The 144179-nt window shown below is 45.0% G+C and overlaps 1 protein-coding gene across 1 annotated transcript; it reads left to right on the top strand.

The window, feature by feature from the left end:
- The first annotated feature begins 103397 nt into the window (after positions 1-103397).
- Positions 103398-105623, top strand: LOC125532845 (calcium-transporting ATPase 7, plasma membrane-type-like). The gene has a single exon (XM_048696734.1). It carries the CDS (start codon positions 103398-103400, stop codon positions 105621-105623), a length of 2226 nt encoding a protein of 741 aa, XP_048552691.1.
- The last annotated feature ends 38556 nt before the right edge of the window (positions 105624-144179 follow it).

Raw genomic sequence — 144179 nt, 5'->3', positions numbered from 1 at the left:
CTTTGTTTGCAATTATGGAGCACCCTAGCTTGAGTCAATCGAGCTCTACTTTTGCTACTTTGTGAATCTGGGCAGATTGTCAACTTGTTTGCAATTTTGCCGATGATGTTGTAGTTGATCCGTGCATGCTATTATTGTTCTTGCCATGTCTAGCTTGCATTTTGTGTATTCTTGATGTATGCTTAGCTTATCATGACTTGCTCCGTAGTGAGTGCATCGAGCTCGTAAACATGCCTACTTGAGATATGTTTTCAGCATGCCAGTTTTCACTAAGTCTGAAAACTGATTATGTTTTTTATGTTCACATGCTTGCAATTGTATTTTCTGATCCCTTTTGGCTCAAGGTCACTAAGGGACTTTTGTTAAGCTCTTTGAGTAGCTCCATGCCATGCTTTACTTTGCCATGTTCAGGTCCTGTAGCATGTAGTTTTGTTGCTCCGAAGTGCTACCTGATCTGAAATTCCAGACAAGTGTTAATTTCACTAAGTCTGAAATCTGTTTGCCATATGCATTTTTGCCATGCTTGTTTGAACCTGTTAATGGATGAATTGGCCGTAGCTCAGTGCTAGACTTTTGTTAAGCATCATGAATGCATCCCTGCCATGTATTTTTTGTCATGTTTGGGTGTTGTAGCATGTTCATCTCATTGCATTTAGATGGCTACTTGCTGTAAATCGCAGACCGGTGCCATATTTGAATTGCTTGCCATTTCCAAACCGTAACTCCGATTCCGCGTTCTTTATATCGTTTTCAAGCGATTTCATCTCACCTTTCCAGTGGCACACTTGGATTCCAAGTTGAGGCAGGTTCATCATTCCTTGTCACATCTTGCATATGCATCCCGCATAGCATATCATCTTTGCATCATATTGTTTGAGTCTTGCACGTGGTTGATTTGTGTCCTTGTTGCTTGTTTGTCTTGTTTGGGTAGAGCCGGGAGACGAGTTCGCTAACGAGGAGCCCGTTGAGTTTGCTTTCGAGGATCCAGTCAACTCTGACAACTGTGCAGGCAAGATGATCATACCCTCGAAATCACTACTATCTTTGCTATGCTAGTTTGCTCGCTCTTTTGCTATGCCATTGCTACGATGCCTACCACTTGCTTGCCAGCCTCCACAAATTGCCATGTCAAACCTCTAACCCACCATTGTCCTAGCAAACCGTTGATTGGCTATGTTACCGCTTTGCTCAGCCCCTCTTATAGCGTTGCTAGTTGCAGGTGAAGATTGGAGGCCGTTCCTTGTTGGAACATTTATTTACTTGTTGGGATATCATTATATTGCATGTTATCTTAATGCATCTATATACTTGGTAAAGGGTGGTAAAGGGTGGAAGGCTCGGCCTCTCGCCTAGTGTTTTGTTCCACTCTTGCCGCCCTAGTTTCCGTCATATCGGTGTTATGTTTCCGGATTTTGCGTTCCTCATGCGGTTGGGTTATAATGGGAACCCCTTGATAGTTCGCCTTGATTAAAGCTTTTCCAGCAATGCCCAACCTTGGTTTTACCATTTGCCACCTAGCCTTTTCTTTCCCTCGGGTTCTGCAGACTCAAGGGTCATCATTATTTTAAACCCCCCCCCCCCGGGGCCAGTGCTCCTCTGAGTGTTGGTCCGAACCAGGCAGCCTGCGGGGCCACCTCGGGGAAACTCGAAGGTTGGTTTTACTTGTAGCTTGACCTATCTGAGTGTGCCCTGAGAACGAGATATGTGCAGCTCCTATCGGGATTTGTCGGCACATTCGGAAGGTGTTGCTGGTGTTGTTTTAACCTGTCGAAGTGTCTTGAAGAACCGAGATACCGAGTCTGATCGGAACGTCTCGGGAGGAGGTCTATTCCTTCGTTGACCGTGAGAGCTTGTCATGGGCTAAGTTGGGACTCCCCTGCAGGGATTTGAACTTTCGAAAGCCGTGCCCGCGGTTATGGACAGATGGGAATTTGTTAATGTCCGGTTGTAGATAACTTGAACCTTAACTTAATTAAAATGAATCAACTGAGTGTGTTACCGTGATGGCCTCTTCTCGGCGGAGTCCGGGAAGTGGACACGGGGTTGGAGTAATGTTTGCGCAGGTTGCTCTCTAGTTTCTCGCTCGCGCTTTGCCTCCTCTTCTCGCTCTCTTTTGCGAACAGGATAGCCACCATATTTGCTAGTCGCTTGCTGCAGCTCCACATATTTACGTTGCCTTACCTATAAGCTGAAATAGTCTTGATCGCGAGGGTGCGAGATAGCTGAGTCCCTGTGGCTCACAGATTACTATTACACCAGATGCAGGGCCTGATAATTCTGCTCCAGGAGACGCGCTCGAGCTCAAGTGGGAGTTCGACGAGGACTCTCAACGATACTATGTTTCCTTTCCTGATGATCAGTAGTGGTGCCCAGTTGGGGGTGATCGGGACCGTGTCGCATGTTGGGTTATCTTTTATTTTGGCGCCGTAGTCGGGCCATGAGTGTTTGGATGATGTAATGTTATTTATGTACTTGATTGACGTGGCGAGTGTAAGCCAACTATGTTATCTCCCCTTTTATTATCTATATTACATGGGATGTTGTGAAGATTGCCTAACTTGCGACATATGCCTTCAATGCGATTATGCCTCTAAGTCGTGCCTCGACACGTGGGAGATATAGTCGCATCGAGGGTGTTACAAGTTGGTAATCAGAGCCTTCCCCGACCTTAGGAGCCCCATTGCTTGATCGTTATTAGCGGTCGAGTTGTGTCTAGAAAAAGGTTTTGAGTCATTTAGGAATTATATATCGGAGAGTTTAGGAATTCTTTTTACTTCCCAGTCTCCTCATCGCTCTAGTAAGGCATCCTGACATAGAGTTTTGACTCTTCTCTTCTCAAATTTCACAAAAAAAAATTTAGGATCAAATTTCATCTTGGAATCGTTCCAATGGTTTTATGATGAGAACATTGTCTTGGTGCCTCCTGTCAGGGGTTTTATGGAAGTGTCCCAGGGAGTTGAGCTCTGAGGTGTTGTCTTCATAATTTTATCGTTGCAATTCTGGAATACCTGAGTTTAGTATGCCGACATCGAAAATCTCTTTTATGCATTTCATTGGTGAGATAACCTCGACGCCACCCAGTACTGGGGCGGGAGTTCGGGAGTATCGCCATAACTTGTATAACGGATGCTTTTCGAAGGTTGAGGTAGATGGTTTCCAAAGGTTTCTTGGTTATGTGTTGAAGGATGGATACAGCTGGATGTAGGATTTGCTAGATTTGGGTGAGATATTATGCTTCCCCTGTATCCCCAACACCTGATTGCATAACTGGAAAGGTTCGGGAGTTTCATAGGTGGGAATTCTTGTAGCTCTAGTTCTTCTTCCACGGATATTGGTTTGAGAATGGGATTTCTTACCGATTATTCATTCTTGATCCGTACCTTGTGGATTTATTTCTCTACCTAAATTCTAAGTGGCTTCTCAATTTATGGATATGTGACCATTTCAAGAGGAATGCATTCGTTCATTTTGTTCGGATGTCAAGACTATATGTTGCAATTTTCATTCCGTTGGATTCAGCTTCAATATTTGTCTATCAATGTGCTAATGGATGTCAACCTCTTCAGGATGGCTCCTCCAACACGCACGACTCCGAATCCTGATCCGCCACCACCTCCACCTCCTCCAGATGCATGGCAAGCTGTGATGGCCGCAACCAATGCAAACACACAGTTGATCATGCAAATTCTTCAAGAGCGCAATCAAGGCAACCAAGGGAATCAAGGCAACAATCAGAATCATTTTGCTACACTCAACCAGTTCCTTGCTAACGGGCCAAAGACTTTCAGCAATTGTGTTGAGGCAACCGATGCTGACGATTGGCTTGTGGATTTGTGCAAGCATTTCGAGTGCAGTAACGTCAGGCCTGAGGACTTTGTCAAGTTCGATTCCTTCCAACTCAAAGACCAAGCTGCATAATGGTTCCAGCAGTACAAGGATTCCACAGGTTGACGTGTTATTACCTGGGATGAATTCCGTCGAGATTTCCAAGCTCATCATATTCCTCAGAGCGTGGTTGAAAGCAAGCATGAGGAATTCCGCACCTGAAGCAAGGCGCTTTGTCTGTCTATGACTACAACAAGTTGTTCCAGAAGCTCGCCCGTTTTGCTAAGCAGGACGTACCTGATGAGAAAAGCATGATATACCAGTTCAGGGGTGGTCTCAGAGAAGAAATTCAGCTAGCTCTTGTTCTCTTTGAGCCCTTGAGATACGGTGAGTTCTACAACATGGCACTAAAGCAAGAGGCCGCTCAGTTGAGGTGTGATGATTCCAAGAGGCGAGTCAGAGATGTCACTCCTTCTTCCTCTACTCAAGTGGCCAAGCGGCAGAAATATTGGCTTCCTCCTCCTCCGTTCCGTCAGCCGTATCAGCAGAAGAGCAAAGGTGGCAGTGGTTCTTCCCACCCACCCAACCCTGGCTTTCATAACAAGACTTCATCTCAAGCTCCAAGATCGAGTGCTCCATATCACCGTCCGCTTACAGAGGTCACGTGCAACAAGTGCCAACAGAAGGGTCACTAAGCCAACAAGTGTCTCAACCAGAGGCGTCTTCCTCCTCCTCCTCCTGTTAGATCGACAAGTATAGCTGTGGTCAAGCATAACCCCAATCACACCAAGGTCAACTTGATGAATGCAGCTCAGGCAGAGGACTCGTCAGATGTCATCATGGGTAACCTTCCTGTTAACGATATTCCCGTAAGAGTTCTTTTTGACACTGGTGCATCGCATTGTTTCATGTCAAAGCCATTTTTACCAAGCATGAGTTCGTTTCGTCTCATTTGGGTAAACAAATGGATATCGTTTCTCCTGGCAAACGTTTCAGTGCAAGTCTGGAGGTGCCAGATGTTACTATCACCTTGGGTGACTACAAGTTCCTTTCTTCCCCAATGGTTCTTGGTAACTCGGATATTGATCTCATTCTCGGAATGGATTGGCTTTCTAAGCACAAGGCTCAGCTTGATTGTGCAGCCAGGCAGATTCAATTGACTCATTCGTCTAAGGATGTAATTGTCTTTGCCGCTCGTGATGATACCATCCGTCTGTTTTCTCTCAATGAGAAGGGTGAACTGGATGCTATCTCGCAGATTCCAGTCGTTTGCGAATATCAATACATCTTTCCAGAAGAGCTTCCAGGAATGCCTCCGCACCGGCCAGTTGAATTCGTTATTGATCTTGAGCCTGGCACGGAACCAGTGTGCAAGCGTCCTTACAAGCTCGGACCTGAAGAGTTGAAGGAGCTAAAGAAGCAACTCGATATTCAAGAGAGAATGGGTCTCATCCGGCCTAGTTCTTCTCCGTGGGGTTGTGGTGTTCTTTTTGTGAAGAAGAAGGATGGAACGGACCGACTTTGTGTTGATTATCGTCCATTGAACAAGAAGACCATCAAGAACAAATACCCACTTCCCAACATCAACGAGCTGTTCGAACAACTCAAAGGTGCCCAAGTATTCTCCAAGCTTGATCTCCGTATGGGTTATCATCAGATTCGTATCCGTGAGCAAGATATTCCCAAGACGGCTTTCAGGACAAGCTATGGTTCATATGAATACACTGTCATGTCTTTTGGCCTCGTCAACGCTCCTCCGACGTTCTCTCGCATGATGAACTTCATCTTCAACGCCTACACCAATGACTTTGTTTTGGTCTATCTCGACGACATTCTGGTTTTCTCCAGGAACAAGGAAGATCATGCCAAGCACTTGCGTTTGGTACTCGATAAGCTGAGGGACAACAGTTCTACGCCAAGTTCTCCAAGTGCGATTTTTGGCTCGATGAGGTTCTTTATCTTGGTCATATCATCTCTGCCAAGGGCATTGTGGTGAATCCTGAGAAGGTGTCTGCAATTGTGAATTGGGAACCTCCTCAGAACGTGAAGCAACTTCGTAGCTTCCTCGGTCTCGCAAGATACTGTCGAAGATTCGTTGAAAACTTCTCCAAGATCGCGAAGCCTCTCCCTAATCTTCTCCAGAAGCATGTCAAGTACGTTTGGTCTCCGGAGTGTGACATTGCTTTCAACACTTTGAAAGAGAAATTGATCACTGCTTCAGTTCTCACTCCGCCTGATGAATACAAGCCATACGAGGTCTTTTGTGATGCCTCTCTCCAAGGTCTTGGCGCAGTATTGATGCAAGAGACAAAAGTTGTTGCTTATACCTCTCACTAGTTGAAGCCTAATGAGAAGAACTACCCCACTCACGATCTCAAGTTGGCGGCAGTTGTGCATGCTCTTTTGACTTGCAGACATCTCTTATTGGGAAGAAAAGTGGACATCTTCACTGACCACAAGAGTCTCAAGTACATCTTCACTCAGCCTAATCTCAACCTCAGGAAAACTCGATGGGTCGAAATGATTCAAGAGTATAATCAGAGTATCGAGTATACTCCAGGCAAGGCCAATGTGATTGCTGGCGCATTGAGCAGAAAGGCTTATTGCAACAGTCTTATTCTCAAGCCTTATCAACCCGAGCTTTGTGAAGCTTTCCGCAAACTTAATCTGCAAGTTGTTCCTCAATGTTTCCTCGCCAACCTTCAAGTCTCTCCTACCTTGGAAGACCAGATTCGCCAAGCCCAGCTTCTTGATGCTATGGTGAAAAAGGTGAAGATTGGTATTGCCAAGAGTCAACCCAAGTACAAGTGCTACCGCCTTGATGACAAGGATACTCTCTTCTTTGAGGATCGTATTGTTGTACCCAAAGGTGACCTCCGTAAAGTGATCATGAACGAGGCTCACAATTCTCTCCTCTCCATCCACCCTGGGAGCACGAAGATGTATCAGGACCTTAAGCAGGCTTATTGGTGGACTCGAATGAAGCACGAGATTGCTCAATTCATGAATGAGTGTGATGTCTGCAGAAGAGTGAAGGCAGAACACCAAAGGCCAGCGGGTCTCCACCAACCTATTGCCATTCCAGAATGGAAGTTTGACCACATTGAAATGGACTTCGTGACTGGGTTTCCAAAGTCCAAGCGTGGCAATGATGCTATATTCGTTGTCATCGACAAACTCACTAAAGTGGCTCATTTTCTGCCTATCAAAGAGTCAATCACTGCAGCTCAATTGGCGGATCTCTATACCTCTCGTATTGTCTCTCTACACGGTATTCCACAAGTGATCTCTTCAGACCGTGGCAACATTTTTACCTCCAAGTTTTCGGATTCTTTTCAGAAGGCCATGGGCACCAACATCCGCTTCAGCACAGCTTTCCATCCTCAAACTAGCGGTCAAGTCGAGCGTGTCAACCAGATTCTTGAAGATATGCTCAGGGCTTGTGTGATCTCCTTCGGCATGAAGTGGGAGGATTGTCTTCCTTATGCTGAATTCTCCTACAACAACGGTTTTGAAGCAAGTTCGGGCAAGGCCCCATTTGAAATTCTGTATGGAAGGAAGTGCCGTACCCCTCTCAACTGGTCTGAAACCGGTGAACGTCAGCTTTTGAGTAATGACTTAATCACAAAGGCAGAGGAAATGTGCGAAGTCATTCGAGATAACCTCAAAGCAGCCCAATCCCGCCAGAAGAGCTACTATGATAGTAAGCATCGTGATTTGGCTTTCGAGATCGGAGATCATGTTTACTTGCGCGTCTCTCCTATGAAAGGTACTCGTCGCTTCGGTATCAAAGGGAAGCTTGCCCCCAGATACATGGGACCTTTCAAGATTGTCAGCAAGAGAGGCGACCTCTCCTATCAACTCAAGATTCCTTCAAACTTTGCAAATGTTCATGACGTGTTCCATGTCTCTCAGCTTCGAAAGTGCTTCAAGACTCCTGACCGCACCGTCAACTTCGAGGACATTGAGCTCCAAGAAGATCTCTCTTATCGTGACCACCCAGTTGCTATTCTTGAAGAGACTGAACGCAAGACTCGCAACAAGTCAATCAAATTTCTCAAAGTCAAGTGGTCACACCATTCCGACCGTGAAGCTACCTGGGAACGCGAGGATCACCTCCGTTCTGAGTACCCGGCGTTCTTTCAGTCCTAGATCTCGGGACGAGATCCTTTCATAGTGGTGGAGTGTTGTAACACCCCAAATGTAACTTTCCCAATTTGTACTCCAACTCTTGCCGTTTCCGGCGTTAAGTTATTTTATTTTCTCGGGTTCGGGTCTTTGTCTCCGTGTGTTGTTGTCGTTGTCATGCATCTCACATCATGTCATCATGTGCATTGCATTTGCTTACGTGTTCATCTCATGCATTCGAGCATTTTCCCCGTTGTCCGTTTTGCATTCCGGCGCTTCGTTCTCCTCCGGTGGTCATTTCTAGCTTTCTTTCATGTGTGGGGATTAAACATTTCCGGATTGGACCGAGACTTGCCAAGCGGCCTTGGTTTACTACCGGTAGACCGCCTGTCAAGTTTCGTATCATTTGGACTTCGTTTGATACTCCAACGGTTAACCGAGGGACCGAAAAGGCCTCGTGTGTGTTGCAGCCCAACACCCCTCCAATCTGGCCCAAAACCCACCTAAGCCTTCTCCATCATCTAGATCGTTCGATCACGATCGCGTGGCCGCAAACCGCACCCCATTTGGACACTTCTAGCTCCCTCTATGCCTATATAAAGGCCTCTCCCGAAAATCCGGATTCCCCCTCGTCTGAAACCCCAAAAATCATCTCCGCGCCGGCCGGACACGTCCGCCCAGGCCGGACACATCGCCGCCGCCCACTCCGCGCCTGCCACGTCACCGCCGCCACCCGCGCGCCGCCGCGGCCCGGAGGGCCCAGATCCGGCCCCTGCGGCCCAGATCCGGGCGCCGCGCGCCTCGCCGCCGGCTTGCTGCTTCCCCGCCGCCCGCGCCTCCTCGCCGCCACCGCCTTCGTTCGCCGCACCGCCGCCTGCCTCCCTCGGCGGCGGGCGCCGCCACCTCGCCGCTGCGGTCAGCCGCTCCGCCACCGCGCTGGCCGAGCCCCGCCGCCCGCGCCTCCACCGCCCGGCCACGCCGGCCGCCTCCGCCGCCCTGCCCTACCTCGACTCCAGCCGGCCTCCTCCTCTCCGGCGAGTTCTCCGGCGTCTACAGTAACTCCGGCGTGCCTCAATCCGCGCGCTGGATCTGGATCTGAGGAGACTCTCGGTTGACTTTTGTTCCTAACCCTAGTCCAAGTGCTCATGTTCATAGCATCGTATCTTTGCATCCGTAGCTCCGATTTGGGCATATAGCATATCAAATGTTCATCTCAGAGAGTACATCATTTCATTCCATTGCATCATTTTCATTTGAGTTCATCTTGATTCCTGAAATGCTTTTAGAATAGGGATAATTGAGATAATTATCAGATCTGCTACTCCATTTAGATTTTTGTCATTTTTGCCATGATTATTGTGTGCATGTTATGTCCATGAGTTCTACATATGCTTTGTTAAGGGTTTTGTCATCTTTCCAGAGGTGCAACCCATGTATTTTTGTGATGTGTGTGGTGACTAGCATGAGCTTGCAAAGTGGTGCACTTGTTAATTCTGATTTCAGGGACTTAGCATTTCCACTAAGTCCTTGATCTGTTTGTCTCATGTTGTCATATGTTCATGTTGTTTCCTAGTGATCCGTGCCTCTTTCGAGGATGATCAGTAAGGATGTTTTGTTAATCTTGTAGTGCTCTATCCATCCATGTCTTTGGTTGCAATTATGGAGCACCCTAGCTTGAGTCAATCGAGCTCTACTTTTGCTACTTCGTAAATCTGGGCAGATTGTCAACTTGTTTGCAATTTTGCCGAGGATGTTGTAGTTGATCCGTGCATTCTATGTTATTGTTCTTTCCATGTCTAGCTTGTATTTTGTGTATTCTTAATGTATGTATGCTTAGCTTATCATGACTTGCTCCATATTGAGTGCATCGAGCTCGTAAACATGCCTACTTGAGATATGTTTCAGCCTATGCCAGTTCTCACTAAGTCTGAAAACTGATTATGTTTTTGCTATGTTCACATGCTTGCAATTGTATTTTCTAATCCCTTTTGGCTCAAGGTCACTAAGGGACTTTTGTTAAGCTCTTTGAGTAGCTCCATGTCATGCTTTACTTTGCCATGTTCAGGCCCTGTAGCATGTAGTTTTGATGCTCCGAAGAGTGCTACCTGATCTGAAATTCCAGACAAGTGTTAATTTCACTAAGTCTGAAATCTGTTTGCCATATGCATTTTTGCCATGCTTGTTTGAACCTGTTAATGGATGAATTGGCCGTAGCTCAGTGCTAGACTTTTGTTAAGCATCATGAATGCATCCCTGCCATGTATTTTTATGCCATGTTTGGGTTCAGTAGCATGCTCATCTCGTTGCATTTAGATGGCTACTTGCTGTAAATCGCAGACCGGTGCCATATTTGAATTGCTTGCCATTTCCAAACCGTAACTCCGATTCCGGCGTTCTTTATATCGTTTTCAAGCGATTTCATCTCACCTTTCCAGTGGAACACTTGGATTCCAGGTTGAGGCCAGGTTCATGCATTCCTTGTCACATCTTGCATATGCATCCCGCATAGCATATCATCTTTGCATCATATTGTTTGAGTCTTGCACGTGGTTGATTGTGTCCTTGTTGCTTGTTTGTCTTGTTTGGGTAGAGCCGGGAGACGAGTTCGCTAACGAGGAGCCCGTTGAGTTTGCTTTCGAGGATCCAGTCAACTCTGACAACTTTGCAGGCAAGATGATCATACCCTCGAAATCACTACTATCTTTGCTTTGCTAGATGCTCGCTCTTTTGCTATGCCAATGCTACGATGCCTACCACTTGCTTGCAAGCCTCCCAAATTGCCATATCAAACCTCTAACCCACCATTTCCTAGCAAATCGTTGATTGGCTATGTTACCGCTTTGCTCAGCCCCTCTTATAGCGTTGCTAGTTGCAGGTGAAGATTGGAGGCCGTTCCTTGTTGGAACATTTATTTACTTGTTGGGATATCATTATATTGCCATGTTATCTTAATGCATCTATATACTTGGTAAAGGGTGGAAGGCTCGGCCTCTCGCCTAGTGTTTTGTTCCACTCTTGCCGCCCTAGTTTCCGTCATATCGGTGTTATGTTCCCGGATTTTGCGTTCCTTACGCGGTTGGGTTATAATGGGAACCCCATGATAGTTCGCCTTGATTAAAGCTTTTCCAGCAATGCCCAACCTTGGTTTTACCATTTGCCACCTAGCCTCTTTTCCCTTGGGTTTCCGGAGCCCGAGGGTCATCTTATTTAACCCCCCCCCCCCAGGCTAGTGCTCCTCTGAGTGTTGGTCCGAACCAGGCAGCCTGCGGGGCCACCTCGGGGAAACTTGAGGGTTGGTTTTACTCGTAGCTTGACCTATCTGGGTGTGCCCTGAGAACGAGATATGTGCAGCTCCTATCGGGATTTGTCGGCACATTCGGGCGGTGTTGCTGGTCTTGTTTTAACCTGTCGAAGTGTCTTGAAGAACCGAGATACCGAGTCCGATCGGAACGTCACGGGAGGAGGTCTATTCCTTCGTTGACCGTGAGAGCTTGTCATGGGCTATGTTGGGACTCCCCTGCAGGGATTTGAACTTTCAAAAGCCGTGCCCGCGGTTATGGACAGATGGGAATTTGTTAATGTCCGGTTGTAGATAACTTGAACCTTAACTTAATTAAAATGAATCAACTGAGTGTGTTACCGTGATGGCCTCTTCTCGGCGGAGTCCGGGAAGTGGACACGGTGTTGGAGTAATGTTTGCGCAGGTTGCTCTCTAGTTTCTCGCTCGCGCTTTGCCTCCTCTTCTCGCTCTCTTTTGCGAACAGGATAGCCACCATATTTGCTAGTCGCTTGCTGCAGCTCCACCAATTTACCTTGTCTTACCTATAAGCTTAAATAGTCTTGATCGCGAGGGTGCGAGATTGCTGAGTCCCTGTGGCTCACAGATTACTATTACACCAGATGCAGGGCCTGATGATTCCGCTCCAGGAGACGCGCTCGAGCTCAAGTGGGAGTTCGACGAGGAGTCTCAACGATACTGTGTTTCCTTTCCTGATGATTAGTAGTGGTGCCCAGTTGGGGGTGATCGGGACTGTTTCGCATGTTGGGTTATCTTTTATTTTGGCGCCGTAGTCGGGCCATGAGTGTTTGGATGATGTAATGTTATTTATGTACTTTTTTGACGTGGCGAGTGTAAGCCAACTATGTTATCTCCCCTTTTATTATCTATATTACATGGGATGTTGTGAAGATTGCCTAACTTGTGACATATGCCTTCAATGCGATTATGCCTCTAAGTCGTGCCTCGACATGTGGGAGATATAGTCGCATCGAGGGTGTTACAGGCTGCCTTTGGCTTAACAGCCAAGCGGGCGCCCATGGTGAAATCGCCAAGATGGAGGACATGCCCTGGAGCTAGGGCCCTTCCAGAGGTGATGCTGTCATTGATGACAAGGTGATCTATTGATCCTTCCATCGACGACACAAAGGAACTCTCAATGAAAGCACTAATGTCGGTGGTAAAACCGGCCGGTCTCGGGTAGGGGGTCCCGAATTGTGCGTCTAAGGATCGAAGGTAACAAGGGACACAAGGTACATGATGTTTACCCAGGTTCGGGCCCTCTTAATGGAGGTAAAACCCTACGTCCTGCTTGGTTGTATTTGATGAGTACAGGCGTTACAAGAGTCAATCTACCTCGAGATCGTAATGGCTAAACCCTAGATGTCTAGCCTATATCAATTCTGATAGCCTCTATGGACTAAACCCTCCCGTTTATATACACACCGGAGGGGCCTAGGGTTGTACTGAGTTGGTTTACAGAAGAAGGAAACTATACATCCGGACGCCAATCTTTCCATCCACGCAAAGGAGAGTCCTATCCGGACACGGGGGAAAGCCTTCTACCTTGTATCTTCACGGCCATCAGTCCGGCTCATATCACATAGCCCGGACACCCGAGAACCCGTTAAACTAGGACTCCCTCACCCGACAATGATCATTACATAGGCATCATGTCCAAGATTAGTAGACCGACTCCTGCCTCCGTCTACTACTATTACTCGACACATCGACTGCTATCCAGCATGCATCTAGTGTATTAAGTTCATGGGGAATCGAAGTATGCAATAAGAATGACGACATGATGTAGACAAGATCTATCTATGTAGAGATAGTCCCCATCATTTTATCCTTAGTAGGAACGATACATATGTGTCGGTTCCCCTTCTGTCACTGGGATCAAGCACCGTAAGATCGAACCCACTACAAAGCACCTCTTCCCATTGCAAGATAAATAGATCAAGTTGGCCAAACAAAACCCAAATATCGGAGAAGAAATATGAGGCTATAAGAAATCTTGCATAAAAGAGATCAAAGAAACTCAAATACTTTCATGGATATAAAAAGATAGATCTGATCATAAACTCAAAGTTCATCCGATCCCAACAAACACACCGCAAAAAGAGTTACATCATATGGATCTCCAAGAGACCATTGTATTGAGAATCAAACGGGAGAGAGGAAGCCATCTAGATACTAATTACGGACCCGGAGGTCTACAAAGAACTACTCACGCATCATCAGAGAGGCACCAATGGAGGTGGTGAACCCCATCCGTGATGGTGTGTAGATTGGATCTGGTGGTTCTGGACTCTGCGGTGGTTGGAATTGATTTTCGTTGACTCCCCTAGGTTTTCTAGAATATTGGGGTATTTATAGAGCAAAGAGTAGGTCCGGGGGCAACCAAGGTGGGCACAACCCACCAGGGCACGCCTGGGCCTCCTGGCTCGCCCTAGTGGGTTGTGCTCTCCTCGGAGCACCCCCAGGCACAACCTTGGCCCATTAGGTGTCTTCTGGTCCCAAAAAATCCTTGTAAAGTTTCGTTGCATTTGGACTCCGTTCGGTATTGATTTCCTGTGATGTAAAAAACATGAAGAAAACAGCAACTGGCACCATGTCAATAGGTTACTACCAAAAAATGACTATAAAATGATTATAAAACATCCAAGATTGATAATATAACAGCATGGAACAATCAAAAAATTATAGATACGTTGGAGACGTATCAGCATCCCCATGCTTAACTCCTAGTCGTCCTCGAGTAGGTAAGTGATAAAAACAGAATTTTTGATGTGGAATGTTGCCTATCATGTCATATCATATTCTTTTCTTTATAGCATGGACATTTGGACTTTTATATTGTTCAAAGCAATAGTCTAGTTTTGACATGATAACTTAAATACTCAAGCATATCAACAAGCAACCATGTATTTCAAAATATCAACGCTAAAATAAGCTATCCCAAGCCCACCATGCTCAATCATTGATCCATTCATTAAACACACTTTCATATTAACTACACCCAATGCTAAAGTACGATCATAGTGCCTCCTAGTCGGTGCTTTTATAAGAGAAGATGCAGACTCAATTTCAAAATTAAAATTTCATAAAGTAAAAGATAGGCCCTTCACAGAGGGAAGTAGGGATTTGTAGAGGTGCCAGAGCTCAAAAAGAAAAACTTAGAGATAAAAACATTTTGGGAGGTGTGTCCTTCCCACCAACGAAAACGACTTAGAGTTCGTAACACTTTCCATGCTAGATATATCATAGGCGGTTCCCAAACAGAAATTAAAGTTTATTCCTTTTCCCACCATATTTTCACTTTCCATCGTTAGTTGTATCCACGATTGCCTTCCATACCAACACTTTCCAAGGAATTTATTATTTGACAACATAAAGTAAATTCATTTTTATTTCATTTCGGGACTGGGCATCCCTAATGCCTTTGCCTTACTCTCGTGCAATGACAAGTGAATAAACACCCATCGCGAGAATAACACATCTAGCATGGTGATACGTCTCCGTCGTATCTACTTTTCCAAACACTTTTTCCCTTGTTTTGGACTCTAACTTGCATGATTTGAATGGAACTAACCCGGACTGACGCTGTTTTCAGCAGAATTGCCATGGTGTTATTTATGTGCAGAAACAAAAGTTCTCGGAATGACCTGAAACTTCACGGAATATCTTTTCATAAATAATAAAAAATCCTTGCAAAAGACGAAGACCAGGGGGCCCACACCCTAGCCATGAGGGTGCGGGCGCGCCCCCTACCTCGTGGGCCCCCTGGAGCTCCTCTGACCTCAACTCCAACTCTATATATTTGCTTTCGGGGAGAAAAAAATAATAGAGAAAGATTCATCGCGTTTTACGATACGGAGCCGCCACCAAGCCCTAAAACCTCTCAGGAGGGCTGATCTGGAGTCCGTTTGGTGCTCCGGAGAGGGGAATCCGTCGCCATCATCATCAACCATCCTCCATCACCAATTTCATGATGCTCACCGTTGTGCGTGAGTAATTCCATCGTAGGCTTGCTGGACGGTGATGGGTTGGATGAGATTTATCATGTAATCGAGTTAGTTTTGTTAGGGTTTGCCCTAGTATCCACTATGTTCTGAGATTGATGTTGCTATGACTTTGCTATGCTTAATGCTTGTCACTAGGGCCCGAGTGCCATGATTTCAGATCTGAACCTAGTATGTTTTCATCAATATATGAGAGTTCTCGATCCTATCTTGCAAGTCTATAGTCACCTATTATGTGTTATGATCCGTTAACCCCGAAGTGACAATAATCGGGATACTTACCGGTGATGACCGTAGTTTGAGGAGTTCATGTATTCACTATGTGTTAATGCTTTGGTCCGGTACTCTATTAAAAGGAGGCCTTAATATCCCTTAGTTTCCAATAGGACCCCGCTGCCACGGGAGGGTAGGACAAAAGATGTCATGCAAGTTCTTTTCCATAAGCACGTATGACTATATTCAGAATACATGCCTACATTACATTGATGAAATGGAGCTAGTTCTGTGTCACCCTAGGTTATGACTGTTACATGATGAACCGCATCCGACATAATTCTCTATCACCGATCCATTGCCTACGAGCTTTCCATATATTGTTCTTCGCTTATTTACTTTTCCGTCGCTATTGCTATCATCACCACCAAATACCAAAAACATTACTTTTGCTACCGTTAGCCTTTGCTATCATTACCAATACTATCATATTACTTTGCTACTAAACACTTTGATGTAGATATTAATTTTCCAGGTGTGGTTGAATTGACAACCCAGCTTCTAATACTTGAGAATATTCTTTGGCTCCCCTTGTTTCGAATCAATAAATTTGGGTTGAATACTCTACCCTCGAAAACTGTTGCGATCCCCTATACTTGTGGGTTATCAAGACTATCTTTTGGCGCCTCTGCCGGGGAGCATAGCTCTATTCTTTGAGTCACTTGGGATTTATGTCTGCTTATCATTATGAAGAACTTGAGAGATCCAAAAACAAAGATTTATCCCTCAACTACGAGGGGAGGTAAGGAACTGCCATCTAGCTCTGCACTTGATTCACCTTCTATTTTGAGTAAGCTTGCGACACCTAAACCTGCTTCTGCTATTCGTTCTGATATGTCGTATGTTATTGATGATGCCACTTCTGCTATGCATGATACTTATGATGAAACTACTTCTATGCTTGATACTACTGTGCCACTTGGTGAATTTCTTGATGAACAACTTGCTAGGGTTAGAGAGAATGAAAATATTGAATCTGATAATATTGATGAAAGTGATGATGAAGACTCTTCCTCTAATGAATATGAATCACCTGTTATTCCTGAGGGTTATGTTTTTCAAAAAGAAGCTGCTCTAGCTATTTTAGCTTGCAAAGATAGATATGAACTCAAGAGGTTATTAGCTAAATGGAAGCAGCAATCTCTTAATGCTAGAATGAAACCTGACCCTGCTTTTGCTACTTCACCTATCTGTGTTACTGATAAGGATTATGAATTCTCTGTTGATCATGATATAATTACTTTGGTTGAATCTGATCCTTTTCATGGCTATGAATCTGAAACTGTTGTGGCACATCTTACTAAATTAAATGAAAAGGATCACTAATGATGAGAATTCTCGCTACCTTTATATCTTAGCATCACCCTTAAAATATTTACTGTTATTCGGAATGAGTTCGTTAACAAGACTTGATCAACCTTGTTAGTGGATTCCTTTTGATGAGCATGAGATGGATGAAACTAGAAGGCACAACCTTCTGTACCCTCCTCTTACTTTCTGTTATTTATATTAAATAAAATAAAAATAGTATTTTTCTGTCTGTTATCTGAATTATCTGTGCAATATAAAAATACCCTGAATATAAAAGTTCTCCAAATGCCCTGAAATTTAAATATGATTTTTTCTGGAATATTTGAGAATATTTGGCACTGAGAACACAGCAGGAGGGGCATCCACCTAGCCACGTGGGTGGAGGGCGCGCCCTACCCCCTAGGCGCGCCCCCTGCCTCGTGGGCCCACAGTAGCCCTCCTCCACTTATTCCTGCACCCACACACTTCTTCTTCCTCCCACAAACACGAATATCCAGCTCAAGCACGAGTTCTAGCTCATTTTGCTGCGATTTTCGATCTCCTTGCTCAAAGCACCTCTCACAAAACTGCTTGGGGGGATTGTTCCTTGGTATGTGACTCCTCCATTGGTCCAATTAGTTTTTGTTCTACTGCTTTATTCATTGAAAATTTGTGCTGCTTAGGTGACCATGTTCTTGAGCTTGCATGTCAAATTTATATGGTCAAAAGTAGTTCTAATGCATGATATAGTCTCTAGGCACTTGTAGGAGTTGTTGCTATCAATTTTGTTGAGCTTGGTTCACTTTTGTTTGAAGTTACTAAAAATTTCAAAAAAAAATCAGAGGAAGAAATATGCTTAGGAAGATGTACCAAGGTGGTTCTTCAAGGAAGCAAGGACCCAGGCTTGCAATGCGTGATGCTGATGAAGAACCACCAAGAGACGCTCCAGTGCGTCCTTGTGAATGGACTTCGGAAAACTTTATGGATCGAGCAGGAATTAAGGAAGAATTTAACGCATATTTGTGTAACGCTAATCTTGTGAGCTTCGAGGAAGAAAAGTGTAGCCAGTATCACTATCTCACTAGTTCCTTTGTGAGGAGGTTTGAATTTTCATCTTCACGTAATTCTCCAACTGTCCTGTTTGATCTTTATGAAAATTCTTACACTATGGACTTAGAGGATTTTACCACTGCTTGCAAACTTCCACAATGGGGTAGTGTCAGGGAACCTCGCAAATCTGAATTTAGAGATTTTCATGCTAGTATAACTGTGGGGGTATCTAGAGATATAACACAAGCTACCATAGGGAGCATTCACTTTCCTGCTATACATTATTTTGCTCTATTCATAGGTAGATGCATTAATGGTGAAGATGAGGCATGTCACATGTGTGTCCCTGACCTCAGTATTCTTAGGAGTGCTGTGTTAGGAGATAAATCTTATAATTTGGGAGTCATTGTTGCACGTAGGTTGCATCTTAATAGATTTAATGGAGATTTCTTTGGTGGAATTTATGCAACCCGCATAGCTAATTTTCATGGTATAGCCATACGTGAAGATGATATTGAGTTGCCTCCTGCTTATTTGGATTATGAGGCTATGGTTCACCACCAGTTTGTCGAGAGGAATGAATCACCTCTCCAGTATCGCTTAATCTTTGACAAACATCGTGATGTCCGTATTACTCTCCCTGCTCCTGCCTTCTTTGATTATCAGGCAAAAGGAAGATATGTTATCACCAGAGAGGAGGCAGATGAGTACGAGAGGAGGGCGGAGGACGCTCGTCGCCACGCTGCAGCTCAGGAGGCGATAGCCGCTGCATCTCAGTATGACCCCAACTATTATTATGGATATCTGCCAGGCCAGCCGTGGCCATAGACCAACTTTGGAGAAAAGCCTAAGCTTGGGGGAGTACATATTTCTCACCGACATTATATTCATGTTCACACACTCATTGCTAGATGTCGGTGCTCTTACTTTTTCATTGTATCATCCATGCTAGTTTATTTTCCTTTTTATGCTTTCTTCTTGTGTGTTTAATAAACCTTAAGAAAAACCAAAAAATTAGTTGTAACTTTTAATTAGTTTACTTTCCATACTTGTAGTAGTAATTAAAAAGAAACCCCAAAAAGATTTCTTGTTCTTCTTTTTCTTGTTGGGAGATTTCCCATGTAAATAGTTTTATTTTTTTTCTTTTCTTTGGGGGTCGATAGGAGAAGACCATAATTAAATTGTTGAAGCGACTCTTATATGTATTATTTTTGATCTGACAAAAGAGCCCATATTGCCTTGTCTTCTCCTGTTCATTGAATGCTTGCAGATTCCAGCTTAGTCCAGTGCATGTGCACTATTATTATTATCCACATCGTTCGGTCGTGCAAGTGAAAGGCAATTATGACGATATATGATAGACTGACTAAGATGAGAAAGGCTGGTATGAACTCAACCTCTTTTGTTTTTGTAAATATGATTAGTTCATCGTTCCTGATTCAGCCAATTATGAATAAACATGTTTGCAATGGCAACTAGAGATCATAGTTTCTTATGCCATGCTTAATTAGCTAGGAGCATATAATGGTTTACCTTGCGTGCCAACATGCTACTAAAATGGTTGTGATGTGGTATGATAGGGTGGTATCCTCCTCTGAATGATTTAAGTGACTTGACTTGGTGCATGTTCATGCATGTAGTTGAAACAAAATCAACATAGCCTTCATGATATTTATGTTCATGCTGGATTATATCCTACTCATGCTTGCATTCGGTGTTGATTAATTTTAATGCATGTTCATGACTGTTGTCGCACTCTAGCTGGTCGCTTCCTAGTCTTTTGCTAGCCGTCACCTGTACTAAGCGGGAATACTTCTTGTGCATCCAACTCCATAAACCCCAAAGTTATTCCATATGAGTCCACCATACCTACCTATATACGGTATCTACCTGCCGTTCCAAGTAAATTTGTATGTGCCAAACTCTAAATCTTCAAATAAATATCATGTTTTGTATGCTCGAATAGCTCATGTATCAACTTGGGATGTCTGTATCTTCCATGTTAGGCGGGTTATTCTCAAGAGGAGTGGACTCCGCTCCTCACTCGCGAGAAAATGGCTGGTCACCGGGATGCCCAGTCCCATGCTTTATGAAAACTAAATCAAAATAATTGCAAACAAAACTCCCCCTGGGACTCTTGTTAGTTGGAGGCACTTGTTGTTTCGAGCAAGCCATGGATTGATGCTTGTTGGTGGAGGGGGGGTATAAACTTTACCATTCTGTTTGGGAACCGCCTATAATGCGTGTAGCATGGAAGATATCGCCATCTCTTGGTTGTTATGTTGACAATGAAAGTATACCGCTCAAAATATTATTCACCTCTATTTCAAAACCGAGCTCTGGAACATCTACAAATCCTTGCTTCCCTCTGCGAAGGGACTATCTATTTACTTTTATGTTGAGTCATCATCCTCTTATTAAAAAGCACCAGCTGGAGAGCACCGTTGTCATTTGCATTCATTACAATTAGTTTACATTGAGTATGACTTGACTGGATCTCTTTTACCATGAATTACAATGTCTAGTCAGTCCTTGATCTTTAAAGGTGCTCTGCATTTATGTTTTGCGGTCTCAGAAAGGGCTAGCGATATACCATCTTGTTATATCATTATTATGATTGTTTTGAGAAAGTGTTGTCATCCGAGATTTACTATTATTGCTCTCTAGTTGATTATGCCATTGATATGAGTAAACATGAGACCTATGCGTTATTGTGAATATGGTTAGTTCATAATCTTGGCTGAAAACTTGAATGCTGGCTTTACATATTTACAACAACAAGAGCAAATGTAGTTTGTAAAAGTTTTTCTTTATCACTTTCAGTTTGTCAACTGAATTGATTGAGGACAAGCAAAGGTTTAAGCTTGGGGGAGTTGATACATCTCCGTCGTATCTACTTTTCCAAACATTTTTGCCCGTGTTTTGGACTCTAACTTGCATGATTTGAATGGAACTAACCCGAACTGACGTTGTTTTCAGCAGAATTGCCATGGTGTTATTTATGTGCAGAAACAAAAGTTCCTGGAATGACTTGAAACTTCACGGAACATCTTTTCGGAAATAATAAAAAATCCCTGCAAAAGGTGAAGACCAGGGGCCCACACCCTAGCCACGAGGGTGGGGGCGCGTCTGCCCCCCTAGGGCGTGCCCCCCTACCTCGTGGGCCCCCTAGAGCTCCTCCGACCTCAACTCCAACTCTATATATTTGCTTTCGGGGAGAAAAAAATAAGAGAGAAAGATTCATCGCGTTTTACGATACGGAGCAGCCGCCAAGCCCTAAAACCTCTCGGGAGGGCTGATCTAGAGTCCGTTCGGGGCTCCGGAGAGGGTAATCCGTCACCATCGTCATCATCAACCATCCTCCATCACCAATTTCACGATGCTCACCACCGTGCGTTAGTAATTCCACCATAGGCTTGCTGGACGGTGATGGGTTGGATGAGATTTATCATGTAATCAAGTTAGTTTTCTTAGGGTTTGATCCCTAGTATCCACTATGTTCTGAGATTGATGTTGCTATGACTTTGCTATGCTTAATGTTTGTCACTAGGGCCCGAGTGCCATGATTTCAGATCTGAACCTATTATGTTTTCATCAATATATGAGAGTTCTTGATCCTATCTTGCAAGTCTATAGTCACCTATTATTTGTTATGATCCGTTAACCCCGAAGTGACAATAATCGGGATACTTACCGGTGATGACCGTAGTTTGAGGAGTTCATGTATTCACTATGTGTTAATGATTTGGTCCGGTACTCTATTAAAAGGAGGCCTTAATATCCCTTAGTTTCCAATAGGACCCCGCTGCCACGGGAGGGTAGGATAAAAGATGGCATGCAAGTTCTTTTCCATAAGCACGTATGACTATATTCGCAATACATGCCTACATTACATTGATGAAATGGAGCTAGTTCTGTGTCACCCTAGGTTATGACTGTTACATGATGAACCGCATCCGGCATAATTCTCTATCACCTATCCATTGCCTACGAGCTTTCCATATATTTTTCTTCGCTTATTTACTTCTCCGTTGCTATTTCTATCATCACCACCAAATACCAAAAACATTACTTTTGCTACCGTTACCCTTTGCTATCGTTACCACTACTATTATATTACTTTGCTATTAAACACTTTGCTAGAGATATTAAGTTTCCAGGTGTGGTTGAATTGACAACTCAGCTGCTAATACTTGAGAATATTCTTTGGCTCCCCTTGTGTCGAATCAATAAATTTGGGTTGAATACTCTACCCTCGAAAACTGTTGCAATCCCCTATACTTGTGGGTTATCAAGACTATTTTCTGGCGCCGTTGCCGGGGAGCATAGCTCTATTCTTTGAGTCACTTGGGATTTATATCTGCTTGTCATTATGAAGAACTTCAGAGATCCAAAAACCAAGATTTATCCCTCAACTACGAGGGAAGGTAAGGAACTGCCATCTAGCTCTGCACTTGATTCACCTTCTGTTTTGAGTAAGCTTGCGACACCTAAACCTGCTTCTGCTATTCGTTCTGATATGTCGTATGTTATTGATGATGCCACTTCTTCTATGCATGATACTTTTGATGAAACTACTTCTATGCTTGATACTACTGTGCCACTTGGTGAATTTCTTGATGAACAACTTGCTAGGGTTAGAGAGAATGAAAATATTGAATCTGATAATATTGATGAAAGTGATGATGAAGACTCTCCCTCTAATGAATATGAATCACCTGTTATTCCTGAGGGTTATGTTTTTGAAAAAGAAGCTGCTCTAGCTATTTTAGATTGCAAATATAGATACAAACTCAAGAGGTTATTAGCTAAATGGAAGAAGCAATCTCTTAATGCTAGAATGAAACCTGACCCTGCTTTTGCTACTTCACCTATCTGTGTTACTGGTAAGGATTATGAATTCTGTGTTGATCCTGATATAATTACTTTGGTTGAATCTGATCCTTTTCATGGCTATGAATCTGAAACTGTTGTGGAACATCTTACTAAATTAAATGATATAGCCACCCTGTTCACTAATGATGAGAAATCTCGCTACCTTTATATCCTTAAAATATTTCCGTTCTCATTAAAGGGTGATGCTAAGATATGGTTTAATTCTCTTGATCCTGGTTGTGTGTGTAGTCCCCAGGTTATGATTTATTACTTCTCTGCTAAATATTTCCCTGCTCATAAGAATCAAGTTTATGTTGTCCAATGATCTTCATGAAAGTTTTATTATATCCTTCTTGGATATCTATCACTTTGGAACTAATTTTCATGTGTTGCTTTTGAAAATCTCAAACAAATATAAGTGAAGATCATGAGCATAATATTTCTTTCTCTCAAATTAATTTAAGTGAAGGAAGAGAGACTTTCTTGAAAATTTTACTAATTCTCAAATAAATACAAGAGCAAGAGAGCATTTCTTCAAAAATAGTAAAGCACACCGTGCTCAAAAAGATATAAGTGAAGCACTAGAGCAAGTCCATAGCTCATAAAAAATTTAAGTGAAGCATAGAGAGCAATTCTAACAAGTCATGACTTAATTTTGGCTCTCTCAAATAGGTGTGTCCAGCAAGGAATCAAGACATAAAACACAAAATAAAACAAGCAAAGACTCATATCATACAAGACACTCCAAGCAAAACACATAGTATGTGACGAATAAAAATATAGCTTCGAGTAAAATACCGATGGTCGTTAGAAGAAAGAGGGGATGCCACTCGGGGCATCCCCAAGCTTAGTTTCTTGCTATCTTTTGGATAATAGCTTGGGATTCCGGGGCATCCCCAAGCTTAGGCTCTTCTTACTCCTTATTCCTTCATCCATTGTAAGATAACCCAAAACTTGAAAACTTCAATCACACAAAACTCAACAAAACCTTCGTGAGATCCGTTAGTAAAAGAAAGCAAGTCACTACTATAAGTACTGTATCAATCCAATTCAATTTTTTTGCATTATATCTACCGTATTCCAACTTTTCAATGGCAAAAACTCATCAAAGAAAACCATAAAGGCATCAAAACAAGCACACAACTCAAAGAAAATGGAATATGTCAAAGCAGAACAGTCTGTAGCAATCTGACTATTTCAAATACTTCTGTAACTCCAAAAATTCTAAAAACATAGGACGACCTGAGCAATTTGTATATTGATCTACTGCGCGCTCTCTGGTTAAAAATGAGAATTATTTTCACGAGCACAAAAGTTTCTGTTTTTTCTGCAAGATCAAACAACTATCACCCAAGAAGATTCTAAAGGCTTTACTTGGCACAAACACTAACTAAAACACAATCATAATAGTAGCATAATTTTGCAAACACTCAAGAAGAGAAAGCAAAAAGCAAAAATGAATTTTATTCATTGGGTTGCCTCCCAACAAGCGTTATCATTTTACGCCCTTAGCTAGGCATAAGATTTCAATGATGCCCACGTGAAAAATAATAATTGAAACACAAAGAGAGAATCATGAAACATGTGACAAACACATTTAAGTCTAACATACTTCCGATGCATAGGAATTTTATAGGAAAAAAAATTGTCAAGACAAGGAATATCTAGCATACGTAAAGGAGAGGAATAAAACCTTGACAATCTCAACATAACGAGAGGAAATTTAATAACATGAAAATTTCTACAACCATATTTTCCTCTATCGTAATAATTACATGTAGGATCATAATCAAATTCAACAATATAACTATCACATAAAATATATTTTTCATGATCCACATGCATGCAAAGTTGACACTCTTCCAAAATAGTGGAATTATCATCAAATAAAGTCATGACCTCTCCAAGCCCACTTTTATCAAAAATTTCATAAGATTGAACACTCTCCAAATATGTGGGATTATTTTTACCTAGAGTTGACACTCTTCAAAACCCACTTTTAATATTATTACAAACATTTTCATCATGAGGCATAAATAAATTTTCAAGATCATAAGAATCATCACCCCAATCATGATCATTGCAACAAGTAGTGGACATAGCAAAATTAGCATCCCCAAGCTTGGGCTTTTGTATATTACTAGCACAATTGACATTAATAGAATTTATAGTAAAATCATTGCAATCATGCTTTTCATTCAAGGAGCTATCATGAATCACTTCATAAATTTCTTCATCACAATTTTCAGATTCATGAATCTCAAGCAAAACTTCATAAAGATAATCTAGTGCACTCAACTCACTAGCAATTGGTTCATCATGATTGGATCTTTTAAAAAGATTAGCAAGTGGATGGGGATCCATAACAATAGTTTTTTAGCAAGCAAATATGCAAGCAAATAGAAGGCACATGGAAACACAAGCAAACATGATCTCTGACGAGAAAAAGGCAAATAAAACGACAATTTTTTGTGAAGTGGGGGAGAGGAAAATGAGAGGCAAATGGCAAATAATGTAAATTGCGAGGAGATGATATTTGTGATTAGGAACCTGGTAGATGTTGATGATGTCTCCCCGGCAATGGCACCAGAAATTCCTTTTGATGCTGCTTGAAGCTACGTCGGTATTTCCCCAAAGAGGAAGGGATGATGCAGCATTGTGATATGTCCATTTTGCATCATGCTTTTATATTGATATTTATTGCATTATGGGCTGTTATTACACATTATGTCACCACACTTATACCTTTTCTCTCTTATTTTACAATGTTTACATGAAGAGGGAGAATGCCGGCAGCTGGAATTCTGGGCTGGAAATGGAGCAAATATTAGAGACCTATTCTGCAGAACTCCAAAATTCCTGAAACTCCACGAAAGTCAGTTTTGGAATATATACAAAAAATATTGGGCGAAGGAAGCACCAGAGGGGGGCCACCCACCATCCACGAGGGTGGAGGGCGCGCCCCCTACCTTGTGGGCCACCTAGAAGCCCCCCGATGCCCATCTTCTGGTATAAGGTGTCTTTTGCCCTAGAAAAAAATCAGAAGGAAGCTTTCGGGACGAAGCGCCGCCGTCTCGAGGCGGAACCTTGGCAGAACCAATCTAGGGCTCCGGCAGAGCTGTTCTGCCGGGGAAACATCCCTCCGAGAGGGGGAAATCGTCACCATCACCATCACCATAAGTCCTCTCATCGGGAGTGTAACACCCACGATGTGGCTATATCTCCCACGTGTCGGAGCACGACTTAGAGGCATAACCGCATTGTAGGCAATGTCGCAAGAGGGGTAATCTTTACACATCCCATGTACTGAATAAGAAAGAGGTACAGAGTTGGCTTACGATCGCCACTTCAAACAATACATAAATATAACATTACAATCATCCAGATACAATCAAGGTCCGACTACGGAACCAAAATAAAGACAACCCCAAATGCATAAGATCCCCGATCGCCCCAACTGGGCTCCACTACTGATCGTCTGGAAAGGAAACATAGTATCGTCCTGAGTCCTCATCAAACTCCCACTTGAGTTCAGCCGCATCTCCTGGAATGGTATCATCGGCACCTGCATCTGGTTTTGGAAGTAATCTGTGAGTCACGCGGACTCAGTAATCTCACACCCTCGTGATCAAGACTATATAAGCTTATGGGTAGGTAAAAGGTAAGAGGTAGAGCTGCAGCAAGCACTAGCATATATGGTGGCTAACATACGCAAATAACAGCGAGAAAAGAAGGCGAAGCACGTTCGAGAATCTATGATCAAGAAGTGATCCTAGAAATACTTACGCTCAAGCATAACCCAAGTGTGTCAATTGAATCTGCCTGGCAGCACAATCAAGTTGAGCCTTGTGCTTAGAAAGCCAGTCCATGCCGAGAATTAGATCAATATCTGAGTTACCAAGAACAATTGGAGAAGACAGAAATTTATAGTCTCCAAAATGAACAGAGACATCGGGAGCAACCAAACTAGAAGTCATAAGCTTTCCGGGAGAAACAACTTGCATGACTTTGGACAAAACCTCTGTGTCAACATTGTGCTTCGATGCAAAAGGGAATGACATGAAAGAATGTGATGCACCAGTATCAAAAAGAACTCTTGTAGGCAGATCTCACAGGAGGAGGAGGAGGAAGACACCTCTGGTTGAAGCATTTGTTTGCATAGTGACCCTTCTGCTGACACTTGTTGCACGTAACCTCTGAGAGCGGACGGTGATAAGGAGCACTTGATCTTGGAGCATGAGACGAAGCCTTGTTCTGATAGCCTGGGTTGGGTGGGTGGGAAGATCCATTGCCACCTTTGCTCTTTTGCTGATAAGGCTGACGGAACGGAGGAGGAGGAGGCAACCAATACTTTTGCTTCTTAGCTGCCACTTGAGATGAAGAAGAAGAAGAAGAAGAAGGAGTTGCATCCCTGACTCGCTTCTTGGAAGCATTTCACTTGAGCTGAGCAGTCTCTTGCTTTAGTGCCATATTGTAGAACTCATCGTACTTTTTTGGCTCAAAAAGCACAAGAGCTAGTTGCAGATCTTCTCTGAGGCCACCTCTGAACTGATAAATCATGCTCTTCTCGTCAGGGACGTCTTGCTTGGCGAAGCGAGCGAGCTTCTGGAACATGATGTTGTATTGGTAAACAGACAAGCTGCCTTGCTTCAGATTGCGGAACTCCTCACGCTTGCTCTCAACAACACTCTGAGGAATGTGGTGAGCTTTGAAGTCTTGGCGGAAATCATCCCAGGTAATCACACGACCTCCTCAGGAATCTTTGTATTGCTGATACCACTCTACAGCTTGGTCTTTGAGTTGGAACGAAGCAAACTTGACAAAGTCCTCAGGCCTGACGTTGCTGCACTCAAAATGTTTGCAGATATCCACGAGCCAATCGTCAGCGTCTATGGCCTCGACACAGTTACTGAAGGTCTTTGGCTGGTTTGCGAGGGACTGGTTGAGGGTAGAAAACTGAGTTTGAATGTTGTCATTGCCTTGATTTCCTTGGTTGCGCTCTCGCAAGAGTTGCATAATCAGCTGCGTGTTGGCGTTGGTAGCGGCCATTATAGCTTGCCATGCCTCCAGAGGTGGAGGTGGTGGAGGCGGATCCGGATTCAGACGCGTTGGAGGAGCCATCCTGAAGAGGGTGACATCCGTTAGCATCTTGAAAGACATATATTCAAGCTGAATCAAATGGATCGAAATTGCAACATATAGCCTTAATATTCGAACAAAAATGAACGAATGAATTCCAAATTAAATGGTCACACTTCCATAAATTGAGAAGCCACTTAGATAGAGGTACATGAATAAAACAACAAGGTACGGACATGAACAAATACTTGGTAAGGATTACCCAATCACAAACCATATATCAGCGGAAGAAATACTAGAGCTACATGAATTCCCACCTATGAAACTCCCGGAATTTTCCAGTTATGCAATCAGGTGTTGGGGATACAGGGGAAGCATAATATCTCACCCAAAACTAGCAAATCCTACATCCAGCTGTATCCAACCTTCGGAAATCATTTACCTCAACCTTCGAAAAAGCATCCATTATACGAGTTATGGCAATACTCCCGAACTCCCACCCCAGTACTGGGTAGCGTCGAGATTATCTCACCAACAACTGCATAAAAGAGATATTCGATGTTGGCGAAACTCAGGTATTCCAGAACTGCAACGATAAAATTGTGACGACAACACCTTGGAGCTCAACTTCCCGGGACACTGCCACAACCCCTAAATGTCAAGAGGCAGCAAGAACAATGTTCTTGTCACAAAACCATCGGAACGATTCCAAGATACCCGCGTGATCCTAAATTTTTTTTTTAGTGAAATTTGAGAAGAGAAGAGTCAAAACACTACGTCAAGATGCCTCACCAGAGCGACGAAGGGACTGAGGAGTAAAAAGAATCCTACTCTCCGATATATCCTAAAAGACTCAAAACATTTTTCTAGACTCAACAACGCTAGTGATTCGATCAAGCAGGGGGCTCCTAAGTCGAGGAAGGCTCTGATTACCAACTTGTAACACCCACGATGCGGCTATATCTCCCACGTGTAGGAGCATGACTTAGAGGCATAACCGCATTGTAGGCAATGTCGCAAGAGGGGTAATCTTTATACATCCCATGTACTGAATAAGAAAGAGGTACATAGTTGGCTTACAATCGCCACTTCAAACAATACATAAATATAACATTACAATCATCCAGATACAATCAAGGTCCGACTACGGAACCAAAATAAAGACAACCCCAAATGCATAAGATCCCCGATCGCCCCAACTGGGCTCCACTACTGATTGTCTAGAAAGGAAACGTAGTAACGTCCTGAGTCTTCATCGAACTCCCACTTGAATTCAGTCGCATCTCCTGGAATGGTATCATCGGCACCTGCATCTGGTTTTGGAAGTAATCTATGAGTCACACGGACTCAGCAATCTCACACCCTCGCGATCAAGACTATTTAAGCTTATGTGTAGGTAAAAGGTAAGAGGTAGAGCTGCAGCAAGCACTAGCATATATGGTGGCTAACATACGCAAATGAGAGCGAGAAGAGAAGGCGAAGCACATTCTAGAATCTATGATCAAGAAGTGATCCTAGAAATACTTACGCTCAAGCATAAACCGAGACCGTGTTCACTTCCCAGACTCCGCCGAGAAGAGACCATCACGGCTACACACGTGGTTGTTCCATTTTTAAATAAGTTAAGTTTCAAGTTCTCTACAACCGGACATTAACAAATTTCCATCTGCCCATAACCACGGGCACGGCTTTCGAAAGTTCAAATCCCTGCAGGGGAGTCCCAACTTAGCCCATCACAAGCTCTCACGGTCAACGAAGGATATTCCTTCTCCCAAGACGACCCAATCAAACTCGGAATCCCGGTTACAAGACATCTCGACAAAGGTAATACTAAACCAGCAAAGCCGCTCGATGTGCCGACAAATCCCGATAGGAGTCGCACGTATCTCGTTCTCAGGGCACACCGGATGAGACATCGTACGAGTAAAACCAACCCTCAATATGCCCTGAGGTGGCCCCGTAGTCTACTCGTTTCGGACCAACACTCTCAGGAGCACTGGCCCGGGGGGGTTTAAATAAAGATGACCCTTGAGTCCGCGGAACCCAAGGGAAATAAGGCTAGGTGGCAAAAGGTAAAACCAAGGTTGGGCCTTGCTGGAGGAGTTTTATTCAAGGCGAACTGTCAAGGGGTTCCCATTATAACCGGCCGTGTAAGGAACACAAAATCAAGGAACATAACACCGGTATGACGGAAACTAGGGCGGCAAGAGTGGAACAAAACACTAGGCATAAGGCCGAGCCTTCCACCCTTTACCAAGTATATAGGTGCATTAAAATAGACAAGATATAATAGTGATATCCCAACAATAAACATGTTCCAACAAGGAACAAACTCCAATCTTCACCTGCAACTAACAACGCTATAAGAGGGGCTGAGCAAAGCGGTAACATAGCCAAACAACGGTTTGCTAGGACAAGGTGGGTTAGAGGTTTGACATGGTAATATAGGAGGCATGATAATCAAGTGTGTAGGTATCGCGGCATAGGCATAGCAATAGAGCGAGCAACTAGCAAGCAAAGATAGAAGTGATTTCGAGGGTATGGTCATCTTGCCTGCAAAGTTCTCCGGGTTGACATAAGCCTGATCCTCGTAAGCGTACTCAATGGGTTCCTCGATCACGTACTCGTCTCCCGGCTCTACCCAAAGCAAGAACACAAGCAAAGGTAACCGCGATCAACCACGGTGCAATGCGCAAGCAACATGATGCAAAACATGGCATGATATGCGGGATGTGATTTGCAATGCATATGCGTGCTTTGGAAGGGAAAGATTGAACCAAGCCTCAACTTGGAAAACCAAGAGTGTCTCTGGAAAGATGAGTTGATTTCGGTCGAAATCGATATAAAGATCACCGGAATCGGATGCACGGTTTGCAAATGGCAAGCAAAACAATAAGGGCACAAAGCTGTGATTAACAGCACGATGCCATCTAGAATGCAACAAGAAATTAAGCTACTGCACTCTAACATAACAACAAAGCACATGGCAGTGATCCACTTAAGATGCTTGACAAAAGATGAACACTAAGCTACAGCTAATTCACACAATAGCAGGTTCAAACAAGCATGGCAAAAGAGCAAAAGATATCAGGTTCATAGACTTAGTGAAATAAACATGTCAGGATTTAACATCAGGAAGCAATGTTTAGAGCAAGATAACAACATGCTACAGGAACATATCATGGCAAAGCAAGGCATGGCATGAAACTAATCAAAGAATATAACAAAAGTCCCTTACTGACCATAAGCCAAAAAGGACCAGAAGATACTATGGCAACCATGTGAACATAGCAAGTTTCGTTAACAGATTCAGACTTAGTAGAAAAACTGGACATGGCAAAAACAGAGTTACATAGGCATGTTTGCGAGCTCGATTCACTCACCACAAGGCATTGCATGACAAACTAAGCATACACCTAGCAAGAAGACATGTTCAAGTAGCTAACCATGGCAAGAACAATCTCATAGCATGCAAGGATCAACTACAACAACCTCGGCAAAATTGATTAACACGTAAACAATCTGCCAGGAACATTTTATAGCAAAAGTAGAGCAATATTGAGACATGCTAGGGTACTCCATAATTTGAAACAAATACATGGATGGATAGATCATAACAATATTTCAAAATCATCCTTACTGAACATGCTCAAAAGAGGCATGGATCACTCTGTAGCAACAAGAAAACATGGCATAAAAATAACATCAGGGAAAAGACTTGGAAGAATTCTAAGTCCCTGAAATCAGCAACATCACGAGAGCTACTTTGCATGCTTGTGATAGTCACCACATTGATCACAAAAATACATGGCATACACTCCTATAAAGATGGCATGGCATAGCCCAAAACACATGTAGGGCTCAAGTTCATAGGAGGCACACATTAAACATGACAAAAATGACAAATGTCAATAATCTGTTAAGAAACAAAAACTAACATTACATAGCACTCTTGCAACAGCATTTAGGGCATCAAGATGGACTCAAACAAGCATGGTGAAATGGAATGAAATGACGAGCACATCCAGACGAACAATTTGGTATATCACACGCGCAAAATGGAGCTACGGACGCAAAGTTATGATGCGATGAACATGCCTAAAAATATGGAAAAACTGGGGACTTAGTGAAAATTTTACCCTCCGGATCTAGGGTTCTTCGCAGCGCGCGAACCGAGGTCAAACTCCGGCGAGGGGGGGGCTTGCTCCGGCGAGGGTGGATACGGCCGTCCCCTCGTTCAGATCCGGTGGCGGACGGCGGCTCCGGCCACCTCGGCACGGACCCGAGGCGAGGCGGCTCGCGGGGGTGCGGGAGCTCCGGTGGCGAGCTCCGGTGAGCGGGGCGGCGGAGGCGCTAGCGGCGGGCGGCGGAGGGACTCGGGCGACGGCGCGGGGCTCGGCCCAGATCTGGCCCGGGGCAGGCCGGCGATGGGCCCCGCGGGCCCGGCGGCACGGAGGAGAGAGAGGGCCGGCGGCGGTGATGTGTCAGCGTCCGATTGGGCGAGGGGCGGTGGCGGACATGTCCGGCACGCGGTGGACGTGTTCAGCGGCGCGAGGATGACGAAGCTAGGGTTTGGACTGCGCGAAAATCCGGGGGGAGACACATATTTATAGGTAGAGGGAGCTAGGATAGTCCAAATGAGGTGCGGTTTTTGGCCACGCGATCATGATCGAACGACCGAGAGGATGGAGGGGGTTTAGCTGGGCTTTGGGCCACTTTGGAGAGGTGTTGGGCTGCAACACACATGAGGCCTTTACGGCTCCTCGGTTAACCGTTGGAGTATCAAATGAAGTCCAAATGGCACGAAACTTGACAGGCGGTATACCGGTAGTATACCAAGGCCGCTTGGCAAGTCTCATTCCAATTCGAGAACGTTTTACACCCGCACAATAAAAGAGGCAAAAGGGGACGCCGGAGGTCATAGGAGTGCCGGAATGCAAAAGGGACAACGGGAAAAATGCTCGGACGCATGAGACGAACACGTATTTAAATGCGATGCACATGATGACATGATATGAGATGCATGACATGGACAAAAGCAAAACGAAGACAAAACCCAACCACGATGGAATATCATAACTTAGTGCCGAAAATGGCAAGAGTTGGAATACAAATATGGCAAGTTACATACGGGGCGTTACAAGGAGGGGGACAATCTCCATCAACATCTTCACCTACACCATCTCCTCTCAAACCCTAGTTCATCTCTTGTATCCGATCTTTGTCTCAAAACCTCAGATTGGTACCTCTGGGTTGCTAGTAGTGTTGATTACTCCTTGTAGTTGATGCTAGTTGGTTTATTCGATGGAAGATTATATGTTCAGATCCTTTATGCACATTAATACCCCTCTGATTATGAACATGAATATGATTTGTGAGTAGTTACGTTTGTTCCTGAGGACATGGGAGAAGTCTTGCTATAAGTAGTCATGTGAATTTGGTATTCGTTCGATATTTTGATGATATTTATGTTATCTTTCCTCTAGTGGTGTTATGTGAACGTCGACTACATGACACTTCACCATTGTTTGAGCCTAGGGGAAGGCATTGGGAAGTAATAAGTAGATGATGGGTTGCTACAGTGACAGAAGCTTAAACCCTAGTTTATGTGTTGCTTCTAAGGGGCTGATTTGGATCCATATGTTTCATGTTATGGTTAGGTTTACCTTAATTCTCCTTTTGTAGTTGCGGATGCTTGCGAGGGGGGTTAATCATAAGTGGGATGCTTGTCCAAGTAAGGGCAGTAGCCAAGCACCGGTCCACCCACATATCAAATTATCAAAGTAACGAACGCGAATCATATGAGCATGATGAAAACTAGCTTGACGATAATTCCCATGTGTCATCGGGAGCGCTTTCCTTTATATAAGAGTTTGTCCAGGATTGTCCTTTGCAACAAAAGGGATTCGGCCACCTTGCTGCACCTTGTTTACTTTTGTTACTCGTTACCCGTTACGAATTACCTTATCACAAAACTACCTTTTACCAATAATTTCAATGCTTGCAGAGAATACCTTACTGAAAACTGTTTGTCATTTCCTTCTGCTCCTCGTTGGGTTCAACACTCTTACTTATCGAAAGGACTACGATAGATCCCCTATACTTGTGGGTCATCAAGACTCTTTTCTGGCGCTGTTACCGGAGAGTGACGCGCCTTTGGTAGGTGGAATTTGGTAAGGAAAAATTTATATAGTGTGCTGAAATTTACTGTCACTTCTTACTATGGAAAATAATCCCTTGAGGGGCTTGTTCGGGGTATCTTCAGCCCGACCAGTAGAGCAAAGAGTTTCTCCTCAACCTACTGAACCTACTGAAAATGTTTACTTTGAAATTCCTTCGGTTATGATAGAGAAACTGCTAGCTAATTCTTTTAGAGGAGATGGAACATTACATCGTGATATGCACCTAATCTATGTGGATGAAGTTTGTGGATTATTTAAGCTTGCAGGTATGCCTGAGGATGTTATCAAGAAGAAGGTCTTACCTTTATCTTTGAAGTTAAAGGCATTGACATGGTTTAGGCTATGTGATGATATTGGATCATGAAACTACAACCGATGGAAATTGGAATTTCATCAGAAGTTTTATCCTATGCATCTGGTTCATCATGATCGTAATTATATATACTAGTCACCAACCCCGTGCATCCGCACGGCCTAGCCCATTTTAGATAGAATGTTGTTATTAGCATTCTATTTTATGCTAATACAATAATAAATGAGCATATATATGAGAACATATTACATGAAGTTACCTACAATAGTACATTGTCTACCATGCATGTGGCTGAAATAAGCGTAAAGGCTATTCATGTTTATTATATATATTAAGTTTGAAAAACATTTTTTCTATGGATAACTTTGGGCTCCGGTGAACTCAATTAGCAAATATACTAAGGATATTTTTGAATATTACAATGTTTTTCTACACCTTGGATATATAGAGCGTGCCTAAATATTGCGTGCTTGCAAAATGCATGGTCTAAAACCTTGGTGATATTCATGTGTCATGCATGGCATATTGTACAAAGCCCAAATAGCTCCTTGGCTTTAATGAGCCAAGTTAAATAGCTCCTTGGGATTAATGTTGCAAAAAGGTCTATGGAAGGTTTAAGAAGAAATTTCTTGTAGGCCCCGTTGATAGAAAAATATGTGAATCTTCTATATTTGTTATTTTGAAACATCATATTTGTTTTTCAGTGTTGCCCACAATGACATATTTCAAACCCCATAGCGTATATAGAGATGCAATACATATTCAAATGGTGGCTTCGTCAAGGTACATACATTGGTAACTAATCTCAAGTGATAACTACAGACTCTTTCGTGCAATGTCTGCCGAATTCACTTTTGTAATTGCATTCTTTTCATTATTTTTAATGATTGACTGAATTGTTTCCGCTTTGAAACTTGATGCAAAATTCCCTCTATGCATGCCACGCAAGAAGTATTGGATGTCATCATTTCACTTATTGTTTAAAGAACAACCATGCAAGTGGCCAAACAAAAGTAGAATGTACGTAGTACCAAGTATACTGCCTCTCTTGCGTTGGGTCACAGATCTTCTGAAATGGCCAATGTAACATGAACTGATAATCGAGGTGAGCCGGCAGTTCCAATATTGGTGCATGTGGACGATGACGATAACATGTGTAGTGGTATGGTGGTATAATTACAACCTCCCATAATATGAAAATCAAAATTCAGCAGCACTACTGCTATACTATTTACTATATATGATCATATGCGTGTGAGTTCGCGATCGGAAAGAGAAGAATTTACCCGTGTCAAAACTGCTGAGAAACACTATAAATAGATAGCCATAGTACGACCTGGAAATCCAAAGAGTGATAAAGAGACCTACACTACACATAGTATTTTGAAGCTGCAAAAACATTATAAAAACAATATGCATTGACCATATTTCGCAGCAGTAGAGTTCAGTTATGGCAATAGCAACTGACATAACCTATATAGAAAGAAATGGAGTATGCCATCTAACTAAAACATGAAGGCATAAACGTCTGTAAAAAACATTAATTCTTCCATGCAGTTGCTTGAAGCTAACTCCACAGACAATAGTGTTAAATCTGACTACCTGATGTAATGACTAAAACGCTTACAATTATATATATAAATGTATGAATAAAATTAAATCTCTAAGCCTATTACCTCTGTTTAACGGATGGATAATTAATTAGATATATACCTTTGTCTTATTCGAATATTATTTATCATGTACTTGAAAGAAAAAAAGTAACACATCATTGATCTTGTACGTAAGAAATGACATCAACTAATTCGGTTGGCCATGTAAAAAGACTTAACTCGGTTCCCTACTATATAGATTTTGTGCTGCTCCTGGAGGCGATGCTGAGCACCCCAATTGGCATGCGTCCTCATCTTTTGGCACACAATGGAGTCTACAGGACTCCTTGATCGGTTCCCTACTGTATAGTTGCTCTTCCGTTACGAATTTGGAGGATGGAGAATATAGCAGGGAATGGATCACGTACGACAGCACCAGTCCGTTGCAGTTTCTTCACTCCGTCTAGTCTACTTGAAATTGTCGTCGGTACACGTATCCCACCGCATTAACTATCATGAGAAGATAAAGTAATTGGCCTAGCTCAAAGATATATGCTGTAGTACATGGTCAGATCAGAACCAGAAATTTGAGCAGATTAAAGACTGTAAAGAGATATTGCGGAGATGCTAGATTGAACCATGACCTTTTCTCCATATCCATTGATCCTTAGACCTAGCAGGTGTTGTTCTCCTCTTCCCCCTCATCGATTCCCATGGCCGCTATTCTCCTCTCTTATGATTCCAGAAACGCCAGCCAGCGGGCGTTGTTGTCCTCTTCTCCCTCAGCGATTCCCGTGGTCGATGGTCTCCTCTCTTATGATTCCAAAAACGCCATGCATGGCACCTACAGCCTGTGTGTCATCGATGAGGCATATAGGCCATCGATCGTCCAAACTCCAAATATCTGCTTCAGTTTGGCCTCTCTTCTTCTCCCTTTGATGTGAAAATTTCCTATGATCTGTAGTCCTAAAACGTGGGAATTTGAAGCTTAAGTTGGCATGGAGAGGAGATGTAAAAGGATTACCAAGAGGAGGGCTTGAATCGTGGCCTTTTAACCAAAGGGGCTATAGCATGGATGCTGGAAGTTCACAGCGGCATGGAGGGCATGCCGGAGGAGCGAAGAGGAGCGGTGACATGAGGGGTTAGGGGCTGTAGGAGAGATGTTCTCCTCAGCAACCGGCTGGGGAATTCAGGGTGAATCATGCTCCTGTGAGAGCTGGAGATGGTACGGCAAGGTCATCTGCCTAATTTTCTATCACGTGTTGATACAGAAGAGATTTTTTTCCAAATAAACTAAGAAGAGCCTTTCAGAAAAACTGAGAAGAGATCAATACAGAAGAGATATTATTTTTAATTTAGAAGATATCTTTCATGAGAATAGGAAACCGAACTGTTGCATAGAGAAAAAGCAAAGCAAACTGATCCGTAACCGTTCAGGACTCCTGGAATTTTCCAAATATGATTATACTGATTTCTTCGTAATCATGGACGCACAATTAAAATCCAACGGTTATTGCTATTAGTTTTCTAGGCTTAATGTGGAGTGAGGAAGTCCTGAATTAGGGGGTCCCCGGACAGCCGGACTATTTTCATTGGCCGGACTATTAGACTATGAAGATACAAGATTGAGGACTTCGTCTCGTGTCCGGATGGGACTCTACTTGGCGTGGAAGGCAAGCTAGGCAATACGAATATGGATATTTCCTCCTTTGTAACCGACCTTATGTAACCCTAACCCTCTCCGGTGTCTATATAAACCGAAGGGTTTTAGTCCATAGGACAACAACCATATCATACAATCATACCATAGGCTAGCTTCTAGGATTTAGCCTTTCTGATCTCGTGATAGATCTACTCTTGTAATACCCATATCATCAATATCAATCAAGCAGGACGTAGGGTTTTACCTCCATCAAGAGGGCCCGAACCTGGGTAAAACATCGTGTCCCCTACCTCATGTTACCATCCGGCCTAGACGCACAGTTCGGGACTCCCTACCCGAGATCCGCCAGTTTTGACACCGACATTGGTGCTTTCATTGAGAGTTCCTCTGTGTCATCGCCGTTAGGCTTGATGGCTCCTACTATCATCGATAGCGATGCGGTCCAGGGTGAAACTTTTCTCCCAGGACAGATCTTTGTATTCGGCGGCTTTGCACTGCGGGCTAATTCGCTTGGCCATCTGGAGCAGATTGAAAACTACGCCCCTGGCCATCAGGTTAGATTTGGAACTTTGAACTACACGTCCACATCCGCGGAGACTTGATCTTCGACGGATTCGAGCCACAGCCGGGCGCGCCGTACTGTCGCGAAGGGTATGACCTGGCTCTGCCGCCAAACAGTACCCCAGAGGCCGCGCCCGCATCAGCTCCGACCCTTAGCTCGGAGCCAACTGCGCCAATCGAGGACGGGTGGCTAGACACCGCCTCAGGGGCTGCAGTCTCAACGGCGATCGAGTCGAACACCAGCCTCATCCTCTGCGAAGCCCATGACTCCAAGGTGTCGGACTCTTTTCCAGACTCCGAACCTTCCGCGCCCCTGACAATCGAATCCGATTGGGCGCCGATCATGGAATTCACCGCCGCAGATATCTTTCAGCATTCGCCCTTCGTCAACATTCTGAATTCACTAAGATCTCTCTCCTTGTCAGGAGAGCCCTGGCCGGACTATGGCCAACAGGATTGGGATGCGGCCGACGAAGAAATTCGACGCCCACCCACCACCCACTTCGTAGCCACTGTCGATGATTTAACCGACATGCTCGACTTCGACTCCGAAGACATCGACGGTATGGACGACTATGTAGGAGACGAACATGAACCACCGCCTATAGGGCACTGGAAAGCCACCTCATCATACGATATATACATGGTGGATACACCCAAAGAAGGCAATGGCAACGAGATAGCGGAGGATGACCCCTCCAAGAAGCAACCCAAGCGCTGACATCAGCGGCGCCGCTCTAGGCCCCGCCAAAGAAAAAGTGGTGATACCGGCACAGGAGATAATAACACTCCGGATAGTGCCGAAGACAATAACAATCCCCTCCAGCAAAATCTAGAGCAGGAGGATGGAGGAGCCAGCCCTCCTGAGAGAGCGGCAGACGGAGAGGAGGAGGATGATAATTACATGCCCCCTTCCGAAGACGAGGCAAGCCTCGGCGACGACGAATTAGCCGTGCCAGAGGATCCAGTCGAACAAGAGCGCTTCAAGCGCCGGCTTATGGCCACGGCAAATAGCCTGAAGAAAAAGTAGCAGCAGCTTCAAGCTGATCAAGATCTGCTAGCTGACAAATGGACTGAAGTCCTCGCGGCCGAGGAATATAAACTCGAGCATCCTTCCAAGAGTTACCCAAGGCGCAGTTTACTACCCCGACAGGAGGAAGAAGCATACGATACGGCTGATCAGCCACCTCGTGGCCGCGATAGAGAGGCATTCCAGCCAAAAGCTCAGCCTCCACCCCAACGCCATTCAAATAAAAAGGCATGGGGAGATACGCCAGACCTGCGAGACATATTGGAGGACAAGGCAAAGCATTCAAGATCGTTCTACGGATCACGAGGGTGCACCACTCTGCGAGACGACAAACGTCACGCCGGATACAGTAAAAGCAAATCCGGCCGGGCCGAACACAGCGGGCACGACCCATTCGAGCTGCATTGCGATATAGCCCAGTACAGAGGCGCCGCACACCCCTTATGCTTCACAGACGAAGTAATGGAACATCAATTCCCAGAAGGTTTCAAACCTATAAATATTGAATCATACGATGCCACAACAGATCCCGCAGTATGGATTGAGGATTTCCTCCTCCACATCCACATGGCCCGCGGCGATGACTTACACGCCATCAAATACCTCCCACTAAAGCTCAAAGGACCAGCGCGACATTGGCTTAACAGCTTGCCAGCGGACTCCATTAGCTGTTGGGAAGATCTGGAAGCCGCATTCCTCGACAACTTTCAGGGCACTTATGTGCGACCACCAGACGTCGATGACTTGAGCCACATAATTCAGCAGCTAGAAGAATCGGCCAGACAATTCTGGACTCAGTTCCTTACAAAGAAAAATCAAATCGTCAACTGTCCAGATGCGGAGGCCTTAGAGGCTTTCAAGCACAACATCCGAGACGAGTGGCTAGCCCGGCACCTTGGTCGGGAAAAGCCGAAATCTATGGCAGCTCTCACGACGCTCATGACCCGCTTTTGTGCGGGAGAAGACAGCTGGCTGGCTCGCGGTAATAACATATCTAAGAACCATGGTACCACAGATACCAAGGACGGCAATAGCAGGTCACGTCGCAACAAGCATAAGCGCCGCATTAACAGCAAAAATACTGAGGATAGGGCAGTCAATGCCGGATTCAAAGGCTCTAAACCCAGTCAGCGGAAAAAGTCATTCAAACAAACTACGCCTGGTCCGTCCAGCTTGGACCATATACTCAATCGCTCGTGTCAAATACACGGCACCCCAGACAAGCCAGCCAATCACACCAACAGGGATTGTTGGGTGTTCAAGCAGGCCTGCAAGTTAATTGCCGAGAACAAGGACAAGGGGCCGCATAGCAATGATGAGGAGGAGCCCCGGCAGCTGCACACTGGAGGACAGAAGAGGTTTCCCCCGCAAGTGCGGACGGTGAACATGATATACGCAACCCACATCCCCAAGAGGGAGCGGAAGCATGCGCTCAGGGACGTATATGCGTTGGATCCAGTCGCCCCAAAGTTCAACCCTTGGTCCTCCTGTCCGATCACCTTCGATCGTAGGGACCACCCCACTAGTATCCGTCATGGAGGATTCGCTGCACTGGTCCTCGACCCAATCATCGACGGATTTCACCTCACTCGAGTCCTTATGGACGGCGGCAGCAGCCTGAACCTGCTTTACCAGGACACAGTGCGCAAAATGGGTATAGACCCCTCAAGGATCAAACCCACAAAAACGACCTTTAAGGGCGTCATTCCAAGCGTAGAGGCCCATTACACAGGCTCAATTACACTGGAAGTGGTCTTCGGATCCCCGGATAACTTCCGTAGCGAAGAGTTAATCTTCGATATAGTCCTGTTCCGCAGTGGTTATCACGCGCTGCTCGGGCGAACCGCATTTGCTAGATTCAATGCGGTACCGCATTATGCATACCTCAATCTCAAGATGCCAGGACCTCGCGAAGTAATCACAGTCAATGGAAACACAGAGCACTCTCTCCGAACAGAGGAGCACACCGCGGCCCTCGTAGGAGAAGCGCAAAGCAGCCTCTCAAGGCAATCAACCGGTTCGGCGTTTCAAAGCCCGGACACCTTCAAGCGCGCTCGGGGCAATCATCAAATAGACCGCCTGGTGCGATCTGAGCTCGCATAGCAATACGGCGGCCACCCCAATCCCAGCCCAACGGCGATATTCGTGCCGCGCGTACATAATTACGCATTAAAAATACCATGGGCACAGGTGGGGAGGGGGCACAACTGCGGCACGCCCTAAAACGCGGCCTAAACCGCACTAGGGGCTTCCCATTTGGTCATTTTTCTTTTTCTTTCAGGACCTTCATCTTTGGAAACATTGTCCGGTAGCACTATTGCCGAACACATGATACAGCAACCAAGGAGGCAAATAGCTACATTATACCACGGAATCCCCGGGTTGATTATAGTAACGAGCGAAATATTCGATTCCATATCATTCCTTAGCTTTCCCTTGGAAGGGACATAGTCCCACTCTTTGCTTATCACTATCTGTATCACTCTGCTTTAACGCAATTTTTCAATAAACAATGCATGACATTACGACTATTATTGCATTCTTGTTATATATATATATGTGTGTGTGTGTGTGTGTGTGTGTGTGTGTGTTCATTAATGACGCCTTGCAACCGTACACTCTGGTACGGCCAATACACCAGGGGCTTACGTACCCCACAATGCGGTGTGAAAAGTCCGAACACTTTCACAAGTGCGGCACCCCGAACTTATAGCATTATATGCATCGGCTCCGAATCATGTCTTTGGTCAAATGTTGGGTTTGCCCGGCTCCTATGTTTTGGTACCTTAGGTTCCGCTCTATCGGCTAAGGTAGCGCTAGGAGAACTACTGCGATTGTGCCCCGCTTCTGCCGTGCTGAGCATCTGAGTAGAGAAAGCTAAAACTGACTGTCGTGATAAGGCGAGAGAATGGTCGCTGTTCGGCGAGGTTTTTTGAGTCCCTAAAGACTTATGCCGCTTAGGGCGAGGGGCCGGCCCTGTCCGGCTTACAGGCTTGTATCGCGCCCCGAATTCGGCCTTCCGAATACCAAGGGCTTCGCCGAAATTTAAAATTATAGAATTCTATGGCTAAGTGAGAGTGATAAAGCATTATTAGTCCGGTTGCCTTGTTCGTTGTGCTGAGCACCTCCCTCGAAGGACCTAAACATGGGAACAAGAGTGCTCAGGTTTATCCCGAACACCCCAGCACTCGTGGCATGGGGGCAGAAGCCGAGGACTAGCCATCTCTCAGATTGGATAAACAGCCAAACAGAAGGCAATATTTTAAATTCCAACAAGCGTTGCATAGTGCATATGAAACAAGTTTTCATACATACATGATAAAACGAGCAAGTCTCATTCAAATATTACATCTTTCAAGCACTCATCCGCGATGAGACGGGCGCCCGGCAGAACACCCTCGTAGTACATCTCGGGGTGGCGGTGTTCCTTGCCCTCTGGCGGCCCCTCCTTGATCAGCTTCACAGCGTCTAGCTTGACCCACTGCAATTTCACACGGGCGAAAGCCCGGCATGCAGCTTCAGTGCAGACGGATCGCTTGATGACCTCTAGCCACGGGCAGGCATCCACAAGCTGCCTCACCAGGCCGAAGAAGCTGTTTAGAAGGACGTCGCCAGGCCACAGCCGGACTATAAAGCCCTCCATGGCCTGTTCGGCCGCCTTATGTAGCTCGACCATCTGCTTCAGCTGGTCGCTCATGGGCATCGGGTGTTCAGCCTCAATATACTGAGACCAGAACAGCTTCTCCGTTGAGCTTCCATCCTCGGCTTGGTAAAATTGTACGGCATCGGACACGCTGCGGGGTAAATCTGTGAATGCTCCTGAAGAGCTCCGGATCCGGGTAAGTAATCGGTAATTTACTTTTACATGCTTGCTTTGCATATAGAAAGCCTTACCCGCCGCTATCTTCTTCATCGCGTCGATCTCCTGGAAGGCCTTTTGGGCCTCGGCCTTGGAACTTTTTACACTCTCGAGGGCCGCGGCAAGCTCAGACTCCCGCGTCTTGGAGTCAAGCTCCAACGCCTCGTGCTTCGCCACAAGAGCCTGGAGCTCTTGCTGCACCTCGCCCACCTGAGCCTGGTGCTTCTCTCGCTCCGTGTGCTCCTTGGCCGCTTTATCTTCGGCCTCGGTTAGCGCTTGCTTCAGGGTCGCCACCTCGGTAGTGGCCCCTGGCAATCATACAATGATCCTGTCATTTTGCAATCGCGTCCTTTTTTATATATACATATCTATAGACGGGGTATTACTTACCCCTGTTCTCCTCGAGCTGCCTCTTGACAAGGACGAGCTCTTTCTTGGACCCCTCAAGGTCCTGCTTTAGTACGGCGACCTCCGCAGTTAGTGCGGCAGATGTCAGCAGCGAAGCCTGCATATGCATATTGACATACTTATATTAGACTCTTGCGATATTATTTGATCCTCTGTTCGGCTTTTCTTTGTGAACACCGAACAAAGCATCAGGGGCTATTGTCTATGCGGTAATATTTCTACTACATTTTGAAACACTTACCTCAAAGCCTGTTAGAAGGCTGGCACAGGCTTCAGTCAATCCGCTCTTGGCGGACTGAACCTTCTGGATCACCGCACTCATGATAGTACGGTGCTCCTCGTCGATGGAAGTGCTACGAAGCGCTTCCAGCAGATTGTCCGGTGCCTCTGGATGGACAAAGGTCGCCGGCACAGGCGTCTTGCCCCTCTTAGAAGGGGACCGCCTGCCCGAGCCCGGAACAGCTGGAGGGTCCGGCATGGTGTTCGGCTGAGGGCCGAACTCGGAGCTCTCGGAGCCCCGTCCCCGCGGCTCCCGGAGTCCGGAAGGTCGCCTTGAGGCGCCTCCGGGACTGTCTCCCCTCGATCCAGTGCCTCTCTATACAACACCTCGGTGTCGTCGGCAGGATGAGGGGAGGTGGCGGTCGGGACTGGATCGCTATCCATGTCCGACAAGCCCAAGGAGCCGTCCGACGATACATCGATACTGGCTCGGGGCGGCCTGCATAATTGTGTTCGGCGTTAGGGAAAGCAGTGCGACAAAGGAATCCTATGGGTTACTTTGGTATCCGAATACTTATGATCTCCCCGGGGGCTTGGCCCTGGGCAACCACTCGTCTTCGCCTTCATCGGCGGCGGTGGAGCTATCTGGAAGGAGAGTCCTTCCCTTCTTGGACCCTTGGGCCCCCCTAGTTGGGGCGGCCTTCCTTTTCCTGTCTCCCCCAGTCGGTGGGGGAGCATCTTCTTCTTCTTCCTCGTTTTCAGGGGAAGAGTGCGCCGCAGAATCATCGGACGGTGAGTCCGACGACGCCTGGCGTCGGGAACTCTTTCGAGTTCCCTTGGCCTTCTTGGTCTTCTCCGGCACCGTATAAGGGGCTGGAGTCAACATCTTCGCCACAAGAGGGTCTGCGAGGCCTTCGGGCAAAGGAGCCGGACAGTCGATCTGTCCGGCCATCTTCTGCCAGTCCTGTCAAAGGAACGGGAGTTTAGATCCCGCATAGAGTCAATCTATATGAAAAAATAAGTATCATGTGAAAGGTAAAGCAGCTTACCGCACTGGCTTGGCGCTTCACGCTGAATCCGCGATCCTCCGTCATAGGGGGAGGGACCTCGGCGCTTTTGAACAGCACCCTCCAGGCGTCTTCATGAGTCGTGTCGAAGAGCCCGTTCAGAGTTCGGTGCTGTGCCGGATTGAACTCCCACAAGTTGAACTCCCGTTGTTGGCACGGGAGTATCCGGCGGATGAGCATAACCTGGACTATGTTGACAAGCTTGAGCTTCTTGTCCACCATGTTTTGAATACATGTTTGGAGTCCGGTCAGCTCTTTCGAATTACCCCAGGACAGGCCCTTCTCTTTCCAGGAAGTGAGCCGCGTGGGGATGCCAGATCGGAACTTGGGGGCCGCTGCCAATGCAGGGTCGCGCGGCTCGGTGATATAGAACCACCCCGATTGCCACCCCTTTATGGTTTCCACAAAGGAACCCTCGAGCCATGTTATGTTGGGCATCCTGCCCACCATGGCACCTCCGCACTCCGCCTCGCGGCCGCCCACCACCTTCGGCTTGACATTGAAGGTCTTCAGCCATAAGCCGAAGTGGGGCTTGATGCGGAGGAAGGCCTCGCACACGATGATAAACGCCGAGATGTTGAGGACGAAGTTCGGGGCCAGATCATGGAAATCCAGGACATAATAGAACATGAGCCCCCGGATGAATGGATGGAGAGGGAATCCCAGTCCACGGAGGAAATGGGTGAGGAATACTACCCTCTCATGGGGCCTGGGGGTGGGGATGAGCTGCCCCTCATTTGGGAGCCGGTGCGCGATGTCGTCGGGCAGGTATCCGGCTCTCCTCAGTTTCTTGATGTCTCCCTCCGTGACGGAGGAGACCATCCACTTGCCTCCCGCTCTGGACAAGATCGGAGAAGGTCGAGGTGGGAAGTGCGGACTTGGGCGCTAGAGCTCGAGTGTGCGAGAACAGATGAGCAAAGGAGGAAGAAGGCATGGATAGAAAGGTGAATCCTTATCCCTTTATATGGGCGGACGAAGCTAAGCGTCCCCACTTGCCTGGTAAAACTCGCTTATCCCCCAAGCACCGCAATTGATGGCGCGGTTGGCTTACCCACGCCCGTATTGATGAGAATCCCGTAATAAGGGGACATGATCTCTGCTTTGACAAGACGTGTCGAAAAACTGCCTCGCGTTATGTGCAGGGCTGGTTAAAAGAAATGGTTCGAATAATCACCGGGCCGTGACATAACGTCATGTTGCCAAAACAGGCCAGCAAATTAGATCTGTGAAGATATTATTCTCTCTACGGTGGAATGTGGAACTTATTTTGCAGGGTCGGACATTATCCTCGTATTCAAATTCTTCTGTGATGTATTCGGAGAAGGAACCCGCCTTGCAATGCCGAAGATAATACTGCGCACCGGACTCATCGTCATTGAAGCCTGGTTCAGGGGCTACTGAGGGAGTCCTGGATTAGGGGGTCTCCGGATAGCCGGACTATCTCCATTGGCCGGACTGTCAGACTATGAAGATACAAGATTGAAGACTTCGTCTCGTGTCCGGATGGGACTCTACTTGGCGTGGAAGGCAAGCTAGGCAATACGAATATGGATATTTCCTCCTTTGTAACCGACCTTGTGTAACCCTAACCCTCTCTAGTGTCTATATAAACTGAAGGGTTTTAGTCCATAGGACAACAACCATAACATACAATCATACCATAGGCTAGCTTCTAGGGTTTAGCCTTTCTGATCTCGTGGTAGATCTACTCTTGTAATACCCATATCATCAATATCAATCAAGCAGGACGTAGGGTTTTACCTCCATCAAGAGGGCCCGAACCTGGGTAAAACATCATGTCCCCTACCTCCTGTTACCATTCGGCCTAGACGCACAGTTCTGGACCCCCTACCCGAGATCCGCCGATTTTGACACCGACATGGAGGCTCTAATGCTGCTTCCAATTAGTAAATATAAGATAATTTTTGGCCTCGCGAAGGAGAAAGTATCGCTCAAGCTTGGGGGAGGCTTAAGTCAATGTTATATTCATGCCCCAATCATGAGCTCTCAAGAGAAATTATTATTCAAAAAATTTATGCTCGACTTTCTCTCGATAATCGCTCCATACTCGATACTTCTTGTATTGGTTCTTTTATGATGAATACTATTGAATTCAGATGGGATTTATTGGAAAGAATTAAACGCAACTCTGAAGATTGGTAACGCGATGAGGGTAAGGAGTCAGGCATAACACCTAAGTTTGATTGTGTTAAATCTTTTATGGATACCGATGCTTTTCGTGAATTTAGCACTAAATATGGACTTGACTCTAAGATAGTAGCTTCTTTCTGTGAATCATTTGCTACTCATGTTGATCTCCCCAAGGAGAAGTGGTTTAAATATCATCCTCCCATTGAAGTAAAACTAGTTGAACCTAATAAAGTTTAAGAAAACACTATCACTTATAATGTTGATCCTATTGTTCCTACCACTTATATTGAGAAACCACCTTTCCCTGTTAGAATAAAGGATCATGCTAAAGCTCCAACTGTGGTTCGTAAGAGTAATGCTAGAACACCTACACCCCTGAGCAAATTAAATTTGAACCTAGTATTGCTATGGTTAAAGATCTCTTGGTAGATAATATTGATGGGCATGTTATTTACTTCTGTGACAAAGCTGCTAGAATTGCTAGACCCGATACTAAAAATAAACATAGACCTATTGTAGGCATGCCTGTTGTTTCTGTTAAAATAGCATATCATGGCTTATGTGACATGGGTGCTAGTGCGAGTGCAATACCTCATTCCTTATACGAAGAAATTATGCATGATATTGCACCTGCTGAGATGGAAGGTATTGATGTTACAATTAATCTTGCCAATAGAAATACTATTTCACCAATTGGGATTGTTAGAGATGTTGAAGTCTTGTGTGGGAAAGTTAAATATCCTACTGATTTTTTTATTCTTGGTTCCCCACAAGATGACTTTTGTCCCATTATATTTGGTAGACCCTTCTTGAATACTGTTAATGCTAAGATAGACTGCAAAAAGGATATTGTTACCGTTGGTTTTGGGGGGTATGTCTCATGATTTTAATTTTGCTAAATTTCATAGACAACCCCATGATAAAGAGTTGCCTAGTAAAGATGAAATTATTGGTCTTGCTTCTATTGTTGTGCCTCCTAATGATCCTTTAGAACAATATTTGCTAGACCATGAAAATGATATGTTTATGAATGAAAGAAGGGAAATAGATGAAGTATTCTTTAAACAAGGACCTATTTTGTAACACAACTTGCCTGTTGAAATCTAGGGGATCCTCCTCCACCCAAGGGTGATCCCGTGTTTGAGCTGAAACCATTACCTGATACTCTTAAATAGGCTTATCTTGATGAAAAGAAGATATATCCTATTATTATTAGTGTTAACCATTCAGAGCAGGAAGAAGAGAAATTATTGAAAACTCTGAAGAAGCACCATGTAATGACCCACAAGTATAGGGGATCTATTGTAGTCCTTTCGATAAGTGAGAGTGTTGAACCCAACAAGGAGCAGAAGGAAATGATGGGCAGTTTTCAGTAAGGTATTCTCTGCAAGCATTGAAATTATCGGTAATAGATAGTTTTGTGATAAGGTAATTTGTAAGGGGTAACAAGTAATAAAAGTAAATAAGGTGCAGCAAGATGGCCCAATCCTTTTTGTAGCAAAGGACAAGCCTGGACAAACTCTTATATAAAGGAAAACGCTCCCGAGGACACATGGGAATTATCGTCAAGCTAGTTTTCATTATGTTCATATGATTCGCGTTCGGTACTTTGATAATTTGATATGTGGGTGGACCGATGCTTGGGTATTTCCCTTCCTTGGACAAGAAACCCACTTATGATTAACCCCTATTGCAAGCATCCGCAACTACAAAAGAAGTATTAAGGTAAACCTAACCATAGCATGAAACATATGGTTCCAAATCAGCCCCTTACGAAGCAACTCATAAACTAGGGTTTAAGCTTCTGTCACTCTAGCAACCAATCATCTACTTATTACTTCCCAATTCCTTCCTCTAGGCCCAAACAATGGTTAAGTGTCATGTAGTCGACGTTCACATGACACCACTAGAGGATAGACAACATACATCTCATCAAAATATTGAACGAATACCAAATTCACATGACTACTTATTGCAAGACTTCTCCCATGTCCTCAGGAACAAATGTAACTACTCACAAATAATATTCATGTTCATAATCAGAGGGGAATTAATATGCATATAAAGGATCTGAACATATGATCTTCCACCGAATAAACCAACTAGCATCAACTACAAAGAGTAATCAACACTACTAGCAACCCACAGGTACCAATCTGAGGTTTTGAGACAAAGATTGGATACAAGAGATGAATTAGGGTTTGAGATGAGATGGTGCTGGTGAAGATGTTGATGGAGATTGACCCCCACCCGATGAGAGGATCGATGATGATGACGATGGTTATGATTTCCCCCTCCTGGAGGGATGTTTCCCCGGCGAAACAGCTCCGCCGGAGCCCTAGATTGGTTCCGCCAAGGTTCCGCCTCATGGCGGCGGAGTTTCATCCCGTAAGCTTTCTTATGATTTTTTTCTCGGACAAAAGACTTCATATAGCAGAAGATGGGCACCGGGGGCCTGACAGGGGGCCCACGAGACAGGGGGCGTGCCCAGGGGGTAGGGCGCGCCCCCACCCTCGTGGCCAGGGTGTGGGCCCCCTATGGTAAATTCTTTCGCCTGTATTTTTTATATATTCCAAAATGTGCTCCCGTGAAGTTTCAGGACTTTTGGAGTTGTGCATAATAGGTCTCTAAAATTTACTTCTTTTCCAGCCCAGAATTCCAGCTGCCGGCATTCTCCCTCTTCATGTAAACCTTGTGAAATAAGAGAGAATAGGCATAAGTATTGTGATATAATGTGTAATAACAGCCCATAATGCAATAATTATCGATATAAAAGCATGATGCAAAATGGACGTATCAACTCCCCCAAGCTTAGACCTCGCTTGTCCTCAAGCGGAAGCCGATATCGAAAAATATGTCCACATGTTTAGAGATAGAGGTGTCGATAAAATAGAATACGGACATGAGGGCATCATGATCATTCTTATAACAGCAACACACACACACACACACACATATATATATATATATTGTCATATGATTTCTTATGCTAAAGTAACAATGCATTCACAATTTCAAGTATGAATCAGAAACTTCATTAAAAACTAACAAACTATAATCTCAGTCATTGAAGCAATTGCAATTTATCATAACATCAGAAAGAGTCAATATAAGAGCTTTTCAGCAAGTCCACATACTCAACTATCATTTAGTCTTTCACAATATCTAACAATCACGCAATATTTATGGGTATGAAGTTTCAATCGGACACAGAGAAAGATAGGGGCTTATAGTTTTGCCTCCCAACCTTTTACCTCAAGGGTAATGTCAACAATAATAGTTCATGAAAACTCACATCCAATTAGCTATATATATTAGGATCTTTCCAACACATTGTGCTTGCCAAAGGATAAAATGTAAAAAGGAAAGGTGAAGATCACCATGACTCCTGTATGAAGTAAAAGACAAAACTAAAAGATAGGCCCTTCATAGAGGGAAGCAGAGGTTGTCATGTGCTTTTATGGTTGCATGCACAAAATCTTAATCCGAAAGAACATCACTTTATATTGCCACTTGTGATATGGACCTTTATTATGCAGTCCGTCGCTTTTATTTGTCCCACATCACAAGATCGTATAAAGCTTATTTTCTCCACACTAATAAATCATACATATTTAGAGAGCAATTTTTGTTTCTTGCAACAATGACAACTTACTTGAAGGATCTTACTCAATCCATAGGTAGATATGCTGGACTCTCATGGCAAAACTGGGTTTAAGGATATTCGGAAGCACAAGTAGTATCTCTACTTGGTGCAAAGAATTTGGCTAGCATGAGGGGGGAAGGCAAGATCAACATGTTGGATGATCCTTGACAATATAATTTATTTCGGATGTAAGAAAGCATAACCCATTACCTTGTCTTCCTTGTCCAACATCAACTTTTTAGCATGTCATATTTTAATGAGTGCTCACAATCATAAAAGATGTCCAAGATAGTATATTTATATGTGAAAACCTCTCTTTCTTTATTACTTCCTATTAATTGCAATGATGACCAAAACTATGTTTGTCAACTCTCAACAACTTTTATTCATCATACTCTTTATATGTGAAGTCATTACTCTCCATAAGATCCATATGATCTCTTTACTTCTTTTTATTCTTTTCTCTCCCCTTCTTTTTTATTCCCTCAAGATCATAGAAAGATAATCAAAGCCCTTGACTTGAAACTAATCTTTTATTATATATAGCTCACGGACTCGACTACATAGAAGGATCATAAAGCAAAACTCAAAACTAGATCATAGTAAAACTTTATTCTACTAGATCAAGATATAACCAAAAGGATCAAACTAAGAAAAATGGTAAAGATAGGAGTGTGATGGTGATACGATACGGGGGTACCTCCCCCAAGCTTGGCAGTTGCCAAGGGGAGTGCCCATACCAGATACCCAGTTCTTCTTTGTTGGTGAAGAAGATGATGGTGATGATGGAGTTGTAGATGACATAGGCTTGTCGTCCATCTTCCAAGGCATAGGCTCATGATCGTAAAAGGATGATCGAGTCTCCGGGATCCTCAAATCTGCAGCTAAACTCATCCTCTTGAATCTATATTCATACTCACAGTTTTGGTTTTGCAGGTCATAGATCTGGGCTTGGAGGCGCTCAATTTTCTCATGAAGCTTGAAGATGGTCTCCCCAATGTTCTTGGCATCTAGCTTGTGGTTGTTGAGGAGCTCCGTGATCAATATATGATTGGCGTCGAGTCCATGTTCCACCATCTCCTGGCACTTGAAAACTTGTTGCTCCATTGCCTTGAGCCTCATCTCCATGCTTCCGGTCCTCCTTGGTCCTTCAACATCGCGGATGTGCAGCAACCCCTCACGCATCTCAATGGTTTGAGGATGTTGCAGCACTTCCGCGAGGTAGGGGTTGATGAGCTTCTCGAAGAACTTGTCCTTGGGGCACTTGGAGACGTCATGGTGATCTAGATCTGTCAGAAAAATAGCTCGAAACAAAAACAGAGGATATTTGCGTGGTACGGTGGTCAAAACCTTCGGGAGATCATATAATGATTTTTTACCGACCAAAAGAAGTATCGTGCAAGAAAACGGAGTCCAGAGAGCACAGGAGGTGCCCACGAGGCAGGGGCGCGCCCTCCATCCTCGTGGAAGCCTTGTGTCCTTCCCGGACTGCTTCTTAATTTCCCATTTTCTTAAATATTCCAAAACAGAGAAAAATTGCTGTTAGAACTGTTTTGGAGTCGGTTTACTTACCGTACCTCATACCTATTCCTTTTCGGAGCCTGAAACATTCTGGAAAGTGTCCCTTGTGTATTCCTCCGGGGTGACAGTTTCAATAACCTTAGTTTCAACATTTATGGGATTACCTGAGATATAATGTTTGATTCTTTGACCGTTCACCACCCTCGGATTTGTGCCTTCGAAGTTGTTGATTTTTATGGCACCGGATGACGTAAGGACCTCCTCGATGACGTAAGGACCTTCCCATTTAGAGAGGAGTTTTCCTGCAAAAAATCTTAAACGAGAGTTGTATAACAATACATAATCACCTACATTAAACTCATGTTTTTGTATCCTTTTGTCATGCCATCTTTAAACTTTTTCTTTAAACAGTTTGGCATTCTCATAGGCCTGGGTTCTCCATTCATCAAGTAAGCTAATGTCAAATAGTCTCTTCTCACCGGCAAGTTTGAAGTCATAGTTGAGCTCTTTAATGGCCCACTATGTCTTATGTTGTAGTTCGAGAGGTAAGTGACATGCTTTTCCATAAACCATTTTATACGGAGACATACCCATAGGATTTTCATATGCAGTTCTATAAGCCCATAATGCATCATCAAGTTTCTTGGACCAATTCTTTCTAGATCTATTAACAGTCTTTTTCAAAATTAATTTAAGCTCTCTATTACTCAATTCTACTTGACCACTAGACTGTGGATGATACGGAGATGCAATTCTATGATTAACATCATACTTAGCAAGCATTTTACGAAAATCACCATGAATAAAATGTGAACCACCATCAGTCATTAAATATCTAGGGACTCCAAACCTCAGAAAAATAACTTCTTTAAGAATCTTGATAGAGGTGTTATGATCAGCACTACTAGTTGGAATAGCTTCTACCCACTTAGTAACGTAATCAACAGCAAATAAAATATGTGTATACCCATTAGAGGAAGGAAACGGTCCCATATCATCAAAGCCCCAAACATCAAATGGTTCAATAACAAGTGAATAATTCATAGGCATTTCTTGACGTTCATCACAAGACAAGACAAACTTACAGGCATCTTTGAAGAGAGTAGGCCAATAAAAACCGGATTGCAATACCTTATGCGCAATTCTGTCTCTAGCATGGTGTCCTCCATAAGCCTCAGAGTGACACTTGCGTATGATCTGTTCCTGTTCATGCTCAGGTACACAACGTCCAATAACACCATCTACTCCTTCTTTATAAAGGTGTGGGTCATCCCAGAAGTAATGTCTTAAATCATAGAAAAACTTTTTCTTTTGCTGGTATGTGAAACTAGGTGGTATAAATTTAGCAACAATATAATAGCATATTCAGCATACCATAGAGCAGTATGAGAAGCATTTATGACCGCTAATTGTTCATCAGGAAAGCTATCATCAATAGGTTATGGGTCATCAAGAACATTCTCTAACCTAGACAAGTTGTCTGCAACGGTGTTCTCAACTCCCTTTCTATCAATAATACGCAAATCAAATTCTTGTAGCAAGAGAACCCATCTGATAAGTCTAGGTTTAGCATCTTTCTTTTCCATAAGATATTTAATAGCAGCATGATCAGTGTGAACAGTTATTTTAGAATCAACAATATAAGGTCTGAACTTATCACAAGCAAATACAATTGTAAAAATTCTTTTTCAGTAGTAGCATAATTTCTTTGGGCACTGTCTAGAGTTTTACTAGCATATTGGATAACATTTAATTTCTTATCAACCCTTTGTCCTAGAACAGCACCTACGGCATAATCACTAGCATCACACATAATTTCAAACGGTAAATTCCAATCAGGATGTTGAACAATGGGTGCAGAAATCAAGGCTTTCTTAAGTATTTCAAATGCTTCTACACAATCATCATCAAAGACAAAAGGAACTTATTTTTGTAACAGATTAGTCAGAGGCCTGGAAATTTTCAACTTCCTATAAAAACTAGCATGTCCAAGGAAACTTCTTATACCTTTAATGTCCTTAGGACATGGCATCTTTTGAATAACATCAACTTTAGCTTTATCAACTTCCATACCTCCTTCAGAAATTTTATGCCCCAAGACAATACCTTCATTAACCATAAAGTGGCACTTCTCCCAATTCAAGACAAGATTAGTTTCTTCACATCTCCGCAAAACTCGATCAAGGTTGCTTAAGCAATCATCAAAAGAAGTTCCATATACGGAGAAATCATCCATGAAAACCTCAACAATCTTTTCACAAAATTCAGAGAATATAGCAGTCATATATCTTTGAAAGGTAGCAGGTGCATTGCATAAACCAAAAGGCATACGTCTATAAGCAAAGGTACCAAAAGGGCAAGTAAAAGTTGTCTTTTCTTGATCTTCTTTTGACACAGGAATTTGAGAGAAACTAGAATTACCATTTAGAAAGCAAAAATGTGTATGTTTAGATAATCTTTCTAGCATTTGATCAATAAAAGGTAAAGGGTAATGATCCTTTTTAGTAGCTTTATTTAATTAGCGAAAATCAATTACCATTCTATAACTTGTAACAATTCTTTGTGGGATCAATTCATCTTTATCATTAGGAACAACAGTAATACCTCCCTTCTTAGGGACAGAATGGACAGGACTTACCCACTGACTATCAGCAACGGGATAAATTATACCTGCCTCCAGAAGCTTTAGTATTTCTTTTCTTACCACTTCTTTCATCTTAGGATTTAACCGTCGTTGGTGATCAACAACCAGTTTCACGTCTTCCTCCAATTTTATTTTGTGCTGGCATAGAGTGGGACTAATGCCCTTAAGATCATCAAGAGTATATCCAATAGCAGCACGGTGCTTCTTCAGAGTTTTCAATAATTTCTTTTCTTCATGCTCTAAAAGGTTAGCACTAATAATAACATGATATATCTTTTTCTCATCAAGATAAGCATATTTAAGAGTATCAGGTAATGGTTTAAGCTCAAACATGGGGTCACCCTTGGGTGGAGGAGGATCCCCTAGAATTTCAACAGGCAAGTTGTGTTTCAAAATAGGTCCCTGTTTCAAGAATACTTCATCTATTTCCCTTCTTTCATTCATAAACATATCATTTTCATGGTCTAGCAAATATTGTTCTAAAGGATCATTAGGAGGCACGGCAATAGAAGCTAGACCAATAATTTCACCTTTACCAGGCAATTCTTTATCATGAGGTTGTATATGGAATTTAGCAAAATTAAACTCATGAGACATATCCCCAAACCAATAGTAACAACATCCTTTTTGCAATCTATCCTAGCATTAACAGTATTCAAGAAGGGTCTACCAAATATAATGGGACAAAAGTCATCTTGTGGGGAACCAAGAACAAGAAAATCAGCAGGATATTTAACTTTCCCACACAAGACTTCGACATCTATAACAATCCCAACTGGTGAAATAGTATCTCTATTAGCAAGCTTAATTGTAACATCTATCTCTTCTATCTCAGCAGGTGCAATATCATGCATAATTTCTTTGTATAACGAATGAGGTATTGCACTTGCACTAGCACCCATATCACATAAGCCATGATAGCAATGATCTCCTATTTTAACAGAAATAACAGGCATGCCTTCAACAGGTCTATGCTTATTTTTAGTATCGGGTCTAGCAATTCTAGCAGCTTCATCACAAAAGTAAATAACATGCCCATCGATATTATCTGCCAAGAGATCTTTAACCATAGCTGTCGGTGTCAAAACCAGCGGATCTCGAGTAGGGGGTCCCGAACTGTGCGTCTAAGGCGGATGGTAACAGGAGGCAGGGAACACGATCTTTTACCCAGGTTCGGGCCCTCTTGATGGAGGTAAAACCCTATGTCCTTCTTGATTTATTCTTGATGATATAAGTATTACAAGAGTTGATCTACCACGAGATCGGAGAGGCTAAACCCTAGAAGCTAGCCTATGGTATGATTGTATGTTGTCCTACGGACTAAACCCTCCGGTTTATATAGACACCGGAGGGGGCTAGGGTTACACAAGGTCGATTACAAAGGAGGAGATATACATATCCGTATTGCCTAGCTTGCCTTCCACGCCAAGTAGAGTCCCATCCGGACACGAGACGAAGTCTTCAATCTTGTATCTTCATAGTTTAACAGTCCGGCCAAAGGATATAGTCCGACTGCCCGGAGACCCCCTAATCCAGGACTCCCTCAGTAGCCCCTAAACTAGGCTTCAATGACGATGAGTCCGGTGCGCAATATTGTCTTTGGCATTGCAAGGTGGGTTCCTCCTCCAAATACACCACGGAAAAATTTGAATACAAGGATAGTGTCCGACCCTGCAAAATAAGTTCCACATTCCACCATAGAGAGAATAATATTTCCACAAATTTAATCTGCAGACTTGTTTTGGCAACAAGACGTTATGCCATGGCCTGATGATTATTCGAACCATTTCCTTTAACTAGCCCCAAACATAACGCGAGGTAGTTTTTTGACACGTCTTGTCAAGGCAGAGATCATGTCCCCCTTATTACGGGATTCTCATCAATACGGGCGTGGGTAACCCAACCGCGCCATCGATTACGGCGCTTGGGGGATAAGCGAGTTTTACCAGGCTAGTGGGGGCTCATAGTTTCGGCTGCCCATATAAAGGGATAAGGTTTAACCTTTCTCTACCCACGCCTTCTTCCTCCTTGCTCATCCACTCGTGCGCACTCGAGCACCAACGCCCAAGCCCACATCCTTCCCCTCAACCTTCTCCAATCATGTCCGGAGCAGGAGGGAAGTGGATGGCTTCCTCCGTTATAGAGGAACACATCAAAAAGCTGCGCGGAGCCGGATACTTAGCCGCGAATATCGCGCATCGGCTGCCCGCTGCGGGGCAGATCGTCCCTACCCTAGAACCTCATGAGAGGGTAGTTTTACATCACCACTTCCTCCACGGACTGGGGTTTCCCCTTCATCCAATTGTCCGTGGTCTCATGTTCTACTACGGGCTGGACTTTCATGATCTGGCCCCGAACTTCATCCTCAACATTTCGGCGTTCATCGTCGTCTGTGAGGCCTTTCTCCGCATCCGCCCCCACTTCAGTCTGTGGCTGAAGACCTTCAATATTAAGCCGAAGGTGGTGGGCGGCCAACAAGGAGAATGCGACGGATCCATGGTGGGCAAGATGCCCAATGTTATATGGCTCGAAGGCTCCTTCGTGGAGACCATAAAGGGGTGGCAATCGGCGTGGTTCTACATCACCAAGCCGCGCGACACCAACTAGGTGGCTGCCCCCGAGTTCCGATCCGGATTCCCTAAATGGCTCACTTCCTGGAAAGAGAAGGGCCTGTCGTGGGGTTCATCGGTAGAGCTGGACGGACTCCAGAAATGTATCCGGAACATGGCAAGCAAGAAACTCAAGCTTGTCAACATAGTCCAGGTCATGCTCATCCGCCGGATCCTCCCGTGTCAACAACGAGACTTCAACTTGTGGGAGTTCGACCCGGCCCAGCATCAAACTCTGAGCGAGCTCTTCGACACGATGCACAAGGACGTCTGGAGGGTGTTGTTCAAGGGCTCTGAGATCCCTCCCTCTCTCAATGAGGACCGCGGACTAAGCGCGAAGCGGCAAGCGCATTCGGTAAGTTCTATACATCTGGTAGGATTTATTTCTCCTGGCTCAACCATGTGCAAGGTCTGAGCTCCCATGCCTTTGACACGACTAGGTGGAGACGTCGGGGCAGATTAACTGTCCGGCCCCTCTACCCGAAGACACTGCGGATGCTCTCCTGACAGAGATGCTGACTCCGGCTCCTTACAAGGTGCCGGAGAAGACCAAGAAGGCCAAGGGAACCCGAAAGAGTTCCCGACGCCAGGTGTTATCGGACTCATCGTCCGATAACTCTGCGACACACTCCTCCCCCGAAGACGAGGCGGAAGATGAAGATGCTCCCCCTCTAGTCGGGGGAGACAAGAAAAGGAAGGCCGCCCCAATTGGGGAGGCCGAAGGGTCCAAGAAGGGAAGGACTCTCCTTCTGGACTACTCCACCACCGCCGCCGAAGGCGAAGACGAGTGGTTGCTCAGGGCCAAGCCCCTGGTGAAGTCGTAAGTATTCGGATACCAGAGTAACTCATAGCATACCTTTGTCGCACTGCCTCTCCTAACGCCGAATTATGGCTATGCAGACGGCCACGAGCCCGTATCGACGTATCGTCGGACGGCTCCCTGGGCTCGTCGGATATGGATAGTGATCCACTTCCGACCACCACCTCCCCTTGCCCTACGGACAACGCCGAGGTAGTGTCTCAAGAGGCACCGAGTCGAGGGGAGATAGTCCCGGAGGTGCCTCAAGGCGACCTTCCGGATTCCGGGAGCAGAGGGAGCAAGGCTCCCGAGGGCTCCGAGTTTGGCCCTCAGCCAAACACCGCGCCGGAACCCCTAGTGGTTCCGGACTCGGGCAGGCGGCCTCCTTCCAAAAGGGGCAAGACGCCGGTGCCGGTGACCTCTGTCCATCCAGAGGCACCGGACAATCTGCTGGGAGCGCTTCGCAGCGCTTCCATCGACGAAGAGCATCGTACTATAATGAGTGCGGTGATCAAGAAGGTTCAGTCCGCCAAGAGCGGACTGACTGAAGCCTGTGCCAGCCTTCTAACAGGCTTTGAGGTAAGTTTTTGAAATATAGGAGAAATATTACCGCATAGACAGTACCCCTGATGCTCTATTCGGTGTTCACAAAGAAAAGCCGAACAGAGGATCAAACAATATCGCAAGAGTCTAATATAAGTATGTCTATATGCGTATGCAAGCTTCGCTGCTGGCCTCTGCCGTACTGTCTACGGAGGTCACCACACTGAAGCAGGACCTTAAAGGGTCCAAGGAAGAGCTCGGCCTTGCCAAGAGGCAGCTCGAGGAGAACAAAGGTAAGTAATACCTAATCTATAGATGTGTGTATATAAAAAAGATGGGATTGCAAAATGACAGGACCATCATAAATTTGCCAGGGGCCACTACCGAAGTGGCGACCCTGAAACAAGTGCTATCCAAGGCCGAAAACAAAGCGGCCAAGAAGCGCACCGAGCGAGAAAAGCAAGAGGCGTGGGGGGCGAGGTGCAGCAAGAGCTCCAAGCTCTCGTGACGAAGCACGAGGCGTTGGAGCTTGACTCGAAGACGCAAGAGTCTGAGCTTGTCGCGGCCCTTGATAGCGCGAAGAATGCCAAGGCTGAAGCCCAAAAGGCCATCTGGGAGATTGAGGCGATGCGGAAGATAGCGGCGGGTAAGGCATTCAATATGCAAAGCAAGCATGTGAAAGTAAATTACTTGTTACTTACCCGAATCCGGAGCTCTCCAGGCGCATTCGCAGATTTGCCCCGTAGCGTGTCGGATGCCGCAATGTTTTACCAGGCCGAGGAGGGAAGCTCAACGGAGAAGTTGTTCTGGGCCCAATATACTGGGACCGAACACCCGGTGCCTATGTGTAACACCCCGGATGTAACTTTCCCAATTTGTACTCCAACTCTTGTCGTTTCCGGCGTTAAGTTATTTTATTTTCTCGGGTTCGGGTCTTTGTCTCCGTGTGTTGTTGTCGTTGTCATGCATCTCATATCATGTCATCATGTGCATTGCATTTGCATACGTGTTCATCTCATGCATTCGAGCATTTTCCCCGTTGTCCGTTTTGCATTCCGGCGCTTTGTTCTCCTCCGGTGGTCATTTCTAGCTTTCTTTCGTGTGTGGGGATTAAACATTTCCGGATTGGACCGAGACTTGCCAAGCGGCCTTGGTTTACTACCGGTATTCCGCCTGTCAAGTTTCGTATCATTTGGAATTCGTCTGATACTCCAATGGTTAACCGAGGGACCGAAAAGGCCTCGTGTGTGTTGCAGCCCAACACCCTTCCAATTTGGCCCAAAACCCACCTAAACCTGCTCCATCATCTAGAGCGTTCGATCACGATCGCGTGGCCGAAAATCGCACCTCATTTGGACTCTCCTAGCTCCCTCCACCTCTATTTAAAGTCCCCTCCCGAAATTTCGCGGATCTTCCCCTTCCTCTAACCCTAAATATCCACCGGGCCGTGCCGGACACGTCCGTGCCGGCCGGACACCGTCCGCCGCCCGCCCGCACCAGTGGCAGGCTGCCACATGGCACCTCCGACGCCAGTCGCCGCCGCGGCCCGGGAGCCCGGAGTCGGCCCCCGAGGCCTGTTCGCCACCCCGCGCCGCCTGGGGTCCCCGCTGCCTGAGCACCGCCACCGCGCTCGCCGGCCCCGCCGCCTCCGCCAGCCGGCGCCACCACCAGCCGCCCCGCCGCCTCGCCCGCCGCGCCGCCTCGCCCGCCGTTCGCCGCCTCGGCCACCACCGCCGCCCGACCGTCTCCCTCCTCCTCCGGTGACCTCCTCCGGCATCGTCCCCGCCGCCGATGAACAGTGCGCCGCCGCCTCGGTTCGCGTGCCACCGAAACCCTAGATCTGGTGGTGTTTTTTTCTAAGTCCCCGGAATTTTCTAGTCCAAGTGCTCATGTTCATAGCCTCGTAACTTTGCATCCGTAGCTCCGATTCATGCATATAGCATATCAAAATGTACATCTCAGAGATTACATCATTCCATTCCATTGCATCATTTTCATTTGACTTCATCTTGATGCCCGAAATGCTGTTAGAAGAGGGTTACTTGAGATAATTGTCAGATCTGCTGCTCCATTTAGCTTTTTGTCATTTTTGCCATGATTATTGTGTGCAAGATATGTGTGGTGACTAGCACAAGCTTGCCAAGTGGTGCACTTGGTAATTCTGTTTTCAAGGACTTAGCATTTCCACTAAGTCCTTGATCTGTCTATCTCATGTTGCCATATGTTCATGTTGTTTTCTAGAGATCCGTGCCTCTTTTGAGGATGATCAAAAAAAATGTTTTGTTAATCTTGTAGTGCTCTGTCCATACATGTCTTTGTTTGCAATTATGGAGCACCCTAGCTTGAGTCAATCGAGCTCTACTTTTGCTACTTTGTGAGTCTGGGCAGATTGTCAACTTGTTTGCAATTTTGCTGATGATGTTGTAGTTGATCCGTGCATGCTATGCTATTGTTCTTGCAATGTCTAGCTTGCATGTTGTGCCTTCTTGATGGGTGTATGCTTAGTTTGTCATGACTTGCCCTGTGGTGAGTGCATCGAGCTCGTAAACATGCCTACTTGAGTTATGTTTCAGCATGTGCCAGTTTTCACTAAGTCTGAAAACTAATTATGTTTTTGCTATGTTCACATGCTTGCAATTGTATTTTCTGATCCCTTTTGGCTCAAGGTCACTAAGGGACTTTTGTTAAGCTCTTTGAGTAGCTCCATGATGTGCTTTACTTTGCCATGTTCAGGTCCTGTAGCATGTAGTTTTGTTGCTCCGAAGACTGCTACCTGATCTGAAATTCCAGACAAGTGTTAATTTCACTAAGTCTGGGATCTGTTTGCCATATGCATTTTTGCCGTGCTTGTTTGAACCTGTTAATGGATGAATTGGCCGTAGCTCAGTGCTAGACTTTTGTTAAGCATCTTGTATGCATCCCTGCCATGTATTTTGTTGTCATGTTTGGGTGCTGTAGCATGTTCATTTCGTTGCATTTAGTTGGCTACTTGATGTAAATCGCAGACCGATGTCATATTTGAATCGCTTGCCATTTCCAAACAGTAACTCCGATTCCGGCGTTCTTTATATCTTTTTCAAGCGATTTCATCTCATCTTTCCAGTGGCACGCTTGGATTTCCAAGTTGAGGCCAGGTTCTTGCATTTCCTGTCATATCTTGCATATGCATCCCGCATCGCATCCCGCATAGCATATCATCATTGCATCATATTGTTTGGTCCTTCACGTGGTTGATTGTGTCCTTGTTGATTGTTTGTCTTGTTTGGGTAGAGCCGGGAGACGAGTTCGCTAATGAGGAGCCCGTTGAGTTTGCTTTCGAGGATCCAGTCAACTCTGACAACTGTGCAGGCAAGATGATCATACCCTCGAAATCACTACTATCTTTGCTATGCTAGTTTGCTCTCTCTTTTGCTATGCCAATGCTACGATGCCTACCACTTTCTTTCAAGCCTCCCAGATTGCCATGTCAAACCTCTAACCCACCATGTCCTAGCAAACCGTTGATTGGCTATGTTACCGCTTTGCTCAGCCCCTCTTATAGCATTGCTAGTTGCAGGTGAAGATTGGAGGCTGTTCCTTGTTGGAACATTTATTTACTTGTTGGGATATCATTATATTGCCATGTTATCTTAATGCATCTATATACTTGGTAAAGGGTGGAAGGCTCGGCCTCTCGCCTAGTGTTTTGTTCCACTCTTGCCGCCCTAGTTTCCGTCATATCGGTGTTATGTTCCCGGATTTTGCGTTCCTCACGCGGTTGGGTTATAATGGGAACCCCTTGATAGTTCGCCTTGATTAAAGCTTTTCCAGCAATGCCCAACCTTGGTTTTACCATTTGCCACCTAGCCTCTTTTCCCTTGGGTTTCCGGAGCCCGAGGGTCATCTTATTTAACCCCCCCCCCCCGGGGCCAGTGCTCCTCTGAGTGTTGGTCCAAACTGTCAGCCGCCGAGGCTACCAGGGGCAACTCTGGGCTGGCCTACCGGAAGTTTAGAAAATCTGAGTGTGCCCTGGGAAAGAGATATGTGCAGCTCCTATCGGGATTTGTCGGCACATTCGGGTGGTGTTGCTGGTCTTGTTTTAACCTGTCGAAATGTCTTGAAGAACCGAGATACCGAGTCTGATCAGAACGTCTTGGGAGGAGGTCTATTCCTTCGTTGACCGTGAGAGCTTGTCATGGGCTAAGTTGGGACTCCCCTGCAGGGATTTGAACTTTCAAAAGCCGTGCCCGCGGTTATGGGCAGATGGGAATTTGTTAATGTCCGGTTGTAGATAACTTGAACCTTAACTTAATCAAAATGAATCAACTGAGTGTGTTACCGTGATGGCCTCTTCTCGGCGGAGTCCGGGAAGTGGACACGGTGTTGGAGTAATGTTTGCGCAGGTTGTTCTCTAGTTTCTCGCTCGCGCTTTGCCTCCTCTTCTCGCTCTCTTTTGCGAATAAGTTAGCCACCATATTTGCTAGTCGCTTGCTGCAGCTCCACATATATTTGTACCTTGCCTTACCTATAAGCTTAAATAGTCTTGATCGCGAGGGTGCGAGATTGCTGAGTCCCTATGGCTCACAGATTACTATTACACCAGATGCAGGGCCTGATGATTCCGCTCCAGGTGACGCGCTCGAGCTCAAGTGGGAGTTCGACGAAGACTATCAATGTTATTATGTTTCCTTTCCTGATGATCAGTAGTGGTGTCCAGTTGGGGTGATCGGGACCGTGTCGCTTGTTGGGTTATCTTTTATTTTGGCGCCGTAGTCGGGCCATGAGTGTTTGGATGATGTAATGTTATTTATGTACTTGATTGACGTGGCGAGTGTAAGCCAACTATGTTATCCCCCCCTTTATTATCTATATTACATGGGATGTTGTGAAGATTGCCTAACTTGCGACATATGCCTTCAATGCGATTATGTCTCTAAGTCGTGCCTCGACACGTGGGAGCTATAGTCGCATCGAGGCCTCTCCATCCTCCTGCCCTAAATCGTGCTGGAGGGGATTATTGCCATCTTCGGCACTATCCGGAGTGCTATTATCTCCTGTGCCGGTATCACCACTTTTTCTTTGGTGGGACTTAGTGCGGCGCCGCTGACGTCGGTGCTTGGGTTGCTTCTTGGAGGGGTCATCCTCCGCTGTCTCGTCGCCATTGCCTTCTTTGGGTGTGTCCACCATGTATATGTCGTATGATGAGGTGGCTGTCCAGTGCCCTGTGGGCAGTGGTTCCTCTTCGTCTCCCGCATCGTCGTCCATACCGTCAATGTCTTCAGAGTCGAAGTTGAGCATGTCAGTTAAGTCGTCGACAGTGGCTACTAAGTGGGTGGTGGGTGGGTAGCAAATTTCTTCGTCATCCGCATCGCAATCCTGCCGGACATAGTTCGGCCAGGATCCTCCTGACAAGGAGAGAGACCTTAATGAGTTCGGTATGTCGCCAAAGGGCGAGTGCTGAAAAATATCCGCGGAGGTAAACTCCATGATCGATGCCCAATCGGATTCGCTAGGAACGGGCGCAGGCGATTCGGAGTCCGTGGCCGGAGAAGAATCCGGCAGTTTGACAACACGGCTCTCGTGCAGGGTAAGGTCGATGTTCGGCTCGATCGCCGCTGAGGATAAGGCCTTCGTGGCGGGGTCCATCCACCCGTCCATGGACGGCGCAACTGGCTCCGAATTGAGGGTCGGAGCGGCTGCCGGTGCGATCTCCTGGACACTGTCCGATGGTAGAGCTAAATCGTACTCATCGTGACCGTGTGACGCACAAGGCAGGGGATCGAATCCGTCAAAGATCAAGTCTCCGCGGATATCAGCCGTGTAGTTTAAGCTTCCAAACCTGACCTGGTGGCCAGGGGCGTAACTTTCGATCTGCTCCAGATGGACAAGCGAGTTGGCCCGCAGTGCGAAGCCGCCGAACACAAAGATCTGTCCGGGGAGAAAAGTCTCACCCTGGACTGCATCGCCATCGATGATCGTAGGAGCCATCAAGCCTAACGGCGACGACACAGAGGAACTCTCAATGAAAGCACCAATGTCGGTGTCAAAACCAGCGGATCTCGGGTAGGGGGTCCCGAACTGTGCGTCTAAGGCGGATGGTAACAGGAGGCAGGGAACATGATGTTTTACCCAGGTTTGGGCCCTCTCGATGGAGGTAAAACCCTACGTCCTGCTTGATTTATTCTTGATAATATGAGTATTACAAGATTTGATCTACCACGAGATGGGAGAGGCTAAACCCTAGAAGCTAGCCTATGGTATGATTGTATGTTGTCCTACGGACTAAACCCTCTGGTTTATATAGACACTGGAGGGGGCTAGGGTTACACAAGGCCGGTTACAAAGGAGGAGATATACATATCCATATTGCCTAGCTTGCCTTCCACGCCAAGCAGAGTCCCATCCGAACACGAGACGAAGTCTTCAATCTTGTATCTTCATAGTCTAACAGTCGGCCAAAGGATATAGTCCGGCTGTCCAGAGACCCCCTAATCCAGGACTCCCTCAATAGCAATACTAGGTTCAACTTTAATTTGCTCAGGGGGTGTAGGTGTTCTAGTATTACTCTTACAATCCATAGTTGAAGCTTTAGCATGATCCTTTATTCTAACAGGGAAAGGTGGTTTCTCAATATAAGCAGTAGGAACAACAAGATCAACATTATAAGTGATAGTATTTCTTCAACTTTAATAGGTGCAACTACTTTTACGTCAATGGGAGGATTATATTTAAACCACTTCTCCTTAGGGAGATCAACATGAGTAGCAAAGGATTCACAGAAAGAAGCTACTATCTCAGAGTCAAGTCCATATTTAGTGCTAAATTCACGAAAAGCATCGGTATCCATAAAAGATTTAACACAATCAAACTTGGGTGTTATACCTGACTAATTACCTTCGTCGAGATCCCCATCTTTAGAGTTGTGTTTAATTCTTTCCAATAAATCCCATTTCAATTCAATAGTATTCATCATAAAAGAACCAGTACAAGAAGTATTGAGCATGGAGCGATTACTGAGAGAAAGCCGAGCATAAATTTTTTGAATAATAATTTCTTTTGAGAGCTCATGATTGGGGCATGTATATAACACTGACTTAAGCCTCCCCCAAGCTTGAGTGATGCTTTCTCCTTCGCGAGGACAAAAATTATATATATAATTACGATCACGACGAACAAGATGCATAGGATAACACTTCTGATGAAATTCCAATTTCAATCGGTTGTAGTTCCATGATCCATATAATCACATAGCCTAAACCATGTCAATGCCTTTCCCTTCAAAGATAAAGGCATGACCTTCTTCTTGATAACATCCTCGGGCATACCTGCAAGCTTAAATAATCCACAAACTTCATCCACATAGATTAGGTGCAAATCGGGATGTAATGTTCCATCACCTGTGAAAGGATTAGCTAGCAGTTTCTCTATCATACCCGAAGGAATTTCAAAGTAAACATTTTCAGTAAGTTCAGTAGGTTGAGGAGCAACTCTTTGCTCTACTTGTCATGGTGAAGATACCCCGAACAAGCCCCTCAAAGGATTATGTTCCATAGTAACAAGTGACAGTAAATTTCGGCACACTATATAAATTTTTCCTTACCAAATTCCACCTACCAAAGGCGCTTCATTCCCCGACAACGGTGCCAGAAAAGAGTCTTGATGACCCACAAGTATAGGGGATCTATCGTAGTCCTTTCGAATAAGTGAGAGTGTTGAACCCAACGAGGAGCAGAAGGAAATGATAAGCAGTTTTCAGTAAGGTATTCTCTGCAAGCACTGAAATTATCGGTAACAGATAGTTTTGTGATAAGGTAATTTGTAACGGGTAACAAGTAATAAAAGCAAATAAGGTGCAGAAAGATGGCCCAATCCTTTTTGTAGCAAAGGACTAGCCTGGAAAAACTCTTATATAAAGGAAAACGCTCCTGAGAACACATGGAAATTATCATCAAGCTAGTTTTCATCATGTTCATATGATTCGCGTTCGGTACTTTGATAATTTGATATGTGGGTGGACCGGTGCTTGGGTACTTCCCTTACATGGACAAGCATCCCACTTATGATTAACCCCTACTGCAAGCATTCGCAACTACCAAAGAAGTATTAAGGTAAACTTAACCATAGAATGAAACATACGGATCCAAATCAACCCGTTACGAAGCAACTCATAAACTAGGGTTTAAGCTTCTGTCACTCTAGAAACCCATCATCTACTTATTACTTCCCAATGCCTTCCTCTAGGCCCAAACAATGGTGAAGTTTCATGTAGTCGACGTTCACATGACACCACTAGAGGATAGATAACATACATCTCATCAAAATATCGAACGAATACCAAATTCACATGACTACTTATAGCAAGACTTCTCCCATGTCCTCAGGAACAAACATAACTACTCACAAATCATATTCATGTTCATAATCAGAGGGGTATTACTATGCATAAAGGATCTGAACATATGATCTTCCACCGAATAAACCAACTAGCATCAACTAAAAAGAGTAATCAACACTACTAGCAACCCACAGGTACCAATCTGAGGTTTTGAGACAAAGATTGGATACAAGAGATGAACCAGGGTTCGAGATAAGATGGTGCTGGTGAAGATGTTGAAGGAGATTGACCCCCTCCCGATGAGAGGATCGATGATGATGACGACGGTGATGATTTCCCCCTCTCGGAGGGATGTTTCCCCGGCAGAACAGCTCCGTCGGAGCCCTAGATTGGTTCTGCCTCGTGGTGACGGAGTTTCATCCCGTAAGCTTGCTTATGATTTTTCTTGGATGAAAGACTTCATATAGCAGAATATGGGCATTGGGGGCCTGATAGGGGGCCCATGAGATAGGGGGCGCGCCCCCCACCCTCGTGGCCATGGTGTGGGCCCCCTTTGGTAAATTCTTTCGCCAGTATTTTTTATATATTCCAAAACGTGCTCCCGTGAAGTTTCAGGACTTTTGGAGTTGTGCAGAATAGGTCTCTAATATTTGCTCCTTTTCCAGCCCAGAATTCCAGCTGCCGGCATTCTCCCTCTTCATGTAAACCTTGTAAAATAAGCGAGAATAGGCATAAGTATTGTGACATAATGTGTAATAACAACCCATAATGCAATAATTATCGATATAAAAGCATGAGTATCACCGTGCTGCTATTGGATATACTCTTGATGATCTTAAGGGCATTAGTCCCACTCTATGCCAGCACAAAATAAAATTGGAGAAAGACACTAAACCGGTTGTTGATCACCAACGACGGTTAAATCCTAAGATGAAAGAAGTAGTAAGAAATGAAATACTAAAGCTTCTAGAGGCAGGTATAATTTATCCTGTTGCTGATAATCAGTGGGTAAGTCCTGTCCATTGTGTCCCTAAGAAGGGAGGTATTACTGTTGTTCCTAATGATAAAGACGAAATGATCCCACAAAGAATTGTTATAGGTTATAGAATGGTAATTGATTTCCGCAAATTAAATAAAGCTACTAGAAAGGATCATTACCCTTTACCTTTTATTGATCAAATGCTAGAAAGATTATCCAAACATACACATTTTTGCTTTCTAGACGGTTATTCTGGTTTCTCTCAAAAACGTGTGTCTAAAGAGGATCAGGAAAAGACCACTTTTACTTGCCCTTTCGGTACCTTTGCTTATAGACGTATGCCTTTTGGTTTATGTAATGCACCTGCTACCTTTCAAAGATGTATGACTGCTATATTCTCTGACTTTTGTTAAAAGATTGTTGATGTTTTCATGGATGATTTCTCCATGTATGGAACTTCTTTTGATGATTTTTTAAGCAACCTTGATCGAGTTCTGTAGAGATGTGACGAAACTAATCTTGTCTTGAATTGGGAGAAGTGCCACTTTATGGTTAATGAAGGTATTGTCTTGGGGCATAAAATTTCTGAAAGAGGTATCGAAGTTGATAAAGCTAAAGTTGATGCTATTGAAAAGATGTCGTGTCCTAAGGACATTAAAGGTATAAGAAGTTTCCTTGGTCATGCCGGTTTTTATAGGAGCTTCATTAAAGATTTCTCAAAAAGTTCTAGGCCTCTGACTAATCTATTACAAAAAGATGTTCCTTTTGCCTTTGATGATGATTGTGTAGAAGCATTTGAAATACTTAAGAAAGCCTTGATTTCTGCACCTATTGTTCAACCACCTGATTGGAATTTAACCTTTGAAATTATGTGTGATGCTAGTGATTATGTTGTAGGTGGTTTTATAGGACAAAGGGTTGATAAGAAATTAAATGTTATCCAATATGCTAGCAAAACTCTAGACAGTGCCCAGAGAAATTATGCTACTGCTGAAAAAGAATTTTTAGCGGTTGTATTTGCTTGTGATAAGTTTAGACCTTATATTGTTGATTCTAAAGTAATTGTTCACACTGATCATGCTTCTATTAAATACCTTATGGAAAAGAAAGATGCTAAACCTAGACTATTAGATGGGTTCTCTTGCTACAAGAATTTGATTTGCATATTATATTGATAGAAAGGGAGCTGAGAACCCCGTTGCAGACAACTTATCTAGGTTAGAGAATGTTCTTTTTGACCCACTCCCTATTGATGATAGCTTTCCTGATGAACAATTAGCTATCATAAATGCTTCTCGTACTGCTCCATGGTATGCTGATTACACTAATTACAATGTTGCTAAATTTATACCACCTAGTTTCACATACCAGCAAAAGAAAAAGTTTCTCTATGATTTGAGACATTACTTCTGGGATGACCCACACCTTTATAAAGGAGTAAATGGATTTATTAGACGTTGTGTACCTGAGCATGAACAGGAACAGATCCTACGGAAGTGTCACTCCGAGTCTTATGGAGGACACCACACTGGAGATAGAACTGCACATAAGGTATTGCAATCCAGTTTTTATTGGCTTACACTTTTCAAAGATGCCCGAAACTTTGTCTTGTCCTGTGATGAATGTCAAAGAATTGTTAATATTAGTAGGCGTCAAGATATGCCTATGAACTATTCACTTGTTATTGAACCATTTGATGTTTGGGGCTTTGATTATATGGGACCGTTTCCTTCCTCTAATGGGTATACACATATTTTAGTTGCTGTTGATTACGTTACTAAGTGGGTAGAAGCTATTCCAGCTAGTAGTGCTGATCATAACACCTCTATTAAGATGCTTAAAGAAGTTATTTTTCCAAGGTTTGGAGTCCCTAGATACTTAATGACTGATGGTGGTTCACATTTTATTCATGGTGCTTTTTGTAAAATGCTTGCTAAGTATGATGTTAATCATAGAATTGCATCTCCATACCACCCATAGTCTAGTGGTCAAGTAGAACTGAGTAGTAGAGAGATTAAATTAATTTTGCAAAAGACTGTTAATAGATCTAGAAAGAATTGGTCCAAGAAACTTGATGATGCATTATGGGCCTATGGAACTGCATATAAAAATCCTATGGGTATGTCTCCGTATAAAATGGTTTATGGAAAAGCATGTCACTTACCTCTCGAACTAGAACATAAGGCATATTGGGCCATTAAAGAGCTCAATTATGATTTCAAACTTGCCTGCGAGATGAGACTATTTGACATTAGCTCACTTGATGAGTGGAGAACCCAGGCCTATGAGAATGCCAAACTGTTTAAAGAAAAAGTTAAAAGATGGCATGACAAAAGGATACAAAAGCGTGAGTTTAATGTAGATGATTATGTTCTGTTATACAACTCTCTTTTAAGATTTTTTTCAGGAAAACTCCTCTCTAAATGGGATGGTCCTTACGTTATCAAGGAGGTCTATCGTTCCGGTGCCATAAAAATCAATAACTTCGAAGGCACAAATCCGATGGTGGTGAACGATCAAAGAATCAAACATTATATCTCAGGTAATCCCATAAATGTTGAAACCAATGTTATTGATACCGTAACCCCGGAGGAGTACATAAGCGACACTTTCCAGAACGTTTCAGACTCCGAAAAGGAATAGGTATGTGGTACGGTAAGTAAACTGACTCCAAAATAGTTCTAATAGCGATTTTCCTCTATTTTGGAATATTTAAGAAAATAGGAAATAAGAAATAGTCCGGAAAGGACATGAGGCAACCACAAGGGTGGAGGGCGCGCCCTACCCCCTAGGCATGCCCCCTGCCTCGTGGGCACCTTGTGTGCCCTCCGGACTCCGAATTCTTCCACGGTACTTCTTTTGGTCGGTAAAAAATTATTATATGATCTCCCGAAGGTTTTGACCACTGTACCACGGCAAAATCCCCTGTCTTCGTTTTGAGCTGTTTTCTGCCAGAGTTTCCAAGGCCTGGCATCATGTTGTCCCCCTCCTCCAACAACACGGGTGACGATGCTTGGATAATGAAGATAGAGATGAAGAGAGAAGAACTTGGGGAGATAAACAAGGGCGATAGGATCAAGAAGGCCACGGAGGATCAAGCTCCGAAAGCAGAAGAAGAAGAAGAAGAAGAAGAAGAAGACATCCTTCAACCTTACTATAACCATCTTACCCCTACTGAAATAGAAGCTTTCAAGATGATTGAAATAGTTTGGGTGCAAAACAAGTATCTCACTCGTGAAAATATTTTGTTGCAAGAATACATCACCGCACTCAAGGGCATTATTCGCAAATTGGAGAATCTCCTATGCTCGATGTGTGACACGACTTCATCAACAACTCCATCATCACCACCTCCGAAGAAAGAGACATAAACACATGGGTATGGGCACTCCCCTTGGCAACTGCCAAGCTTGGGGGAGGTGCCTGTGTATCGTATCACCATCACACTTCTATCTTTACCTTTTTCTTAATTCGACCCTTTTGGTTATATCTTGATCTAGTAGAATAAAGTTTAGTATGATCTAGCTTTGAGTTTTGTGTTGATCCTTATCTATTTAATCGAGTCTGTGAGCTATATATAATAAAGATTAGTTTTGAGTCAAGTGCTTGGTTATCTTGCTATGATCTTGAGGGAATAAAAAAGGGGAAAGAATAAAAAGAAATAAAGAGATCATATTGATCTTATGGAGAGTAATGACTTCACATATAAAGAGTATGGAGAATAAAAGTTGTTGAGAGTTGACAAACATAGTTTGGGCCATCGTTGCAATTAATAAGAAGTAATAAAGAAAGAGAGGTTTTCATATATAAATATACTATCTTGGACATCTTTTATCATTGTGAGCACTCATTAAAATATGACATGCTAAAGTTGATGTTGGACAAGGAAGACAACGTAATGGGTTATGTTTTCTTATATCCAAAATAAATTATATTGTCATGGATCATCCAACATGTTGAGCTTGCCTTTCCCCCTCATGCTAGCCAAATTCTTTGCACCAAGTAGAGATACTACTTGTGCTTCTAAATATCCCTAAACCCAGTTTTGCCATGAGAGACCACCATATCTACCTATGGATTGAATAAGATCCTTCAAGTAAGTTTTCATTGTTGCAAGCAATAAAAATTGCTCTCTAAATATGTATGATCTATTAGTGTGGAGAAAATAAGCTTTATACGAGCTTGTGATATGGACGAAATAAAAGGGACGGACTGCATAATAAAGGTCCCTATCACAAGTGCCAATATAAAGTGACGTTCTTTTGCATTAAAATTGTGTGCATCCAACCATAAAAGCACATGACAACCTCTGCTACCCTCTGCGAAGGGTCTATCTTTTATTTTTTTTGTCTTATACCTTATACAAGAGTCATGGTGATCTTCACCTTTCCTTTTTACACTTTATCCTTTCGCAAGCACTATGTGTTGGAAAGATATATATATCCAATTGGATGTGGGTTTTCATAAAGCATTATTGTTGACGTTACCCTTGAGGTAAAAGGTTAGGAGGCAAAACTATAAGCCCCTATCTTTCTCCGTGTCCAATTAAAACTTCATACCCATAAGTATTGCGTGAGTGTTAGCAATTGTGAAAGACAAAATGATAGTTGAGTATGTGGACTTGCTGAAAAGCTCTTATATTGACTCTTTCTGGTGTTATGATAAATTGCAATTGCTTCAATGACTGAGATTATAGTTTGCTAGTTTTTCAATGAAGTTTCTGATTCATACTTGACATTGTGAATAGATTGTTACTTTAGCATAAGAAATCATATGACTATAGAAGGCACATGGCAGCACAAGCAAACATGAGATCTGACGAGAAAAGGCGAATGAAAAAGAAGGCGAATAAAACGGCAAATTTTTGTAGTGGGGGAGAGGAAAACGACAGGCAAATGGCAAATAATGTAAATTGCGAGGAGATGATATTTGTGACTAGGAACCTAGTAGATGTTGATGATGTCTCCCCGGGAACGGCGCCAGAAATTCCTTTTGATGCGGCTTGAAGTTACGTCGGTATTTCCCCAAAGAGGAAGGGATGATGCAGCACAGTGATACGTCCATTTTGCATCATGCTTTTATATCGATATTTATTGCATTATGGGCTGTTATTACACATTATGTCACAATACTTATGCCTTTCCTCTCTTATTTTACAAGGTTTATATGAAGAGGGAGAATGCCGGCAACTGGAATTCTGGGCTGGAAAAGGATCAAATATTAAAGACCTATTCTGAACAACTCCAAAAGTCCTGAAACTCCAGGAAAGTCAGTTTTGGAATATATAAAATATATTGGGCGAAGGAAGCACCAGAGGGGGGTCACCCACCGTCCACGAGGGTAGAGGGCGCGCCCCCTACCTCATGGGCCACCTGGAACCCCCCGATGCCCATCTTTTGGTATAAGGTTTCTTTTGCCCTAGAAAAAATCAGAAGGAATCTTTCGGGACGAAGCGTCGCCGTCTCAAGGCGGAACCAATCTAGGGCTCCAGCGGAGTTGTTTTGCGGGCGAAACATCCCTCCGGGAAGGGGAAATCATCACCATTGTCATCGCCATCGATCCTCTCATCGGGAGGGGGTCAATCTCCATCGACATCTTCACCAGCACCATCTCCTCTCAAACTCTAGTTCATCTCTTGTATTCGATCTTTGTCTCAAAACCTCAGATTAGTACCTGTGGGTTTCTAGTAGTGTTGCTTACTCCTTGCAGTTGATGCTAGTTGGTTTATTCGGTGGAAGATTATATGTTCAGATCCTTTATGCACATTAATATCCCTCTGATTATGAACATGAATATGATTTGTGAGTAGTTACGTTTGTTCCTGAGGACATGGGAGAAGTCTTGCTATAAGTAGTCATGTGAATTTGGTATTCATTCGATATTTTGATGAGATGTATGTTGTCTATCCTCTAGTGGTGTCATGTGAACGTCGACTACATGAAACTTCACCATTGTTTGGGCCTAGAGGAAGGCATTGGGAAGTATTAAGTAGATGATGGGTTTCTAGAGTGACAGAAGCTTAAACCCTAGCTTATGAGTTGCTTCGTAACGGGCTGATTTGGATCCATATGTTTCATTCTATGGTTAAGTTTACCTTAATACTTCTTTTGTAGTTGCGGATGCTTGCAGTAGGGGTTATTCATAAGTGGTATGATTGTCCAAGTAAGGGCAGTACCCAAGCACCGGTCCACCCACATATCAAATTATCGAAGTAACGAACGTGAATCATATGAGCATGATGAAAACTAGCTTGACGATAATGCCCATGTGTCCTCGGGAGTGCTTTCCTTTATATAAGAGTTTGTCCAGGCTTGTCCTTTGCTACAAAAGGGATTGGGCACCTTGCTGCACCTTGTTTACTTTTGTTACTCGTTACCTGTTACGAATTACCTTATCACAAAACTATTTGTTACCAATAATTTCAGTGCTTGCAAAGAATACCTTACTGAAAACTGCTTGTCATTTCCTTATGCTCCTCGTTGGGTTCGACACTCTTACTTATCGGACGGACTATGATAGATCTCCTATGCTTGTGGGTCATCAAACAGTGGTGGTAGGTATTTCCCTCGGTTATCAGACCAAGTTTATCGAACCAGTATGTCGGGGATATACCCCGCGATATGACCCAGCTGGATATATGAGCCGGCCGGATCTGACGACTCACTAGTGACCCGCCCTGACTTGGCGACTCACTAAGTGACCCGCCCGGATCTCTCCACTCACTGATGACCCGGCCGGCGGGTCAGAGGAGAAACAAGACCCAGTGGCCTAGAAGGCGGTTCATGGAAGTCCGGCTCAAGCTATGGTGGGCCGGTTTAAGAGAAAACGCATAAGGAATATTCCATTACAAAGGAAGCAAGACTAGGACTCCACTTGTAATAGAGTAATCCTAATCCTAATAGGACTAGTCATGTAAGCCGCCCCTTCAACATATATAAGGAGGAGCAGAGCACCCCAAGAGGGACAGGTTCCACAAGTTGGACAAGTTAGGTTTAGATAGATAAGTCAATAGCTCTCGACATAGAGCACCCTTGTAACCATGATCATGATCATCAATATCAATGAAGCAGGATGTAGGCTTTTACCTCCGCCGTGAGGGGCCGAACCTGGGTAAAACATCGCGTCTCTCGTCCCGCTCAACCCCTCTCAAGCTACCACATAGATGCGTTGGCCTCATGACTAAGTCCTTTTCATGAGGACATCTGCCGTGACAAATCCACGACAGTTGGCGCCCACCGTGGGGCTTGCGCATGGTGGTGTTGAGTTCTTGAAGGGATTTCTCCTAGGAATCGTGAAGTACGCAATTTTTCAGATGAAGAAGAGCCAGTTTGGTAGGATTTGCATTAGCTTCAAGTTCATCAGTTCAGATTCAAGATATGTGAAATTTATGGTCAAGAAAAATTTAGGGTTCCGTTTTGTGCGGCGGCAAGTGATCCTTGGATCTGATTTACCCTCTGGCATTTTGGAAGAATAAAGATCTCCGGCAGGAGCAACTGACAAGATCTCTGCAAACCAATCGATGAGACCTTCAGCGGCGCACGTGCAAGATCATGCCCAACCATCCGAAAGCTCGCGCATTATGGAAAACCAAAAGAAGGAAATGACAAGGACTTAAGGATGATCAGGTGCCAGATTACAAGAATTTTTAACCCGGAGCACAACCTGTCAAATTTGTTCTTGTGTTTATTTTGCAAGATCAGTTTAACATGGATAAAATCCAAAATTCAATTGGGGGCTAATGTCGGGGATATACCCCGCGGTATGACCCGGCCGGATATATGAGCCGGCCAGACCTGGCGACTCACTGGTGACCCGCCTTGACTTGGCGACTCACTAAGTGACCCGCCCGGATCTCTCCACTCACTGATGACCCGGCCGAGCCAGGCGACTCACCGATGAACCGACCGTCGGGTTAGAGGAGTGACAAGACCCGGTGGCCCAGAAGGCGGTTCATGGAAGTTCGGCTCAAGCTATGGTGGGCCGGTTTAAGAGGAAACACATAAGGAATATTCCCTTACAAAGGAAGCAAGACTAGAACTCCACTTGTAATAGAGTAATCCTAATCCTAATAGGACTAGTCATGTAAGCCGCCCCTTCAACATATATAAGGAGGGGCAGGGCACCCCAGGAGGGACAGGTTCCACAAGTTGGACAAGTTAGGTTTAGATAGATAAGTCAATAGCTCTCGAGATAGAGCATCCTTGTAACCGTGATCATGATTATCAATATCAATGAAGCAGGATGCAGGCTTTTACCTCCACCGTGAGGGGCCGAACCTGGGTAAAACCTCACATCTCTCGTCCCGCTCAACCCCTCACTACTGGAATCAGCTACTTTGCCATCTGCCAGCTCTTTGCCGTCAGCTAGCGGACGGCAAAGAAGCTCTTTGCCATCAGCTACCCGAAAGCAGACGGCAAAGAACTGGCTGATGGCAAAGAAAGCCTTTGCCATCAGCCAGCTCTTTGCCGTCCGCTAGCTGACGGCAAAGAATCTTTGCCGTCCGCTAGCAGACGGCAAAGAGGGAGGGGGCGCCACTGAGGAGCTGGTTAAAAAATACTTAACGTCCCCCCGCTTTGCCGTCCGCCGCAGATGGCAAATATGAAGAAAAGCGGACGGCAAAGGAGGGCGGACGGCAAAGGCTACCCTAACTAACCTAACTAACGGCCGAGCCCCCTCCCCCGCCCGTTACTCATCTCTCTCCCTTGACCTCCTCCGCCCACGCCCCCGCCGCCCCCGCCCCCGCCGCCCAGCGCCGCCCCCGCCCTCGCCGCACCCGCCACCGCCCATCGCCGTCCGGCGCCGCCGCCGCTCCCCCCCTCCCCACCTGCCACCACCTGTTTTTCTTTTTTTTTGCTGTTTAATTCTTGTTTAATTGTTAGTGTTAGTGTTAGTGTTAGATTTAGTGTTAGAAAAGAAGAAAATTTAGTGTTAGTGTTAGAAAAAAGAATATGTAGACGAAAAGAAGAAGAAGTGGAAAAAAGATGAAAAAGAAGAAAAGAAAAGAAGTAGAAAAAAGATGAAAAAGAAGAAGAAGAAAAGAAGTAGAAGAAGTAGAAGAAGTAGAAGAAGAAGAATAGAAGAAAAGAAAAGAAGTAAAAGAAGTAGAAAAAAGATGAAAGAAGAAGAAGAAAGGAAAGAAGAAGAAAGGAAAGAAGAAGAAAGGAAAGAAGAAGAAGAAGAAGAAGAAGAAGAAGAAGAAAGGAAAGAAGAAGAAGGATTGAAGAAGAAGAAGAAAGGAAAGAAGAAGAAGAAAGAAGAAGAAGAGAAGGAAAGAAGAAGAAGGATAGAAGGAAACACCCCGACCACTGACCCCGACACCCCGACCCCGACACCACACCCCGACACCTGACCCCGACACCCTGACCCCGACACCACACCCCGACACACAGACCACGACACCACACCCCGACACCCCGACCCCGACACGACACCCTAACCCCGAAACAGCACCCCGACACCGACATGACACCCCGACCCCCTAAACCTCCCGAAAAGGTGCTCTTTGGCCTTCCAGAGGCCAACGGGGTTATATATTTGTGAATTATTAGTTAGGTCATATATTTTTTGATTTTGTTATGAAAAACATCATATATAATTGTGTTGATCGGGTAGATTTAAATGTGCAGTTGTTTCATCGCTGCGAGGTTTGGTGTTCGACGACCGCGTCGTGCGTTTGACGAGCTCTGCCCCTTCGCTCGTGGGTGAGCACAAATGACATGTCCTTCTCCCCCATTAATTATTTGCACAAATGACATGAAATTTGGTAGCTAGCTATATATGTGTCTTGAATCATCAGTATGCGTAACCAATATGTGTCTCCCGTTCGAAAGCGTCATAGTTATAAATATGCATGCATTTGCATATTTATAACCTTGATTCTTTCGAATTGTCCAACGCTATCCACGGACAGCCCGAGTATGTGTAGATTGGGTTCGTTTTCCCATATGCTTTGCTCCGGATCCGACGCATAAATTTCGTCAGTGCCTCCCTTGTTGTTCTCCGGGTACACATCCTCTCTGTTTATTGCAGAGACGTGTATCAGGAGAACAGCGGGGAGGTGCTGCCGAAATTTTGCGTCGGATCCGTAGCATAGCATATGGGAAAATGAACCCAATCTACACATACTCGGGTGGGATTAGGACCTATCATTACCTATTAGAGTGTAGGTTGCATGGACGTAATAAAATTGACAAAGTATATCAACTGATGAATATATACATGGTGAATTATATATATAATTGTTGTGTGTCCAGTAGCTCTGAAAGTCAAGATGAGTGATCGTGCGTGGATGTATACCGGTCACACTGGTCAGAACAAATGGAGCGCTGAATGGTTCACAAAAACCAAGGGGTTTGTGCAAGCCGCATTTGCAAATGGCCAAAGGAAAACTTGGTGCCCCTGTTTCCGATGCGGCAATTGGGAAAAGAGGACAGAGGCGGAAATGGGTAAACACCTGCAGAAGAATGGTTTTACGCCCGATTATACGGTGTGGACATTTCATGGTGAGTCTGCCCAACGTGACCGAGCTGAGGTGGATCATCGTCGCACCGACGAGCATGGTACCGGGATGGAAAACATGGTGCAAGACTATGATGATGCTCGGGATTCGGATGAGGAGATGGAGGAATCTGCAAAGGCCTTCAATGAAATGTTGGAGTCTTCAAAACGTCCGCTCCACGAGCACACTGAGCTTTGTCAGTTGGATGCCATCTCACAAGTAATGGCTTTGAAGGCTCAGTTCAACTTGGGCAGAGAATGCTATGACGCAATTATGACAGTATTTGGACGCTTTCTACCCAAAGGCCATGTAATGCCTGCAAACCTGTACCAGCCGGACAAAATCCTCCGTGCACTGAAGATGCCCTATGAGAAGATACATGCCTGTGAGAAAGGATGTGCCTTATTTAGGCTTGACTATGCGGACTTGAACTATTGTCCCATTTGCAAGTGTTCCAGGTATATTGTGGTAGACAACGGTATGGGTGAGAAGACACAGACCAAAATCCCTATTAGTGTTCTTCGGTATATGCCAATCATACCAAGACTTCAACGTCTTTTCATGGTCGAAGAGACGGCCAGACAGATGACATGGCACAAAACAGGCAAAAGAACCGAACTAGATGCAGATGGGAAACTAATGATGGTACACACATCGGATGGTGTTGCGTGGAAAAGGTTTGATGAATTACATGCTGACAAAGCGGCAGATCCGAGGCATCCTCGAGTCGGCATCAGCACCGATGCGTTCAGTGTGTTTGGTATGAAGGCAGCCCAATACAGTTGTTGGCCCGTATTTGTCTTTCCACTCAATCTCCCCCCCGGACAGATTATGCAAAGAAAGAACATTTTCCTGACGTTGATAATTCCAGGGCCCAACTATCCGGGGAAAAATATGAATGTGTACATGCAGCCGCTTAAGGACGAATTGCAAGAAGCCTGGGATAATGGGTTGAAGACATACGACGCCTATAGCAAACGAAACTTCATAATGCGTGTCTGGTACATGTACTCGACGCATGACTTGCCGGCGTATGCGCTATTCGTTGGCTGGTGTGTGCATGGAAGGTTCCCGTGCCCCACATGCAAGGGAGCTCTTGAGTTTTGTTGGCTTCAGGCCGGTCGCAAGTTTTCTTGCTTTGACATGCATAGACAGTTCCTGGATCCTCGCCATAAGTTCAGGAAAGACAAGAAGAACTTCATCAGGGGTAGAGTTGTCAAAAACTCTGCACCACCTGCATTGACAGGCCAACAGACCCTGGATCAGTTAAACGCTCTCGAGCCAGATCCACAACGTCCAGGGTACTTCAAGGGGTATAATACTAAGCACGCGTGGACTCACAAAACATGCTTATGGGATCTGCCTTACTTCAAAGACCTCCTTTGCCCACACAACATCGACGTGATGCACACTGAGAAGAATATCGCCGAGGCACTTTTTGGTACATTGTTCGGCATAGATGGGAAGTCAAAGGATAATACTAAGGCTAGAGTCGATCTGGAGGCTCTATGTGATAGGCCGTTACAAAACATGAAAGAACCGAAAGGAAAGCAGAACTGGACGAAGCCAAAGGCATGGTTCAATCTTGGAAGGCCAGCTATGAGGGAAATTCTCTTGTGGGTGCAACAGCAGTTGATGTTCCCCGATGGGTATGCAGCGAATCTAAAGAGGGGAGCGAATCTTGATAAACTGAAGATATTTGGTCTCAAGAGTCATGATTGGCACATATGGATTGAGTGGGTAATGCCGGTGATGTTGCGTGGCTTCATCCCTGAGGATGAATGGCTAGTACTGGCAGAACTCAGCTATTTCTTTCGTGTTCTTTGTGCGAAAGAACTATCGCCTGGCGTGCTAGAAGAAATGGAAGAGTTGGCACCGGAGTTGATCTGCAAGTTAGAGAAGATCTTTCCACCGGGCTTCTTTAATCCAATGCAGCATTTGATTTTGCATCTCCCGACCGAGGCAAGATTGGGGGGCCCGTGCAAAATCGTTGGTGCTACCCAACTGAGAGGATGCAGAAGACGCTTCGAGAAAAATGTAAAAATAAACATAGAATTGAAGCATCGATGGCTGAGGCATTCATCACAGAGGAGGCGGCAAACTTCGTAACAGCGCACTACGAAGCCAAAAATCGTCATTTGCATAATCCGAAGCCTCGGTACAATGCTGACGAGCCTAAAAAGGGTGGATCCAACCTCAGCCTATTCAAAGGGAATCTTGCACCAGCTAGTGTTTCACATCCAGTATCTTTGGATAACGAAGAATGGCGGACCATTTCGTTGTATATCTTCAACAACCTGATAGAAGTGCGGCCGTACATCGAGTAAGTTCTCGGTACATTGTTTCGCAACTTCTATTTCCTTTGAACTACTCTTATTCCTGGATATGCCATACAGTCGATACGTCGCCATATTCTTGTATGGAGCGGAGATCCAAAAGGATTCCGTCGAAGAGTATGAGCTTCTCGCAAAGCAAGGAGGTGGCTATCCCGGTTTCATCTCTTGGTTCAAACAAACGGTAATTTCTATTAGACAATTTCATTTCATTCGCTAATTTGTGCATAATGCAATAATCCTTTCATATTAAACTTGTAGGCTAATTCAGAGTCTATGGACACCGAATTGAGACAAGTCGCTAATGGTTTTGACTATAAGGTCCGTTCATTTGACAAGTACGACATCAACGGGTATCGCTTTCGTACCTATGGCAAAGAGCTATCTATGGCCGACCGAAAGTCTACAAATTGTTGTGTATCTGCTATCGGCGAAGGAGGTACCGAGTATTATTGGAGAGTTGAAGCAATTTATGAACTTCTGTTCTATGGTGAAAACCCACCGAATGTCATAGTCTTCAAATGTTATTGGTTTCAGCCGAAGGAGACTAGAAGGACTCATGAACATATAGGGCTAGTTGAAATCAACCAAAGCACTCATTTAGATGTTCCTGATGTCTATATTATGGCTCAACAGGCGACCCAAGTATTCTATCTACCGTGGGCCTACCAAACTAATCCAAATCTGAAAGGTTGGGATGTCGTTTATGAAGTGCCGCCACGTGCTAGACTTTCTCCCCCAAAGGAAGAGGATTATGAACCTCACATTAACCCAGGCCCAAGAGATACGTCTTTCCAAAAAGCGTTTCAAGGACCGCTATACTTCACCCCAAAACATTGAAGTAGACAGCGACAATGAATCCGACATCACCCCAGAGGAGGAACAAGAAGAGCCGGAACAAGAAGAGGTTACTGCTGCGGATGACCTGTCAATGCTTGACCGATTACGTCAAGGTGGCCTTGCACATGTTGATGCCAATGAACCCTATGAGCCCATCATTGATTATAGTGATGATGATGATTATGCATTTATTGATGATACTGATCGAGATTATTAGTAGTGTCAGGTATTCAATTTTTTTATGTTGTACTTGATGATGATACACTTAAGTGATATACATATTATTATTCATGTCGGTACTTTTTTTATGTTGTACTAATTTCGTTTATTCTTTGTCATGGCAGGTGTTGAAAGATGGTGGGCGCTGGTCGGGAGCGCGCCGAGGCCCCTTCTTCGTCGGCGCGTGGTGCGAGGTCTTCCATTCCACACGCACCTCTCCGCCGAGCGTTGCTGGATAGTATGGCGACACCGCCGGGCCCTTCTTCGTCGACCGCGGTGCCCAGCAGGGGACGAGGTAAGAAGAAGAGAGGAGGTGGAGCACGTGGTCGCAGGAGAGGAGGTAGGGTGACTCTTACGGCGCCTTCCTCGCCACCGCCCCCAGCTGTTTCACCCGAGCACGTGACTGCTAGGGTGGACTCGTCTGAGGAGGAGGCTGCATGGACTCCGGTCCATGAGCCTCCGATCCACGAGTCTTCGGCCCACGAGCCTCGGGTCGACGGGCCTTCGTCCCACGAGACTTGGGCCCACGAGACCCCGGAGGAGCACACGTCTGGATGGGGTACCTGGTCGGGTCAGCCTGAGCATGGTGGGGAGCCGAGTGGCCATGCTGATGATGGCGGGGAGCCGACTGATGAGGAGGGGGAGGAGGGGGGCAACGTCTACCAGCATGGTGCTACACGGCTCCCGTCCGTGCCGGTGACCCGCGAGTAGAGGTGGTTGATTTTCCCTGATGGGGAGAGGTACATAAGTGCATTTAATATTTTTGTACCTTCTGCATTCACGTTTCTTCAAATAACTAATGCGTTGGCCTTGTCATGCTGCAGGGGTTGGGACCACCATCATAGTGTCCGCCGGCCCAACTCCGTCCTTGGAGTTCTTTGCCGGCAAAACTTCCCGGGGTTTGTCACGTTGCCTAGTGAGGGTCGGCTTCCAGAGCTTGGATTGAGCTGGGAGCACTACCTGGCTGCCCCGGCCCCGCCGGATGAGATTATCGACGGTGTCGTGTGCGACACGAGGGCAGACGTGGTGATCAGAAAGTTCTGGGTAATTTCTCCTTTACACATTTAAAAATCTTCAACTAGCTAGTTATTAATTGTACTAATCAATATTGTCTCATTTGATTGCATACATTCTACAGGTGTGAGGAGGGATACGAGGAGGACGCGGCACATGTTATCGAGAACGTCTGCAAGCGCCTACTCCAGAACTTACGGCACGAGGCTCGGGTGCAGGCTATTCGAGACTACTACGCCTTGCATGGTATCAAGAAGACCAAGCCGGCGTGCCGCGATAAGTTCCTGAGTAAGGAGCAGTACATGAAGGTAATTCTTAAGGCCTTCTCTACTTAAGTTCCTTCATTTAGTAATTCTTAGCCGTAGCGCTCAAGTTTCTATTTGCTAACTTAGGCGCCTCCGAGATGGTGTGCGGATCGGATGGATTGTTGGGAGGTGTTGATCGATGAGTGGTGCTCAAAACAATGGCTAGCCCTCCACAACGAGGCCAAGGACAAACGTGCCCAAATGGAAGGTGTGCCACACCATCAAGGCAGCTCCAACTTATATCAGTTCGGGCGCACCTGGGTATGTGGTTTGCTTCATGATTCATGCAATTCATTCATCATGCTAGCTTGAGCCCTTTAATTACTAATTTTCATTGTTTCTCTCTTTCAGGCACGCTACAATAAGGCAGATAAGGTGCCAGAGGTGTATGACCTGTATGCCATGGCCCACACTGCCTCTTTCAACAAAGTCAAGGCTTTCTCTCAGTCTGACCTCGATGATGCAAACAACTTCACCAACATCTCCTCCCACAACAAGCTCGTGAGATATAGAGATGAGGGGAAGGCGAGGAAAGGGGAGGACTTTAACCCGAGCCAGGGTCCCATTGATCCAGAGCTGGTGATGATATCTGGTGGTGGGAGGTCCCATGGCTCCATAGCCATTGGAGATGGACTTATCCGTTGTCCTAGCACTCTCCCGGAGATCAAGGCGCGCCAGTCGAGCTCCGCTCCTGAGATAAGGCCTCGTGAACGGCCAGTGCAACTCGCCATCAAGGTTAGTGATACGTACTCGGTTATCTTTCTCCATTACATTGTGTGCGCTTCCATCAATGATTACAAATGGTCATGTGAGTGGTGTTGCAGGCTGCTATACAGAGTGAGAGAGATAGAACGGAGAAACTTCTGGCGGAGGCGGCGGAGAGGCAGCGGGAGTTGGAGGAGAGGACGACAAAGATGATGGAGGAGGAGAGGGCACGGAATGACATGCAGGCAAGGGCCATGTACGAGCTCCTTGTGGTAAGTTTCTTCTGCAGATTAGCCAAAACATTCATGTAGTGTTTGTCTCATTACTAACTAGTATGACTGAGTCGTCAAAACCAAATGTGCAGTCTGTGTGCGAGAAGACAGGTCAGACCGCTCCGCCGATGCCAGTGATTGCTCCTGGGACCATGGTGAGTTTTATTTGAATGGACATTACTTACTAGTCTTAACATTTGAGTGTCATCATGCTAACAAGACATTGGAAATGATCTTTGGTGCAGCGTAACTCCAGACAAGCATCGCACGATCCTTCTCCAGCTACCGACACGAGCCACCCCACTCCTACACCTCCTGGATCTTGGTAAGTTTATCTAGTGTTTTGCTTAACACATGCATAAAGACCTAGACTTAGCTTTATTTCCTCCAATGCTTACCATAATGACCTAGACTTAGCTTCTTCTCCTCCAAAATGACTTAATAAGCTTACTGACCTCCAAAACCATCCATTTTACCTAAGTTAGCTCTAAAACGATCTGTACTTAGCTTACTTATGTCAAAAATTGCATAATTAGCTTAGTTAGCTCATAGACGATCCATTTTACCTAAGTTAGCTCTAAAATGACCCATTTTACCTAGGTTAGCTTATAAATGATCCAGTTCATCCAAGTTAGCTCAAAAATGACCCATTTTACCTAGATTAGCTCCTAAATGATCCATTTTACCTACGTTAGCTTTAAAATGACCCATTTCACCTAGGTTAACTCCAAAATGACCCATCTTACCTAGGTTATCTCATAAACGATCCATTTCAACTAATTTAGCTCATAAACGATCCATTTCACCAAGTTAGCTAAAAAACAATCCATTTCACCTAAATTAGCTCTTAAATGATCCATTTCACCTAAGTTAGCTCAAAAAGATCCATTTCAACTAAATTAGCTCATAAATGATCCATTTCACCTAAGTTAGCTCAAAAACGATCCATTTCAACTAAGTTAGCTCATAAATGATCCATTTCACCTAAGTTAGCTAAAAAATGATCCATTTCACCTTAGTTACCTCAAAAACGATCCATTTGACCTTAGTTAGCTCATAAATGACCCATTTCAACTAAGTTAGCTCATAAATGATCCATTTCACCTTAGCTAGCTCATAAACGACCCATTTCAACTTAGTTAGCTCATATATGATCCATTTCACGTAAGTTAGCTCATAAATGACATACTCTTCTTGTTCTAGTCTTCTTCTTGTTCTACTCTTCTTGTTCTAACTTTCTTATTTTTCATTTTGCAGATTTCATTCACTTGACGAAAGCTTGCATAGATGGAGTGCTCCTTATCCCTTTCTCTGTTTCTTTTGTATCGTTGAACTATGCATGTATCGTTGGATGAAACTATTGTAATATATATGGTTGGATGCCTCTATGTTGAACTTGTTATGTATGATGGAACTATGCATGTAATATATATGGTTGGATGATGAAGTTATGTGTTGGATATCTTATATGTTTGCTCTGTAATGGCCTTTTGAAATAGATCTATATATGTCATATATATTTGTGATGAAAATTGTTGGATTTAATAAAAAACAGATAAAAGAGCCAATATGCAGGCTCTTTGCCGTCTGCCACCGACGGCAACGGGCTCTTTGCTGTCTGCCGCGGACGGCAAAGAAGACACGTGGCATCCAGCTGTGCTTCCTGGGAGCTGACCCATTTGGTCAGTTTGCCTACAGTGGCAGACGGCAAAGACTTTGCCATCAGTGGCAGACGGCAAAGAACCTGCACTTGGCCATCAGTGGCAGACGGCAAAGAACCTGCCATGTAGTGATGTGTAGATGACATCATATGGCGGACGGCAAAGACACTAGAAATTTTGCCGTCAGCGGCGGATGGCAAAGGCCTGCCGTTAGCCACTTAACGGACTGACAGCGCAATTATTGCCGTCCGCCGCAGAAGGCAAAGATGAGTGCGCGGCAAAGATTCTGCTAGCGGACGGCAAAGATTCTTTGCCATCAGCTAGCGGACGGCAAAGAGCTGGCTGATGGCAAAGGCTTTCTTTGCCATCAGCCAGTTCTTTGCCGTCTGCTTTCGGGTAGCTGATGGCAAAGAGCTTCTTTCCCGTCCGCTAGCTGACAGCAAAGAGCTGGCAGATGGCAAAGTAGCTGATTCCAGTAGTTTCTCAAGCTACCACATAGATGTGTTGGCCTCGTGACTAAGTCCTTTTCACGAGGACATCTGCCGTGACAAATCCACGACAGTTGGCACCCACCATGGGGATTGTGCATGGTGGTGTTGAGTTCTTGAAGGGATTTCTCCTAGGAATCGAGAAGTACGCAATTTTTCAGATGAAGAAGAGCCGGTTTGGTAGGTTTTGCATCAGCTTCAATTTCATCCGTTCAGATTCCAGATATGTGAAATTTAAGGTCAAGAAAAATTTAGGGTTCCGTTTTGTGCGGTGGCGGGTGATCCCTAGATCTGATTTACCCTCTAGCGTTTTGAAAGAATAAAGATCTCCGGCAGGAGCAACTGGCAAGATCTCTGCAAACCAGTCGATGAGACCTTCAGCGGCACACGTGCAGGATCATGCCCAACCATCCGAAAGCTCGCACATTACGGAAAACCAAAAGAAGGAAATAACAAGGACTTAAGGATGATCAGGTGCCAGATTACAAGAATTTTTAACCCGAAACACAACCTGTCAAATTTGTTCTTGTGTTTATTTTGCGGGATCAGTTTAACATGGATAAAATCCAAAATTAAACTGGGGGCTAATGTCGGGGATATACCCCACGGTATGATGCGGCCGGATATATGAGCCGGCCGGACCTAGCGACTCACTGGTGACCTGCCCTGACTTGGCGACTCACTAAGTGACCCGCCCGGGTCTCTCCACTCACTGATGACCCGGCCAAGCCAGGCTACTCACTGATGACCCGGTCGGCGGGTCAGAGGAGCGACAAGACCCAGTGGCCCAGAAGGCGGTTCATGGAAGTTCGGCTCAAGCTATGGTGGGCCAGTTTAAGAGGAAAAGCATAAGGAATATTCCCTTACAAAGGAAGCAAGACTAGGACTCCACTTGTAATAGAGTAATCCTGATCCTAATAGGACTAGTCATGTAAACCGCCCCTTCAACATATGTAAGGAGGGGCAGGGCACCCCAAGAGGGACAGGTTCCACAAGTTGGACAAGTTAGTTTAGATAGATAAGTCAATAGCTCTCGAGATAGAGCACCCTTGTAACCGTGATCATGATCATCAATATCAAGGAAGCAGTATGGAGGCTTTTACCTCCACCGTGAGGGGCCAAACCTGGGTAAAACCTCGCGTCTCTTGTCCTGCCGAACCCCTCTCAAGCTACCACATAGATGCATTGGCCTCACGACTAAGTCCTTTTCACGAGGACATCTTCCATGACAAATCCACGACACAGTAGGAGAACCAAGAAACACAACATAAACAACACCTGCACACAAATAACAATTACTCGCAACCCGGCGTGTAACAGGGGTTGTCAATCCCTTTCGGGTAGTGGCGCCTCAAGATAGGCAAACAGACGTGAATAAATTGTGGTAGATTGATAGATCGAACGCCAAATAAAATAAATAAGAATAAAACACAGCAAGGTATTTTTTTGGTTTAATAGATCTGAAAATAAAAGCAAAGGAAAATAGATCACAAAGGAAAATAATATGAGAAAGAGACCCGGGGGCCGTAGGTTTCACTAGAGGCTTATCTCGAGAAAAATAGCAAATGGTGGGTAAACAAATTACTGTTGGGCAATTGATAGAACTTCAAATAATCATGATGATATCCAGGCAATGATCATTACATAGGCATCACGTCCAAGATTAGTAGACCGACTCCTGCCTGCATCTACTACTATTACTCCACACATCGACTGCTATCCAGCATGCATCTAGTGTATTAAGTTCATGGAGAAACGGAGTAGTGCAATAAGAATGACGACATGATGTAGACAAGATCTATCTATGTAGAGATATACCCCCTCGTTTTATCCTTAGTAGCAATGTAACATCCCAATTTTCAATTTGGATGTTAAACATAGGTCATCATATGCATATCATATTTTATTTGCATATTTGGTTGTGATCCTAGAAATCTTAAGCAACTCAAGGACCCAAGGAGACAATTCGGGATTTCACAAATTTTCATATTTGAATTTTCTCAAATTTGAAAAGAGGATCAATTTGGTTTTAATAATTTTCTCTCCAATTATTTCCAATATTTAAAATAAAAGAGAGAAGATAATATGACTTCTTCAAAAGAGAGGAATATTGGAGAAGAAATTTTAAAATCAAATTTATAATTTATTTGGATTTTATTTGCTATTTTATTTGAATTTAGAAAAATATGCATTTTTGGAAATTGCATTTTAGGCCATAAAAATGTTCACTTTGTTCTAAATAATAGGTTTAGACGGAGAAAATTGTTTCTGGTATTTTAGAATTTTTTTAATATATTTTACTAGGATTTTTCTTTGGGCGAAATTTTATTTAAAAAAAACTTTCCGCCCGACTGGGCCGAAGCCCACCTCGGCGCCGCCTTCCTCCCGTGCGGGGAGACCGCGCCGCCGCCGGAGCTCGGGAGAGTCCGAGCCGGACTCCTCCCCACCTCGCCCCTCACCCAAGACAACCCCCCCTTTAAAGCCGCTGACCCCCGCCGCCTCCTCCCTCACTTCGTCCCACCGCCGCAACCGCTTCAGCCGCTCGCCGCCGCCTTCGCCTGCCGCCGCCGCCGCCCGCTGCTGCAGCCGACGCCACTTGCCGCCGCCGCCTTCGCCTAGCGCCGCCCCGCACCGCGCCGCCGCCGCCGCACGTTGCTTCTCCGGAGCTGCCGTTCACCGGAAACCGCCGCCGCCCACCGGTTTTTCCGCTAGTTTTAGGTATAAAACCTATATCTTTTTTAGGCTTTTGTCGATTTTCTTTTCGGTTCGACGGTTTAGATCGGTTTTATTTTTTTAGGGTTCGCTTGTTAGCGAATGTTTACTGTTTAGTTCATTTAAACAAACACGTTCGTTTGTTTGGTTCTGTTAGCGAACGTTCGTTCGATAGGTTTTCCTTTTTATTTTATTTTTGGCCAGGGACCTATCTACGATTACTTTTATCATAGATTAGTCCCTCATCTTCAAACCCTCACAACTTTTTTCTCGTTTGTCCAAATCCAATGAAACCAACGCCAAAATCTTCGTCTTGTTCCCCTCTTTCCAGATAATCAACTTGAACATGGTTTTGACCATTTAAAATTTGGTTTCAAGTAGATTTGAATTTGAACTTCTTTTGATCGCAGTTTGAGTTTCGTAGCTCCGATTCAATTGACTCTTTTTACAAATCGAAACTCTTCAATTGAACTTTCAGTTTGGATCTTTTTATTTGAGTTTTACCCTTGCATCCATTGCTTGAGTGCTTATGTATGCTACTATTTGTTTATGATAGAGTTTCCGGAGTGCGAAGCGTGCTACTACAAGTCACTAGGGCTTTCAGATCGTCAGCAAGGCAAGTAACACTTTGATCATACCCCTTATTACCCAGTTTTTATGCATTAGTTCAATACTCAAACACTGCATGGTTAGGACTTGAATACTTGTGGGTACTGGGAAGTAGTGATGAGGTAGTACCTATTGCCTTTATTTTCAAACCCTGGGAGTTACTTCTACGTTATGCTTATACTGCTATACTATGCTCGTAGACGTGGTTTGGTTTGAGTGATCCATGACAGATGTGAGAGTTTTAATTAATGGTTAAACTTAAGGTGGATAATTTAATACACATATGGGTGGATTGGTTGAGGCACCCTGGAGCACCCAGTGGTTGTCTGGGCACCTAGAGCAATCCAGTGTTGTCCTAGGATATCCCGGACTACCCGTGTGATCATCCTATGGTTTGCCACCCAGGCTCAAAGGGATCATAAGATTATTCATGCTGGAAACTTCCGTGTGCAGCCACAAGCCATTATGGGCTCTGGCATAGTTGAGTATGTTGTGGGATCTCTTTCAGTGGTAGGCTAGCAGATGTATGGGATGTAGGTGGTACTGTCTACCCAGAGTAAAGAGTTAATGCTTCTGAAAGTCTGTGTCTCAGTCATCCGTTTCTCAAACACCATGTAGTGCGAGAAATCCAATGGAGGAGATCGACTCTTATAGGGAAAAGTGTGCAAACCTTTGCAGAGTGTATAAACTAATCATGGTTAGCCGTGTCCCCGGTTATGGACATCTTGAGTATCTGGTACTTGAATTATTGATTTGATCTCATCACTCTATTTAATTAATTTGTTGGGTTGATGATTATTTAATTTAGGATTGAGTTGGAGGAACCTTCTTAATGTTTTCAACAAACTTTGTAGTTAAATAAAATATATTCCTTTGGTGTAGGGAAAAACTAGCTTTCTGCAAAAACAACCATAGAGCCTCCACCAGCCAAATATGCATATAGTTATAGTTGTTACTGTTCATTGCTCTACAGTGTTATTTTGCCAGCATATTCCATGTGCTGACCTACACAGGCTGCAACGTATTACATTGCAGAGTTTTCAGACGAAGAGTAAGGTGCGCTAGGTCGTTGTCATGCACTCATCTTTGCCGTTGGAGTTGATGGAGTCATTTTACCTTCGAAGCATCCGTTGTTATCTTCTTTAGATGGCCTTCAGCCATATTAATGTAATAAGTACTCTCTTTGAGACATTTGATGTAATAAGTGTGTGATTGAACTCTGTTATAAATCCTTCAAGTATTGTGTGTGTCAGCATTACCGATCCAGGGATGACAGTTATACACAGAGATTTGACCGTTTGAGGTCGGCTCGCTACAAGCAACGATACATACATGTCGGTTCCCCTTCTATCACTGGGATCAAGCACCGTAAGATCGAACCCACTACAAAGCACCTCTTCCCATTGTAAGATAAATAGATCAAGTTGGCCAAACAAAACCCAAATATCGGAGAAGAAATACGAGGCTATAAGCAATCATGCATAAAAGAGATCAAAGAAACTCAAATACTTTCATGGATTTAAAAAGATAGGTCTGATCATAAACTCAAAGTTCATCTGATCACAACAAACACAGCGCAAAAAGAGTTACATCATATGGATCTCCAAGAGACCATTGTATTGAGAATCAAATGAGAGAGAGGAAGCCATCTAGCTACTAACTACAGACCCGAAGGTCTACAAAGAACTACTCATGCATCATCCGAGAGGAACTAATGGAGGTGGTGAACCCCATCCATGATGGTGTCTAGATTGGATCTGGTGATTCTGGACTCTGCGGCGGCTGGAATTTATTTTCATCAACTCCCCTAGGGTTTCTGCAATATTGGGGTATTTATAGAGCAAAGAGGCGGTTCGGGGGCACCCGAGGTGGGCACAACCCACCAGGGCGCGCCTGGGCCTCCTGGCGCGCCCTGGTGGGTTGTGCTCTCCTTGGAGCACCCCCAGGCACAGCCTTGGCTCATTAGGTGTCTTCTAGTCCAAAACAATCTCCATAAAGTTTTGTTGCATTTGGACTCTGTTTCGTATTGATTTCCTGCAATGTAAAAAACATGCAGAAAACAGCAACTGGCACTTGGCACTATGTCAATAGATTAGTACCAAAAATGATATAAAATGATCATAAAACATCCAAGATTGATAATATAACATCATGGAATAATAAAAAATTATAGATACGTTGGAGACGTATCAGTACCATAAACCAACCATATACCTTCCTCAAAACAGCCACCATACCTATCTATTATGGCATTTCCATAGCCATTCCGAGATATATTGCCATGCAATTTCCACCATTCCATTTATTATGACACGCTCCATCATTGTCATATTGCTTTGCATGATCATGTAGTTGACATTGTATTTGTGGCAAAGCCATCGTTCATCATTTTTATAGATGTCGCTCTTGATTCATTATACATCCCTGTACACCGCCGGAGGCATTTACATAGAGTCATATTTTGTTCTAAGTATCGGGTTGTAATCTTTGAGTTGTAAGTAAATAAAAGTGTGATGATCTTCATTATTAGAGCATTGTCCCATGTGAGGAAAGGATGATGGAGACTATTATTCCCCCATAAGTCAGGATGAGACTCCAGACGAAAAAAAAGTGGCCAAAAAATGAGAGAAGGCCCAAATAAAAAAATGAGAGAAAAGAGAGAAGGGGCAATGCTACTATCCTTTTACCACACTTGTGCTTCAAAGTAGCACCATGATCTTCATGATAGAGTGTCCTATGATATCACTTTCATATACTAGTGGGAATTTTCATTATAGAACTTGGCTTGTATATTCCAATGACGGGTTTCCTCAAAATGCCCTAGGTCTTCGTGAGCAAGTGAGTTGGATGCACACCCACTTAGTTTTCTTTTTTAAGCTTTCATAAACTTATATCTCTAGTGCATCCATTGCATGGCAATCCCTACTCGCTCACATTGATATCTATTGATGGGCATCTCCATAGCCCGTTGATACGCCTAGTTGATGTGAGACTATCTCCTTCCTTTTGTCTTCTCCAAAACCACCCTCTATTCCACCTATAGTGCTATGTCCATGGCTCACGCACATGTATTGCGTGAAAGTTGAAATTTTTTGAGAACGTCAAAAGTATGAAACAATTGCTTGGCTTGTCATCGGGGTTGTGCATGATTTAAATATTTTATGTGATGAAGATGGAGCATAGCCAGACTATACGATTTTGTAGGGATAAGCTTTCTTTGGCCATGTTATTTCGAGAAGACATAATTATTTGTTAGTATGCTTGAAGTATTATTGTTTTTATGTCAATATTAAACTTTTCTTTCGAATCTTACGGATCTGAACATTCATGCCACAATAAACGGAATTACATGGATAAATATGTTCGGTAGCATTCCACATCAAAAAATCTGTTTTTGTCATTTACCTACTCGAGGACGAGCATGAATTAAGCTTGGGGATGCTTGATACGTCTCCAACGTATCTATAATTTTTGATTGTTCCATGCTATTATATTATATGTTTTGGATGTTTTATATGCATTTATATGCTATTTTACATGATTTTTGTGACTAACCTATTAACATAGAGCTCAGTGCCAGTTTCTGTTTTTTCCTTGTTTTACAGTTTCGTAGAAAAGGAATACCAAACGAAGTCCAAATGGAATAAAACTTTCACGATGATCTTTCTTGGACCAGAAGACACCCAGGAGACTTGGAGTGCAAGTCGGAAGAGCCACGAGGTGACCACAAGGGTGGAGGGCGCGCCCAGTGGGGTGGGGCGCGCCCCCCAACCTTGTGGGCCCCTTGGTGGCCTACCGACCTAGATCTTCCTCCGATATATACTCTTATACCCCAAAAACTTCCGGGGAGCCATGAAACCACTTTTCCACCGCCACAACCTTCTGTACCTGTGAGATCCCATCTAGGGGCCTTTTCCGACATCCTGTCGGAGGGGGATTCGATCACGGAGGGCTTCTACATCAACACCATTGCCTCTCCGATGAAGCGTGAGTATTTTACCACAGACCTACGTGTCCATAGCTAGTACCTAGATGGCTTTTCTCTCTCTCTCTCTCTCTCTCTCTCTCTCTCTCTCTTTGATTCTCAATACCATGTTCTCCTCGATGTTCTTGGAGATCTATTCGATGTAACACTCTTTTGCGGTGTGTTTGTCAAGATCCGATGAATTGTGGATTTGTGATAAGCTTATCTATGAATATTATTTGAATCTCCTCTGAATTCTTATATGCATGATTTGATATCTTTGCAAGTCTCTTCGAACTATCGATTTGGTTTGGCCAACTAGATTGGTTTTTCCTGCAATGGGAGAAGTGCTAAGCTTTGGGTTCAATCTTGTGGTGCTCGATCCTAGTGACAGAAGGGGAACCGACACATATTGTATTGTTGCCATCGAGGATAACAATATGGGGTTTTCATCATATTTCTTGAGTTAATCCCGCTACATCATGTCATCTTACTTAATGCGTTACTCGGTTCTTATGAACTTAATACTCTAGATGCAGGCAGGAGTCGATCGATGTGTGGAGTAATAGTAGTAGATGCAGAATAATTTTGGTCTACTTGACACGGACGTGATGCCTATATTCATGTTCATTGCCTTAGATATCATCATAACTTTGCGCTTTTCTATCAATTGCTCGGAAGTAATTTGCTCACCCACTGTAATAATTCCTTTCTTGAGAGAAGCCTCTAGACAAACCTATGGCCCCCGGGTCTATTTTCCATCATATAAGTTTCTGATCTACAATTCTAGTTTCCTATTTACTTTCTTTTGCAATCTTTCACTTTTCGTTCCATAAACCAAAAATACCAAAAATATTACTTTACCGTTTATCCATCTCTATCAGATCTCACTTTGCGAATAACCGTGAAGGGATTGACAACCCCTTTGTCGCGTTGGTTGCAAGTTGGTGTTTGTTTGTGCAGGTATTCGGTGGCTTGTCACGTTGTCTCATACTGGATTGATACCTTGGTTCTCAAAACTGAGGGAAATACTTATGCTACTTTGTTGCACCATCCTTTCCTCTTCAAGGGAAAAACCAACGCAAGCTCAAGAGGTAGCACCAGGCATGCCTTTGCCGTCAACCATGGCAGACGACAAAGTGCCTGATTCCTGTAGTGTATCTTTTACTTTTATGCAAGAGTCAGTAGTATTCCTTCTCATTCCAACCTTCTCTTTAGTTGGCAAGCATCATGGCCATATAAATAAGTTGACGGGGAAAGATCTAAGCATATATGGCCATTCAAATATATTTGATCATGAATTATTATTGTTGACAATTATCTATATGATAAATAAGTTGGGAGGCGAAACACTAAGCCCCTATCTTTCTCTATGTTCAATGGATGCTATTTGTTCTAAAAATATGCTTTGAGTGGTAGCAATCATGTAAGACTATATGATAGTTTAGTATGTGAGATTTGCTAAATCAAAGCTCTTACATAGACCCTTCCTGAAAATAAGATGAATTGCAATTGTTTGATGACTGAGAACCTAGTTTGTTAGTTTTCAAGAAAGTTTATGATCTATGCTTTAACATGTGAATAGCTTGCTACTTGATCATGAGAAGTTTTATGAGATGAGCTTCTGTTTATGATATATAACAATGCTAGGAAAAGTGATTGAAATTATCATTGATCAAACTTATCCACTTGCTAGCATTCACACTTCATAAATTATTTCTTTTATCATTTACCTAATCGAGGACGAGCAGGAATTAAGCTTGGGGATGCTGATACGTCTCCAACCTATCTATAATTTATGAAGTATTCATGCCATGTTTAGAACAATTTTATATTATTTTGGTATGGTTTGATTAGAACTAACCCGGACTGACGTTGTTTTCAGTAGAACTGCCGTGGTGTCGTTTTTTGTGCAGAAATAAAAGTTCTCGGAATGGGCTGGAAATTGATGGTGAATTTTTATGGACCAAAAGAGACCCCCGAAGCACAAGAGTTGGGCCAGAAGAATCCCGAGGCAATGACAAGGGTGGAGGGCGCGCCAACTGTCTTGTCATTGCCTCGTGGACCCCTTGACGTGAGACCGACGCCAAAAATTCCTATAAATACCAAAAGCCCTGAAAAGAAACCTAGATCGGGAGTTCCACCACCCCAAGCCTCTATAGCCATGAAAAACTAATCGGGAGCCCATTTTGGCACCCTACCGGAGGGGGAAACCATCACCGGTGGCCATCTTCATCATCCCGGCGATCTCCATGACGAGGAGAGAGTAGTTCACCCTCGGGGCTGAGGGTATGTACCAGTAGCTATGTGTTTGATCTATGTCTCTCTTGTGTTCTTGATTTGGCACGATCTTGATGTATCGCGAGCTTTGTTACTATAGTTGAATCATATGGTGTTTCTCCCCCTCTACCTTCTTGTGATGAATTGAGTTTTACCTTTGAGGTTTCACTATTATCGGATTGAATACTATTATGGATTTGAGAACACTTGATGTGCATCTTGCATGGAATACCCGTGGTGACAATGGGGTGTTCTATTGATTCACTTGATGTATGTTTTGGCACTCAACTCGTGGATTCTCGAGGTGACATTGGGGTAATTTATGCATAGGGGTTGATGCATGTTTTCGTCCTTGTTTCTCCAGTAGGAATCTTGGGGCGCTCTTTGAGGTTCTTTGTGTTGGATTGAATATTATGAATCTGAAGTTGTTTGATGCATATCGTATAATTGACCCACAAACACTTGTGGTGACATTAGGGTTGATTGATGTGTATCATATGGTGTTATTTTACTACGAACGCTAGGGTTGTTTGTGACACTTATAGGAATAGCTCAATGGATTGATCAGAAAGAATAACTTTGAGGTGGTTTCGTACCCTACAAGCAATTTCATCATATGTTCTCCGCGATAGGAACTTTGGAGTGACTTTTGTCGCACGTTGAGGGATTTCCATATGATTTAATTATGTTATCATTGTTGAGAGAACTTGCACTAGTGAAAGTATGAACCCTAGGCCTTGTATCCAAGGATTGCAACGCCGTTTACGCTCACTTTTTTACTAGTTACCTTGTTGTTTTCATATTTTCATATTACAAAAACCTATATCTACCATCCATATTACGCTTGTATCACCATCTCTTCGCCGAACTAGTGCACCTATACAATTTACCATTGTATTGGGTGTGTTGGGGACATAAGAGACTCTTTGTTATTTGGTTGCAGGGTTGTTTGAGAGAGACCATCTTCATCCTACGCCTCCCATGGATTGATAAACCTTAGGTCATCCACTTGAGGAAAAATGCTACTGTCCTACAAAATTTTGCGCTTGGAGGCCCAACACGAGTCTACAAGAAGAATGTTGCATAGTAGACATCAAGCTTTGAAAATGTCTCCTTATGCTAAGTATATGAAAGATATTGTTACAAATAAAAGAAAGATACAGGAAGCTGAAATTTCCACCATGCTTGCTAATTATATATTTAAGGGTGGAATACCAAAGAAACTAGGAGACCCAGGAATACCAACTATACCATGCTCCATTAAAAGAAACTATATTAAAACTGCTTTATGTGATCTAGGAGCCGGTGTTAGTGTTATGCCCTTCTCTTTATATCGTAGACTTGAATTGAATAAGCTGACACCAACTGAAATCTCTTTGCAAATGGTCGATAAATCAACTGATATACCCATCGGTATTTGTGAGGATGTACCTGTCATGGTTGCCAATGTTACTATCTTAACGGACTTTGTTATTCTTGATATACCCGAGGACGATAGTATGTTGATCATCCTTGGTAGACCCTTTTTGAATACTGCAGGGGCTGTTATTGATTTCAATAAAGGCAATGTCGCTTTTCATGTTTATGGTAATGAGCATATAGTACACTTTCCTAAGAAACAACCTCGAGTGAGTAGTATCAACTCTATTGGAAAAAATTCAACAATTTCTATTGCAGGTTTTGAATTCTCTATTCCTACTATCAAAAAGAAATATGGTATTCTTATTGTTGGGGACATGCATGTCGCCGTTGAGGTAACCTAGTGTTGCAAGAAGATTCTCCGGTTTCATGTCATTCTGAACAAGTTTGTTAATAAGACTTGATCAACCTTATTAGTAGATTCTTTTTTATGGGCATGTGATGGATTAATTTAGTAAACACAACTTTCTGTACCCACTTTTTTACTTTATGTTATTTAGAATTAATAAAGTAGAAATACTATTATTTTACTGTTTTCCGAATTATCCGTGCAATAAAAAATGACCAAAAAATAAAAGTTATCCAAATGCCCTCGAAGTTTTATATGATTTTTTCTAGAATATTTGAAAAAAATTGGCACTAAACACACCCAGGGGGTGCACCTGTGAGCCACAAGCTCAAAGGGCGCACCTAGCAGGCTTGTGGGGCCCACGTAGGTCCCCTCACTTATCCCAGCCACCCGTCCACTTTGTCTTCCTCCAGAAAAAATCACACCCTTGCTCAAAACCCGTGTTCTCGTTCATCTTGCTGCCATTTTCGATCTCCTTGCTCGGAACTCCATTTCCAAAACTGTTTTGGGGGATTGTTCATCGGTATGTGACTCCTCCAATGGTCCAATTAGTTTTTGTTGTAGCGATTTATACATTGCAGATTTTTGCTGCTGTGGTGACCAGTTTTTAGCTTGCATGTCAAATTTATATGGTTCAAAGTAGTTTTGTTGCATGATATAGCCTCTAGGCCCTTGTGGGAGTAGTTGCTATCAATTTTGTTGAGTTTTGTTCACTTTTATTTTGATTCACTAAAAAATTCAGAAATTTTCAGAGAAAAGAAAAACCATGAGGAGGTGGTTAAGGGGCTCATCAAGCCGTTATTCGGAGGAAACTTCAGAGGAGACTCCGGAGGAGAGGCCCAAGTATAATCTTCCGCGAGCGGCAGAGGTTCAGCCTTGTGAATGGCCAAGTGATACATTATTGAAGGAGGCGGGAATTTATGATGATTTCTATTATTTGACGGACAATGTCGGCGTCGTCCCCTTCCTCCAAGATAAGTGCGACCAATACCTCCTACTCACTAATACCCTCATGCAATTTTTTTGCTTTTATCCTAGGAAGGAACCACCCACGATAGTTCCACTTGTATGATGAGCCTAAGGAAATGACATTATATGATTTTTGCAATGTTTGCAAAATACCTTATGAGGGCCGTATCAGTGAGCCACATCCTAGAGACATGGAGGATTTCATCGCTGAAACTACTGTGGGGGAGGAGAGAGGAGTGTCGAAAGGGAGAGTGGCTAGTTTACATTTTCCTGTTTTACGTTACTATGCATTATTTGCCGGGAGATGTTTGACTGGTCCTGGGGAGAGTGGAACTCTCAGTGCACCAGACCTTGCTATTTTGCACCATGCTTTATATGCTGATAGAACTTTTAGTCCAAGTGCCATTGTTGCTCGGCGGTTACACACAGACCGTTCGAAGGGTAGTATTTTCGGTGGTGTTTATGCCTCTCGCCTCGCTAAACACTTTTGAGATTCCTATTAGGCATGATGATGATGAGGAAGAGATGTGGCTAACTACCAAATACTTAGACTATGCCAGTATGGTAGCGCATCATTTTATTAATAACGATAGGCACAAACGACTTCGCTATAATTTAGTATTCATCCAGGGCACCTGTGAGATTATTACCTTGGCTGCACCTTCTTTGTTCGATATTCGTTCAGGCAGGTACATTATTATGCTACCATAAGGACAATCAGCGATCTCCCATGTCCCATTATCAAAGATGGAATTCATCTCTCTACGGATCGCATCCTTGAAGTAGTCAGCATCCGGAGATGCATAAGTTTCTGAAATGGAACTGGGAGTTTTGTCATCCACGAGGTACACGAGGAAATCATCACCAAAAAACTTTGCAGTCTTGTGTCTCGTGCTCCTAATAGGAGCTTCCTCGTCATCCTCCGTGAAACTTTCATCACTTTTGTGTTCATAATATTCCACCGGAATGGCAGGTTCGGGAGTCTCATAAGATTCCAGTCTAGAAGTGCTTTGCAAATCTCTCATGGGGAAATATCATCAAAGAATGTAGCATCCTTAGACTCTATAATTGTACCGACTTTCTGGTCAGGTACCTCAGATTTCACTCGTAGAAATCTATAGCCAATGTTATTCTTAGCGTAGCCCAAATTAACGCAATCCACGGTTTTTGGACCAAGCTTATGCTTTTTGGGGATGGACACATTGACTTTCGCTAAACAGCCCCAAGTGCGCAAGTAAGAGAGTATAGTTATTTTCTTTTTCAATTTCTCATAGGGAGTAGTCTCATTATCCTTCGCGGGAACTTTATTCAGGACATGACATGATGTCAATACAGCCTCCCCCCACCATGCCTTGGATAAACCCGATGTATTTAACATGGCGTTAACCAAATCTGTTAGAGTAGGGTTCTTTCGTTCGGCAACCTCGTTTGACTAGGGTGAATAGGGAGGCGTCCTCTCATGAATAATACCATGTTCCGCACAGAATAAGTCAAACTCATTAGAAAAGTACTCTCCACCATGATCAGACTGGACTCGTTTTATTTTCTTCTCAAGTTTGTTCTCAACTTCTGCCTTATAGATTTTAAAGTGGTGTAGGGCCTCATCCTTAGTGTTTAAGAAATACACATAGTAGAATCTAGTGGAATCATCCATCAACGTCATGAAATATTTCTTTCCACTTTTAGTCAACACACCATTCATCTCGCACAGATCTGGATGTATAAGCTCTAGTGGTGCTAGGTGTCTCTCCTTCGCAGGCTTGTGAGGCTTACGTGGTTGCTTTGCTTGCACACACGCATGACACTTAGAGCCTTTGGCTAAAGTGTAAGTCAAGATTAAATCCATCTTAGCTAGCCGCGTCATACAACCAAAATTAATGTGACAAAGACGTGAATGCCAAACCTCATATACGTTCACATTAGAATGAGTTTAGTTCATGACTTAACCACCACAATCATATGTTTTTCAACAAACAATCCATAGTCCATATCGAGATACGACTACTTTATTGGACTCAAATACTAACTTAAACCCTTCTTTACATAGAAGGGAGCCACTAACGAGATTCTTCTTGATGGCGGGGACATGTTGCACGTTCTTCAGTTGCACGATCTTTTTTGACATAAACTTCAGATCTACCATGCTAACACCATGAACAAAAGCATGCGAGCCATTCCCCATCAGGACAGAACAATCGCATGCGACCTGGTAAGAAGAAAACAAAGACACATCAGCACCCACATGAATATTGGCCCCAGTGTCAACCCACAAATCGGTGGACTGACAAACTGAAAGTACGGTAAACAGATTACCATACCCAGATGATGCATCATTGTTGCTCAGAGTGACATAGACAGACTTGGAGTCCTGTCCTGGCTTCTTGTACTTGTTTGGGCACTTGTTTGCCTAGTATTCCTCTGAACCACAAGTAAGCAGGAAGCGGCCATCTCTCTTTTTGTCTTTCTTCTTACCCTTCTTCTTGAAGGTAGTATTCTATTGGACAGAGTTCTTTCCATTGAACATGTGAAAATTCTTCTGCACCACATTGGCAGTAGAAGAACCCTCTACCCCTTTCATGTGTATAGTCCTTTGCTCTCGAGTTCTGCTCAACACTTAGATGACCGATGACATCCTCAACAGATAATTCACGTCTCAAGTGCTTGAGAGAAGTAGCAAAGTTCCTCCATCCAGGAGGGAGTTTTTCAATAATGCAACCCGTGACAAACTTGTCCGGTAACTCACACTTCAAGAGCTCCAGCTCCTTAGCGATGCATTGTATCTCATGAGTCTGGTCCAATACATGACAGTTATCAACCATCCTGTAATCATGAAACTGCTCCATGTCATACAGTTCGCTCCCAGCATCAGTTGCGCCGAACTTAGCTTCGAGGGCATCCCACAAGTTTTTGGCAACACACATATGGAGATACACGTCTACCAGCTTGTCTCCAATCACAATAAGAACGGCTCCCACATGATGGTTTCCTCCCTAAAGGTATTCTCGTGTTCAGGAGCAATCGTTACCGTGGGAGACACACCACCACCACCAGAACACGTTCATTACTGTGAGCCACAAGGTGGTCCTCGCCTGCCAACGCTTAAAATGCATTTCGATAAACTTTTCTGGTTTCAGTGTAGCGGCGAAGCCATGAGTCGAAAAGTGCCTAAAATAAGATTTTTGGATTGTTGGAAATATTAGCACATTTTTGACTAATCTAATCCATGAGTAAACATTAAACATGGTAAATACAGTATGCATCTCATACCGATAACTAAGCGTGTGAGCACGTACAGTACATAGAACCAAAACATCTATGAACATCATATATACGACTAGCACATGAACGAGTAGATAGGAGATGAACGAGTCATACCCTTCGGTTGGCCAGGCCAACGCGGCGGCGGTAGCAGCAGCCTCAGCTCGGCCGAGGCCTTCTTCTTGGCGGCTTCGTCGTCAGCCATGGAGCCGATGTAGCGGAAGTAGTGGAAGCAGAGGCTGACAGAGACGGGAAAGGATCGGGAGCAGTCGTGTTGAGACGCTACCCAAAAACCTTATTGCCGTTCTTCCGGACAGGATCTCGAACAACAGGGTTCTGGAGGCACCTGCTCTCCCGACCAACCGTGCACGTGGTCGTGAGGATGGGATCGCCGGAAGCGGCACACAGAGAGGAACAGTAGATGACGGCTAGGTTTGTGCAAGAGGGAGTGAGTGAACTGAGTTAGGGTTCACTCCACTGGCCAATGGGTCTGGGCTCAGGCCCACAACTAAGTGCGCGAACAGCCTACGGTCCTACTATTGGACAGTGTCACTACTGTATCAATTAATCTGAGATTAATTAACCATTCTTCATCGGCAAAAATAAGCTTCGGCTCATTCCACAACCCGGGTGCCACATCGTGACGAGGCGGGCGACGAAGAAGTAGAAGCGCGTGTACAACTCCTCCTCCCAAATTTTCAATGGCATGTGATAGAGCAGCCCTTATAAAGGGTCTCACTCTGACTTTACTAGCAGTTTGCAGTTTGGTACTAAAATTTCTATCATTTGCGAGCCATGCACCTATTAAGCATGGATTATTGTCTTATATGGGGGAAGCCCATCTATAATCCAACACATGAGTCCATCTTGTGCGTACTTGCAAACCACACGCGTTTTCAGGGACGACCCCGCAGGTTGGCGAGACAGCGGCTAGCGGCTACTCCTGCAGGGCTACATATCAAAGCCGTTGTGCGTCACTTGCAAGCCACATGCATTGCCTTGCAGGGCTAGTACATATCAAAGCTGTTGCCGCGTGCAACGCGCGTTAAGGCCACGAGTCGACTATGTGTGTTGTCGCAACAACGAAGACTCTATGTGTTCGGGTCAATAGATCGCGGCGGTGTGTGCACAGTGGGTCAATAGATTGTCGATCGATGGATTTGTTTTCGATCTGGCCGTTGGATCCGCCCCTTTTGCTACCACTGTCCACCCCCCCTCGCACTCTGTGCTGGTACGGTACCGGTTGATCGACGCGTCATTTGGCACAAGGGCTTGGCCGCACCTTGCACCGCAGAAATGACAACAAATCTTACGGATACAAAAAGCACCCCGTAGGAAACCGCCGGGAAGCTTCCCTCACCAGCATCATTAATGAGGTTCTCCTCAGGGCTCAGGCACTTATAAATACCACGGCGCGCGCCACATAATAAACCCACAACGAACGAACACCATCTCCATCTCCCATCCGAAAGAAGAAACAAACTAAACGGGTGCTACTGGAACTGGCATCACCATCATCATCAGATCAAAAAAGATACTTAAAAACTAGCATCACCATCTCATCCTTTACCTCTCCGGATATGCCGAACCCACGGGGAGGCCGGCTTGCGGAGGCGGGTCGGCGATGGCGCAAGGCGTTGAACGTCGTCCGGACGCTACTCCGCTGGCTCGCGCCCGTCCGCGTCCTGCCGCTGAGCGCCTCCTACGTTGCCATCGACATGAACGACGGCAATAAGCCCGACGCTGACGCTGCCACCCACATCCGCTACGAGACCCCCGGCGCGGACGTTCGCATCGACATCCTCGGCGCGGCCGCCCACTCCTTCAACTTCAAGTCCCTGGTCAAGGAGAAGCGTCAGTGCAGCTTCCGCCGCCTCGGCGGCGCCGCCGAGATCGCGGCCTTGCTCAATTCCCACCCGGAGCGGGGCATCGACGAGCGCGTCTACGACATGCGCTGCCGCAAGGCCCAACACGGCGAGAACACCTACCCCGAGTCCAAGCCCAGGGGCTTCTTCATCCACTTTAGGGACGCGCACAGGGACGTTTTCCTCGTCGCGCTCCTCGCCTGCTCCGTCATCTCCCTCGCCTTCGGCATCAAGGAGCACCGCCTCAGGGAAGGCTGCTACGACGGCACCGGCATCTTCCTGGCCGTGCTCCTTGTCTCCGGCCTATCCGCCCACAGCACTCACAATCAGGACAAGCGGGCCCACAACGACGCCAGCGATTCCGCCAAGATCACCGTCAGCCGCGACGCCGGGACGCGCGTCGTCCTCATATTCGACGTCGTCGTGGGCGACGTGGTCATACTCCACACTGGTGACACCGTGCCGGCGGACGGGGTGTTCTTGAATGGACACGATCTGCATGTGGACGAGACGGACATTACCGGCGAGCCCCAGGCGATCGAGATCAACGCCGAGAACAGCCCCTTCCTCGCCGCCGGCGTTAAGGTTATCTGCGGCCACGGCTCGATGCTCGTGACCGCCGTCGGCACCAACACCTCATGGGGCGGGCCTTGGAGCAGCCTGTCAACGATGAGCATCCACCCGGAGCCGCTACGGACTCGCGTAGAGAGTATCATTTCGACCGTCACCAAGGTCGGCCAAGCCGCCACGGTTGTCACCGTCACCGTGCTCGCCGCGCGCCACTTCACCGGCAGCGCCGCGGGGAAGCTGCCGCTACTGGACAAGGGCGTCCCGCTCGCGGTGGCGCTGATGATCACCTTCTCCATGAAGCGGGTGCTCAAGGACAACGCGCTTGTGCACCATCTGTCGGCCTTGGAGACGATGGCGTCGGTCACAGTCATCTGCATCTGCACCGGAAGGCTCACGCACAACGAGATGAAGGCCACAAATGAAGCTTGCGCGAAGGCCGGCGTCGCCGTGAAGATGCTTACCGCCGACGACATCGCCGCGAGCCGCGCGGTCGCCACGGAGTGTGGCATCATATCCAGCAACGACACCGGCGACGTCACCATCATCACTGGGCCCGAGTTCCGGAACATGCCGCACGCGCGGCAGGTCGAGAGGGTGGACGAGATCCGCGTCATTGCGATGTCGGGGCCCCTGGACAAGCTGGTGCTGGAGAAGCGGCTGAAGAAGAAGGGCCACGTGCTGGCCGAGGGCACCAACGACAAGTCTGACGAGGTGATCACGGCCATCCAGTCAGGCCGCTGCATGTACAACAATTTCCAGAAGATCATCCAGTTCTACCTCACCGTCAACATCGTGGCCACCGTGGTCGACTTCGTGGCGGCCATCACCGCATGTGATGCTCCGCTGAGCTCGGTGCAGCTCCTGTGGGTGAACCTGGCCATGGGCGCCCTGGGCGCGCTGGCCCTGGCGGCGGACACGCCCACGGACGCGCTCATGGACGGCCCGCCCATCGCCCGCACGGCCCCGCTCATCAGCGACGCCATGTGGCGCAACCTCATCGCGCAGGCGGGCTTTCAGATCGCCGTTCTGCTGGTGCTCCAGCACCTCGCCGCCCAAGACAACAAGGGCACCGTTGTCTTCAACGTGTTCATGCTCTTTCAGGTGTTCAACCAGTTCAACGTGCGCGGCGTCGAGAAGAAGAACGCCTTCGCCGGGGTGCTCAAGAACAAGATGTTCCTCGTCATCATCACCCTCATGTTTGTGCTCCAGGTGGTGACCATGGAGGTGCTCACGAGGTTCGTCGGCGCCAAGAAGCTCGGCTTGTGGCAGTGGGGTGCCTGCGTCGCCGTCGCGGCCGGGTCGTGCACCGTCGGCTGGGCCGTCAAGTTCATCCCCGTGCCGGTTGGCAGCTTGACACGCCTTGCATTCTAACGGGCGTGTTAGACTATCCGCGCGGCGGCAGTCTTCAGGAGCTCATCACAACAGCTTATAGCACGTGCATGGCCATGCAGCACTGTATATAAAAGTGTACGTGCGGCACTTAACCACGGCACACTACTAAGGAAAACATAGTAGTGGCACGAGTTTTTAGCGCGGGTGCTCGCGCTACTACTATGACGCTAAAGCTAACTCAATCTCCAGCTAACTGATAGTAGTAGCATGGACTAATCCAGCGCTACTATTAGTAACTGTATCAGTAGTGCTCTTCTGTCACACGCTATTATTAAGCAGTTTTAGCGCTTTTCCTGTCCCATGCTACCACTGTATCTTTTAACATTTTTTCTGCTTTTACCCATTTTAGTAAACTGCAATTTCACATATGGCAGATAACAATATTATTAACCACAATACCAGATACTCATATATAGTCATGCAATAGTCGGGAAGTGCATGGACGAAGTACATATGAACCCATTTTGGAAAACACATTTTGAAATGTTAAAAAATTCTGAAAAAAGATGCACACGAATATCTCCATATTCTGTGTGTAGAAAGTTCCATGGAAAAACAATTTTTTTTGTAGCCTGTGCAAAAAAGACAAAATATTGCGCCGCGAAACGCTATTTAGAAGCACTAAAATTTGTTTTTTTACGGAGACAAAATAAAAACACTTTTTTTCACAAAATTTTGTGCCACGGACATACTTTTGCGGACATGTATGCATAAAATTTTGTTTAGAATTTTTGGACATTACAAAACGCGTTAAAAGTATATTTTTGAAAAACAGGTTCATATGTAACCGTGTGTAGGACATGATGACTCTGCACTAGTCATACAATATCATTAAGTATTATAGGTACTCATATATAGTCAACATGCATCCTTACACACATATATGGTTTATACAGTAGCATATAATAATTGATACGCAGTCTACTACGTAGTCATACAACCACACACACATATAGTTCTAGATGATATCGATGACGATCATCATCCTCAAGCCTTGGCGGTGGGTGTTCCTGATAGTAATTAGGATGGTTTGTCCGACATGAAGATTCTTGCCAACGAGGAAGCCCTTCCACCCAACTGAGCTTAAGTGTGTGTGATCATCTGTGTCCAGGCCGTACGCATAGGTGGTGACGGAGCCCCTTGCGGTAAAGCGTATTCCAGCAGAGCCTTCTTCATCAAGCTTGATACCACAACCCATAGATAGGCTCTTGGCAATTTCTAAATAAAAAAATATATCAATTAATAAGTAGGCTCGCACATACTCTTGCAAATATAGTTTTACTAAGTATAGATTTCTACACTATCAAAAGACACAGTGCTACATTTCTACTAAGCGTGAATTCTACTAATAAGTATGGATTATCTACACTATTAATAGTTTCTTAGATTCTACACTAATTAAGCATATATATCATTGGACTCTAGCTGCACTAAAACATATCATCGTTCGGATTCTATAGTAAGCATATATATCATTGGACTCTAGCTACACACTAAAGCATATATATCATCGATCGGACAATAAGCATGTCATTGGACTCTACACTAATTAAGCATGTCATCGGACTCTACACTAAAGCATATCATGGGCTAGCTTTCACACAGCATATCATTGGACTCTACACTAAGCATATCATCGGATTCACGAAGCATATCATCGGATAATTGCATTTGTAAGTATAACAATAAAGCATATCATCAAATTACTACAATAAGTATAACATACCATGACATGCCGATCAACCATGATACTTGTCAGGCGGGTCATGAATGGCACCCCGACAAAGTCAGCATGTGGTGGAATTATGTCCCATAGGTTGCACACCTCGTCCTCGCTCGGCCTCATTCTTTGAGCAAAGATGGCTTCATCAAGTGGGTCCTCATCATCTTCCTCCGTTTTGACATAAATGACAGCCAACTTGGGTCTTTCTGCTCTCAAGGAGAAGCTGATCAACTCACCACCAGTGATACCCATGTGGGTGGGGAAACAGACCCATCCATCTCCTCCAATCTGCGACATATTTCATCCTTTCTCGACCTCCATAGTGTAGGGGCCCCCAAGAGCCTCAAAGGTCACAGTGTCTCCGGTCAGCTTGTTGAATTTCAACCTCACATTGCATGGGACGATCTTTGTAAAAAAACAAAATGATATATACACAATGCATTAATGCCAATAACACTAAATACAAAAAAGTTGTTACAAGTTTCATATAATTTGTTACCGCCACATGAAGAAAACTCGGCTGGAAGTAGATGCCGAACAGCATGCCAGTTGCAAGGCTGCTAGCGCACCTTGACTTGCGCAGTCGACATAGTGGTGGTGGTGATGCCGCCATTTTTCTAAAGCAATATGAGTAAGGATGAACGATCCACTTCACAGGAAAGAAAAACAGTAACATAAAGTTCTCAATTAACTTACTAAGACCTTCTAAATAGAACCAACAGCTAGCTGGACAAGACTCACCGTTCAGAGTTGCTACACTACAATCGTTAGACAACAAGACACAACAGCTAGCTAGACAACACTTACTAACACATGTGCAAATGCCAAATCAGCCAACAAGACTCACAGTTACAAAAGCTAGCTAGCTAGAGAGCACCCTTCAGATTTGCTACACTACAATGCATCGATCTTAATCGAAAAACAGAATATTCAAGTTTAGTAACTAAAATTAACAACATGCGCATGCTTCCGTCCATCTTTTATATTTACATAAAAATCGTCAACACTACAATGCATCGATCTTAATCGAAAAACATAATGTTTACAAGAATTTCCATGTATATCACCGATCTCTAGATGAGATTCTTCCGCGAGAAGCAATTTGATGGACAATTATAGTCGTAAGATCTAGTAACATATAAGATGATAAGGTACCACCTACCAAAGTATTTCAGTGGCACCTATTGCCCAAAAAACTTTTCACAAATATCTACCAAATCAGGGTACGACCTGGCAAAACATTTCATCTAATTTGGCCCCTATTACCTAAGATAACTGATTGAAAAACAAGTGGCAAATTTGGGATTAACTTAGCACTTGCAAACCAAATACTTGTATCAAAGCCAATATCTACCGGATCACGGTACCACCTACCAAAGCATTTCAACTAAATTGGCACCTACATTTTGCCAAAAATAACTTATTACAGAAAAACAAAAGTGACAAATATGGGATTAATTTGGAGCTTGCAAACTAAATACTTGTACCCGAGCCAATATCTCCCAAATCAGGGTACATAGCTATTAATCAAAAAAATCAGCTAAATTTGCTACAGGGGGGCACAAGAGCATGTCGGAGCAAAGGAAACCCCTCACTAGAAATCCATGTACAGAACAAATAACAATAAAAGGGTGTGTTTCTTTCCAAGCATCTAGCTAGGTCTTACCAAATCTTTAGAGGTAATGAACTACACCTCACCACGTCGCTGCCTATCCATCTGAAATTCATAAGCCCTCGGGGGGTGCTGACGAGGAGGGGGGGTAGCATGGTGACCTCGGTCGGGGGTGCTGACAAGGGGGTAGGCCGGTAACTTTCCTACGAGAGGGGGCGACGACATCGGCCGGCGAGGGGAGTGTCGTGGTTCTAAGTCTAACAGTAGATTAGGGGGTACGTAGGAGGAGGCATGATCCTAGCTACGATGAGGTTGTGCACGCAAGATTTACGAGTTTAGGCCCCTCTCAGAGGAAGTAAAAGCTCTACATCTCGGTGCCCGGAGGCGGACGACTGGATTATGCGTGAAATTACAGGGGGTGCGAACCCTTGTCTTAGTGGAGGGGGTGTCTTATATAGAGTGCACCAGGACCCCAGCCAGCCCACGTTACAAGGAGTTCAATGTACATTAAGGTGAGACGTTACTGGTAATGTCAGCAATTAAGACATATAAATGATCATTAACTCTACGGAGCGAACGCCTGACCGTTGCCATCCTCAGTGACTTTAGACCTTCTGTGGTTTCTTGTATGGTCGAATGATGATATACTGGTCGAATGGAATTGGGTTATCCGAGTGGAGTTGTTGGTCGAGTGGGTTGCACTCTGAGGTGATTCCAGTCGATGGATGCTGCTGTGCTTTGAATGTCGTTGATCTTAGGGTAGTGTCCTTGGGAAGGGCATCTAGGTCAGGCCTATTACCCTACCCTAGGTACATTTCATCGTCATTAGCCCCTGAATGGATCGAGGTCTGAGGGGAGAAGAGGTTGAAGATGGTTCCGACCCAATTCTTATGCTTCGGGGGCATCTTACCTGGGTCGGTGAACCACGCTGGAACTTCAACTTTATTTTCGGTCGCCTTGATCCATTCAGAGTTTGTCGAGTGAACTTATCCTGTTATGCTTCGAGTGTTGGAGTGATATGAAATCTTGGGCGTGACTGGTTGCGCTACCATTCCCGGATCTCACGGGGTTCGAAATTTGGGGAAGCGCGCCGGACGGAGAGTGCTGCAGTAAACATGACGTATTAGGTAGGGGCGCCTCGATCTCCGCGCCGCCTTTTTCTCCACATACCGAGCACGCGGCTGTTGCAGGATTTGACAGGATCTCTCGGGCTCGCATGTCAGCCACTCGGAAGTGGACTAATAAAAGGTTCGACGGCCGGTGTGTCTGCACAACGCATCCCATTCTTCTTCTTCCCCTGCTTCTCCACCTCGTCCTCCGCCGCTCTCGACTCCACTGCTCCAGCCGCGAACAGTCCGTGGCGATGGGGAAGGACAAGATGGCGGCCCTGGAGCGCGCCAAGAAGGCGACGGCGACAGCGAGGCCGAAGGGCAAGAAGGCGAGTCGGGTGGATCTTCCTCAAGGTCTGGCCTGCCGCCCGGCTGGATCCAGGGCGACTGGATTCGATCCACAATTCAGCAAGAGGATGTGGAGGATCTGGTCGAAGGTGGCTTGATTGCCCACAGATCTTGGGGGCTGCCTGGTAACGAGACCAAGCCGCAGCCGCAGGAGGGTGAGTGCGTCCTCCTCGTGAGTCACATTGACCGTGGTTTCTCTCTGCCCCTCATCCTTTTTTCTAGGGTTTTCTGAACTTTTTTGGAGCCCAACTTCATCACTTTACCCCCAACACCGTCAAGTACCTCGTTGCATTCGTTTCCATATGTGAAAATTTCCTGGGTTGTCGACCGCACTGGGGTCTCTTCAAACACATCTTTACCTGTCGCTCCCAGTTTGTGAAAAAAGGCTAATCCGTGTGATGAGAGGACACACGTGATCCAGATGTGTGGAGGTCTAGGGATTCGGACGAGAGGCAAAAGTACTTTTCCAGCTGTGGTTCTTCCCGAGTCAATTAGAGGGTGGCAGTCAACCTGGTTTTATTGCAAGGACCAATCGACTCCTGGCCAGTCAACTGTTCTTCCTCCCTTCTCCATGGAGAGAGTCCAGCATCCCACTTCTTTGAAAGTAACTCCGACAGAGAAAGCAGTGGTGAATATGCTGATGGAATGAGTAGTCCAATTAGTCTATGACGGGGTGACTGGGATGGACTTGCTGGAGGTATTTCTCAATTGACGCATCCAGCCACTCCAGGCCCGCGATCATCCTATGTGGATGTACTCAGGTATCGAAGACACCGCTCGGATCCACCCGGAGGAGGTCACCGAGGAAACGGTGGAGAAGTGGTTGCAGGGCATCACTGGAAACAAAGACAACCCCAGGTGGTCCAGGAGAGTCCTTCCATTCAACGCTGACAATGGACCTGAAAAGGTCTGTCCTTTACTATCGAGTGTTTCTTCATTCTGACTTGTAATTGTCCTTGTGCCCGACTGATGTCTGTGCTATTCTTTGCCATGCAGGTTTACACCGAGATGTACTCGATGCCCAATGGGGAGCAGGATCAGGAAGCAGAGGCGAGCGGAGGTGAAAGCGGCGACTGGAAATCCGATGACGAAGACGGGGAGGAGATCGAGGACTCAAGCGACGGGAAGGAGGTCGACTCTCCACCTCGCACTGAAAGGCACTCCAAGCAGACCCATGATCCAGCAAGCATCCATGGCAAAGCGGTCGCGCAGACCTCGCAGTGCACTCGGACTTCCTCCCCCGTTCCGACTGAAAAGGCCCCGAAGCAACCCAAGGTTGCGGCTCCCAAACCTCGGAAGACCCTGCCTAAGATCAAGGTTGACGTTCCCATCGCCTCTGGGTAAGCATTTTGTTTTCTCTCTTTATTCAAGAGCCTCTTAAGTAGCTGTCGACTAGTTTTCTTGCTTGACCGAGTGAGTTCAGAAACTTGCAGTGCTGCTACTACTGGGACTTTCATGGATATTTACAGAGATGAAGATGATGCGGAAATGGAAGATGGTGCGACCTCCAAAGCAGGTATGACTTTGCCATCTTGCTTCTATTTTGCCAATTGATGTGTAGGCCGACTAATATCTTACGGTCGAGTCATTTGCAGCGCCGCAACATGTTATTGAACTTCCAGATGATGATGAAGATATGCCCCAGAGGCCTTCGGGAAGGAGAGGCAGGAGCTCGGGCAGGAGGGTGCCGGCCGGCAAAACAGCTCAGACGACATCAGCGCCCAAACCGGTGACCCAGTAGACTGGAGACCTCACTCGGTCCTCTGTTACTTTTGCCGATCCTGTGTCAACTGAACGTCCTCCAGCGTCGACTGCTCAAGATCCTGCTTCATCTGTGCAACTCCATACTTCAGATCCTCAGACTGTTGCGTTTGTTCCACCATCTCCGCTATTCGCATCATGTCCCAGAGGATCAGGCGAGCGCTGCTAAAGAAGCTATACGCCAAGCAGGCCTGATGATGAAGCGGATGAAGACGATGCATGAGGCCAGTCAAGCTGCCTATGACGCTAGTGCAGCTCTCCAGACCAACGTCCAAGTTAGTTGATTTCCAACTGATCTTCTGGCTTGACACTTGAAAACTGCTGCTTTATTATTCGTAAGATGTCCATGGATGAGCGTTTTCAAACCTTTTCAAGCTTTATGTGCACTTGTCATGAGTCTGCACCTGCTCACCCACTGGGTGACTTCTTTTACTTTCCAACCTTGTTACCTTGAGTCGACTTTGTCTCCAATCGAGTGTAGTTAAGTCTTGTTTATAATATATCCACTCGGTCTTGAACGGATCTCGTCGAGTGAACTCTTAAACCAGTGGGGGCACGCCAAGTGCTACCACTGGGTGTAGTCCCCGAGACCGCGGTCGACTGCGGGCAGTCCGCAATGGTCTAAGAATTGATGATGCAATTGCTTTTCTATTCGCCTATTATTTGGGTGACTGGGCTGACCAAGTCGAGTACCAAATCGAACCAGTGGGGGCACGCTAAGTGCACCCACTGGGTGTAGTCCCCGAGACTACGGTTGGATGTTTGATTCTGTAGTAGTCTTACAACTCCTTTTGTCGTAATATCCTGAACTTGTACTTCATCACTCGGAAGCAAGTTATCTTCGTTGCTGTCGACTGACATGTCTTATTCGCTGACTTCAGAAATCATGTGAGCTCGTATCCCAATTTGCTGAATTCGAGAGGAAGCAAATCCAGCTCAACCTTGACCTGGATTTGGCCAAACAAAACTTGCAGAAGGCTAAGGACGAAATAGCTGGTATGGAAGGTAAAAGCTTGCCGACTGTGAGATTGGGCTGTCTCCAGTGTCATCTTTCCATTCTTCTTTCTGAATCGAGTGTTGTCTGTTATTTTTTAGAGAAAATGAGGCAGGCTCTGGCACCAAAGGACCTTGATCTCGCAACAGCACAAAAGGAGTCACAAGAGAAAACAACACTCACCGACGAGAAGCTGGCTTCGGTCGGGACGTTAGAAGAAGACAATGCCAAGCTGAAGACTGCTCTTGCCGAAGCTAACAAGGAAGTGACACGTCTAAAGAAGGACAAGGTAGCCCTGAACGACAAGATTGAAGATCCCTCCCGGAAGAGGAATGAGCTAGAGGTAAATCTGGGGGGACTTGCCAAGAAGTTATTCCTTATGCTTGAAGGTATTTTCTCCTGCTCGACTGGTCTCTCTTGACAGTTGTTGATTCTTCACACGGCTCTTCGACTCATTATTTTGTTGTGTTGTGCATAATTTTGCCAAAACTTCGAAGAAGAGACTGGGCGGATTGAAACGAGCTTGGACCCCATCAACTCTCCTGTTAATGATAAAGCTGCCATGAACGTACTCCGATTGGAATCTCATCTTGCCAGCGTGGTGGATTATCTGCATCGACTAAAGGTGGCGGTTTCCCGAGTCTACATAGAGCTCTGGCCGAAGGAGAGGTTCCAGAATGACATTGAGTCTCTGATGACTCGACTCAACGAGATCCCCGGTTGAGTGCAAGCATGGAAGAAGTCATCCGCCCGATGTGGTGCTGATGTGGCTCTGTCTCTGGTTTGTGTCCATTGCAGAGGCCAAGGAAGAGAAGCTAGCAGCGCTCAAGGTCGCCAACACCAAGCATCGCCAGTTCCAGTCCTTCATGGAGACCTTCATTGAAGCAGCCACTCGCATTGCGGACGGGATTGACCTGGACGAATTCGTCAAGCCTGCCAGTCCTCCTCCAGTAGAGTGAACAAACTTTATGCCTTAATTAAATTTGCCTCGGAATGCCGAGTGATTTGTAACCATTAATACTCCTTCAGGCCTGATGCCCGAGCACTTTTATCTACGGTTCTAAACCTCGCGATATTTATCTGAACTTAGCTTTTCTTTGAATATGTTTGTCTTCACCTTTGCTGCTTTTGAATCTCTTGACTCCGAGTGAAACTTGATTCTTCACTCGGAACTGCCATTGAATTTGTGATGTAGCTCTGACGAGTGAGTCATGAACAAGAGCACTAGGTGTTGTGCACGACCTGCACTTCTTCATCCATGCAAATCAGGATGGAGCGCACATTGTACTTGTGACGCAGCTCCGTCAAGTGGGTCGTGGACAAGAGCACTAGGGGATGTGCACAACCTGCACTTCGTCGTCCTTGCAGATCGGGATGGAGCGCACATTGTACTTGTGACGCAGCTCCGTCGAGTGGGTCATGGACAAGAGCACTAGGTGCTGTGCACGACCTGCACTTCGTCGTCCTTGCGGATCAGGATGGAGCGCACATTATACTTGTGATGTAGCTCCATCGAGTGGGTCATGGACAAGAGCACTAGGTGTTGTGCACGACCTGCACTTCGTCGTCCTTGCGGACCGGGATGGAGCACATGTTGTACTTGTGACTCGACCACTAAGGGTGGTTTTTAACTTAGGCGAGTACGAGACTGCAGCTAAGCCTCCGAGTGGGAGGATTGCCTCCACTCGGTAGGATTTTAGAAACTTAGCGAGTACGGGACTATAGCTAAGCCCCTGAGTGGGAGGACTGCTCTCCACTCAGTAGGATTTTAGAAACTTAGGCGAGTACGGGAGTGCAGCTAAGCCCCCGAGTGGGAGGATTGCTCTCCACTCAGTAGGATTTTAGAAACTTAGGCGAGTACGAGACTGCAGCTAAGCCCCCGAGTGGGAGGATTGCTCTCTGTAAGTGCATCTAGTGCCACCCCTAGTTGGTTTTGGAGTATTGACGACAAACCTAGTTGAGGGACTAATGTGTTTGTGAGAATTGCAGGATAACACAGGTAGTAGTCCCTCATTGATTCAGTTTTCCTACCGGAGATGACCCCTAAAAATGTATGAAGACATTGAAGACAAAGGTGGTATGTGAAGATATTCACATTGAAGACTATGCCATGAGAAGACATCACGTGAAGACTATGGAGCGCGAAGACTTAGCTGTTTCGTCGTTTCCTTTTCTTCTATGTTGAGTCATAGGAACCACCGTACTGTTAAGTGGGGTCCCAGTGAACAAAGTCAGAGTGACTGAAGTGATGCTTAACCAAAATCCTATGTCTTCAAGCGAAGACAATGAGAGCAAATCTTATCCAGAGCTGGATGAGTCAGCTTTACTTGTAGCCCAAGTAAAGTTGTCGCGTGTGTTTGAAATCTGACCATTGGAACACGTGTCAGTTCCTTAGTGACCTAAGGTCATTTCAGACAAATCAGGTTGGGTTGCCTAGTGGCTATAAATAGCCCACCCCTACACCATAAATTGGTTGGCTGCTCAGAGTTAGTGCACGGCTTTTGTCGTGTGAGAGCAACCCACCTCGAAGCCTTTGAGAGAGAAATCCTTGTGAGGACAAAGCCCTAAACACCCAGAGCCAAAGAGTGTTAGGCATCACTGAAGTCTTCCTATCTGTGTGATCTGAAGACTTGTTACACTTGAGGACTGTGAATCCTCCAGCCGGTTAGGCATCGCGCTCTGAGCATCCAAGAGTCATTATGGATCGCTGGTGAACGAAGTCTGTGAAGGTTTGGAAGTCTCCCTTGAAGACTTACCAGAGTGATTGGGCGAGGACTGGGTGTCCTTAGCTCAAGGGGAATAAGGTGAAGACACGGTCTTCTGAGTTAAATCTCAGCCTCCCTAACCAGACGTACAGTTGTCACAACAACTGGAACTGGTCCAACAAATCATTGTCTTCAACGAGCAACTGGTTCTATCCTTCCCATCTCTTTATTTACAGTTGGTCCTTGTGAAGTCATTGCCTGTTTGCTTTATCTATTTGTCTTCACTGTGTGACTGCTTGTTCTGATTGGCTTCATACTGTCTTCCATCCTGATCCATACTGCCTAGCTGCTATTAGTCTTTGTGCTTTCACTTCATTGAATACTTGATTATGGCTTGCCTAGTGTAGTCTACCTTCCGCTGCATGTTAATAGGTTCATTTCTATTGATTATCTTCGAAACTTCCATGTTTTGAAGACTTTCATAAAAATCACCTATTCACCCCCCTCTAGTCGATCACTAGCACTTTTAATTGGTATCAGAGCAAGGCACTCCCTTGTTCTGTGTGATTTGGTTTAACCACCTGGAGTTTTAGCTATGTCGACTGCAGGGATAATCAAAGTCTTCGCTGCGTGCCCCGTCTTCGATGGAACTGAATATCCCTACTGGAAGAATAAGATGCGCATGCATCTTGAAGCCATTGATGTCGACTTCTGGTGTGTCGTCAAGAATGGCGTCCCCGAGGCTGGTGAAGGTGTCACCGCTGCTGATGTCAAGATGTTCGTTCAATTGGATTCCACTGCCAAGAACATCATCTATGGTCATCTAACCAAAGGGCAATATGGCCGTGTGAGTGCTCTGGAAACATCTAAGCTAGTCTGGGACTGGCTGTCCAAGGTCAACGAAGGCGTCTCAACCCAGAGATATCAAAGGATCAGTGTCCTTCGCAACCTCTTCAACCGCTTCAAGAGAAACGACAATGAGAATGTTCAGCTCACGTTTGATCTCCTCACTGACATCACAAATGAGCTTCAAGCTCTCGGCGCTACTAAGATCACCAAGCATGAAATCGTCAAGACACTCCTGAGATCACCTGACAGCTCGTTTGACACCCTAGCCCTAATGATTCAAGAACGCCCTGACTTCAAGAGACTCGATCCTCCTGACATACTTTAAAGGCTCAACACACATGATTTTCATCTTTCTGAGAAAAGAGATATCTATGGTCCCAACTATGGCCGAACTCGTGCCTTGAAGGCAAAAGCTGTTTCCTCATCTGAAGAAGAATCTGATTGTAGTTCCGATGATCCTGAAGACATTGGAAGGGAGCTTGCTATGCTTGTGAAGAAGTTCCAAAAATTCACCAAGAAGAAAGGCTTCAGAAAGTCTTCACGGTCCAGCTCAAGGAATGATGAAGCTTCTGCTCATGACTACAAGAAGAGAACATGCCAGAAGTGCAAGAAACCTGGTCACTACATCTCTGAGTGTCTGCAGTGGGACAATGAGAACAAGAAGAAGAAGAAGAAGAGCAAGGAATATGATTCTGACGACAAGAAGAAGAAGAAATACTCAAAGTCTTCTTCCAAGTCTTCCTCAAAGTCTTCATCACACAAGAAGAGCTCATCTGGCAAGGCTCGTGCGTTTGTTGGAAAGGAAATGGATTCAGAGGAGGAGTCTTCTTCTGAGGAGGCAGAGGTGGAGTCTGAGGAGGAGTCTGATTCTGGCGTTGCAAGTCTGGCTACAGCCTACGTTGCCAAGTCCATCTTCAACACTGAAGACAATGACTTCATCACCGACGCCGATGCTAATGACAAGGACAACTCCGCTCCCACCTATTGCTTCATGGCACGTGGTGCCAAGGTAAACTCATGCAATACTCACTATCAAACATCCAGTGAAGATGACTCTGATTGTAATTCCAAACCCAGCTACAAAACACTTGCTAAAATTGCAACTGAACAAGAGAAAGCTATGGAACATATTCAAAAATGGTTAGACAAAAGCGATGACCTGTTGGACACTGAAATGACTCGATCTTAGTCCTTAATTGAAGACATAAAAAATCTTCATGTTATGTATGAGGAACTTGAAAGTTGTCATGAAACGCTCTCAACAACTCATGAAAAGCTTTCGTACGATTATCTTCAAAGGAAGCAAGAACTTGAGAAATTGAGAGTGGCTCATGAAGATCTTCAAAAGGAAAATGAGTCACTTCGCGCTGAACAGGTCAGTCCCGCTCAGGAAGGATTTGAACCACCATGTATTAAATGCCTTGAGCGTGATAATGCTACTTCTGTTGCTGAATGTTCTACTACTGCTACTATTGCAATATCTTCAACTGTTGATGTGGAAACTAACCCCTCTGCTGAGGATGCCACTGCTATTGCTGATGAGAATGCTAGGTTGAAGACATTGCTTGAAACAGGGATGTACAAAAGTCTAAAAGGGCATCAGACACTATGTGATGTCCTCAAAAGGCAGATTCTGAACCGAAACCCTAGGAAAGAGGGTGTTGGGTTCGAAAGGAAAATGAATGTTGATGGCTCTTACTGGAAACCTGAGCAGTACCCCAAAACCACATGGGTTGCTGCAAAGGAACCTTCAGTGGATCCATCCACCATATCTGGCTTCACTTGTGCTAATCCCATCATTATTGATGAATCCTTTGATGCAAACTATAAACTATTTAAGAATCAGAATGGTGAAGTGTTTGCCAGGTATATTGGTACTAACTCAAGGAATGGGCCACCTATGAAGAAATTCTGGGTGCCGAAAAGGTGTCTGGAGAATCTTCCTGTGAATGTCGTCATGACACCACAAGGGAAGAAGAAAAACCCCAGACCACAGGCTTCATATGGTCCAAAGGCTTCATACAGATAGAGGACTCACCTGAGTCACACTAACACAAATGTTTTGTAGGGAAACCATACTCAGGCCTATGAATATGAGGGTGTTTCATCAAACCGCCATGTTCATAAGACCCAGAACTACTCTGGTTATTCTTATGAGTACTATTCTCCACCTGCAAGACTATTTGCTAGGGCTCCAAAGCCAAAGTTCTCAGATGCTGCACTTAGACTCATTGCTTCAAAGCCACCCTTGAAGATGTGGGTGGCTAAGAAAGCTTAACTCTCTTTTGCAGGGAAAGGTCTCCAGCCGAAAATCAAATGCGTCTGAAGCTATTGCTGGGGACCTAAAACATCTTGCAGGGCGCAAGATCAAATGCCCAAATGGTCTTCTTATATTTTTTGTTCCTGAGTCGCTTGCTACTTGTCCTATCAGTCCTAACCTTGATCTAAGCTTTAATAACCCTCTTGCTCGTCAAATGTTTATGCTTCACAATGCTCTTCGTGAAGCCTATCCCCCTAACTGCATTGTAGGGTATGACACCAGCTGCTTCAGAATGGATTATTGATAGTGGATGTACTAATCACATGACTGGCAAACGAAGTCTTCTCATGGAGTCAACCCTACGTCCATCTGACAAAAGTCACATCACATTTGCTGATACTGGTAAAAGCAAGGTATTGGGTCTAGGTAGAGTTGCAATCTCAAAGGATCAGCACATGGATAAAGTGATGCTTGTTGAATCCCTTGGTTTCAACTTAATGTCTGTCTCAATGCTTTGCGATTTGAACATGATTGTGATATTTGGAAAATATCGTTGCCCTGTTCTAATGGAATCTGACAAGTCTCTAGTCTTTGAAGGGTATCGGAAGGATGATTTGTACATGATAGATTTCTCAGCAGGACCACAACTTGCCGTATGTCTTCTTGCAAAAGCTTCAGAATGCTGGCTCTGGCATCGGAGGTTAGGGCATGCTGGCATGAGGAACTTGCATACTCTTGCAAAGAAGAAACACGTCATAGGCATCGAGGGCGTCAAGTTCAAGAAGGATCACTTATGCGGTGCCTACGAAGCTGGAAAGATGACGAGGGCCAAGCATCCCTTGAAGACAATCATGACAACGACTCAACCCTTCGAACTGCTACACATGGACCTCTTCGACCCTACTGACTACTCTACCCTTACTACTACTGCTTGTCCCTATGGCTTCATCATTGTTGATGATTATTCAAGATATACATGGGTGCATATAGTCCTCTACAAGACTGAAGTGCAGGATGTCTTCAGACGCTTCGCCAATCGAGCCATGAACAACTATGACGTCAAGATCAAGCACATCAGGAGTGACAATGGCACTGAATTCAAGAACACCGGCCTCGACACTTATGTTGATACATTGGGCATCACTCATGAGTTCTCAGTTCCGTACACGCCGTAGCAGAATGGCATCGTGGAACGCAAGGACAGAACACTCATTGAGATGGTTCGGACGATGCTCGATGAATACAAGACACCAAGAAAGTTCTGGCCTGAAGCTATTGATACTGCATGCCATGTCATCAACCGTGTTTATCTTCACAAGCTTCTGAAGAAAACATCCTATGAACTTCTCACTGGTAAGAAGCCAAATGTCAGTTACTTCAGAGTATTTGGTGCTAGGTGCTGGATCAAGGATCCACATCACACTTCAAAATTTGCACCGAAAGCACATGAAGGTTTTATGCTTGGTTACGGAAAGGATTCGCACTCCTACAGAGTCTTCAACCTCTTTCACTATAAAGTGGTTGAAACTGTGGATGTGCGGTTCGATGAGACTAACGGCTCGCAAAGAGAGCACCTGCCAAATGTGCTAGATGAAATTCCACCCAGTGAATCCATCAAGCTTATGTGAACTGGAGAAATCATACCGTCTGAAGTACAGCCTGAAGAGGAACTTATCATCTCTGCACCTAATCAACCTGGAGACAATGCTCAGCGTGAAGACAATCCTTCAAACGATGACAATGATCAGCAAGAGCAAAATCTTCGTCCAGTTCATCCTCGTGTTGCAAATGAAGTACATATTGAGAAGATAATTGATAGCATCAATGCACCTGGTCCACTCACTCATTCAAGGGCAACACAACTAGAAAATTTATGTGGGCACTTTGCATTCGTCTCAATACCTGGACCCAAGAAAGTTGATGAAGCCTTCATGGAACCTGAATAATGTAAAACATCCTGACATGGTTTACAAGCTCAACAAGGCACTGTATGGCCTCAAACAAGCCCCTCGTGCTTGGTATGACACACTCAAAGACTTCCTGAAGAGCAAAGGCTTCAAACCTGGTTCCCTGGATCCCACACTCTTCACGAAGACATATGATGGTGAACTATTTGTGTGCCAAATATATGTGGATGACATTATCTTCGGCTGCACTAATTAGAAATACAGTGATGAGTTTGGATACATGATGCAAGAGCAATATCAGATGTCCATGATGGGTGAGTTGAAGTTCTTCCTTGGTCTTCAAATACGGCATCAACGCAACGGCTGTTGGGTAACGTAGCATAAATTCTTTTTTTCCTACGCGTCACGAAGATCTATCTATGGAGTCATCTAGCAACGAGGGAGGAGTGGATCTACATACCCTTGTAGATCACACGCGGAAGCGTTCAAGAGAACGGGGTTGATGGAGTCGTACTTGTCGTGATCCAAATCACCGATGATCCTAGCGCCGAACGGACGGCACCTCCGTGTTCAACACACGTACGGAGCAGAGACGTCTCCTCCTTCTTGATCCAGCAAGGGGGGAGGAGAGGTTGATGGAGATCCAGCAGCACGACGGCATGGTGGTGGAAGTAGCGGGATTCCAACAGGGCTTCACCAAGCGCTGTGGGAGGAGGAAGATGTGTCATGGGAGGGAGAGGGAGGCGCCAGGGCTTAGATATGGTTGTCCTCCTTTTCCCCACTATATATAGGGCCAAGGGAGAGGGGGGAGGCGCAGCCCTTGCCCCTTCCTCCAAGGAAGGGTGCGGCCAAGGGGGGGAGGAGTCCATCCTCCCCAAGGCACCTCGGAGGTGCCTTCCCCCTTTAGGACTCTCCCTTTTCCTCTACTCTTGGCGCATGGGCCTCTTGGGGCTGGTGCCCTTGGCCCATGTAGGCCAAGGCGCACCCCCTACAGCCCATGTGGCCCCACCCGGTGGACCCCCGGGACCCTTCCGGTGGTCCCGGTACAATACCGGTGACCCCGAAACTTGTCCCGATGGCCGAAACAACACTTCCTATATATATAATTCTTTACCTCCGGACCATTCCGGAACTCCTCGTGACTTTCGCGATCTCATCCGGGACTCCGAACAACTTTCGGGTTACCGCATACTAATATCTCTATAACCCTAGCATCACCGAACCTTAAGTGTGTAGACCCTACGGGTTCGGGAGACATGCAGACATGACCGAGATGACTCTCCGGTCAATAACCAACAGCGGGATCTGGATACCCATGTTGGCTCCCACATGTTCCACGATGATCTCATCGGATGAACCACGATGTCAAGGACTTAATCAATCCCGTATACAATTCCCTTTGTCTAGCGGCGAACATCCCTGAATCTGAAGGCAAAACGACTGAAGATACTCCGGCTGCATCAGCCGATGACCAAGAAGAAGAACCAAGAGAAGAAGAACGTGTTGCTACACCCCCGTCCAACCCTGAAGTTGTTCTCGAGAAGAACATGTCCGCCCCTCCAGCTCCTGAAGTGGAGGTTACCAATACTGAGGCGGCACCAACATCAACACTGAAGCAATGGACGTTGTTCATGGCTGAAGCTAATGTTGCCTGATAGCTAATGCAACCACCCGAGCAAATCCGCTGCCTGAAGGCCAATGGCCTCTTGCTCCTGTACCTCCTCCAAGGCCACACACAATTGGAGCAAGCATATGATCGGGGTCAGCTTGTTACCGTCCACTGGCCAATTCTGGTTCCTCTGCCTGCTCCCGGACCTCCAATGACTATCATGTGGAGGCACAGGCCTCAGGTCCAGAAGCCAAAAGCCAAGGCTACCACGGGTTTCCAGTACTACAATGTCACCAGGGATCGTTTAATTCTGAAATGATTCTCAAGGCACACAAAACACATCTTGACAGTGACAAGAAAACCCCTACACAGGCCAAGAATCTCCTCAGACTCGATTCTAGAAGTTATCAGCAGCGGCATCTTACTTTCTTGCATCTTGTACAATCAGGGGCGCATCTTTCCCACATATGCGGTCTTGATTTGTAAGCCTTTGCTGGATTGCCCTGCCTTGAAAAGCCCTTGACTGGCTTCCCTGATGCGGGTCTAGCTCAACTTTGACTGACAAGGAACATTGGGAATTGAAAGAACTTTCTGCTTCAAATTCTATGCTACCCTCCACATTCGTGGATACAACTAGGGATTCCGAAAGACTTGATTCCTTGAGTGATGACGGGCAAGTGTTACATCAATGAAGCTAAAGCCAAGACATCCATTGAGCTACAGCCTGCACACTCCTGGCGAATACTATGAACAGGGTTGTTCAGGCAACACCAGAATGCTTTGGAGAACATTTTCCAGAAGCCCAGGAAGCCTAAACATGAGAGCCAAAATGCTGAGCATGATGAAGCCCTCTGCCACGACGCTGAATACCCAATGGAAATTCTTTTGAGACCTAGGAGTATCTGCCTCCGCATCATCTATCCATATCATTCAGGCGAACTCTATGGCCTGTCAAAGGACATTCATCTTAGTGAAGCTTGAAGGAGCAATGAAGACTTGGTTTTTCTATATCTTCCAATGGAAAAAGCTTCAATGCTCAAGACTTCTTCATCAGGCAGTTGAATGCATCTGGCTCCGACATCTTTGGTCTGAAATTCTATGCTCCATGGGTAATGTGCCTCATCAAGCTTCTCCGCCTTCAACTATCAGCCGTCTACGTGCAATCATCTCGTATTCTTGCCATAGGTTGATCTGTCTGTTGAAGACATTTACCCAGAGCCTACAAAGGAGCCAATTTATCTTCACAATGTCGATCGTCAAAGCTTCACCCGGCCCATTGAAGGAGTTCAGGCCGTTTCTCGTGTTTATCCCTTGGCTGGCAATACATGTGCCCCTCGCACCCAAACTGACGTCACTGCAAGTACCATTGCCCAAAGGCCTCGGAAGCAATCTCGTGTTCTCAATGACCGAGAGCTTCCCGTCACTCTACATCAGAAACATGATAATCATCATGACTGGCTTAAGCGTCAGATGCAAAGCCTCTTGGTGGACGTCAATCGCATTTGAAATCTTGCCACCAAGAATGCCTTTATTACACATGAAACCTGTCGGAGGTCTTAGAAGAGTTTGACATTGCTCAGTGCTGAAGATGATCTTCAAGACGATGGCTTCACGGAAAGATTCAAGTTTGACTCAACTCCTCCAAGGAATGCTCACTTGCGTCGGACTCCCTCACTTGAAGACTTTGACTATTCTTCCTCAGCTGCAACAGTTAATGCCAGAGTCATAGATGATCAAGATGACGCTACTTCACCACCTCCAACTTCAGCGCGTGTCGACACTGCACCAAGTTCTTCTGCACCACCGAACCTCAACGACGACCCTGCTGCTTCACCTACTCCTCATGGGAACGAGTAGAAGCTCTATGTCTTCAAACCTTTTTGGTCACTACTGACAAAAGGGGGAGAAGCATATGAGTCGATAGTCTTCAAGTGGGTCCATATGGGTGGTTGCTTTACTTTTCCTACATTTGCCAAGTGCTTACAACACTCGCTTTTGATATATTTGGTTCGTTTTGAGTTGTAACACTTAAACTTGTTGGTCGTCTGCTACCTTTTTGACACTATGTGATGCGATGATAACTTCCGCATGTGCGACGATAAATTCCGCACGAAGTCATTTTGCAGACGTCCATTTTTCTTTATGCATGTCATTATATTTGTTGTATCCTTTCATGCATGATGAATTGTCTTCATAAGTACAAGAGGAGCTCTGCAAGTACAACCTGCCATGTGCATTTGCATTCAAAAGCAAAAAAATTATATGCACATCTTCAGGGGGAGCCTTTCTGCTACTTACGAAGACAATGCCTAAATCCTTTACAATTTCACATACTTTTATCCCTGTTGAAAACTTCAACCAGTTTGTCATCAATCACCAAAAAGGGGGAGATCTTAAGTGCATCTAGTGCCACCCCTATTTGGTTTTGGAGTATTGACGACAAACCTGGTTGAGGGACTAATGTGTTTGTGAGAATTGCAGGATAACACAGGTAGTAGTCCCTCATTGATTCGGTTTTCCTACCGGAGATGACCCCTAAAAATGTATGAAGACATTGAAGACAAAGGTGTTATGTGAAGATATTCACATTGAAGACTATGACATGAGAAGACATCGCGTGAAGACTATGGAGCGCGAAGACTTAGTTGTTTCATCGTTTCCTTTTCTTCTATGTTGAGTCATAGGAACCACCGTACTGTTAAGTGGGGTCCCAGTGAACAAAGTCAGAGTGACTGAAGTGGTGCTTAACTAAAATCCTATGTCTTCGAGCGAAGACAATGAGAGCAAATCTTATCCAGAGCTGGATGAGTCAACTTTACTTGTAGCCCAAGTAAATTTGTCGCGTGTGTTTGAAATCTGACCGTTGGAACACGTGGCAGTTCTTAGTGACCCAAGGTCATTTCAGACAAATCAGGTCCGGTTGCCTAGGGGCTATAAATAGCCCACCCCTACACCATAAATTGGTTGGCTGCTCAGAGTTAGTGCACGACATTTGTCATTTGAGAGCAACCCACCTTGAAGCCTTTGAGAGAGAAATCCTTGTGAGAACAAAGCCCTAAACACCCAGAGCCAAAGAGTGTTAGGCATCACTGAAGTCTTCTGTCTGTGTGATCTGAAGACTTGTTACACTTGAGGACTGTGAATCCTCCAGCCGGTTAGGCGTCGCGTTCTGAGCATCCAAGAGTCATTGTGGATCGCCGGTGAACGAAGTCTGTGAAGGTTTGGAAGTCTACCTTGAAGACTTACCAGAGTGATTGGGCGAGGACTGGGTGTCCTTAGCTCAAGGGGAATAAGGTGAAGACGACGGTCTTCTGAGTTGAATCTCAGCCTCCCTAACCAGACGTACAGTTGTCACAGCAACTGGAACTGGTCCAACAAATCATTGTCTTCAACGACACTGGTTCTATCCTTCCTCTTCTTTCAGTTGGTCCTTGTGAAGTCATTGCTGTTGCTCTATCTATTTGTCTTCACTGTGTGACTGTTGTTCTGATTGGCTTCATACTGTCTTCCTCCTGATCCTTACTGCCTAGCTGCTATTAGTCTTGTGCTTTCACTTCATTGAATACTTGACTATGGCTTGCCTAGTGTAGTCTACCTTCCGCTGCATGGTTAATAGGTTCATTTCTATCGTTGTCTTCGAAACTTCCATGTGAAGACTTTCATAAAAATCGCCTATTCACCCCCCTCTAGTCGATCACTAGCACTTTCACTCTGCACTCGGTAGGATTTTTAAAAACTTAGGCGAGTACGGGACTGTAGCTAAGCCCCAGAGTGGGAGGATTGCTCTCCACTCGGTAGGTTTTAGAAACTTAGGCGAATCAGGTTCGCGGCTAAGCCTCTGTGTGAGAGATTGCTCTGCACTCGGTAGGATTTTAGAAACTTAGGCGAATCAGGTTCGCGGCTAAGCTCTTGAGTGAGAGGATTGCTCACCACTCGGAGAAGTTTTGAAACTTAGGGGAATCAGGCTCGTGGCTAAGTAACCCAATGGGGGATTTAAACATACAAGTTGACAGGATAACAACTATTAAAGTACTACAAAAAAATTGTCTTTGATAAGCAAACTGAACGATTCTTATTACAACTCGTCGACTCGAGTGTTTAAGTGTAAAAATGGCGGAGCAGATCCGCGTTCCAAGCGTCTGGCTCGTCTTTCTTGTGTTCCACATTGTAAAGGTGATATGCTCTGTTGTGGAGTACCTTGGTGATGATGAAGGGACCTTCCCAAGCAGGAGCAAGCTTGTGAGGGCGTTGCTGATCCAATCAGAGCACTGATACGTCTCCATCGTATCTACTTTTCCAAACACTTTTGCCCTTGTTTTGGACTCTAACTTGCATGATTTGAATGGAACTAACCCGGACTGACGATGTTTTCAGCAGAATTGCCATGGTGTTATTTATGTGCAGAAACAAAAGTTCTCGGAATGACCTGAGACTCCACGGAGAGTGTTTTTGGAAATAATAAAAAATACTGGCAAAAGATCGAGGCCAGGGGGCCCACACCCTAGCCACGAGGGTGGGGGCACGCCTGCCCCCTTGGGCGCAGGCCCCCTGGAGCTCCTCCGACCTCAAATCCAACTCTATATATTTGCTTTTAGGGAGAAAAAATCGTAGAGAAGGATTCATCATGTTTTACGATACGGAGCCGCCGCCAAGCCCTAAAACCTCTCGGGAGGGCTGATCTGGAGTCCGTTCGGGGCTCCGGAGAGGGGAATCCGTCGCCGTCGTCATCATCAACCATCCTCCATCACCAATTTCATGATGCTCACCGCCGTGCGTGAGTAATTCCATCATAGGCTTGCTGGATGGTGATGGGTTGGATGAGATATATCATGTAATCGAGTTAGTCTTGTTAGGGTTTGATCCCTAGTATCCACTATGTTCTGAGATTGATGTTGCTATGACTTTGCTATGCTTAATGCTTGTCACTAGGGCCCGAGTGCCATGATTTCAGATCTGAACCTATTATGTTTTCATCAATATATGAGTGTTCTTGGTCCTATCTTGCAAGTCTATAGTCACCTACTATGTGTTATGATCTGGCAATCCCGAAGTGACAATAATCGGGACCACTCCCGGTGATGACCGTAGTTTGAGGAGATCATGTATTCAGTATGTGTTAATGCTTTGGTCCGGTACTCTATTAAAAGGAGGCCTTAATATCCCTTAGTTTCCGCAAGGACCCCGCTGGCACGGGAGGGCCATGCAAGTTCTTTTCCATAAGCACGCATGACTATATTCGGAATACATGCCTACATTACATTGATGAATTGGAGCTAGTTCTGTGTCACCCTAGGTTATGACTATTACATGATGAACCACATCCGGCATAATTCTCTATCACCGATCCATTGCCTACGAGCTTTTCACATATTGTTCTTCGCTTATTTAGTTTTCCGTTGCTATTGTTATCATCACTACAAAACACCAAAAATATTACTTTTGCTATCGTTACATTTTGCTACCGTTACCACTACTATCATATTACTTTGCTACTAAAAACTTTGCTGCAGATATTACGTTTCCAGGTGTGGTTGAATTGACAACTCAGCTGCTAATACTTGAGAATATTCTTTGGCTCCCCTTGTGTCGAATTGATAAATTTGGGTTGAATACTCTACCCTCGAAAACTATTGCGATCCCCTATACTTGTGGGTTACCAAGACTATTTTCTGGCGCTGTTGCCGGGGAGCATAGCTCTATTCTTTGAGTCACTTGGGATTTATATCTGCTTTTCATTATGAAGAACTTGAAAGATCCAAGAACCAAGATTTATCCCTCAACTACGAGGGGAGGTAAGGAACTGCATCGTCCTTGTCCTTATAAATACTCACCACACCCCAGTCATTATCTCTTCTTCCACTCCTCTTCCTCGCACAAACCCTAGCGCCACCGCTAGCCCTCGACGACGCCGGCAACGAAGCGCTTAGCTGCCGCGACCTCACCGACGCCGTCATCACGCCGGCCGCGGACATCGTCTTCTCCGCCGTCGCCGTAGGTGTCCTTCGTCGCCAAGTTAGGGCACGGAAGATCGAACTGCTCGGCCTCATCTCCTACTCCGTCTAGCAGTTCCTCGAGTGGTAAATAAAAACTCTTTTTACAGTCCTTTTGATCCGATAGATTCATCCTTTTCAACCACAAGTGGTTTCTGTTCCTACAAAGTTGGATCTATCCTGTTCTGCATCTCATCGCATGCCTAGTATGTTCACTTATGCTTCACAAAGTAGTTAGATTCCTCACTTGTACTTATTCGTGGATTCGTACAAATCTGGAACCAACTCTCTACATATGAGTGAATGTCTTCACACTATGAGGTCAATGTCTTCTAAACTGATTTATCTTCAAAAGCTTCTAAGAATGCATATGACCTCTTCCCATTCCCTCGCATCTCTAATGCTATCACAGGTACATGTACGTGGGAGAATCCCTTGGTTCTCATAGTCTGCATTCATTTGCAGAGTTCTTACAGCATCACATAAATTCTCCTGAAGCCGGTTCCTGTCTGACCAGCAGAAAGACAGAAGACTTTGACAGTGTTGAAGCCTTTCACTCTAAACTTCATGGCAACAGAGAAATCAGCAAGGAAGGGTGGCAGACAGCGCCGTGGGGGGTACATCAATGGACCTACCCGAAGATCTCTATGAACTATACAAAACTGACCCCGAAGAAAGCTATGGTCAGCGCAAGACACGAATCCAATGGATTCGAAGATACTGGGCCGAGCAATGGTTCAATTACAGATTCATCACCAAGGAGTATGTTGAAAAGAATACTATCACGCGTCCTTGGTGAGATATTCTCTATAAAAATCTTCAACCCAAGGCTAGAACTGAAGACATCGCTCAAAGATTCTACCCTGAATGGTCCGAGGGCCACAACCTACTGATGCCGACCCATCGTCATTGCTATGGTGTCGAGATGGCAATTTGTTCAAGCGCAACTTTTAATTTGCTAAGAACTCGGCCAGGGAAAACAAAAAGTCTTGGGGATTAGACTTCAACCCAGGACCCTCTGCGCCACGTGCCGATTGCACACGCGAAGCTGAACCCAATCCGGTTGGGCCCTTCTACAACTTAGAAGGTCTCATCACGCACATTCAGGTTCAAGGGGCAGCCATGGATCACTCTACAGACGACGCTGACTCTGACAAGGCGCCTGCACCACCAAAGCCAAAGAAGCAGAAGAAACCTAAGGCTTCGAAGCTTTCCACTCCACCAAAAGTGTTGCGCGCGAACCCTCTGGCCACTGCTCCTCCTGCACCAAGTGTGCAGTCTGAAGATCTCTCTCGCATCTCCAAGACTGAGAAGAAAAAGAAGAAGCCCGTGCACTCCTCTAGTCCTGTTCTGACCCATGCAGCTGTTTTGAGAAACGAGAATGACACCATTGATCTGTCTAGCGACGACGATCTTGGCGATGATGCTCTTGAGCAATTGATAAGATCAAGAAAGAGGCGGAAATCTTCAATGATCTTCCCCTCTTTGATGTGGAGATCCTGTACAAGTTTATTGGTGAGTGGTTTGACAGCCCAGATCTCAGTTTTGATGATCTTCAGCTCCCAATTGGCCTCAACGTCTCTTTCCATGGAGCCATTGCCCCTGAGCTGGCTCTTGCACAGAAGATTGTTGAGCTGAAGCACAAGATTGATTATGAAAAGGCTCAGTTCAAGAAGCACATGTGTTGTGGCACATCTTACTAAATTAAATGATATAGCCACCCTGTTCACTAATGATGAGAGAACTCGCTACTTTTATATCCTTAAAATATTTTCGTTCTCATTAAAGGGTGATGCTAAGACATGGTTTAATTCTCTTGATCCTGGTTGTGTGTGTAGTCCCCAGGATATGATTTATTACTTCTCTGCTAAATATTTCCCTGCTCATAAGAAACAAGCTGCTTTAAGGGATATATACAATTTTGTGCAACTTGAAGAAGAGAGTCTCCCACAAGCTTGGGGGAGGCTTCTCCAATTACTTAATGCTTTGCCTGATCATCCTCTTAAGAAAAATGAAATACTTGATATCTTTTATAATGGACTAACCGATGCTTCCAGAGATTACCTGGATAGTTGTGCTGGTTCTGTTTTCACGGAAAGAACACCGGATGAAGCTGAAATTATATTGAATAATATGTTGAAAAATGAGAATAAGTGGACACTTCCTGATCCAACTCCTAAGCCTATTCCTAAACAAACTCCAAAGAAAAGAGGTATTCTATTTCTCAGTCCTGAAGATATGCAAGAGGCAAAGAAATCTATGAAAGAAAAGGGTATTAAAGCTGAAGATGTTAAGAATTTACCTCCTATTGAAGAAATACATGGTCTTGATAACCCGACACAGGTAGTAAAGGTAAATTCTCTCTATAGATATGATAAAGCTGAAATTCCATTTACCAATTTTACTAGCCCATGCATGGATGAGTTTGATAACTTTATGGTTAAGCAAGAAGACTTCAATGCTTATTTTGGTAGAGAATTAAAACGCAGTGCTGATATTCTTCAACACTTGGGTGATTATATGGCTAATGTTAAAGGTGAACTTAAACTTATTAGTAAGCATGCTTCTATGGTTACCACTCAATTAGAATAAGTACTTAAAGCTCAAAATGATTTTCTCAATGAATTGAATAGTAGGAATAATGACTATGCTGTTAGAGTGGCTACTAGAACTGGTAAAATGACTCAGGAACCTTTGTATCCTGAAGGCCATCCTAAGAGAATTGAGCAAGATTCTCAGAGAAATAATATTGATGCACCTAGTCCTTCTAAAAAGAAGAAAAATAAAAATGATAGGACTTTGCATGCTTCTAGTGAAGCTATTGCTGAAACACCCAAGAATCCAAATGATATTTCTATTTCTGATGCTGAAACACAATCTGGAAATGAACATGAAACTAGTGAAAATGTCAATGATGATATTCGTGCTGATGCTCAACCTAGTATTGATAATGATGTAGAAATTGAACCTGTTGTTGTTCTTGATAACCCACAATCAAAGAATCAACGTCATGATAAGAAAGGCTTTGTTGCTAGGAAACATGGTAAAGAAAGAGAACCATGGGTTCAGAAACCCATGCCTTTTCCTCCCAAACCATCCAAGAAAAAGGATGATGAGGATTTTGAACGCTTTACTGAAATGATTAGACCTATCTTTTTGCGTATGCGATTAACTGATATGCTCAAAATGAATCCTTATGCTAAGTACATGAAAGAAATTTTCACTAATAAAAGAAAGATACCGGAAACTGAAATTTCCACCATGCTTGGTAATTATACTTTTAAGGGTGGAATACCTAAGAAGTTAGGAGATCCAGGAGTACCCACTATACCATGCTCCATTAAAAGAAACTATGTTAAAACTGCTTTATGTGATCTTGGAGCCGGTGTTAGTGTTATGCCTCTCTCTTTATATCGTAGACTTGATTTGAATAAGTGGACACCTACTGAAATATCTTTGCAAATGGCTGATAAATCAACTGCTATACCTATCGGTATTTGTGAGGATGTGCCTGTTGTGGTTGCAAATGTTACTATTTTAACAGACTTTGTTATTCTTGATATCCCCGAGGACGATAGTATGTCTATTATTCTTGGAAGACCCTTTTTGAATACTGCAGGGGCTGTTATTGATTGCAACAAAGGCAATGTCACTTTTCATGTTAATGGTAATGAGCATACAATACCCTTTCCGAGGAAACAACCTCAAGTTCATAGTATCAATTCTATTGGAAAAATTCCATTGATTATCTTTGGAGGCTTTGAATTTCCTCTACCTACTGTCAAGAAGAAATATGATATTCTAATTATTGGGGATGTGCATATCCCCGTTGAGGTAACATAGTGTTATTCAAAATTTCTCCGGTTCCATGTTATTCGGAATGAGTTTGTTAATAAGACTTGATCAACCTTGTTAATGGATTCCTTTTGATGATCATGAGATGGATGAAGTTAGAAAGCACAAACTTCTGTACCCTCCTTTTACTTTCTGTTATTTATATTAAATAAAGCAAAAATAGTCATTTATGTCTGTTATCTGAATTGTCCGTGCAATATAAAAATACCCCAAAAATAAAATTTCTCCAAATGCCCCGAAATATAAATATGATTTTTTCTGGAATATTTGAGAATATTTGGCATTGAGAACACAACAGGGGTAGCTGGCACCTAGCCACGAGGGTCAGGGGCACCCCCACCCCCTGGGCGCGCCCCCCTGACTCGTGGGCCCACGGTGGCCCTCCTCCACTTATTCCTGCACCCACACACTTCTTCTTCCTCCCAAAAAAATCACCATCCAGCTCAAGCACGAGTTCTAGCTCATTTTGCTCCGATTTTCGATCTCCTTGCTGAAAGCACCTCTCACAAAACTGCTTTAGGGGATTGTTCCTTGGTATGTGACTCCTCCATTGATCCAATTAGTTTTTGTTCTAGTGCTTTATTCATTGCAAATTTGTGCTGCCTAGGTGACCATGTTATTGAGCTTGCATGTCAAATTTTTATGGTTCCAAGTAGTTCTAATGCATGATATAGGCTCTAGTCACTTGTAGGAGTAGTTGCTATCAATTTTGTTGAGTTTGGTTCACTTTTATTTTGAAGTTACTAAAAATTTCAGAAATTTTACAGAGGAAGAAATATGTTTAGGAAAATGTACCAAGGTGGTTCTTCAAGGAAACAAGGACCCAGACTTGCAATGCGTGATGCTGATGATGAGCCACCAAGGGACGCCCAAGTGCGGCCTTGTGAATGGCCTTTAGAGAACTTCATGGATCAAGGTGGAATTAAGGAAGAATTTAACGCATACTTGCGTAATGCTGATCTTGTGAGCTTTGAGGCAGAAAAGTGCCGCCAGTACCACTATCTCACTAGTTCCTTTGTGAGGAGGTTTGAATTTTCATCTTCACGCAATTCTCAAACTGTCCTGTTTGATCTTTATGAAAATTCTTATACTATGGACTTAGAGGATTTTACCACTGCTTGCAAACTTCCACAATGGGGTAGTACTAATGAACCTCGCAAATCTGAGTTTAGAGATTTTCTTGCTAGTATAATTGTGGGGGAATCTAGAGATATAACACAAGCTACCATAGGGAGCATTCATTTTCCTGCTATACATTATTTTGCTCTCTTCATAGGTAGATGCATTAATGGTAAAGATGAAGCAAGTCACATGTGTGTCCCTAATCTCAGTATTCTTAGGAGTGCTATGTTAGGAGATAAATCTTATAATTTGGGAGCCATTGTTGCACGTAGGTTGCATCTTAATAGATTTAATGGAGATTTCTTTGTGGAATTTATGCAATCCGTATAGCTAACTTTCTTGGTATAACCATACGTGAGGACGATATTGAGTTGCCTCCTACTTATTTGGATTATGAGGCTATGGTTTGTCATCAGTTTGTTGAGAGGAATGATCAGTTCCTCCAGTATCAACTAATCTTTGACATATGACACACCTATCACGTCGCTCTCCCTGCTTCTACTTTCTTTGACTTTCAGGAAAAAGGGAGATATTCTATAACCAGAGAGGAGGCGGAAGAGTATAAGAGGAGGGCTGAGATAGCTCGCCTCCAAGTTGCAGCCCACGATGCAATGACTGCTGCATCACAGTACGACCCCAACTATTACTTTGGATATCCGCCAGGCCAATCGTGGCCATAGACCAACTTAGGCCAAAAGCCTAAGCTTGGGGGAGTACGTATTGCCCACCGACATTACATTTATGTTCACACACTCATTGCTAGATGTCGGTGCTCATGCTTTTTCACTGTATCATCCATGCTAGTTTATTTTCCTTTTTTATGCTTTCTTATTGTGTGTTTAATAAACCTTAAGAAAACCAAAAAAATTAGTTGTAGCTTTTAGTTAGTTTACTTTTCATGTTGTAGTAGTAGTAATTAAGAAGAAAACCCAAAAAGATTTCCTGTTCTTCTTTTGCTTGTTGGGAGCTTTCCCGTGTAAATAGTTTTATTTCTTTGGGGGTCGATAGGAGAAGACCATAATTAAATTGTTGAAGTGGCTCTTATATGCATTATTGTTGATCTGACAAAAGAGCCCATATTGTCTCGTCTTCTCTTGTTTATTGAATGCTTGCAGATTCCAGCTTAGTCCAATGCAGGTGCACTATTATCATTATTCACATCGTTCGGTCGTGCAAGTGAAAGGCAATTATGACGATATATGATGGACTGATTGAGATGAGAGAAGCTGGTATGAACTCGACCTCTCTTGTTTTTATAAATATGATTAGTTCATCGTTCCTGATTCAGCCTATTATGAATAAACATGTTTGCAATGACAATTAGAGATTATAGTTGCTTATGCCATGCTTAATTAGCTAGGAGCTTATAATGGTTTACCTTGCGCGCCAACATGCTATTAAAATGGTTGTGATGTGGTATGATGGGGTGGTATCCTATTTTGAATGATTTAAGTGACTTGACTTGGCACATGTTCACACATGTAGTTGAAACAAAATCAACATAGCCTGCACAATATTTATGTTCATGGTGGATTATATCCTACTCATGCTTGCACTCAATGTTCATTGACTTTAATGCATGTTCATGGCTGTTGTCGCTCTCTAGTTGGTCGCTTCCCAGTCTTTTGCTAGCCTTCACCTGTACTAAGCGGGAATACTGCTTGTGCATCCAATCCCATAAACCCCAAAGTTATGCCATATGAGTCCACTATACCTACCTATATGCGATATCTACCTGTCGTTCCAAGTAAATTTGTATGTGCCAAACTCTAAACCTTCAAATAAACATTCTGTTTTGTATGCTCGAATAGCTCATGTATCAACTAGGGCTGTCCATATCTTCCATGTTAGGCGGGTTATTCTCAAGAGGAGTGGACTCCGCTCATCACTCACGAGAAAATGGCTGGTCACCGGGATGCCCGGTCCCATGCTCTATACAAATCAAATCAAAATAATTGCAAACAAAACTCCCCCTGGGACTGTTGTTAGTTGGAGGCACTCGTTGTTTCAAGCAAGCCATGGATTGATGCTTGTTGGTGGAGGGGGAGTATAAACTTTACCATTCTGTTTGGGAACCGCCTATAATGTGTGTAGCATGGAAGATATCGCCATCTCTTGGTTGTTATGTTGACAATGAAAGTATGCCGCTCAAAATATTATTCATCTCTATTTCAAAAACCAAGCTCTGTCACCTCTACAAATGCCCGCTTCCCTCTGCGAAGGGCCTATCTATTTACTTTTATGTTGAGTCATCCTCCTCCTACTAAAAAGCACCCGCTGGAGAGCACCTCTATCATTTGCATTCATTACTGCTTAGTTTACATTGAGTATGACTTGACTGGATCTCTTTTACCATGAATTACAATGTCTAGTCAGTCCTTGATCTTTAAAGGTGCTCTGCATTTATGTTTTGCGGTCTCAGAAAGGGCTACCGAGATACCATCTTGTTATATCATATTATGATTGTTTTGAGAAAGTGTTGTCATCCGAGATTTATTATTACTGCTCGCTAGTTGATTATGCCATTGATATGAGTAAACATGAGACCTGAGTGTTATTATGAATATGGTTAGTTCATAATATTTGCTGAAAACTTGAATGCTGGCTTTACATATTTGCAACAACAAGAGCAAACAGAGTTTATAAAAGTTTTTCTTTATCACTTTCAGTTTATCAACTGGATTTCTTGAGGACAAGCAAAGGTTTAAGCTTGGGGGAGTTGATACGTCTCCGTCGTATCTACTTTTCCAAACACTTTTGCCCTTGTTTTAGACTCTAAATTGCATGATTTGAATGGAACTAACCCGGACTGACGCTGTTTTTAGAAGAATTGCCATGGTGTTATTTATGTACAGAAACAAAAGTTCTCGGAATGACCTGAAACTCCACGGAGAGTGTTTTTGGAAATAATAAAAAATACAGGCAAAAGATCAAGGCCAAGGGGCCCACACCCTAGCCACGAGGGTGGGGGGCGCGCCCCCTGCCTCGTGGGCCCCCTGGAGCTCCTCCGACCTCAACTCCAACTCTATATATTTGCTTTCGGGGAGAAAAAAATCGTAGCGAAGGATTCATCTCGTTTTACGATACAGATCCACCGCCAAGCCCTAAAACCTCTCGGGAGGGCTGATCTAGAGTCCGTTTGAGGCTCCGGAGAGGGGAATCCATCACCGTCGTCATCATCAACCCTCCTCCATCACCAATTTCATGATGCTCACTGTCGTGCGTGAGTAATTCCATCGTAGTATTGCTGGACGGTGATGGGTTGGATGAGATCTATCATGTAATCGAGTTAGTTTGGTTAGGGTTTGATCCCTAGTATCCACTATGTTCTGAGATTGATGTTGCTATGAATTTTCTATGCTTAATGCTTGTCACTAGCGCCCGAGTTCCATGATTTCAGATCTGAACCTATTGTGTTTTCATCAATATATTGAGTGTTCTTGATCCTATCTTGCAAGTCTATAGTCACCTACTATGTGTTATGATCCGGCAACCCTGAAGTGACAATAATCGAGACCACTCCCGATGATGACCGTCGTTTGAGGAGATCATGTATTCAGTATGTGTTAATGCTTTGGTCCGGTACTCTATTAAAAGGAGGCCTTAATATCCCTTAGTTTCCACGAGGACCCCGCTGCCACGGGAGGGTAGGACAAAAGATGTCATGCAAATTCTTTTCCGTAAGCACGTCTGGTTATATTCGGAATACATGCCTACATTACATTGATGAATTGGAGCTAGTTCTGTGTCACCCTAGGTTATGACCGTTACATGATGAACCACATCCAGCATAATTCTCTATCACCGATCCATTGCCTATGAGCTTTTCACATATTGTTCTTCGCTTATTTACTTTTCCGTTGCTATTTTTATCATCACTACAAAACACCAAAAATATTACTTTTGCTATCGTTACCTTTTGCTACTGTTACCACTACTATCATATTACTTTGCTACTAAACACTTTGCTGCAGATATTAAGTTTCCAGGTGTGGTTGAATTGACAACTCAGCTGCTAATACTTGAGAATATTCTTTGGCTCCCCTTGTGTCGAATCAATAAATTTGGGTTGAATACTCTACCCTCGAAAACTGTTGCGATCCCCTATACTTGTGGGTTATCAAGCACCAGGTCTCCTTCCTGAAAGGCTCGACCTCTCACGTTTCTAGCATGGAATCGACGGAGGTCTTGCTGATAAATGGTCGACCGGATGAAGGCCATCTCTCTTTCTTCTTCTAGAAGGTCAACGGCATCTTGCCGAGCTTGTTCTGCTTCAGCTTCTGAGAAAAGTTCCACTCGGGGTGCGTTGTGAAACAAATCGCTTGGCAGCACGTCTTCAGACCCATAGACCATGAAGAAGGGAGTTCGTCCAGTCGACCGGTTTGGTGTTGCTCTCAACCCCCAAAGGACTGATGGTAACTCGTCTACCCAAGCACCTACTGCATGCTTGAGGTCACGCATCAACTAGGGTTTCAGCCCTTGGAGGATCAAACCATTTGCTCTATCTGCCTGCCCATTTGGCTGCGGATGCGCAACAGACGCATAGTCGACCCGAGTTCCTTGGGAGGCGTAGAATGCTCTGAACTCATCAGAATCAAAGTTGGAGCCATTATTTCTGATAATACTGTGAAGGACTCCATATCTGAATGTCAGCTCTCTGATGAAACTGATGGCAGTGCTTGAATCGACACTCTTGATAGGCTTGGCTTCGATCCATTTAGTGAACTTGTCAACTGCTACAAGCAAATGAGTGAAACCACTTCTGCCGGTCCTCAGGGGTCCGACCATATCCAATCCCCAAACAGCAAACGGCCAGACGAGTGGAATGGTCTTCAAGTCTGATGCAGGTTTGTGGGACATGCTGGAGTAGAACTGGCAGCCTTCACACTTGTCGACTATTTCCTTTGCCATTTCATTTGCTCATGGCCAGTAAAAATCCGCTCTGTATGCTTTGGCCACGATTATCCGAGAGGACGCATGGTGACCACAGGTCCCCGAGTGGATAGCATTGAGAATCATTCGACCTTCTTCTGGTGTGATGCATCGCTGAGCAACTCCAGTAACACTCTCTCTGTAGAGTCGTCCACCTATCACGGTGAAAGCTTTGGATCGTCAGACGATCTGACGGGCCTCATCCTCATCTTCTGGGAGCTCTTTTCTGAGTAGGTACACAATATATGGCACCATCCAATCAGGGGTGATGACCAAAACCTCCATGACCAAGTCGACCACGGCTGGGATTTCAACTTCAGTCGGATCAATGGAACTTTTTGGTTGTGGGGGCTCTTCTGTGAAAGGATCCTCTTGAACTGACGGAGTGTGGAGATGCTCCAAGAACACATTGCTGGGAATAGGCTTGCGCTTGGAGCCTATCTTCGGCAGATCATCAGCTGCTTGATTCTTGACTCAGGGTATGTGGTGGAGCTCTAACCCCTCAATCTTCTTTTCCAACTTCCTCACTGCATTGCAATAGCCAGTCATAGCTGGGCTCCTCATATCCCATTCCTTCATCACTTGATTGACCACTAAATCTGAGTCACTGTAAACCATTAGGCGACGGAGGCTCGGTGAAATGGCCATACGCAACCCATCCAGAAGTGCCTCATATTCAACTTCATTGTTGGAGGAATCAAAGTGAATCTGGAGAACATAACTGAGTTTGTTGCCTCGCGGGGATACCGGGACTACCCTAGCACCAGAACCATTCAGCATCTTGGACCCATCAAAGAACATAGTCCAATGTTCCGAGTGAATTTGAGTCGGTTGTTGCTGCTCAGTCCACTCGGCGAGGAAATCTGCTATTGCTTGGGACTTGATTGCTTTCTTTGCCTCAAACTTGATATCCAACGGAAGGAGTTCGATCGCCCACTTCGCCACTCGACTAGTTGCGTCTCTGTTGTTCAGAATTTCTGACAATGGAGGATCACTGATGACTGAAACCGAGTGATCCGAGAAGTAATGTGAAACTTACTTTGTAGTCAAATAAATTCCATAAACAAGCTTCTGATAATGCGGATATCTCTGCTTGGACGAAGTTAAGACTTCAGAAATATAATACACTGGGCGCTGAACTTTGTAGGCTTTGCCTTCTTCTTCCTACTCAATCGTGAGCACCGTACCGACAACTTGTCTAGTGGCTGCGATATAAAGCAGTAAAGGCTCTTTGCTGATTGGGGCAGCAAGCACCAGCTGGGTGGAAAGCAGGGCTTTGAGCTCTGCAAACGCTGCATCAGCTTCAGGAGTCTACTCGAACTTGTCAGATTTCTGCATCAGTCGGTAAAGAGGCAACGCCTTCTCACTGAGATGAGAAATGAATCGGCTCAATGCAGCCAAGCAACCAGTAAGCTTCTAAACATCGTGCACACGCACAGGGCATTTCATTCGGAGGATTGCACCAACTTTCTCTAGGTTTGCATTGATTCCTCGTTCGAAAACAAGAAAACTGAGTAACTTTCCTCCTAGGACTCCGAATGTGCACTTTGATGGATTAAGCTTGATATCATACCTTCTCAGATTGGCAAAGGTTTCGGCGAGGTCAGTCAGTAGGTCAGAACCTTTACGTGACTTGACCACGATGTCATCCATGTATGCTTCCACATTCCGACTGATTTGAGTGAGCAGGCACTTTTGAATCATGCACATGAATGTGGCACCAGCATTCTTGAGACCAAAGGGCATGGTAACATAGCAAAAGCACCCGAATGGGGTGATAAAAGCTGTTTTTATTTTGTCAGGTCCATACAGTCGGATCTGATGGTACCCGGAATAAGCGTACAAAAAGGACAAACGCTCACATCCCGCAGTCGATTCAAAAATTTGATCGATCCGGGCAGAGGGAAATGATCTTTTGGGCAGGCCTGATTGATATGCTTCAAGTCGATGCACATGTGAAGTGAATTGTCTTTCTTGGGGAGATGACAACATTGGCGAGCCACTCAGAGTGGTGTATCTCGCGGTTGAACTCAGCTGCCAGAAGCCAAGCCACCTCTTCACCAATTGCCTTCGTCTTCTCCACGACAGACCGACGGAGATGCTCTTTGACAGGTTTTGCTTTCGGGTCGACGCGCAAACGGTGCTCAGCCAGTCCTCTGGGTACACCTAGCATGTCACAAGGCTTCCATGCAAAGATGTCCCAGTTCTCAAGGAGGAACTAGATGAGCGCTTCTTCCTATTTGCTGTCGAGTGTTGTTGAGATATGAGTCGGAGCAGCATTAGGATCGGTCGGGTGAATATGAATTTGCTTTGTTTCACCAGATGACTGAAATGCAGATTCTGAAGCAGGCTTCTTGGCATGCAGCAAATCACTCGGATCTGCGTTCTTCTAGTACTCTTGCATTTCCACTACCGCCATATGTTCATTGGCAATCTTTGAGCCCTTCTGGAAACACTCTTCTGCTCCCTGCCGATTACCAGTGATCATGATCACACCTTTGGGACCAGACATCTTCTTGAGGTATACGTAACATGGTCGAGCCATGAAGCGGGCATATGGAGGTCTGCCCAAAATAGATAAGCACTGTGAAAATCCACAACTTCAAATGTCAACTTTTCTTTGTGGTAATTCTTCGAATCACTGAAAACCACATCAAGAGTGATCTGGCGGAGTGAATCAGCTTTCTTCCCAGGGATGACACCGTGGAAGCGCATATTGCTTTCACTGAGCTTGGACATCGGGATGCCCATCTCTCGGGGAGTTTCAGCATACAAAATGTTCAGGCCACTGCCACCATCCATTAGGACTTTGGTCAACTGAGTGACCCCAACGACTGGGTCGACCACCAACGCTTGCTGCCTTGGGGTAGCAATGCGCGCTGGGTGGGCAGATTGGTTGAATGTAATGGGAGCCTTGGACCACTTCAAATACGTTGGCGTTGCCGGGGAAACCACGTTTACTTCTCTTTTGATGACTTTTAGTCAACTTTTGCTCTCAACGTCAGCAAAAATCACCAAAGTGGCATTGATATTGGGGAAACCATCGTCCTCCTCTTTGTCTTCATCCTAATCAAATTCCTTCTCTTTCTCACTGGGCTGGCCCTCTCGGAATTGCTGGATAAGGAGTCGACACTATCGAGTGGTATGCTTCGGATAAATCAGGTTCCTGTCTTCATCCTTCTTGGTGTGTATATGGCACGGCAAATCTAACACATCATTTCCTGCTAAGTCTTTCACCTTTTTGGGGACCCATGGCCCTTTAGGTTTTCCTTTGAATTTTCCCTGGGTCACCACTGTGGTTTCACCAGGAGTGGCGGGTTCATCTTTGCGCTTCTGTTTCCGATTGGAATTACCTCCTCCGGTGTCTTGGGCGATTGGTTTGTTTTTTCCACTGCGGAGTCGGTCTTCTTCCTCACCGTTAGTGTACCGAGTGGCTATTTCCATCATTCGGGTCAGAGTCATGTCTCCTGTCTGACCGAATTTATGGTTAAGCTCTCTTTGCCGAACGCCCTCCTTGAAGGCGCAAACTGCTTGGTGTGGTGACACGTTTTGCACTGTGTGATGCAAAGTGGTCCACCTCTGGATGTAATCCCTCAAAGTTTCATTCGGTTTCTGTACACAATGTTGCAATTCAGTCAGCCCTGTAGGCCGCTTGCAGGTGCCCTCAAACGTCCTAACGAACACTCAGGCCAACTCTTCCCAACTAAATATACTGCCAGGAGCCAATTGATTCAACCAAATCCTGGCTGACCCTTCTGCCGGGTTTTGGGTTCCGGCAAAACCCTTAAGGTTCAAACACTGGGGTGCGTGCGAAGCTCTCTTCCTCACTGATCACACCCTCAAACACTTCGCGATCTCTAGGCTAGGCACACAAACTCAAAACACACGAGACACAAGATTTATACTGGTTCGGGCCACCATTGTGGTGTAATACCCTACTCCAGTGTGGTGGTGGTGGATTGCCTCTTGGGCTGAGGGTGAACAGTACAAGGGGAAGAGCAGCCTCCTGAGGAGAGGTGTTCTTGTGCTTGGTTGGTGTGAGGATGGGTTGGATCTAGTCTAAGGTGAGATGGCTCAGGCTCCTTAGCTATGGTGGTGGCTAGTCCTATTTATAGAGGCCCTCGTCCTCTTCCCAAATATTGAGCGGGAACGGAGCCAACAACGGCCAATTTGAAAGGGGATAGCTAGTATAGCTTATCCAGAAAAAAGTAGTCTTCGCCTGCCAAAGGCTCTGGTGGTGACGCCGTCTTGGGCTCCATGGTGACCTCCGTCTTGGCGTCCTGCTGGTCTTGGTCTCATTGCACCGATATGGAAACCTTTGCCTGATGCCTTGGAACTCCTCGTCTGTGCTTGCCTCCTTAGCACCAAAGAGAAAACAAGGACACTGTACGCGCTGGCGCCTGCCTGGTCTCGATCGTCATGGCTCACGTCATTGGAACCTCGCGAGGTTTGCCTTGCCTTGATCTCTCCGCCCCTCAAGAGCCAGCCTGGTGAGGCCGCTCCCGAGGAGGTCTTGTGTCGTCCGCCTCGCGAGGCTTGGCCCCTCTCGAGGGTCTTGATTCTTTGCCGGTGAAGATGGGCCGTACAGGCCCGCTTGCAGAGCCACACCATGGGCCGCAGGCAGGCAAGTCTGAGGACCCCCGTTCCCAGAACACTGACAGTAACCCCTGGGCCCAAGGCGCGCTCGGGCTTGGCTTCAGGGCGTAGCCAAAGGACAAGTGCGGAGCGTCACGGGCCCCATCAGCCTGCAGCCTTGGATGACGCGTGGCGGTTGATTGGACATGTGCGTCTTTGCTTCCCCATGCTGCCTCGGCAACTGCCCTTCTGTCAAAAGGGTGGTGCAGACAGCATTTGCCTTCATTGCTTCCTTTCGCCTTGCTCCAGATCTCCTTTCTTGCTCCCTGCTTCCGAAATCTCCAGATCTACTACCATCCCCTTCTGTATTAGCGACCAATGGCGCCTCGGAAGGTCAAGCCTGCCTTGTCGCCGGCTTGGTACGAGCCAGCTCTCGATGCGCCCAACGTCTTAGAGAAGAACCTCGCAGCTACGCGCTTGCTGATGGGGGGGGCAACAAGAAGGGGAAGACTGGGCTCCGGGCCGGAACCCAAGGGAAGCACCTTCTTCCCCTTCTTCACGAGAAGCATCATCGCACGGCTGGTTCCCCCCTTCTCTGACTTCTTCTACGAGGTCCTTGGCCACTACGGGCTGCAGGCGCTGCATCTTCATTCCAACTCTATCCTTCTCTTGTCGATCTTTGCCTACTACTGCGAGGCGTACCTCGACGTGATGCCGTCCGTGGCCCTACTGCGCCACTTCTTCTTCCTCCGCATCAACGAGGGCCATGCCTCTGGGTGTGTGAATTTCATCACGGCCGGAAAGGCCAACTCAATCTCGAAGACTGGGAAGAAGGCTGACGACTTCAGGAGCAAGTGGGCCATGATGGATGCCAAGTGCGCCCACCCAAGCTTGATGCTACCGAAGGAGATGCTCCAGTCCGATAAGGGGTGGTCCTGCGTGAAGCTCACTAATGAGCGGGCGACGTGGGTGCTGGAGCAGATAAACGCCGACCTGAAGCCGGGCAATGTGAAGGCGGCAAAGGTGACATGGGCCATGTTCTTGAGGGAATTCCTGATGCTACGCGTAGCCCCGCTTCAGGCACATACGCGCCCCTTGTGGGAGCTTGGGGACGAAGAGGGCAAGGTTTGCCTGAGCCCGAAAGCCTTGTCTGACGGTGAGCTGGCTACGGCTCTCCGCCTCCT

Source organism: Triticum urartu, chromosome 1 (assembly GCF_003073215.2).
Source record: "Triticum urartu cultivar G1812 chromosome 1, Tu2.1, whole genome shotgun sequence".
Lineage (NCBI taxonomy): Eukaryota > Viridiplantae > Streptophyta > Magnoliopsida > Poales > Poaceae > Triticum > Triticum urartu.
Note: the sequence above shows the minus strand (reverse complement) of the source record. Positions and strands in the feature narration are given on the sequence as shown.

Excerpts from the sequence above, each read along its gene's own strand:
- LOC125532845 (XM_048696734.1), top strand. The coding sequence starts at position 103,398 with ATGCCGAACCCACGGGGAGGCCGGCTTGCGGAGGCGGGTCGGCGATGG.